Raw genomic sequence first — 144,179 nt, 5'->3', positions numbered from 1 at the left:
CTGTGCAAAGTCATCAGCCTCACTCTCTCCTCCAGGGCCATCTGAGTCCATCAGCAAGATATAGATCAAGACAACTGGAGATGACCCCAGATGCAGTGGGAGACCTCGACCTTCCTAAGCCAAGGTTTTTCCCAGGTCTCAACTTGTCTGACATAACACACATTCAGTGATTTAAGGCTAAGTAAGAAATGAGGCAAAAGATGGCCTCAAACTAGGAGGGGAAAACCCTTAGGGTTTCTGGCCAGAAAAGAAACAATTGCTATTTACACTCATTCTGAGCCATCAAAACCAAAACAATGACCAAGTGAGGCTTGGACTGGGACCTATTATTAAATAAATAACTTTAATATAGAAGAGAGCATGATTAGTGCTATGATGAGCCTGAGGAGAGAGAGTATTTCTGACTGGGAACATAGCAAAAGGCTTTGTGGAGAAAGTAGAACTTGACATGGATCTTAAAGATTGGGTAATGGGTATGTAATGAATCTTCCACTCAGCTCTGGGTCTTCAGCATACCTTGAGTTCAGTATGAAAGAAATACATGCCTCTAACCTCTTTCTGAAAATACAAGTTCTTTTTGAGTAAGGATGGTTTCATTCATTGCATTCATATCTCCAATGTACAGTAACCAGCACATAGTGGGTGTTTAATAAATAGATATTGATTGATTGACTGACTGTGCTTCAAAGACTAGGTAGGAGACATAGATCAAATAGTAAAGCGTTTTATTGAAGCACAGTAGCAAAATAAGTAACAGGAAAACCCCTGAAAAAGAATCATTCTTGGCCTTTCATAAATAAATGAGAGGCAAATATCTCAATATGAAAAGAAGGAAGAGAATAGAAATGACAAACTGTAGGTCAGTGAGCATGACTTCAAATCCTGGGAAAATTCTAGAACAGATCATCAAAGAGATGTTTAGTGAATATATAGAAAAAGAAGCAGCGATGATAAAGAACCCATCCCCTCCCCTTCTTAATTCAGAAACAGTAAAGTAGGTACTACGTAATTGAGAAAGGAGGGAGGAGAAGGGGAGAGAGATATTTCCCAAATAATAAGTGAGAGAAATGACCAGTGACAATTGAGCTTAACTTCAGGTAGGTCTCAATGGAATATACATTTCTAATGCAGACCTGGTAATTTTCTAGGTGAGTACTTGGAGGTGAGCCTGGGAGTTGGGTATCTATTGATTACAGTTTTCTGGCAATCAAACTCTCTGGTGAAAATGAGGGCTCTGAACTTCCTCCTTCACAACCTCATAAACCAAGGTCTGTGAGCCAACCAAAATGAACTGTTCCTGCCCAGCTGAGCTTTTATAACCAGGCTCATTTCCTGTGGGCATGATGGATGGAATCCTTTCAAAATGACCTCCTCTCTGTTTGGTCCATCCATTTGTACCTTGAATTCTGCCAGCTCAGGAAGGATGAAAGCAGGCAGATCTGTTCATTCTTTAATGAAGCTGGCTCTCATTTTATTTCCTTATGACCCATTTAAATTTGTACCCTTTCCAAGCTGCCTTCCTTCCTCATTTGAGGATGTCTCAAGCTTTGGATTGGCAGGATCTTTCCCAGCCACATTTTATAATAAAGTGCCTCTAATAAGGCCCCGAAACCCTGTAACAGGATGATAATGATGGTAATCATTAGCATGTACATATTGCTTTCAGTTTTGCAAAACGCTTTACATTTATGATTGCATTTGATTGTTGCAACAACTCTGAGAAAGGTAAGTGCTATTATTACCCCCATTTTACAGAAGAGGAAACTGCTGCTGAGAGAGATTGAGGAATTTATCCAGGTTATGCTATTAGTAAGGTCTGAGGCAGAATTTGAACTCGGGTCTTCCAGGTCCTGCACACTATCCACTACTCCATCTAGTTACCCTAAATTGAGAGCTGGAAAAGAGTTAGAGTTCACCTATTCCAACCTACTCATTTTACAGATGAGGAAACTGAAATCCAGAGGGGTAATATGACTGATGATGATGATAACTGCCATTTATATTAAGGATTACAAAATTCTTTACATACATTGTCCTGTTTAGTCTTCACAGCAGACATCTAAGATAGGTGCTAAGACAGGTTATTTATGTTTTACAGATGAGGAAATTAGGATTCCAAAAGATTATATGATGTGTCCAGGTTCAATTAAAGCTATTAACTGTTCAAGACAGGATTGGAACTCAGGCTTCCTGGGCTCCTGACCGGAATCCAGAGGCCTGCTGATTTTACTATATTGTCTTTCAAGAAAGTAGTTTCGTATATAGGGAAAATTCTTTACTAAAAAAAAAAGAAGTTGAACTGTAGCTGAAATTATATACACATACATGTGCTAACCCCCACACCCATGTGTATATGTGCGTATATACACGTTTATATACATACATACATGTCTACATATATACATACATATGTGTATATGCACACATGTATGTTCCCAAGCAATATTACACTTTATCTTCATAGACTCTTCACAAGACCACTTAACAGTTAACATGGTAGTTTCTGGTAATTTTGTGACTGCAACAATAACATCATAGTCCAAATTGTAAGACTATTGTCAATTTTCAGAGCAGAAAAGGGCGGTACATCTTTAGAAATAATCTGTGACTAAAGTACTTTGATTCATGAAGACTATACCAAAAATCACGATCTTCTTTTCATTGTAGGAAACACAGGAAGGCAGGGACCAGGAAAGCCAATGTAACAACAGGGCACAAAGTATAAAAACAAGGCAGCAAGATGATCCAGACTCTGAAAGTACATAGAAATTAAGGTGGAAGCAGAAATCAGAACACTGGAAATGGTCCAGGGTCTGAGATTATAAAGAATTGGAAAGCAGGGGTTTAGATAAGCAAAAGGTTAAGAAAGGACATCCAGAAAGCCTGAAGTAGGCATAACTCAAGAGACTAATAGACTTTGAAACTAAAGCAACTCCTTCCTGCCTCAGACAGAAGGCTTCCACTGGGGCAGGAGTCAATTCTAGTGTGTGGCTAGCCCACTCAGGAGCTGTAACGCAGCACCTTGATATACTGAGCAGATTCTACATTTGGACTCTGGTTCTTTGGCAAACCACCACTTTTCCTCATGGTCTTGATCACAAACAAGGATGGGTCAGGTGGTTGCCCAAACCTGACACCAATCCATGATTTACTCTCTATTTATGCCCCCAAACAGGCCCCTTGAGATGAACCAAAAGCAATTAGGATTCTGAAAATCTAGTAACTTTATTATGTTACCTGATGACTTTGTTATGAGTCCCCTTGCTAGCTCCACCACAAAATGTTCATGTCTTTTCCTATTTGCTTGATTCCATCAATCCCCAAAACAAAGGTAGTGAAATATTCTGGAAAAGACGTGTCTATATTCTCCTGGAAAATATTGAACTTCCTGGCATGGGAGACTGAAGAATGTTGACTAGAACCAGCTGCACTTAGAGAAAGGATGTGGATTGGGGTGGGTTCAGAATTTCAGTTCTGGTGACTTTAAATGCTACCTCATGAGCTAGCCTGCTACGTACTACATTTCAAAGTGGTCCTGGAGTTCTCATAAGAAGGGGCTCTGTGGTCCCAGTCTGTTTGGAAATAATATGATGAGAATCTCACTTGTGGTGTCTCAGGATTTCTCCATTCAGCCAGGGCCCAGCAGGAGACAGCTTCTTAGACAGGAGTACATTCCAGTTGAGTCAACCCACCTGGAACCTTCCTGGCTCGTCCACTAAAAACCAGTCTGTTGCTGTTATTTCACAGCTATGGATAGCTCCCAGAGGCATCAGAACTTGTCATCCGCTTGTCTGGCCACAACTGTCCTCCTCAATTAAGCCTGAAGTGGTTGCCAATCAGAGAGACACCATTATAGAGCATAGTACTAAGTGAAATAAATGAATGGCAAAGGTAACATCATTTATGTCAGGATTACAATTTATACATTGAGGCTTTAAATCATTTAGTCCCTCCCTAAATAGGGAGAAGGGATTAGAAGATAGGTGATCAGCCCATAGCCCTAGGGCCACATCTGCTTCTTTGATGCTTCTTGTACAGTTCTTAAAGCAAAGTCAAAGAAACAAAAGTGTCACTTCTTATCAAACTGATTGAGAAAAAGGTAATATTATAACCTTTGGAAGAAGTGATATAGTCTGGTTATGCTAGAGGGCAAAGACACAGAAAAGGGCATATAGACAGAAACAGCTAGATAAGACCATTTTTTCCTTTCTGTGAGGCAATCGGGGTTAAGTGACTTGCCTACATTCACACAGCTAGTAAGTGTCAAGTGTCTAAGGTCAGATTTGAACTCAGGTCCTCCTGACTCCACAGCCAATGCTCTATCCACTGAGCCACGTTGCTGCCCCTAGATAAGACCGTTAACTAGAGTAGTTGACACCAGGGGGCTTTTGCTAAGTCCCAAGTTTATTCTTGACTAGTTCACTTGTGGTTGGTATTATTTGAGGTGCTTCTGATCTGCTCTTCCTAGATTCCTACAATTGTAAAAAGTACCATTTCTTTTTAAAGGAAGCAAGATGATGCAGTAGATAGAGTGCCCAGTCTGAAGTCAGGAAGACCTGGATTCAAATCCAGTCTCAGATAGTTACCAGCTGAGTGACACTGGGCAAGTCACATGACCACCATCAGCCCAAATTTCCCCATCTATAAAATGGGGATAATAATAGTACCTACCTCCCAGGGTTGTTGTGAGTATCAAATGGGATGATATTTGTAGAGTGCTTAGCCCAGTATCTGGCTCATGGTAGGTTCTTGATACATGCTCATTTTCTTTCTTTCTTCCTTCTTTCCTTCCTTCCTTGCCAATTAATTGATCAAACTCAAAAGCAACCAATCAGCAACAGAAACTCAAAAGTAGTACATATACAGTATCCCAGGTCTACTGTCATAACTGTTTCATTTTTATATGAGAAAAGTGATTATAGGATACTGAATAAATTATTACCATCAAGCTCGGTTCTACAATTTTGCCTGCCTGCCTGCCTTCCTTCCTTTCTGCCTTCCTTCCTTCTTTGACTTTCTGAGTATAGAGTAATAACCGTAACTTCCTCTGGCTTCTCCGAACCAGCCTGCAGGATCTGGGTAGGGCCTTTTCCAGAACACACACTTCTTTGCTCTTAGGATAAGAACTAGACAACTGAGACTTGGAGTGGCAATAAGATGGTCAGGAGACATGTATCGTTCATCTTCTTTGCCTGGCAGAGCAGTTGGCATGCTATCAATAAAACCAAGAGAGTTGAATGGATCATTTGTTTGTTTTTTTGGCTAGGCAATGGGGTTAAGTGACTTGCCCAGGGTCACACAGTTATGTGTCTGAGGCTGGATTTGCACTCAGGTCCTCCTGAGTCCAGGGCTGGTGCTCTATCCACTGTGCCACCTAGCTGCCCCTTGAATGGATCATTTGGGTATGGGATTCTGCTTCTGTTCCCTTGAAATCCTAGATTGGACCTGTAGAAATCTGAAGTGCTCTTCAGTAAAGTGAAGATACATCAAACAACTAAGTAGAAAATGAAGTGGGGAAATGTATTAATGGCTAAGTGAATTAGGCACTCAAATTTTATTTATCCTTTTTTTTAAGGCAATTGGGGTTAAGTGACTTGCCCAGGGTCACACAGCTAACTTGCCCAGGGTCACACAGCTAAGGGCACTCAAATTTTAAAGAAAGTGACTAAGGTCCTTTGTCAATGACACTGTTGAGTTCTTGGACTTCCCTTTGAATTAGAGTGCCATGAAATATTACACTGGACTGGGAACTAGTAACTACCAACTTGTGAAATGGCCACCCAGAAAGATGATGGAACTGAGCTTGATTGTAATCATTTATTCATTGTTCTATAATTGCTTTTCTTATATAAAAATGAAACAGCTATGAAAGTAGACCTGAAATACTGCATATTTATTCCTTTTGAGTTTCTGTTGTCGTATGGCTCCTTTTGAGTTTAATCAATCAACTGGCAAAATTTTATGTGTCAGATGTTGAGGTTCCTGAGACAGGAGTGAAATTGTTTCTTCCCTCATGCAGCTTACATTCTAACAGGGAAGACAATGAGCATATGCACAGGTACAGAAAAAATACACAGAGAGCAGATACAAGGTAACTTTGAGGGGGAAGGAACTATCAGATAGACCAGGAAAGGCTTCATGCAGAAGGTATCAAGAGCTGAGTCTTAAAGGAAATAAAGGCTTCCAAGAGGCAAAGGTGAGGAGAGAGTGCATTCCAGACATCGGGACAGTCAATGCAAAGTCATGGAGAAGGGAGATGAAGGATCATGTATGGGCTAGGATCAGTGAAGGTAAAAAGAGAGTGTATAGCACATCAGAGTATACTACAGACTGCCTGGATAGAAAAGGAAATAAAAGAGGAGTTTAGAAAACACTTCACAAACCTGGTATCCTAGTAATGTCTCACTTCAACTATCTGGGCATCTGCTGGTGCACTCTCTCTGCCAAAAGCAGAGCAGCTTATAGATACTTGCCTTGACTTGATAATTTAATTCTTCAAAAGGTGGAAGAAGCCAACAAAGAGAATTGTCATACTGGATCTGGTTCTGACCAGCAAGGAAGAATTGGTTATTTAAATGGAAATGACAGGGACCTTGAAAGTAAGTGGTCTCTTGATCTCAGAATTTGTGGTAGGTGAGACCGAAGTTGAGTATCAAGCGCTGCCCTTTCTAGATTTCGGGAAACTAGGTTTCAAAGCATTCAAAGAAAGGATCATTAGACTGTAAGCTCCTTGAGGGTAGAACTGACTTTCTTTTAATTAATTCTATCCCCAATGCTTAGTACAGTGCCTCACAGTTAGTAAGCACTCAGTAAATGTTTGTTTATTGGATTGGATTGGAAGGTAGGCAAAATCCTGTGGCCTCAAATTACATTGGAAAAGTTGGCTGAAGAGGAAGGGAAAGCAGTCAAGAATGAAATTATTGAGATATAAAAGGAAAGTATTCCCCAAAAAGAGGAAAGGGAAGAGCCATCTAAAAAGAGTAATGGGGCTGCTCAGAAATTTCATTAATCAACTCAGATTCTTAAAAAAATAAGTATAAAAGATGGCAGTCAGGGCAGATAATAGGAAGATGAATAAAAATAGTAACATTTCTGTAAGAACAGTGTCAGTTAAAGCCCCAAATGATCTGAGACTAGTGTTGAATGTTAAAGAAAACAAAAAGAGCTTTTTAAAAATAGTCATGTTGGGAGCAAGAGGAAAGGATCGAACAAGTGCTTGAGATAATAGAAAGATGAAAGATTGTGTCAGAACTACTCAAGCCTTAATTTCTTTTCCACAGAGAATGATCTCTGTATTAGGAAGATACTTATGCTTCAAAATTTTGATAGACCTATGAGCTAGCTGGTGAGAACATGCCTCTAAAGGGGCAGATTGCAGCACATTCACACTTTCTGAGTCTGTACAGCTCCTGTTCATTTTCTCCTATCAGTTCTACATTGTCCCTAAGCCTTTCTCTAGATTTTCTGATATTGCATGAATGCCAAGGAATATGGGTGCTCTCTATTATTCTACACTATTATTACATGATCAATCTTTCCTTTTTTCAATCATGTGTTTCTTGAGCCCTTTATAACACTTCTCCCATGCAATTCTTTAGTGACAATAAGCTGACTTCCATTCTTCAAGGATTAAGGAAGTCTCTTACTCAAAGACATACAGAATGACTAGAAGAATACACATACACTATATGTATGTATATGTATATATATGTGTGTGTGTGTGTGTGTGTGTGTGTGTGTGTGTGTGTGTGTGTGTATGTATGTATACATACATATAAAATATAACCTCATTGGAGAATGGCTTACCAAGTTATGGTGCATGAACCAAATGGAATAACACTATTCTGTAAGAAATATGATGAATAAAGAGAAGCATAGGAAGGTTTATGAATTGGTGCAAAGTAAAGTAGAAATAGGAAAACAAAACATATAATGTCTAATAATAGCTAACATTTATATAGCACTTTAAGGTTTGTAAAGCTTTTTATAAATATTATCTCATTTAATCTTCACAACTATCCTGTGAGGTAGGTAATAGAATTATCTCTATTTTACATGTGAGGAAAGTAAGGCACACAGAGATTAAATGGCTTGCCCAGGATCACATAGTTAATAAATGTCTGAGGTAGGATTTGAACTTAGGTTTTTCTGACTCCAAATCTTATGTTCTATCCACTGCATCACTAGCTGCCCACAACAATGCAAATTGAAAGAATAACAGTAAAACAACTGAAACAGAATGCTATGAAATTACAATGACCAAGATTGGTCCCAAAGAAAAGATATGAGAAGACACCTCTTACCCTTGTTTGCAGAGGTGGGGGATTATGATGTCAGATATCTTATATTTTCCTCAATTTTTTTCACTTTTCTGATTTTGTTCTAATATTTCTTGCTGTCTCATGGAGTCAATGATTTCTGTTAGGTCTCTTCTAGTTTTCAGGGGGTCCATTTCTTGAATAAGGTTTACTGCTTTCTCTTCTAAGCTACTTATTAACTTTCCATTTCTTTCCCTTTATTTTATTTTAAATTTTATTTTATGGAATTTAATTTATAGAATAAAACAAGAATTTTTAAAACATAGTACAATAAAAAAGATTGTACATGCAACTGTAAATTTACTATGCACAACTTGCCATTCCTTTCAAATATACAACAAAATCATCATGTACATTTCTTTTTTCCCCTTCCCTCCCTCCCTCCTGCCCTAGAAATAGCTATCATTAGACATAAATAGGCATACACACATAATTATTCTATACATAATTCTATTTTTCAGTTCTTTCTCTGGATGCAAAATGAATACATGATCTAGATATAAAGAGAGATTTTACAAGAAAATTAGACGAACATTCAACATATTACTCATCAGACTTGTGGATAGGTGAACAATTTATGAATAAATAAGAGACAGAGAGCATAATTAAGTGTAAAATGGATAATTTCTAGTACATTAAATTAAAAAGGTTTTATACAAATAAAACTAACATAGCCAAGATTATAAAGAAAGTAGAAAATTGGGGGAGAATTTATAGATAGTTTATCAGATAAAGGTAATGTACCTAAAATATATATATAAAGAACTTTGTCAAGTATATAAAGACATGAGTCATTCCCCAACCAATAAATGGTTAAAGTTTATGAACAGGCAGTTTTCCAATGAAGAAATCAAAGCAAATCATAACCATATAAAAGTGCTCCAAATCATTATTGATTAAAGAAATGCAAATTAAAACAACCTTGAGATATCATTTTATACCTAGCAGATTGGCTAAAATGATAGAAGGGGAAAGTGACAAATGTTGGAGAGGATGCGGAAAAAATTGGGACAAATTTATTGTTGGTGGAATTGTGAAAGATCCATTTCTTTCCTCAAGCTTTTATTTCTTTTTTTTTATCTTTATCCCTTCTTTTTTACCTTTTAGAATTCCTAGCTTCTTCTAAGGCTTGGTTCTACCTCCTTTAGGAATTCTTATATGATCCCCCTGGTTGGTAGTGCTTCCTCAAATAATAATGGATACATTCATGTTTATATGTTCTCTCCCAAATCCATGTAAGTGCATTTTTGTCTTTGAGGGCTTGCCTAGCATAGTGCTTACACACACTTGTTGCCTAACATGTCTATTAGATTGCACTAGATTGGATTCAGAGTAAGGGTTTATTTTCTGAATGTACAGGGATCCCCAAAGGTACACAAGCCCTTATTACTGCTGATACCTTGGTAACAAGAATTACAACTCAAAATCTTTTACCAAAACAGATCTGAAAGCCAAAAAAAACAATTAGTTCAATGAGATTGGGCAAGATTTAGCAAGAAAAAAAAAATCCGGTTTAGCAGAAAACTGCTGTGTTAATTGCTGCTAACACCCCTAACAAGAATTACCATGTGGATTTGAAATCTATCACCAAAACAAATATGGAGACCAAAATAAGCAATTAACATGCTCCTCAGCATGATTAAGTAAGGAGGGAAAATCCAGTTCAGCAAAAACTGAATTAACAGACTGCTCTGTTTCCAAAGGAAAATACACAGATGACTAAGAATCCATTTGAAACCACTGGCTAAGATGAGCTTCAGTTGAGTTTCCTTTACAAGATGCCTTGTTTGACCAATTTCATCAGACCTTGAAGGAAATAAAATCTGAGCAGAAAAGCTCAATCTGGATCATAGGAAAGATTTAATTCACCAAGCATTTATAAATTCCATTCCTCACTATGGGAGGCAGTTTGGTACAATGAATAAAGCTTGAATATGAGGACCTGAGTTCTAATCTTGCCTCTAGGGAATTACTATCTATGTGACCTTGGGCAAGCCTTTTAACTTTCCTGGGTCTCAGTTTCTTCAAGTGTGAAATGAAGAAGTTGGACTAGATGGTTTCTAAGGTCCCTTCCAGCTCTAAAACTATGACCGTATGTGTTCTATAGTAGGGATATGAAGGCAAGATTAAATAGTCCTTGCCTTTTAGGAGCTTAAATTCTAATAGATTGAGAAAATACACCTACATGAGAATGGTGGCCAGGGAAGGGAGTATCTGAGGCATCAGAAGGATGCTGAATAGATTCATTAGGTAAGAGTAATGAGAATATTGATTTGATTACTGTGCTTAGAGGAAAAGGTGAAAATTGGAGGTGGGGTACAATGCAATATGTGAAGTATGATCTGATAGTCTGTGTTGAGTCCTGGCTAGATATATTGGGCTATTTGTCTAGTTGAATTTGTGCTAATCAATATTACCAACCCAGGCAGCCGGAAAAAAAAAAGATGAAGCAAGAAAACTGGAGAGAGATGGAAGGAGTCCCATGAGATTGCTATGATTCCCAAGATCTTTCAATTGAATTAAGCAGAGTTAAAAAGATAGACCATTATTCAGTACTGAAGAATCTGAGATGCCTTTGAGTTCTTCTGAAAAGAAATATGATTTAAATCTATCACACAGGAAACACTGAAATTTGCTCTGTCTCCTCTGGACCTTTTAGCAGAAGGGCTAGTACCTTTTCCGTGACAGGGTCTATTAAAATCCAGAACCTTGATTTCAATTGTTAAACATTAGATTATTCCTGAAAGGGAAACACCAGAAATTCTTCTGAGTATGAGTCATATGGAGATAGGAGAAAGTGTGCCCTCATTTGCTAACTTCAGTAAGGAGGATGACAGAGTTAGAGCTGAAAACGACCTTGGTGAGGATCTAGTCCCAACACTCTCAATTTCTGCAAGTAAAGTGATCTGCCCTAGGTCATACAGGAAGAGCTGAACCAGATAACCTCAGCTTTCTCCCAGTCCTAAGTTTATGATCTTAAATATTGTCCACATTTTTATTCAGTGGTTGCTTTTCTTTTAAAGGAAAGAAGTTCAGGAAAGGATACTAAAGGTGATGACAGGAAAATAAAACTTTAAAAGTAAGAAAGCAGATGAGGGAATGAGAGAAAAATGCCTACCCTCATAGTAGGAAGTTGGTATCTCCATTATAAGAGATTATATATGAAAGACCTTGTAGGAAAGAATCATTGTAAGGAGAAAACAACTCTGAGAATGTGTTTCCTCAATTAATATTCAGAAGGATTTCTAAGTGACATTACTAGTGAAGTAATAGAGCTCAGAATTTCTGAACTAACAGGTTGCCTTTATAATGTCAACTTGGTCATTTTTCTGGTCAAGTGGGTTGTTTTGACTCCCTTTATGAGGAAGCACCAAAAAGCTGATCTGTCTTACCCATGATACTTCTGTACCACATGGACCTAACCTTATAGAAAGAAGTAAAAGGGGCTCTTAAAAAACCAATTAAGTTGAACTTTATTCTACCTTTTTCAAACATTGAAATCACTACAATGAGAGAGAACCTGTGCCCTGAAAAGACTTGACACAGGCAAAAGGAATTGAAGGCAACAGCAATCATCTCACTAATCTTTCTTTTTAAGTGTTAGATCTACTCAGCCATATCAGACAAATTAATTGAACCAGAACAACTTCCCTCAGGCTTTTGACTCTGGCTGCTACTGTACTTACTGACTCCAAGGCCTTTGAATACATCCAATAGCTAGTTATAGAAATAACACTGAGATAGATCCTTTGCAGGAAAGCTTCAGAGACGGCAAGAGTCCAGCACTAAGATTAGGTGTGCTGTGCTAACTAGAATGTCGGAAGTGCTGCCCAAACTTCCAGTGATCTGTGAGAGGGACATGGTTCTGAGGAGAAAAACCTCACTGGGATGAGAGGCAGAAGTTTGGAGCTGGTATCTTCGGAAATTTTTAAGAAAAGGAAAGAAAGTCGTTTATCCTCAACTGGTTATTTACCTGCCTGAAGGCAGGGACTTGGACTGGATGATTTTTTAAGGCCATTTCCTGCTCTATAATTCCACTATTAGTGTCCATTGAAAGAGGATCCAGAAACAAACAATGATAGTGAGAGCGATCAAAAAATCACTTAAAACAAGCAACATTAGAGAGCAATCCTATTTCTATCTTTAAATGATTTTTAGAAGGCTTTTGAGTTATGTTGTGGAGTGAGGGTAACGAACAAAAAGAAAGAGGACCCTCTTCCTTTCTCCTGCATTCTTCCTTGCCTAAAAAATGCCAATAGAGGAAAGAGTTAAGGAGATTTCAGTGGCAGTATTTCTGTCTTGGTGGACACTTTCTACTTAATCCAGACTTCTAAGAGGTTCAAAAAGTCTTCAACCAAGGACAAGAGGACCTATGGCAGAAAAGTGGCAAGATGAGGCCTAAATTTCTATTCTAATACTAAATATCTTGGCTCTTTAAACTGATACGCTTTCCAGAAATTAAGTAAGTGCTCATCACATGGAGGAAGTAGAAAACTGGACTTCCTATCAGAAGACATGGGCGTGAATTCATACACTTGACTTTGGGCAAGTCATATAATCTCACTAAGCCTCAGCTTCCTCATCTGTAAAATGGGGGTCATAGATTTAGAACACAGAGGGGCTATGGCAATGGACAGGGAAACAGACTTCAGAGAGAAGTGACTTGCTCAAGGTCCCATAGTTAGCAAGTGTCAGAGGGAGGATTTAAATCCAGGACTGCTGACTCCAAATCCAGTGTTCTTTCCATTACAACACACTGGATAGTAAGGGATGTTGTATAGGTCAAACTTTTTACATTGCTAAGTTTGTAATTCATCTTTCGAGAACTGTTTGTTCATATTCTTTGATGACATATCAATTGGGAGACGATTTTTGTTTCTCTGAACTGTAACTACTACTCAAATACACGGTCCCTGGGAATGTACTGACCCTTGTGCCTTCATGAAAAGGTGTGTGTGAGGGGCGGGGGTAGAACACTGAGCTACTTTGCTATTTAAAAGTAACAAAAATGACTTTGCTATTACTATTGCTGTTATTATTATCATACTGTTAATAATTATCATAATACAAATATGTTTACTCTAGAACTTAGTTCCTGGATGTTTACTATGAATTTTCTCTCCACTGAAAAATAAACCTACTGAACCTCAACATGCTCATCATTCCAGCCTTGTAATTATATTTCCACTTGAATTTCAGAACTATTTGGAGACTGTAAGCTGTGGTTGTAGTTGATAGGGCAGTTAGTTCGACCATTAACATTCCTTGAATTCATACCTAGCATTTGAGGTTCATTGATTGACCAGTATTCATCTTCGATGACTGTGCAATCAGTGCAAGAACAATGTTATAAGCAAGGAGACTGGGGTGTTATAGAAATGCCATTAGCTGCTTTTCAGAGAACCAGTTGGCCCAATAGAATTATTTCAAGTCTTAGAATCACTGAACCTTAGATTTGGAAGCATATCAGATGTATGTATCTGGTCTCTATTTAGAGACCTCTAGTGATAAGGAGCCCAACCTCCCAAGGTGTCCCATTTTATTTTTGGATGGTTCTAGTTCTTGGGAAGTTCATTCAATATTGAATCAAAAGATATTTCCCTCTCAAATGCAACCAAGTATCTCATTCTTCCCCTGGGGGACAAGTAGAATAAGTATGATTACTTTCCATATATAAATCCATCAAATATTTGAAGACAGCTATCATGCCCCCTGTTCTAAGTCATCTCATCACCTGCTCTTTCAACTGATTTTTATTTGACAGGGTTTCAAGTCCCTTCACCACCCTGATTTAACATCATGCCTCTTCAAAATGTGGTACCTGGAACTGACTACCATACTGCAGTTGTGGTCTGATCAACACAAAGAAAAAAAGGCAATTACATTCTTCATTCTAGACTCTATATTTCTATTAATATAGCACAAAAAGTGAGGTGATTATTCTCCAAAGCAGCCATCTCAGAGGCATAGTCAGCTATAGAAGAAGCTTGGACCAATGTCAGATGTAGCATTAAAAGTAGATGAGGGGTAAGGTGAGGGGGGTTCATTGTCACTCAGTGCTTTGGGACTTCTGCTTTGTAGTACACAAAGAGCTGGTTAGAGGGATAGGGCTACAATGATAAATCTTACTTCTACCACCTCCAATCCAATATCTCCAACTGTCTACCAATCGTTTCTATTCGTATATCTCTGCCTTAATCTCAAACTCTATATGCTGAACTCATCAACCCTCCTGAACCAGCTCCATTTCTTAATTTTTCAGTGTATGCCTGAGTCCTCAGGATTAAAAAAGTTTTTGTTATTTTTTATTCTTTCTTTCCTTCATCTCTCCTATCCCATCATTCCTCACCTTCTTATGGACATACCTGAGTAGAGTTGATTGGGAAAGGGAGGTGAGGGAGATTCAACTCACGATCATTCTACATACCAGCTAGCTAGCATTTATATAATGCTTTAAGGTTTGTATAGCACTTTACAAATATTGTCTCGTGTTATCCTTACAACACCCCTGGGAATAAGGTGCTTCATTAACCCCATTTTTCAGATGAGGAACCCAACACACAGAGAAGTTAAGAGACTTTCCCTGGGTGACACAGATAATAAGTACATGAGGCTGGATTTGAACTTGGGACTTCTTGACTCCATGTCCACCATTCTATCCACTGAGCCATCTAGCTGCCACTAGTAAGATAGAGCTGTGGCTTTGGGGAGACGGGTTGAGTTGAATATCTTCTTTGACACTTACAATGGCCCTGGGAGGGAGGCAGTGCCAACATTAAAAATTCCCATTTTTACAGAGAGATTACTGAATTGTGCAAAGTCATACGGCTGTCTGTGATAGACCTAGGACCAAACCTAGGCCTTCTGATTACAAGTCCAATACTTTTAGAAATAGAAAGAACACCACTGAATCACAGAATCATAGGAATGGAAGGGACGTCAGAGGCCATCTAGTCCAATATAGGACCCCTTCTTCCCCGTCACACCTGAGAAGTGGTCATAGAGCCTCTGGTTGAAGACCTCCAGGGAAGGAGAACCCATGACCCCCCAAAACAGCTCCTTCCACTTTTGTATATCTCTAAAACTCTTTCCATTATGCCAATTTCTCTCGGAGAATTAATCAAGGTCACTCTCTCTGAAGCCCTCAAAGATTAGTCAGGAAGGAGTTTGTTTAGAGATTTTAAGTTGCTGGTGCCATGCTCTCTTTGGCCCTGATGTCAGTGAGAGCCCAAGTGTGGCCTTGTCTTTCTGGTCTTGGACCCACTTGATGGTCAGTCAAGTCCATCCACACAATCATTCATCAAGTGGCTACCATGTGTCAATCTCTGTGCTAACTGCAAATAATAAGATGCAAATAGTGTCTTCCTCCATGGAGCTCACATCCTGGTGGATATATAACTCTTCTTCTTCAACATCATCACCACCACCACTAAACACTTATTAAGCACCTGCTATATTCCAGGCACTGTACTAAGCACTGGGTATACAAAAAGAGGCAAAATACAACATATAAATTGGTAAGTATATATAGTTTGGGACCATATCAGTTCTTCCACATCCTCTACCCCTGACTTTTTGATAAGGGGCCTATAAAGGAATTATTCATATATGAGGCTTCTTTAAGTAGAAAGAGCTTTTGTGTAGCCTTAGTGCTAATTTATCTTCTCTGCTCATCCACTTAGAGTGTAAATGATGGATCTGGCTTTGGGCTTTCATAATCAAATACCGGTCCTTATCTATATGGGAAAATTACCTATATTCTTCTCAGCCTACAGGCAACAACAAGAGAACGTGTTTACCAGTATCACATTTTCCATTTTAATCCTGTATTATCATTGACTAGAAATGGAAAAGGGGGGAATGAAGCTTCAGTCTTGTGAGCTATCATTCGCCTTATTTTATTGGCCATGTTCTTGGAAGTAGTTTTATATTTAGATAGTAGGGGTTGTGCCACAGTCTCCTACTCTTAGCGCCAGACCTCAGAAGAGATCTGTGATCACCTCTTAACACTCCAGAATGCTGAATGCATAGCAGGCCCTGTTTCCTGACTCACTGACTTGAGGGTTTATTAAGCTGAGACCTTCCCCTACCAGAAGCTCCAAATCCATTTCCTGGACCCACCAAAGGTCATTAAGGATATAAAATTGAGCCCCAGGGGCAGTTCCTTGTACTGCTTGCCCATGGCCCTGCTGTGAGTCCTTGGTTCAACCAGCTTAGTTGTAAATTTAACTAGGGAACTGGAACTTAAACAATGGGTTTTATTCTCTTGTATCTTTGAGCAACACTGGTGACTAAGGAAAAACACAGATCGCTCATGACTGCTTCCAGCTAAAAGAGCTTTTGGAAGAAAAACTGAAAACAATGAACCAAATACGTGGTGCCAAAAACCATGTGCTTGTTCTTATGGGGAGCCAAGCGAAGTAGAATACTTTCCTTGCCTGCGTCTACACTACACCAAAACTCCTGGGTGGTTCAGTTAAACTTCTAGACACAGGCAGTCTACTGGTTGTTGTAGGTAAAATACCCAAATGACGGACTGTGTTTCTCACTTTTTATCCACGTGTTATGGCATTGTGTAGGCATTGCCTCTGTCGGGGGGCAGACTGAATACCTCTAAATATCACAGAGGTAATGATAAACCCATGGTCATGTAGCTAAAAAAAATCAGAGGAGTGATTTGAAAGCAATAAATCAAAAAGTACAAAATAACATAGCTGTGCAAAATCAAATTAAGTGCAGAAAGGGTGCAGAGAATAGAATTGCTTGTTTTTTTTTTGTTTTTTCAGACCTGTGATTTCACCAGCTTAAGGAGGTATTTCTTCCTGGGAAGAAGCTTCCTCTCCCAATATAGATGGATATCTTTTCTGCACCTTATATTTCTAGGGAGTTGCATTAGAACGTTGTCACATAGCTAATATGTGTCAGAGACAGGACTTGAATCCAAACCATCCTGTCTCTAAAGTCAGATAACTCTCCACAATGAACCATACTGCCTCTCAAGGCTGAGTGAGGCTCATCAGGGGTAATTCCCACCATTCTCTGCATCAGAGAGGTTCTTATTCCCCTTGACAAATCCTGTCTCAGACACTTACTAGCTGTGTGATACTTGTACTATTCACTTAACCTCTCTCTGCTTCTGTTTCCACATCTGTAAAATGAGGAGGTAGGGATTGTTGGCCTCTAAGGTCATTTCCAGCTCAAAAATCTGTGATCATATCATTTATCTTGCCGCTGAGCCTACAGGCGAAGAATTTAATCAGTCCAGACTGCTATTAAGAAAATCTGAACCATGTGTTGCATTCTACTAGGAAAGGGAGCAGTAGTCCTGGTTTGTGATTAGACTGACAATTCTATACAAGGAGGGGGTGTGGCCAAAACTTCAGGGAAACAGGTCGACTTCTACAAATAGTCGGCTCCCTGACATGTCAGCCTGTCCCCAGGTAGGACACAACACAATACATGCCATGGGATTTTTACATAATTTGACTGGCACCATAATCTGATGTCCCCTTTGAGTGAAAGGAGCAATTTCTCCAATTTAAGGACTAGAGGTGGAAGAAAGTTCTCTCTTCCCAATAAACTAGTTAAAAGCTTCACTGCTGGACTTAAGGACATGTTTGGCAGGAGGACACAAACATTCTTCCATGTGGACAGTTCCTAAGTATTCCTTAGGATAATTTTCTATGTAGCTGTCAAGTTAACAAGCATTTATTAGGGATTGTCTGTGTGCTAAGTCTGTGTCACTGCGCTAAGCACTGGGAATACAAATACAATCAGAAAGGAAGACAGCCCCTGCCCTCAAGGACCTTACATTCTAATAGGGAAGATAATGAATGAAAGGAGGCTGAAAATCAGTGGTATGAGCCACATCCCAGCCAGAATGTCCTCTAAGGCATACAGAACAGGTGGCTAACTAGCCTTTGCTCAAAAACCTCTAATAAGGGGAAGTCACTATTTCCCAGAGAAGCCCATTCCACTTTCTGATAGCCCTAATTACTAGGAAATTTTGGGTTGTTGTTTTTTGTTCGTTTGTTTTTGTTTTTTACATCAATTCTAAATTTGCTTCTTTGCAGTTTGCTCTAATTGCTCCCAGTTCTGCTCTGTGGACCAAGATGACCAAGTCCAATCCTTTTGACATGTGACAGCCCTTCAAATACTCAAAGATGACTATTGTGCCTCAGCCCAAACTTCTCTTCTCCAAGATAAATATCCTGTTTGTTTTTTTTTCAACTAATCCTAATATGGCAACTTTGCAGGCCGTTTACCATCTCCTTTGCCCTCTGCTGGATGCTGAGCTCAGAAAACCCAAGTTCAATTTCCAATTCTACCTCTTACTTGACCAAATCTCTATTTTCTTGGATTTTTGTTTTCTTATATGTAAAATGAAGGGGTCAAACTAGATGATATCTAAGTTTCATTCAATTGAACAAACACTTATTAAGCACCTACTATGTACAAAGGTCGTTGCTAGGCACTGGGGTTTTATTGCTTTGAAGCATTCTTTAACTTTAAAGAATTTGCACTGCACAGAGGCAGCTAGGTGTCACAGTGGTTAGAATGCTTGACTTGTAATCAAGAAGACTTGAGTTTGAATCCTATCTCAAATGCTTGGTAGTTATATGACCCTGGACAAGTTTGTTAACTTGTTTGCCTCAGTTTCCTCATCTATGAAATGGGAATAATAACAGTTCTTCCCTCTCAGGTTTGCTGTGAAGATCAAAAAAAATTTTTTAATTTTATAAACCAAAAATGCCACATAAATACTAGCTATTATTCTTTTCTTTTCTTTTGCTTTTTGGCTAGGCAATGGGGTTAAGTGACTTGCCCAGGGTCACACAGCTAGTAAGTGTCAAGTGTCTTAGGCCAGATTTGAACTCAGTTCCTCCTGACTCCAAGGCTGGAGCTCTATCCAACTAGCTATTATTATTAATAGACAATGTATACACAGATAGGCATATACAAAAGCAATTTGACAAAAAGAGAAAACACTAATAACTAAAAGAATTGGGACAATTTTCTAGCAGCAAATTATCAATTATCTCTCATTATTTCTTCAATCCAGTATTTCATTTTCAATTAGAGAAAGAAGGGAGAATTTCACAATGACCAACATTGAGTGAATGAGGTTGATATTTTTTTTCCAAGGGTAAATGGCTACTCTGTATGTTCAGACTTCAGAGAGGTCTCTTTCCTGGGAAAAAAGATTAGAGGCTCCAGAGATATCTCTCCATCCTCGTAAACATCAGGAAGAACAAAATGTCTCTTTTTTAAAACGTCAGAAGGGTTTCTGAGGGCGAAGAAAGGAGAATAAGAATCTGAAGAGACAGAGGAGATTCTTGGCCTGGGTCAGGAGGCAGAGCATTTTTATGTTCTTTTGAACAGCAGAGAAGAATAAATTTGAGGTAAGAACTAAATACAAGGCTCTTCTCAAAGAGGAGGGAACTGAACCCCTAAAAGAAAATCAATGGCTTGTCCTTCCAGAAATGATACTATCTGTCTACAGGTGCTGTCAGGCATGAAATGGTCCAAGAGAGGCCAGAAGGAGAAGGCAGTGGGTTTTGGTGAGTTCCTACTGAAGGATAATGTCATTGGTCCTCTTTGAAAACAAAGGACAAACAACAATCATTGAAGGGTACCGAAGGCAACTTAATAAAGAAAAAAATACAGAGGTCTTGCTATTTTCCTAAGAAAGATATCCAAGACCTGATAGACCTTCCAAGAGCAAACACCTTCTTCTCATGATTCACATGGGAACAGATGACACCGTCAGAAGGAACTGAGGAACTGAAGACATTTGGGGCACCGATGGTGTTGCTCTCACTTCTTTCCACCAATGGGAAGGGATTCAGAAGAGAAAGGGCTGAAAAATGAGCATTTGGTTAAGAAGATTATACGTCTAGTGGTAGCCATCTCTAGGGCTGGGAGGAGGGGGGGCTAGAAAAAAAGTAATAAAAAGAAATTTACATGATAACTTTATTATAAATTTAAAAGGACTATCATGTTGTACATAATAAATTTGTAGTTTCATGTGCAATCATCTTTTTTTATTATGCTATGTTATGGAATTGATTTTATTTCACAAATTAAAAATAAGACAAAATAAATAAAAATTTTAAAAAAAGAAGAAAAATAGTGCCAGAAAGTACTATTTGGATTTCTGTTTAAAATATAGGAAGGACAAGTTTCTGGCCAGCAATACTATGAACTTGACAAGAGCTAGTACGCTATGGTCTTGTGAATCTCACCAAAGGACTTTAAACTAAAAGAGAAGATACCCTAGATAAGAGCTATCAAGCTAAGAAAAATAATAGCAGTAGGGATACTCAGAAGTGTACAAGAGATGAAAGCCAAGAAAGGAGCCTATTCACAAAGCAAGCTGAACTAGCAAGCCAAATGCAAAGAGAGGAATATGATGTTACAAGCATCACTGAGACTTGTTAGGATGCTTCCTTTTATTGGAATATGCTCTAAAACATTAACCAAGGGTCTGTGAGCTTTTTTTTTAAGTGACTTGCCTAGGGTCACACAGCTAGTCAGTATTTGAACTCACATCCTCCTGACTCCAGTACTCTATCCACTGAACCAACTAACTGCCCCTGTGTGAGCTTATTTTTAAAAAGATTGATAGTTGTATTTAACTACAATTTGTTTCCTTTGTAATCCTGTATATTTTATTTTGTTTATTTAAAAACATTCTACTGAAAAGAGATCAGAATGCTTCACAGATTCCCAAAGGGAGTTCCCTTCACCAGTCTGGCTGCTTTCTTCTGCCTGCTCTCCAGTTTATCCACATTCTTCCTAAAAAATGGTGTTCAGAACTGAACATAATACTCAGATGTGATCTGGCCAGGGCAGAATACAGTGAGACTATCACCTCTATAGTCCAGGACACTTCTGTCTTTTTTTCCCTCTAAGACTTAACTTTTCACGGGCGGCTAGGTGGCACAGTGTATAGAGTCAGGGTGGGAGTCAGGGAGACTCATCTCCCAGTTCTAATCTGGCCTCAGACACGCCTTAGCTGTGTGACCCTGGGCAAGTCACTTAACTCTGTTCGCCTCAGTTGTAAAATGAGCTGGAGAAGGAAATGGCAAACCACTCCAGTATCTTTACCAAGAAAACTCCAAATGGGGTCATGAAGAGTTGGACATGACTGAAAATAACTGAACAACGATGACAACAAAAGTTTCATTGGTGTAGGGAACTCCCAATGAAGAGTCACCTTTTCCTACTTTTAGACTGTCAGTGACTGGAGCCCTGAGGAGTTATGACCTGCCTGGGCTCATAGAGCCAAGAGGTGTGAAAGGTAGAATATCAACTCAGGTCCCAACTCCAAGACTAACTAACTCTATCCCCCACATCAGAAGTGACAAGCCCACTGATTACGGGTGCCACAGGAAATAGAAAAAAATGTAATTGGGAAACATTTAACAAAAGAAATAAAACTATAATAGAACGTCGATAATGTTAATATATCATTTTCTAGGTCAATATGCAGTTGTAGGGATGCAGCATTTCTATCTGAGTTTGACAGCCCTTACTGCCCCACACTGCCTCCCATCATGACTCTTTTAGTTGTAGGTTAAGAATGCTCGACCTTTCTTATCTGACATGTTGGCCTATTGACATATATTGAGCCAACAAAACCCTTGGGTCTTTTTTGGGCAGACTTCTATCTATCCACTCCTCCTTGAAGTCTGCATTCCCAAAATTCAGTTTTCACGTCAGACTATGCTAGACATTCCTCTCCATCTTGTTATTGTGAAGTTAGTTTTTTGAATTAATATTACATCATTTATCCCTTTAAAATGTTATCTTCTTTGATTTGGCCCAACTTCCTAGCCTGTTGATAGCTTTAGAATCTTGCCTCTGTTGCCCACTAATATTAGCTATCCTTCCCAAGTTTGTGTCATCTGCAAATCTGACAGTTTATGTCTTTATGCAAGTCATCAATAAAAAATGTTAAGCACGGGCCCCTGAAGTACTGTTGTGGGGATCTCTTTCTAAATGGACATCAAGCCCTTTATATGTATAATGTATATATATACACACATATACAAATATGCATATGTACATATGTGTATATACATATTCACACACATATGTGTGCATGCATATGTATGTATATATGCTTAGGTCTGGCCATTTAACCAGTCCAAATCCACTGAACTGTAACGTTGTCTAGCCCACATTTCTCCATCTTGTTGACGAGAGACTTTGTTAAATGCTTTGTGAAGATCTAGGCTAGTTAAATTTACAGCATTCTCCTCATCTATCAGCTTAATAACTACTTAAAAAAGGAAATCGCATCATTCTGTCTTCACCTGTTTTTTAAAAAATGTTGTATCGATTACTTTTGTTTTTACATAAGTTATTTCTGGATATTAATTCGTATTTTACTCAGCTATTCTACATTGATGGTTCTTGTTGAGTCATTTCAGTCACGTCCAACTCTTCGTGATGGGCAATTGCTTTAATTCTGGCTTTTTGCTACAACAAAATGTACTGCTATGACTGTTGGGGTATATATGGGCCTTTTCTTTCTATCTGATGGCCTTGAGGCATGGACCCAGTAATGGACTCTAAAAGTCAGAGTTTAGTAATTTTTCTTGAATGATTCCTAGTTGTTTTCCAGACTGGTTGTCCAATTCACAGCTCCACCAACAGTATATTGTTATTCTGTCATTTTTAATTGTGTCTGACTGTGATCCCATTTGGGATTTTCTTGGTAAAAATAATGGGAGTGGTTTGCCACTTTCTTCTCCAGCTCATTTTACAGATGAGGAAACTGAGGCAAATAGGGAACAGTGACTTACCTAGAGTCACACAGGAGCTAGTAAATGTTTGAGACTGGATTTGAACTCATGAAGATAACTCTATCCACCGCACTACCTAACTGCCAATGTATTGGTATCCTTGCTTTCCCAAAATCTTTCCAAAACGAATCGTTTCCACCTTTTGTCATCTTGGCCAATTTACTGGGTGTCAGGTAAAATCTCGGAGGTATTTTAGTTTGCATTTGTCATATTATTAGTATTTTATTAATAGTAGTATTTTAAGGACATCTTTTATCTGATTGCTGATAGTCTTCTATGCTTCATTATATCAATAAAATGATCATTCATGATTTCAGAGGATCAAGGATGATGAAAAATACTATTTACCTCCTGACAGAGAGGTAATAGAGTCAGGGTGTAGAATTACACACACACATGTATATACACACATATATACATGTACACACATAAATAAAGGTATATATGCACACATATATTATGTGTATAAATGTATATAAATGTATGCATGTATCTATGTATACAGGCAATGAAAGCATTTGCTTTGCTCTATTACACATATTCATTACAAGGCATTTGATTTTCTTTTATCTTTTTTCTAAATGGTGGAATAGAATGGAGAGAAAGAAGATGTCTATTGATTTTTTAAAAATGTAAAATGATAGTGGGGGTTGAGGGGATGCTACAGGTGCGGAACGTTCCAGGCACTTTCAGATGAAGTCACTGAATTATTAGTTTTCTTAACTCTTTTATTTTGTTACAAGAGACTTTTCACAGTGGTCGTAATCTATAAATGTTTATAATGTGAAAATCAACACATCAATCGAACTTAAAAAAACAAAAAAAATGTTGCAATTCTTTGACTACTCCTTACCTATTTATGATGAAGCCGAACTGTACCCTTTTTGAGCACTCTTCCTTTCGGTCTTTACTAACACCTTCTAAAATCGGAGCCAGTAATGGAAATCAAGCTCTCTAACCCAAGCTTTGTGGCTCTAATCTCCTCCAGGAGTGGGCTGGATCCAGTTCATCAGGGCCTTTAAATGGTCAGTGTGAGCATTCACACCTTAGAAATCTGCACATGCTGCAAACAAGAGCTTGACTTAAGGTTTTTGTTGATTGTATAGACGTAAGAAAGTGCCTGTATTAACGTATTAATAATGTTGATTCAACTTTAAAATGCACCCTCCAGACTTTTTTTTTTCAAACAGCCAGTTGTTAAACATTTACAAGCACATCTCTGCTCTCTTCCCTCTTAAAAATCATGGATTCCTTTTCCGTGTCACCTCTCAAATTCTCTATGTTCCTTCAAAGATGAATGACAGTGACTTAGACATTCCATTGTTGGTTCTTTCACTATCCTGGGATATAGTTCATTTTAATCTGGTGCATCATCCAGAGTATCTAGGTGTCCTCTTACTAATTCCTTACTTAACTTAGATTTTAACTCCCTATTAGCCATTTTTACATATTCTTTTCCATTCCAGAGATTATCTTGCTGGGAAGAGAAAACAAAAGAAAAATAATAATTGAGTGGCTCATTCTTCTCTTTATTGGCTATTATCATCATTATCCCTTCCACATTGGTCAACAGTTCTTTCCCTTCAATCATCCGCAGCATGGCTTTAAAAAAAAAAAAGACTTTTATTGTCCTTAGTACTCCTCTCCAACCTCAGCTTTTTCTGAGGTTTAGTGTTTTTGGCGCTATCCTTTAAATTCTGTGCCACACTTTTATATTCATCCTTTGTTACCTGATACCTTTTGTTTATTTTCATCTTTAAACAATTTAAGTTGGACAATTAGTTCTCTGTGCACCCTCATCAGTTTCTTTAGACAATTCCTCTTTTCCTTCTCAATGAATTTATTTCTCTTTTTTCTTCAGAGTTTTTTTTCCTTGAAAGTTTCCCATCTTCCCTGGGCTGACTTTTCCTATAGAATTTTAGTCCCTAAGATCTTGCCTCTGAATCCTTTGAAGTCTCATTCCTAAAATCTAGTATTGATGAAGCTAGGCTTTCCTCCCCTCTGTTACAAATTCTAAGATGGAATAGTGACTTCTCCCCCAAGGTTGTCATTTTTATAATAAAATTTTGTTAGTAGCTTTTATTTTTTACATTTTAAAAATTTCCCCCGTATCTTTTCCCTTCCCTTCTCCTAGAGAGGTATCCAATTTGGCAAAGTTTTTTTTAAGAAAAAAAAAAAGAAAAAGAAGAGAAAAGAAAAACTAAAACTGATCAATATGGGAAAAAAAAAATCTGACAAATGCAGTGTTCCACATCAGTGGGCCTCTCATCTCTGCAAAGAAGTGGGGAGAAGAATGTTCTTATATCGTTTCTTTGAGGCAATGTTTGTTCTTTGCAATTTTGCTACATTCATTGTTCTTTTCATTTGTATTGTGTTGTCATTGTGTGTATTGTTTCCTCAGCTCTTGGTTTTCTCTTTACTTTGAATCAACTCATGTTTGCATCATTTCTTACAGCAAAACAATTTTCCATTGCATTTATGTACCACAATTTGTTTAGCCATTTTTCGATCTACTTTGCTTTTAGCAAAGGCATCAACTTTGTTTTAAGTTCTTTGCTACTGCAAAAATTGCTGTTGTAAATATTTTGCTGTATACAAAGCTTTTCTTTTTATCAATGATATCTTTGGGGTGTATGCTCAGTAGTGGAATCTCAGGGTCAAAAGCAAAGGACATTTCAGTAACTTTATTTGCATGATTCCAAATTACTTGCCAAAATTCAAGGTTCCACCAATAATTCATTAGTATGCCTATCTTTGCATGGCCCCTCCAACATTGACCTCTCCAGTCTTTTGTCATCTTTACCAATTTGTTGGGTGTACAATGAAACCTCAGCTTTGTTTCAATTTGCATTTCTTTTATTATTGGTAACTTAAAGCATTTTTTCATATGGTCAGTTTTCCGTTATTTCTGCTTTTGCAACTAACTCTTCCTTATTGGCAGGAATTGGATGAAGAAAAGCAATTCCTTTCCTTGGTTCTTCTACCTTTTCTAGAATGATATTATAATTCAGTCCGCCAACAAATTATTAACTTTACTGCTTTGGGCAAAAACAGAGGTCCAGTAGATATCTCGATAATTAAAATACCCCATCGCTACTACAACATACTTCTGTGCCAAGCTCATGATTGGTTTTTCAGATTGCTCCGTCTATCTCTTTTTTGTTGTCCAAATGGCCTTCGTTAACTTTTGCGGCTGTATCACTTCTATTCTGTCTCAGTTGATCATCCAAATGCACTTCACCAACTCCACTCTCCTCCAATTCCTGTATTTCTTCTCTAATACCAGGTGTTGCTTTGTAGCCCTGGAACCCCGCTGTCCTTAATGTGTTGGACACCTGAATTACACAAAAAAGCAACAGGGTAGGCTCATAGTCTATTGGGGCAGAATGAAAGGCCAGGTTCATATTCGTTCTTTTCTTGGGAGTTATTAAACATATGAATGGCTCATGATTATGTCCCCAGTTAGAGAAAGATTTACAGATTCTCCATTAAGAGACTGGAGTCGGGATCTCAACTCTTCACTAGCAAAGGGTCTTCTATGTGGCTGCTAAAGCTGTCCCTTGCACACTCATGCCGTAAACCAGTAGACTTAAGGAATACACATGCCTAGTCAATCACAGGAGATTGTGAGGGTTAATACCTATTTTGTAAAACACATTTTAAACAGAGCAAAGGGATGTGCTTAAAATAGGCTGCAATTACATCTAGCTAAAGGTGTAGTGAATAGGAATAGTTCAGTTTGGGATGAACCACCATCAGTCAGAGCAGTCTATACCTCTTTAGCTAGCTATCTACATCTTGTATATTTTTTTTCCTCATGCCCTGGTAAGAGAAAACCCACGTTAGACTGCTTTTCAAACTGCCATACTATCTCATGCACTGTAGGGTCATATTGGCTGTCATGAGAAAAGCACTGGGCCCTCTCTCCTCTGGATGTATGCCCTGGTACTTTTCTAGTCCCACCTCCCTCCCAAAACCACATGATAATTTCATGACATGAGAGAAAACTCCAAATCCAAGCAATCTGTGTTGGTCCAGGCCATTTTTCCTCTCTCTGAAGGAGGTTTCACACCATTTTACCACCATTCCTTCAGACTAAGGAATCATATTCCAGTTGCTATCCATGAGTCCAATGCTACCAAATCTCATGGATACTTATGAGATCAAATGTGTTTCTTTGCTTTAAGATCTCTAGTTTATCTTAATAGTTTCTTATTCTGTGTAAATTTATGTATAGGCATCTGAAGCCAAGGCTTCTTTCTTAGATTTTCTCATAAATTTCAGTCACGTGTTATTTTTATGACCCCATCTGGGGTTTTCTTGGCAAGGATGCTGGAGTGGTTTGCCATTTCCTTCTCCAGCTCATTTTACGGATGAAGAAACCAAGGCAAATAGGGTTAAGTGACTTGCCCAGGGTCACACAGCTAGTAAGTGTCTGAGGCCAAATTTGAACTCAGGAAGATGAGTCTTCCTGACTCCAGACCTGGTGCTTTATCCCCTGTGCTGCCTAGCTGCCCCTAAGTATCTCTGCTGCTCTTTTATTTTTATGTTATAGTGACTTTTTATGACATCTCTCTAGAAAACTGTACATAGGTAGTTTAGATGAAGAAACTTTCCTAAGATCACATAGATACTCAGTGGTAGGATTCAAATCCAAATCTCCTGACTCCATATCCAGGGCTCTTACTATGTTTCCCTTTTTCTTCTTTTCCTTCTTTTCAGTATACCTATGCCTAAGTCTCTGAAAAGTCCCAGTGTTATCTTACTGGAAAAGGAAAGAGAATTTGATGTTACCCAGCACCTTAGTGTAAATTTGTTTTGTATTTTACACTCATACCCTTCCAGGAGTATTTACAGAATAAAAGACAACCCCAAGGGCTACAGGAGCCCAAAGGATCTTAAGTTTAGAATTGGAAGGGAATATAAGGAACATTAACACCAACCCTCTCATTTTACAGATGAGAAATTGAGGCAAACAGAGTTAAGTGACTTGCCCAAGGTCCCACAGCTAGTAAGTATCTGAGGTCAGATTTGAACTCATGAAGACGAGTCAGCGTTACTGCAGGCCCGGCGCTCACTCTATCCACTGCACCACCCAGCTGCCCTAGTAAGTAAATGAGTTGGTATTTGATCTTCCATCTTCCTGATTCCACATGCAGTGGCTCTCTTAATACCATGTATCTTAATGACACAAGGATGAAGATGATAGGAGTGACAAAGACCTTATTAATTCCCCTAAGTCACTCTGCATAGGCTACCATATACTCTACTTAAGTATAAGGTCAGATCTGGTGCCTGTTTGGAAAGTCTAGTTGTAATAGTAGGGGCAACCAGTTCGTGAATGAGACTCTGTAAGTGACCCTTGCAAGCTAACAAAATCCACTCATTGGTCCCAGTCATTGGATACTCTAATGCTGGAATTTGGTGGTCAAAACATCTGCATTATCTGGGAACCAGGACTCCACATCTGTGTTCTGCAAAAGAATTCAAACATTTCAGTGGTGGACTAGTTCCTTTCTTTAGATGCAAACAGTATCCAAAAACATAACAAAGCAGCAAGGGTCTGGTAGCAATTATGCAATAAATAAGGAAAAGTTGTTTCTTCTGGAATAAACTTTTCAAATACACATTATTTGGCTTAGAAACTGCAGCCTACATATTGTGTACTACTGCCAACAGGAGAGTCCAGGGCCTGATTGATCCTGAGCTGTTCCTTGGAATTGCTATGAAATCATCCAAGGCAGGGAGGAGATATTTGGAGAAAGCTGTAAACATAAGGCTGCTCATTTAAGATTGTCCTACTTAACCACTGGATGTCTTTCTTAATTGATTTAAAAAAGGTTTTCAAGGAACACTAAAACTAGCATTTATTTAACAAACATGATCATGCCTCCATTATCTATATGGCACTGGGGCTACCCAGACAGACACAGCAGGGACTCTGATCTTGAGGAGTTTACAATCCTTCGTTCTTTCCATTTGTATCCCCATTGTCTGGCACACAGTAGGCACTTACTAAGTGTTTGTGGTTGAATGCGTGCCAATGGTGGAAGGACAAGCGCACAAATAACTATGGTACAACGGAACTTGAAATAGATGCAAAGGAGAGGTTTAGGCAATTTAAAGAGATTATGATCATTTTTAGTTGAATAGAATGGTCAAGAGAAGAGTGAGGAAGGCTTCATGGAGGATATGGCATTCAAGTTGGATCCTGAAGGAGGGAAAGGATTCACCAGGTAGAAATGGTGGGTGCCAGGGGTGGTGACAGTGGTCAGAGTTCAGTAGTTCTGCTACCTTTCCCTTCAGGGAGCTCAAAACTTATTAAAGAGTCCTGGTACCTTTTGAAAAGCTAGTCATGACCTAGTATAAGCAAGTGCATTTATGAAAGAGATGGTGTAAGTAAGTGCTCCCTGAGAGATAAACCAAGCCACCCATTGGCCATTGAGCATTCTAATCCCAGACCTACAAGAGAAGGAACCCAGATTCCTGTGTTATTCTCCAAATGATAGATGTAATCTAATTGAGCAAAAATGTATTAAATGTCAATCAATGATTTAGAATTTTGAACAAATGAGGCTTATGTTATAGTTATAGTTCCCATAACAGCTGTGTAACTTTTGGGAGGAGGTGGTAAAATTTGTATCCAAAAAGCTAGACAATTCTTGAGCAGAGTAGTACAGTGGAATGAGCACTGCTATGGTGTCAAAGGACCTAGGTTCAAATCCCACTTCCAGTGTTTATTACCTGTGTGACCTTGGGTCAGTCACTTAATTTTCTGGGTCTCAGTTTACTTATCTGTAAGGGAAGGAGTTTAGAGCAGATGTCCCTTCTGGGTGCCAATCTATGATCCTTTCTCAAATTTTCCTGGAGCACTTTTTTTTTCTGGACTTCTTCCTTTTCCTAATCACAACCTGCTTTATATTATACTTAACAGTGTACTTATTCTAACTTCTCCCCTTCAGAAGACTGTAAGCTCCTTAAGAGGAGGAACTGTTTCATTTTTGTCTTTGTATTTCCATAGTAGGTACTTAATAAATGCTTGTTCGATGAATAAAAAAATGGTCTGGGTATCCCCAAAATGGAGCAATGCCCCTAAATTCCTCAGTTATAACTCTCATTGCATTCTTCTGCATTTAAATATGTCAGCGATTCTATAATCTCAACCAACCAACATTTATTAAGTGCCTACTATGTGCCAGGATCTGTGTTTACTGCTAGGGAAACAAAAATGTAAAGATGTAAAAGACAAAGATGTAAAATAGTAGCTACTTTTGAGGAATTTACAATTTAGCAAGGGGTCCGTAATACTACATATACATCTATGCATGTACACAAGAACATACAAAAATATACCAAATAAGTACTACATAATATGGGGAGGAAGGCCATACCATGTGTGACGGAATATGGAAAAGCTTCAGGTAGATGATGGCATTTGAGTTGAGCCTTGAAGGAAACTAGGGATTCTAATAGGCAGGGGTAGGAAGGGAATGCATTCCAGACATTGGGGGATGGCCAGTGCAAAAGTATGGAAACAGGAGATGAGATGCTGTATATGATAATTTGAGCTGAATCGTAGTATGCATGTAGGTTAATAATTATAAGTCTGGAAGAGTCTGCTGGGGCCAGCATATGAAAGGCTTTCAGCGCCAAACAGAATTTATATTTGATCCTGGAAGTAATAGTCAGTGAGTAAATAAACATTTACTAATGTGCCAGGCACTGTGCTAAACACTGGGATACAAAGAAAGGGAAAAGCACAGTTCCTGCTCTCAAGGAGCTTATAGTCTAATGGGGAGACAACTTGCAAATGACTATGACCAGGCAAGTTCTATACAGCATAAGTTAAAGACAACAGAGGGAAGGTATTAGAATTGAGAGGGACTGGAAAAGGCAGAGAAGATGTGATTTTTAACTAAGATTCAAAGGAAGCCAGGAGACAGAGATGAGGAAGGAGAACATTCCATGCATGGATGATGGCCAGCAAAAATGCCCAGAGTCAGGAGATGGAGTAACAGCAAGGGGACCAGTGTCAGGCTCCCAGAGTATGTGGTGCTATCTAAGGCATAATAGTTCATTGAACAGGAGAATAACATGGTAAGACTTTTACTTTAGGAAAATCATTTTGATGATGCATAGAGAATGGATTGGAACGAGAAGAGACCTGAGAAAGGTAAACTAATGAGGAAATAATTGCATTAGACTTGGATAGAAGTGATGAGAGAGACCTTGAACCAGAGTGGTGGTTCAATTCAGGTAGAGAGAAGGGGACTCATGTGAGGGATGTCATGTAGGTAGAATCAACAGGTAGAATCAATAGAACTTGGTAATTAGTGAAATGTAAGGGATAATGGAAAGGGGAGAGTCAAGGATGATTCCAAAGTTGTAAGCCTGTGTAACTGGAAGCATAATAGAGGAAGCCTGGTGACCCAGTGGCTAAAGTACTGGGCTTGGAGTCAGGAAGACCTGAGCTCAATTCCAGCCTCAGACAGTAACCAGCTATGTGACCCTGGGCAAGTTCTTAATTTCTATTTGCCTCAGTTTCTTTGACTATAAAATGGGGTAATAATAGCACCTATTTCACTGAGTTGATGTGAGGATCAAATGTGGTAATATTTATAAAAGTGCTTAAAAGCACAGTGCCTCGCACATAGTATGCACTACATACATGATTATTCCCCTCCCACCCAGGAATCAGGAGGTAAGGTGACTTTGGGGGGAATGGTGAGTTCCATTTTGGATGTGTTGAGTTTGAGATGTCTCTGGGACATCCAGTTGGAAATGTCCTATTTCCGAGAGAAGTTTGGGGTCATTAAAAGTATGAGGCCATTTCCCAAAGATAGACCAGCATACTCTCTTCCTCCTATTCTATTCTGGGGGTTCTGGGGTTCATTGTTCATCTGTAGTAGAGAATGGCTCAAAAGTCTCAGTACGGTTTTAAGCTATTAAATCTAAAAGCTTTATATATACACCAATATACTACACTCTCATCATGAGTCAACAGTGTGATACAATAGCCAAGAAAGTTAATGAGCTGCACTAAGAGAAACAGAACTTCCAGGAATAAGGAGGGGATAGTTTTACTGCACCCTTCCCTGGTTAGACTACATCTGGAATATTGTGGTCAGCTCTGGGCAGCACATCTTAGGAGGGACTTCGATAAACTGGAGAGTGTCCAAAGAAGGAGAGTCAGGATGGAGAAGGGCCTCCATTTATACCAAATGAGGAGGAGTTGAAGGTACTGGGGATTTATTACCCTGGAGAAGAGTATGCATGGGGGTGAGGGTGAGGGTGGGGTAACCACCTTCAAGCATTACACTTATTCTGCCTACCCAGGAGCCAGAACTAGGAGCATTGGGTGAAAGGTGCAAAGAGGCAGATTTCTGCTTGAGGTAAAGAAAAGCTTGTTAACAATTAGAGCCATTCCTCAGTGGAATAGGCTGCCTTGGGACATAGTAAGTTCCTCCCTATGGGACATCTTAAAGGAGAGGCTGGATGAATATTTAGGGATTTGTAGAGGGAATTCCTACTGAGGTTTGGGTTGGACCAAACGTCCACTATGCTTCCTTCCAATTCTGAAATTCTGTACATTCTTCCCCAATATCTTGCAGGCTCACAAAGATGACCCCAAATGATTATATAGTAAAGAAAGCAAATAGATTCAAAACCTATTGACTGCCTTGGAGCTGACTGAACTGCAGCCACTAGATACAGGCTGGGTATTTGCACTGATCCTATATCAGGTTTGGACTTAAGTCAGAATCTATAGCCATCCTTAGATTAAAAACCAGCTTTCTTTGGCTATATCCCCCCAAATTTGCCTAATACCTTTTCATCCCTACCACCCATTCCACATCCTCCCACTGGAAAACTCCCAAACACCAAATGCCCATTGGAAACACATGGTCCCAAAAGAAATCCTTCACATATTAAGATCCCAGCATCAAAAGCATCTGAACTGCCCCAATTCAACTCAGACTGTCGGCTTCAGCAGGGTGGGTGGGACAGGAGACAGATAGGGAGTTCAAGATTGACACTTCACATATGAAGGTAACCATAACGACGTGGCCGGCGATAGCCCCAGGAGCAGATCTCATGCCATTCTGTGCATATTTGGAAAGCAAGAACACCATAACACATGGAAAATGACTGAGCCACAAATACCATGAGCTTATTTACTTAGCAACATAATGTGGTTTCTACAGACTCTCGGACAACTTGCTGCTGCTAACTCATCTCTTTCTTTCCAGTATCAAACAGGAAACTGAACAGTTTCCATATGGACGTCTGAGATCTCTGTTCTGTCTAGAAGACAATTCATCCCTGAAGCTTGAAAAATCCTGAAGAGTCTGAAATTACATGACTGTATTCATAATTGTACATGGCCTTGATTTTATAGGAAACACTTAGACTTAAGGAAAAACTTCCAGACAATTAGAGCTTTCCAAAATGGAATGGACTGCTTAGGAAGGTAGTGAGGTCCTGGATAACATTAAAGGTTGTTAAGTAAAGAATGAATGGATATGTTGTAACAGAGTTACTTTTTCAGATATGGGTTGAACTTCAAGGAAGTCTCTTCCAACTTGGAAATTCTGTAATTCTATGAACTTGTTCTATTACACCACTATGCAAAACACATTTTTCTTTAAATGTGTAAATCACTCAGAGAATTACAGACATATCTCCTCCTTTCATAGAAATTATATTAGAGACCAGGTTTTTATAAAACTATAAAGGACAGTCCTCTACAGGGAGCTAAGTGAAAAAAGTGGATAGAGAACTGGGCCTAGAGTCAGGAAGACCTGAGTTCAAATCCAGTTCCCGATACTTACTAGCTGTGTGACCATGGGCAAGTTACTTAACCTGTTTGTCTCAGTTTCCTAAACTTTAGAATGGGGATAGTAATAACACTCACTTGCAATGTTGTTGTGAGGATCAAATCTAATCCAATATACGTTTATTAAGCCCCTACTATGTGCCCGGCACTACACACAACACACAAGGAAAGCAGGGGCAGGGGCCAGGATTGGCATGGAGGCATCTTGTCCTGTGGAACCGAAACCAGACAGAGCAGCAGATACAAAGATGAGTGATCTGAGAGTTCACTACCAGCCTTCTATAAATGAAGGCATTGGGAGGAATTTTGTAATCCATTCTACAGCCCTCCAATCAGAGGGAAGAGAAGACTGAGAGGTGGTATCAGTGGAGGTTTAAGTTAGCAGCATGGTGATGAGATTAGAATTGATGTGTTTATCCTGGGAGGAGCAGTTGAAACCAAATGCAAAATATCAAATGAGATAATATATGTAAAAGCTCTTAGCACAGTGCCTGGCACATAGTAGGAGATGTATTAATGCTTCTTCTCTTCATCCCTCTGTGGATTTGTACTCCTAAAGGGGTAGGAGGAGATAGGAGACTTATGCATCTTCTACCTACCAGGAAAATGGTCGCTTTCCTTCCACCAGCTATAAGGTATTAAGGGGTCCATATGGTAATGGGAAATTCTCCCAGTTTGGTTCTACATCATTTTTAAGTCTCATGGGTGGCTTCACAAGTATCAAGAACAGTGGATGTGCACAAGGTCAGTTAATCCTTCCCTGAACTGGATAACCAGGTAGAGAATCTGAAGCATAGATTCTTTGCAATGTATGGCCCTAAAAGGAAAGGCTAAAGAACACTAACTCTTTCTCTTTGCAAAATCCCTTCATTTCGAAGACCATAGGTCCTCAGAGGTAGCTAGGTGGCAAAGTGGATAGAGTCCTAGGCCTGGAATTAAGAACACCTGGGTTCAAATCCACCCTGAGATACTTACTGACTGAGTGACTGATCAAATTACTTAACTTCTGTTTGCCCCAATTTTCTTAACTGTAAAATGTGGATAATAATGGCATCTACTTCCCAGGGTTGTTGTGAGCATCAAATGAGATGATATTTATAAAAGTGCTTAGCACAGTGCCTAGCATATAATAGGAGCTTAATAAATGCTTCTTGTTTCCTTAATCTTTCTTAGCTTCACAATCATTTTATTTCCAGCCCTTTGTTCTTTTTCCTTCAGTATTAATATCTTCTTACTTAAAGTTTCTATGACTTTGCCCGAGAGAGAATCCCATGATACTCAATGCAGATGAACCCTACACAAACTTACAAAAAATCTCATTAAAATAGCATAACCAAATTCTGCCATAACATTCTCAACCCCACTCTCTTGAAGTAGACAGTTGCCTGAGACTAACATAACTCAGTCCTCATTCTGACTCCTCCCAGCAGTATTAAGACCATTGGATAGCTCATGCTTTCACCCAGCTAGCTTAGTGTCATTTCTAGCCAGGAAGCTTCTTTCCCTTCCCAGTTATGAGATCTATGGGACTTCTCTGGACGCTCTCCCCCCGTTGTAAACTCAAATTGTCTTCAACCTGCTCTAGTTTGATCATCTCAAATCTTTCTAAAACCCAGAAGATTCTACCTGCACTCTGTCAATTCCTATTCCTATGAAACTAATCATCCCTGATAATGTTATTTCACCTAATATTATACTTTCGTGGAACCAATTAATTATGCATGATAAAGTGTGCCTGTACCTCTTTAAAAAAAATATTGATGTAGGATGAGACTGGGAATTACATAGCCAGTGTTCAAATTCAACTCATAAAGTGACTATTTCTTATTTATTTTTGTGAAATATAGGTGATACTTCATGTACATAAATAGGCTGTGGTATATTACTAATGATGACTTTTGTGCAAGAAGTGGAATAATAAACATCAACCAGAATATATGTGATTGGAAAGAGAGGTGAAATAGCCATGTATAGGAAACAAGGGATGACAGATGGCTAGCCTGAATGATGTTAAAGATCTAAAAGAAAGCGTACCGCGTGCTAAAGCATTATGGAAGGACATAGCCAAGAGTCACAGAATAAGAAGGTATACATGGAGTACCTATGTTGATAAAATCACAGATCCACTTAATTACTGATGAACAGAGGTATGTCAAGCTCCTGTATGACTCTGTTTTGTCCCCTTTTGTCTCTAAAATGCTTTGCCCATGTTTTCATAAGACCAGTCTTTACCTGATGGGATAGTCTGGGAATGATTAAAATAATTATGAAAACAGAAGCCCCTGCAGATGCACTGATATGGAGATAAAATTTGGTCTGTGCTTTCATCACTCAAGTTTTAATATTTAACATTTAAGTTGGGGATGTGGTTTTGTTTTCTAACAGTTTCATTCAAGTACTCTAACTATAGCCTTGTTCAACAATGATCTTCATTTTCAGAAAGGCAGTACAGTAAAAAGGGAAAAGCATTGGATTGAGTCAGGAAGAGTTTTAGTTTTGAATTGGAGTTTGTAAGGAAAAACTTCCTGACAAGTAGAATGTACTGCCTTGGGGAATAGAAGAGAGCTAGCGTTCTGCAAGCAGAATTGGCAGCAAAGTTGCAGAAGATATTTTTGGTCACCAGTGTGACTAGATGGACTCTGGTTGGAGAGGAGGGGTCCCTACCTGTGTGACCTTGGATGCAATCTCTCTGAACCTTCACTCCCTCATAATGGGGATAGTAATAATTGCATGACTTCCCTCAAGTAGTTGTGAAATTCATAAGAGAAACTACGTTGTGCTATTACAAATGAGGAAATAGACAATTTCAAAAAGATATGGAAAGATTTATATGAACTCATGCAAAGTAAAGTAAGCAAAACCAGAAGAACAATTTACACTTTAACATCAGTATTAAAAAAATGAACAATTTGAGAACATTTATAAACTGATAAAGAATGAAATGAGCAAAGCCAGAACAATTTATACAATGACAACACTGTAAAGACAAAAAACTTTGGAAGCTGTAAGAGATATAATTAACACAATGACCATTCATGATTCCAGAGGGTTGATGATGAAATATGGTACCCATTACAGAGAGGTGATGGATTTAGGATACAGAATGAGACTTTATTTACACACACACACACACACACACACACAAATGCACATGTATACAACCATTAGGGGAATTTATTTTGTTTGACTATGCATATTTGTTGCAAGAAATTTCTTCTTTTTAAATGAAGTGGAGGGGTGGGAGGGAGCAAAAGTAGATTTCTCTTCATGTTTAAAAACAGAAATGTAGGAGGGTGCTACAGATGTGAAATGTTGCATACTCTTTCAGATGAGATCATATTATTAGTTTTACGTAACTATTTTGCCTTGTTACGAAAAAACTTTCACAAAGTGGGAGTAATCTGTTACTGTGTGTAATATTAAAAAATAAATAAAAGTGAAAGTGACAAAAAAGAGACAATGTGCAAAGTGTTTTGTAACTAGAAAGCACTGCAAAAAATTAGGATATTAATATTATTCTAGACTCACACTAGAAAAAATTGTTTTATGACAGGTGTGAACAGGGATTAAACAAGGTATGCACAGAGCTGCATCTGGACAAGTGTGACCTTTGGGTATGTTGGGAAGAAGGACTCTTGGCTTCTTCCAGTTCAGTGATCAATGAGAGGATTGCTTTGTCATCTCAGAAAGTAAAAATCTTTTAACTTTGTTATTATTATTATAATTATTATTTTGGCTAGGCAATGGGGTTAAGTGACTCGCCCAGGGTCACACAGATAGTAAGTGTTATGTGTCTGAGGCCACATTTGAACTCAGGTCCTCCTGAATCCAGGGCCTGTGCTCTATCCACTGTGCCACCTAGCTGTCCCAAAAATCTTTTAACTTTGAAGCCACATTCATGGTCAGTGGAAGTAATCAGGGATTCCAGAATCTCCAGGGTGCCCTAGAGCTAAGTCACATATGGCAAGAAACAGGAAGGGCAGCTTTGGCATGCCTGGTTCAACTCCTAGTTACCTAAGTATTAATACAGAACAGTATCCAATCCTTTCCTCTGTTAAAAGCTTCTTTCTTCACCTAGAAAATTCTACCCAGAGTGTTGAGTGAAAACCATAGAAGTGGGGAGATGGACTCAATTCTGGGAAAGATAACATAAACCAGTACCAAGAATGCCTCTGCTTGTTCCAGTAGAATGTAAACTCCTTGAGAGAAGAGCCTGTTTTTCATTTTGCTTTCAAATCCTTAGCACCTAGCTCAGAGAATCACACAGTAAGCACTTAAGAAATGCTTGTTGAGTTGAATTAAATTTCATAAACACTTCAAATCCTCCTTTCCTCCACAAAAATGGTGGGGATTGAGAGAACACCTTTTTTTTTTTAAGAATTCCAGAGATGCAGCCTTGTTTACTGTCCCATAAGTCTTCAATAAATACAAGTTTTGTATCCCAGCTGTATACTGTCCCATAAGTCTTCAATAAATACAAATTTTGTATCCCAGCTGTATCCTACATACAAATATTTCAGATTTATTTTCCTGGCTGTGTTTTTGGCAGGTATTTTTTGTTACATAATAGCATAAACTAAACTTTAATCATGGGTTCCCTGAACAAATTGGTGATTCAGCTCCTACCATGGCTGACAAACCAGCCATTCTCTATCTTCCATATGTCTGGGGAGCTCCAGCCAATTGAAACTTCCTTATGTAGCTAAACTCAGTTAGGTAAACCTTAAGTCAACAGTAAAGCTCCTTATTTCAGCCAAATGCCCATAAAACAGTCATTTCAGAACATGTAAGAAGAAATCTTGGTCCCTGTGAATTCTTGGTGGTGTTGGAGACTGAATGTCTGTCCTTGTGCCACAAAGAAATGTTCCCTTTTCCATTTCCGGTGTGAGTGGAGAGGGTATGAATGAAATCCCTCAGGATACAATCCCCAAGTGAGTTCCTTATTTTATCCATTCCACCACTTTTTGGTTTCATCCCTTTGTACACTGGAGTGGTTCTAGGCTTTGTAGACTTCCTGTAGCTAAGCATGTAGATTAAACATTTTCACCCATTTTTGTCACAGAGATTTTACTTTAACCTTTCTCTTGTGCCCAAGTCTTCCCTGGATTGGAAAGTGTTAAAACAAAAGAAAAGGCTGTGTTCCAACAGAGAAGAATCAGAGACATCTCACTGAGAAGAATTTCTTTCAAATATAACTACAGATTTGATGCTGTAAAAGAAAAGAGTAGAAGTGTAACAGTTCATTTCAAGCCACAATGTGGTATAAGAACATTGAATTTGGAGTTGCGAGACCTCAGTTCAAGTTCTGCCTATGCCGATGACTACCTATGTGACCTTGGGTAAATTACTGAATCCCTCTCAGGAACTAAGTCTGAAAAGAGAAAAGGTGAAGTAGAAAGGAAAGAGAAATGATATCCCCAGTCCCACCCAGAACTTGACAGGCTGATTTGGAAAGAATCAGTGATGCAGAGGCAACAGGTAAAAGGAGAACTGAGTTATAGTAGAGAAAGGAAAAATTGAGGTGGGTCATCAGGCCCCAATAGCCATCTTAATACAGAGGACCAAGACAGAAGCTGCCAGACATACTGCTGGCAGCTTCAAGGACTAAAGAGAAATTCCAAAAGCTCCATTCTTTCCTCAATTTCCCCTACCTATGTGAGTCCAGTACCAGGTACAATCATATATTCTGCTCATTTTTTTTTCCACCTAAGCATTTTCTGTATCCCAATTTTCCCCCAAATGTAAAGAAGCTAGCTGGAAAGAAACAAAATTTAAATTAGGGCAAAAAGCCAAACTTCCATCTGAATATTAGGAATTTTCCTAACTAGGGTCTCTAAGCTATTATAATTGGATAAATAATTTTTTGTCTGCTATAAATTCCCTAAGAGAGAAGAAAAAGAGACTATATGGAACTGAGGGCAATTATGTTGCTCTTAGACAACTCCAAATACAGTGATTCCACCAAACAATGCTTGAACCGAAGTGAATTATTGTGGCTAATTAAATATTTAGTACCTTGAGCCACAAAGGAAGGGGGAAGAGGAGGAGACCAGCAAGTTCTGAAAGCTAAAGCCTGCATGAGATTAAGCTCCACCTCTTCCAGAAAGAAGGAGGAAGAAAGGATCTAGTACCTTCTGCTGTACCATTGTTACATAAGTCTGACAGAATATTAAATATTCCATACCTATTGTCCCTCACCCTTGCAAAGAAGAAAGGGAGATACATCTTTTTATCTCTTCTTCAGGATCAAATTTGATTATTATAATTACACAGCATTGAATTTTGGTAAAAATATAGTCCATTATTGAATATAAATTTAATAAAGCCTGATTGTTCACTACTAATATTAAAAATACCCCTAATTTGTGTAGAGATGACTTTCATAAAGATTTCATATAGGTGGGAGAGTAGGTCTATAAGTCAAAAGGCTGAGATACTTACTAGCTGTGTGACTGTGCAAATCTTTTAGCCTGTTTTCTCATCTTTATAATAGGGCTAATGATAATACCTACTTCAGAGGGTCATTGTGAAGATCAGTTGGGAAAATGTATGGAAAGAATTTTGTAAACCTTAAAGCACTAGATAAATGTTAGCTAGCATTGTTATTGCTGTTGTAAATATTCTCTTGGGTTGGCTTTTTCAGTATTAAGGTCTGAGGTTTTTACGCCTTTGGTTTTTTCCCCCTCAACATTAGTCCCTTGACATGCTCACAATGTATCATCTCCAAAACAGATCTTTTCCACATATACTTGGTCAAATCTGGCTGTTTTTAGTGTTTTGTTTTCTCTTTAGTGCCATTTCTACCAACATATGCAACACTGATTTTTAGGGTCCAAATGCTGTAATTCCTCCATCCTTCATGTAGATAAGGTTTCTATAATAACTCTTGCAGATCTTTTCCATCTTTCTTCTTTCTGTAATTCTCTTTCCACTTTCATCCTCAAATGCTGTTGGTAGTTACTTGCTTAATCGGATTTCTTTCCAACTTTTCTTTAAACTGCTTTTTTCCCTCTAATATTCTTCCCTTCTTTATAAAACCATGTTATTCATAATTTCCTATAATATTCCTTTGTACATTTTTACAAACAAGTTTATATTCTAACTACTTCTTTTAATCTGACAACTAAGTCAAAGTTTTCTAACTAAAGAATTTTCTGGGCTCTTTTGGTCACTTTGTTGTGGTGATTTATTTCCATTGATTATACATCTGGATAAAGTTATTACATTTAGTACTAATATCATTTCTGTTGTACATTTTCCATTTTTTATTTCCAATTGCTCGTTTAAAGAATTCAGAGTTAAATCTTCTTAACTGTGTGTCATATTCTTTTCTCATTGTTATTATTGCTTTTTTAAAATTAATTTTGATCTTAGATCTGAGGTATGTCTGATGGGATGACTATATAGACAGGGATAACTCTCCATCAATAACAAGTCTTTTCCCATCTATTAAATTGTAATCTAATTTTATGGTGTTATTTGCTGCTCGATATATCTAGTGTGTACCAATTATTCCTCAAAGAAAGTAATTATAATATAGAGGCATGAGGCTTATGTGATCTACAAGTCTTTGACCTCTCTTATTCCTTCTTTTTGAAGCATACTTAACCATTTTTTTCTCTCTCACACCTCACTTTTTCACCTTTGAATTTAACTAGCTATTAGAAGTTCATTTACTTTAGAGTATCTTATCAAGTTTTTCCAAGAATTTTCCTACCATTCCATCCTCAGCGACTAATGGAGTTGCTTAAGCAGCAATTATTTTCATGATGGTCATCATGCAAATATTTATCATTAGCACTGAATACGTGATGAGTAAATAGTCCATAAAATAAAGTTTCTTAATGTCTATTAACAGCCAGAACACAGAGAACATCTTGTCTAACTCCTTTTTTTTTTTTTTGGATGAGGAAACTATTTCTCTAAACATGTTCTACAACTTTTTCTGGGGTCATAGAGTGTACTTTCTGGGTCCACCAATTTGGAACATAAGGAGTCACATTCACACTGGAAAATCAAGAGAAACACTGACTGTCGCTCCAAAGGCAAATACTTTCCCTTCAGTATGCCACTTCCCACCTCAATACTGCCTTTCCCTTCCATCGTGTAATCTGAGAACAAGAAAGTCACTTGATTACCTCAATAGCAGTTGAATCCAGAGTCAGAGGGAAATGCCTCAGACAGGCTGCATAGTCAATTTGCTTTCATTCACAGTAGCAGGAAACCATGGAGTCAGACACTACACCTGAATTTTTTTTTTCAGTGTAGATGGTTAATTTTACAACTGCTAATGATATATTAGGCTGGGCAAAATGAAATAAGAGGGATCAACCAGTATAATTCAGGCTATAATTTCATACTTCTCCAGGGATAAGAAAAGAATTTAGACTCTTTTCCCAGTCCTGGATTAACCTTGAGGCCTGCAAACATAATCAGACAAATCATCCCTCTCTTATTCTATAGAAAACAGTAATATACACTGGAGCCAAAGAGAAAAGAAAGTCCTTTCTTTCAAAGCCCCTGAAATGATGGATATGTCCTTTCCCGCTCAAGTCAATCCTATGAGGATTTTCATTCCTGGGAGTGAGTACTGGATCAAGGATCACACACGCTCATGTGGGAGACAACATGCAAATAACCATGTACATCAGAATGGAAAGTAATACCATAAGGAAGACATGGGCGGGGAGGTGCAGAGGAGAGTGCCAGAAAGGTCTCCTGAAGAGGGTAGGATTTGAACCAAGTCTTGAGGTAAGCCAGGGAAACTCAGAGGCAGAAGTGAGGAGTCTGAAGCAAAGGGAACAGCATGATACAGTGGAAAGAGTGAAGGATGTGGAGTCAAAAGATGAGGATCCAAACCCCATCTCTTCCTCATGAGTGACCCTAGACTGGACAAGCCATTTACCCTCTCTGATCCTCAGTTTCCTATTGTGAGATGATAGGGAGTTGTCCTACATGACCTCTAAGGTCCCTAAAACATGGAAAGACTTATATAAACTGATACAAAGTGAGCAGAACCCCAGAACAGTTTAAAACTATACCATCAATATTATAACAAATAATTTTGAGGACTTTTATCAACTAATGAAGAATGAAATTAGCAGAACCAGGAGAATAATTCATATAATAACATGATAAAAACAAGCAGCTTTGAAAATTGTAAGAACTATGATCAGTACAATGCTCTACATAATCTGTATACATTCTCTCATTTGTCTGCTTTTTGTGAGCTTAGGGGCTCAGAGTAGGATCGATGGAAGAGCTGAGTCTTAAAGGACAGAAAAAATTTTAACAGATGGAAATGGAAAGGGAAGGCCTTATGTGCCATAGGATCACAGATCCTTTAACTCCAGAATCAATGTTCTTTTCATTGTTTGATGCTGCTTCCCTGGAATTAATAACAGGAGCAAAAGCATCCCAGGGAAATAAACACTGCTATTAAAAACGCAAGTTTTTGTGTTAGGAAGCAGCCTGGAATTCCTAAAAGTACTGAACAACTTAACCAAATGTAGTCTGGCCTATTGTCTTCTTCCTATTCAATTCTGGACCCAGCTAGGCCATATGCAGAACCTGTCCTAGATCTACGTTCAGTTTGCTGATTCAATAAATTAGCCAAACTATTGACAAATCTTATAATTTTTACTTTCACAGCATCTCTTGTATATGTTCTCACCTCCTCTTACACAGTCATCACCCTTATACAAGCCCTCATTACCTCTTTCCTGTACTATTATAATAGCTTTCTAACTGTTCTCCCTTCTTCAAGTTTCTCTCCATTCCAATCCATCCTCCACTCAGATGCCAAGGTGATTTTTCCAAAGTACAGGTCTGATTATGTCACCCCCTATTCAATAAATTGTTTCAAAATTGCTTCAAAATATGGTTATTTCCTACATTTCCAGTTTTCTTACACTTTTCTCTCCTCCCTAAACTCTATGTTCCATAACACCGGTCAGCTTGCAAGTTCCGAAACATAACATTCTATGGTCTGTCTTCTTGCCTTTAAACTCACTGTATTTCACAATGCAATTCTCTGCTTCCTCTCCTCTGCTTCTCATCTATTCCAGAAGACCTTTTCTGATTCCCTTCCCTAGCAGCTAATGCCTTCCCCTCTCAGAGTGCCTTCTAATTATTTTGTGTATGTATATTATATATATATATATATATATACCTAGTTGTTTACATGTTGTCCCCTCCGGTAAAGTGTAAGCTCATATACACATTTATGTATAATGATACCAAAAGCCATTTTCCCATTGATAAATAGTCAAAGGATATGGACTATCAATTCTCAAAAGAATTGCAAACAATTAACAACTATATGAAAGAATGCTCCAAATCACTGAATTGCAAATCGAAATAACTCTGAAGTTTTAACACACCCAGCAAGTTGTCAAATATGGCAAGAGATAAGAATATTTGACCTTGAAAGGGTTATGGGAAGATAGGCACACTGATGTATTACTGGTAGAGCTGTGAATCAATAAAACCATTTTGGAAAACAATTTGGAATTATGTATATAAAGTGACTAAAATGTCCATATCCTTTGGTCCGTAGATTCTGCTACTAGGCTTATAACCCAAGGAGGTCATTGACAAGAAGAAAATCCCCACATACACCAAAATATTTATAGCAAGACTTTTTGTGGTAGCAAAGATCTGGAAACCAAGTAGCATGACTTTGGACCTCATCAGCATATTATGATTCTCCTCCCTCTCTCACCCCATCCTCCCACTGTTCCAAAAGCCCAAGAACAGGAGAAGCCAATAGAGAGTGTTGGCCAAGATGAGGGTGTGGCAAGATGGGTATATTGGAAGGACAAGGAAATAAACAATTTTAGGCTGCTACCAAGCTCATTGGTAAAATGACTGACCAGTACAGCCTGAGTAGTACTGATGGGGTGTGACCCAACCCCAGGTCTTTGCCCCTTGACCCAAAGGGAATCTGGCTCCCATTTGTTTACAGGCCCTAGGCCCTCATCTCCCTTTGAAAGCCCTAGCCCCACCTTTTTTATCTCATTCAGATGCCTTTCAGTTCCTTCATTATCTATTCCCATTGTCTATTCAATCTCTTAAACATTCCAATTGGAATTCTCACCCAGACCCTTTTCCCAGACCCCTCCTCTGGCTAGCCAAAGTCACTTTAGTATTATATAAGATCCACCCTGGCCCCCATTCAGACGCTGAGAATCTCACACCCAAAAGGCTGAGACTTTCTTATGCCCACTTGTCCTTACAGGCATTACCTGGCCTATGTGATTTATCATTAATAAACTTTTCCTCTGGCTGGAAGAAGATTTGAGTTGAATTCTTTCAGGCAGGGCCCAGCATCACATTCTTGGGGTTCCCAGCAGCACCCCAAAGTCCTAGACCTCTTCAGTAACAAGCATGGAATACAGCCAGAAAAGAGATAATAGAGAGAATAAGAAGAGATTGTTACTCTTGATCTAGTAAAGTTATTATAAGGGCAAAAAGCAGTTTCACTTAAAGTGAGGGCAAGAGAATTGGAAAGAACAGTGTAGTGATTAAAGTAATTTTGAGAGACAGTTTCTGGGTAATTTAATAATTTTATTAATAGGGTCAGCACATTATTAATAAAAAGATGGTCATTTGGCTGTCTCTTAGACCAAAGACAATCATAGTGGCTGACTCAGGACTTATATGTTCTTTTGGAAGAAGAATGGCAATCAACTCTGATTGGTTAACACAATGGGAGGTGGACTATATTAAGTGAGGAGTTCAGAGTGACATATTACCCTTGGAATTTCTTTCTTTTTCTTTCTGTCTTTCTTTCTTCCTTCCTTCCTTTCTCTTTCTTTCTTTTTTCCTTCCTTCCTTTCTCTTCCTTTTTTCCTTCCTTCCTTCCTTCCTTTTCCTTCCTTCCTTCCTTCCTTCCTTCCTTCCTTCCTTCCTTCCTTCCTTCCTTCCCTCTGTGCAGAAACACTTACCTGCATGTGCCCTATCAAAAGAAATATAAATTTTGATCACTGAAATCTTTTTTTCTTAAGGACCACACCTTCAACCCAAATCACTCTGGCTATCATTGAATGACCAACAATAGGTCCCAAAGCCAAGCTCCATCTGGTCATTGTTTGGGCTCTGATTGGCTCCGAGTGAATGTAAATAGCAAATGTTTCTATTCTGGTCAGAAACCCTGAGGGTATTCCCCTCCCAGATTGATTTTTTTTTTGCCTAGGTAAAGAGGCCATTCTATGACTTATTACTCACCTAGCCTTAATTACTGAATGGGTGTTGCCTCAGTCAAACTGAGACCTGTTAAAGACCCTACCTTAAAAGGGCCAAGGTCTCCTATTGCTTCTAAGGCCATCTCCAGTTGTTCTGATCTGTACCTCTGGACCCAAATAGCTCAGGAGGAGAAAGTAAGGCTGGTGACTTTGTACAACCCTCCCTCACTTAAATCAAGTTTACCTGCAAGTCATGGCATCACCACCCTGATGTCATGGTCCTCAACAACCACCATTACAATAACAACCACCTGCATGGAAGGCATTGTGCTAGTTGCTGGGTGAAGAGGTCTAGGGGTTTTGGGGTGCTGGGACCCCAAGATCGAGGTACCGGGCCCTGCCTGTAAGAATTCAACTCAAATCTTCTTCAGCCAGAGGAAAAGTTTATTGGTGGTAAAACACATAGGCCGGGTGAAGCCTGTAAGGACAAGCGGGCATGAGAGCTTCTCAGCCTTGTGGGCCTGAGATTCTCAGCATCTGCATGAGGGCCAAGGTGGATCTTAAATACTAAAGTAACTTTGGGTGGCCAGAGAAGAGGGTTGGGTAAAGGGTCTAGGTAACAATTCTGATTGGGGAGGTCTGAGAGATTGAATAGACAATGGGAATAGATAATGGAGGAACAGGAAGGCAGAAGTTTGAAAGCCATCTGCACAAAATCAAGGTGGGGCTAGGACTTTCAAAAGGAGACAAAGGAAGGCCTTTCTGGGGCCTATAGACAAGAGGGAGCCTAAGGCTTTTAGGCCGCATCTGAATAAGATTAAAAGGTAAAGCTAAGGCTTTCAAAGGGAGATGAGGGTCTGGGGTCTGTGAGTCAGATTCCCTTTGGGGCAAAGGGTGAATATCTTGGCTTGGGCCCTGCCCTCATCACTGGGGACACAACAAAGACAAAATAAGCAAACAAAAAGCAGTCCCTGCCCTTATAGAGTTTATATTCCACTGATTCAATTGATTGAGTTGAATTGAGTTGAATGGAATACCTCTATTTAAAAGCCCACATGAATTCTGATAAGATTTTGCTGCTTGTGTTTCTGTTGCTGGCTAAGGTACTTTAAGGATATTTGCCCAACTCCATCTTTGCAAAGACCTCCCATAAACTGTTTCATATTCTCTAATCTACTGATGAGGAATTTAATTTAATTCTTCACATGCCTTATGATGAAACATCATACCTCCTTCAAGAGGCCAGGTCCTAGAGAAGAGGGCCTGAGAAGACCAGTCAGAGGTTTCTACTACAGCATGAATGTATTCATTGGCCTAACAATAGAGAAGAGCGCTGTTGTATCTGTTAATATTTGCACCCTTCTGGAAGACAGGATTGTACATTTATTCTGCAGACAGAAAGGAACCCAAGAACAAGGAGGCCAGGGAACAACTGGTAGGCTTACATCTGTGGTATTTTCAAGGTAGAAAGAGCTCTGTAGAGCACATTTGCAGAAAATAAAAATGTTGGCGAACAAAGGCTTTCTTGAAACTATGGAATTCAGTGTTTGCCTCTGCTAATAGGCAAGACACCATTCTTTGAAAGGGATGAGGTGAGATTTCTTGGCATTAATTATCAATCCCCAAGGAGAGAGGAGCAGAAGCACCTCCAGTGGAAGAACCTTGGTGAACTGATAATTTGCATTGTGTGAATATCAGAATCCAACATACAGGCAACCAAATACAGATGCCATTGGGCTTCCCATGCAAGAGTGTTCCTTCCTGTTAGAACTTTTCACATGTTCCTTAAGATGATTCATGAATGTGCTTATGAAGACACTATTTTAATCCTCTCTGAATTGTGGAATAGTGCTCATAAAACAGACATGCTAATTTGCTCAAGCTGTCCATTTGGAAAGACATCATCAGAGAATAGGAATTCAGATGTTTTAATGGATAGTTCCTCATAAATTGTATTTAACTAGAAAAATTCAGTATGGCTGGATTCTGATACTTCTTTGCTTCTATGATGGCCATTGGTAATGCAGTCATCATTTCTCTTTTATCTGTCATCATCTTCTTACCATTATCATCATAAAAAAAATTTTAAAAAAAAATCCTTTCCCCAAACCCATGCTTTATGTTGGGACTGTGCTGAGAAGCTACTAGAATGTGTCCAAGGCAGAACTTGAAGCTACATCTTTCTGACTCTGAGGTCAACTTTATCCACTAAGACGTTTTTCCTTGCAGTAGTCTACCATTAAAAATAAAAAAAGAAATGAGGTTACTCTGGCACAATGATACCATCGATCATCTCAACTACAATGTCCTCTATGTACCCACAAGTGTCATCACACCTTAGACCTCATTACCACCCAAAGCTCTTCAGCTTCAATATTTTGAATTCTGAAATTTGCTTTTCTATTCCCTCTAGTTTTTCTATTCCCTCTAGCTTTTCTATTCCATCATCACTATCTTCTCTTCACTTATTTTTTTAGTTTTGAGCCTATAGTTAACTTGTTCAAAAAGGAAGTGACCTCTCTTTACTCCAAATTCCTTGATCTCTTGTTCTAACTTCCTTAGCCCTGAATCACTCCCATCAACCATATCATCCTTCTCTTCTCCTCCTCTTAAACTATCGATCACTCCTGGAGGAAGTCAAGAGACTATGCCAACAAGTTCCACTAAAAATTCATGTTATCTAATCTCAACTCATCTTCTTTGGCCATTCTGATGCTTTTGACACTGTCAACCACATCCTCTACCTAGACTGGGGACAGCTAGATGGTACAGTGGATAGAGTGCCAGAACTGGAGTCAGAAAGACTCATCTCCCTGAGTTCAAATATGGCCTCAGATACTTACTAGCTATGTGACCCTGGGCAAGTCACTTTACCTTGCTTGCCTCAGTTCTTCATCTGTAAAATGAGCTGGAGAAGGAAATGGCAAACCATTCCATTATCTTTGCCAAGAAAACTCCCAAATGGGGTTACAAAGAGTCAGACGTGACTGAAAAATGACTAAACAACAACTACCTAGATACTTTCTCCTCACTTGTTTTCTATATCAATGCCTTGTCCTAGCAGTCTTCCTAGCTAAGTGCTGCTTCTTAATCTTCTGTGTCCCATTTCCCATGACCTCAGTATTTGTGTCCCCCAAGACAATATTCTATATTTTCTTCTCTTTATATTCTCTTCCTTAGTGATCTCATATATTCACATGCTTTTAATTATCCTCTTTACACAGAAGACTCCAAAATATGCATATTGAGCCTTAATATCTCTCCTAAATACCAGGCCTGCATCTGCAGCTGTCTGTTGGCCATCCCTATCTGGATATACACCATCAAACTTAGTCTGTCCAAAACTTAATTCAGCATGTTCTCCCTACCATGTTTTTCCATGATCCCACAAGGTTCCCTGTCTCTGCTTGTGGTACTACCATCCTCCCAGTAACCCAAGTTCCAAACCACAGAATCATCTTTGGATGGGGGTGGTACAGGAACGAGGGAAGAGTCAATCATTTGCCGAGTTATATCAATTCTGTATTTACAATGTCTCTTGCCTATATCCACTCACATGGCCACCACACTACTTTAGGCTTTTGTCATTTCTTGGTTGGCCTCCCATTTTTTCATAGATTCCCATTTTTAATCCTTACTTTGTCTCTCTTCTTTTGGGTTCTTTTTTTTGTGTGTGAGAGACAGTTGGGGTTAAGTGACTTGCCCAGAGTCACACAGGTAGCGAGTGTTATGTGTCTGAGGACAGATTTGAATTCAGGTCCTCCTGATTCCAGGGTTGGTGCTCTATCCACTGTGCCACCTAGCTGCCCCCGTCTCTCTTCTTTTGATTCATCCTTCACACAGGTTCTAAAATAATCTTGCTGAGGCAAAAGTCTTAACACAAACTTTCTGTGGCTCTTAATTGCCTATAATACAAACTACAAAATCCTTCCTGCCATTTAAGACCTTACATAATTTGGGCCAACCTATTTTAAGAGTCTTTGCTTACATTACCCCCTTTTCAAGCCCTCTACATTCCAGTCAAACTAGACTACTAGCCATTCTTCACACCTCACATTGTATTTCCTGCATTAGTGAAGTTGCCCAGACCAGCCCCCCCTTGCCCAAAACACATTCTTTTCTCATCTCCACATCTCAGAGTCCTTATCTTTCAGATGCCAATTCATGGATATCTCCCCTCCCAGTTATAAATGCTTTTTCCTCAAATATTCCCAGAGCACATTGTCTGGATCTGTCCTTTGTCCTCATCACTCCCATGCTTATCTAAGTACATGTTATTACCTCTGCTTTCAAGTAGAATATAAACTCCTCAAGGCCAGGTATTTTTTCTTTCTATCTTCGTATTTCCTATGACTAGAATCCTGGCATACATATATTAGTTGCTTAATAAATGTTTGTTGAATTGAACTGTTCATCCTTTATAGACAAGCACCATTTTGTGAATAAACCTCAAAAGGAGATCAAATGTAAACTATTTTATTCTTTATTTCATTGCATCAAAACCCTCTCATTTAGTCAAATAACTTGTGAAAAATATACATGCATAATGGAGTGTTCGGCAGTTAATATACAAAAACACAGATGAATGAGCACCTTCTCAGAATCAAGCAGAATGTATCTAATTGCTGAAGGTGGTGATAGTGGTAAGAACTATAACTAGGGTGGGACAACGGAAGTTTAGTTCCAGGGTACCAAAATTTAGAGATCACCTACAGCATTTACACTTTCTTGAAGTGCAGAAAACAATGGAGTTTAATACCTACTTAGCAAGATAATTAATTAAAACAGGAAGCTCCCAGATGACATTTCTTCCTCCACCACGGACACATCTAAGGTAAGTTCCTTCTTGGCATACTCCACTCTGCTTCCTCCCCCTCCTATGAAAATCTTCCCCAAATTAGTCTCATAGTTTCCTGGGGTCAGTCTCCCTACCATGGGATGGTGTCTCAGAGTTTCAGATCAACTGAACTGCCTCAAACACTTAAATTTTGGGTACAATTGTGCTGGTGCTTGAGGAGCTGACAGTACTGAATGCATTCTTCCTTTTTCCCCAATCTTCATTCTTCGACTGTCCTACTTGGGGCAAACAACTGACAGCAGGGAGGCAAGTCAAGAGCATGACTAGACTGATTCATCACTCGAAGTGAGTGAACACGAACACAGTAAAAGATTCTGTAACACATGCCCAAAATATAGCCATTTCTAAATAATGATATTGCCTTCCACACCTACAAGAAGTAGAGGCAGCAGTTTGTCAGCAACAACCTTTTCATAGCTGATCTGCAATTCCCTTAAAGCCTACCAAAGTAATATTCTTATAACCCTTCCTCAAGTTCCTTCCCTGAACCCAACAAGTTTATTACAATGATTTAATATTATTTTGTCCCTAGATCACAGGATTTGGAGTTGGAAGAGACCTTTCAGCTCATTTACTATAACCCCTTAATTTTTACAAAGAAAATGATTTGGTTGTGAGGGTTTTTTTTGTTGTTGTTGTTGTTGCTTTTATCTCAAAAGAAAAAAGAAAAGGCTTTCAAGAGCTCAGCCTGCTTTCCATTACTTAAGAGCCAATTTTCCAATTTGTACATTGTGCAGACCCCTCATGCTTCCTGTCCCTTATCCATTCAATGTTATTTTACGTCTTCCAGAGACAGAGGCCAAAAATAAGCAGAAGAGGCAAAAATCAACTCAGACCTTTTTACTTTTCTGTTAAAATATTCTGGAGGGTTTCTTGGGCAAGGGGAGAAGGTTGAAATATTGAGATCACACGTAGTATTAATTTGTGGAGGTCCTCCTGCTCTCTTATTGACAGTTATATGTAGCAGCATAATTCAGTCCTTAAGACAGAGGTTCTTAGCCTTTTTTGTGTCATGGAGTGCTTTGGCAGTCTACTGAAGCCTATGGATGCCTTTTTTAATAACCAAAGGAAACACAAACTTTCATTTAGACGTTAGTGAAAATTATTATTATTTTTTCTTATCCAAGTTCATAGATTCTCTGCAATCTGTCTACAGACCTAAGTATGCCAGATTTAATGAACTGTTAGGCCAGCTTTCTTTAAAAAATGAAATCGTTCAATGTGTCCCTCATAAAAAGCCGACTACTCTCATCAATAAAAATAGACAATATTTATTCCTGTGCTTGTGTGGAATGAATACAGATGATGAAACTTTTATCCTTTCATCTGAATTAAATAACCCAACTTTGTGGTGAATTTTTAAATGATCTCAAGAAATACTGCCTTTTAAAGTTTTCTTTAATGACTAGTATTGTATTGTTGAATACTAGGAAGGAGTAAAAATTAAGGTTGAAAGAGGCAATTGGTAAGAGGAGACATTATATTCAAACCATCCAACTCAAAATCTGTTGTCCTATGACCTGTTACTTTTAGGCCATCATATTCATTGGAACTTTCTGATTTTAGAACTGCTTCTTCTAGCTAGATGTGTGGCAGCCTCATCAACTGGGTGAGGATATATCTGAATTCCTAAGTTTGTCTGACCACACCCACTATCCTAATAAGAGGTAGTAACTTTGGGTTTTCTTTTATTTGGGTAGAAAAGCCTCCCTGACCATCACTACCATAATCTATATTAATTTTTTCCCTCTGAAGTTCTCTAGTTTTCCTCTGGGACATTTGTACAGCTCTTTCTTATGGCTTACAGATGAGTGATTCGACTTTCAAAGAACTGAGTTCATGGGATATATGGGCTTTACCAGTTCAATAGCATTGAGCTGTCAGCATCAGCTAAAAGTGGAACAACACTGAAGTCCCTCTAGCCACAGGATGTAGTAGTGACATCCCACCCCAAACCCCTTCTGAGGTTGTATTGTAAACTGAAATATAATGAAGAGAGGCATAGATTGCCTCAAGTACCAGAATGCCCATTACTCCCTAAATATAGCTGCTGTCACTCTGGGAGAAAAAGAAAAGTGTGTGGTAAAATCTGGAGACTAGTGGGCAGCTCCAAGAATGTGAGGATCAAGAAAAATAGGCTTCCATCTACACAAAATTGTTCATTGTCCATGTGGCATTATTTTTGGCGAGTTAAAAAGGCCTATCTGACTCCTAAATATCTCCTCCATCAGCCTCCTATAGTGTCTGAAATGCCCATCACTTAATTCACTCCTGAGTTAAAGCACTATGTATAGAAAAGCCTAATAAAATTCAAATAATTCCTCAAGAAGGATAATATCAGCATCTATTAATATGCACTAGTTTATCAGACTATCTAGCATTCACCTAGCACAGACCAATGGGACATCAGAGAGGTATTAATCAGGAGAATATTTATCAGGTTGGGGTGCTTCTGAGGGGAAGAGACCCAAGTGCCATACTCCAACTGAGACCCCAGCAGGCAAGGATATGCAGGAGAGCCCAGGTAAATGGCAATTCAACAAATGTTTGTTGAATGAATGAATGGATGGCAAAGGCGTCAAAAGTGGGAAGGCAGAATTGGCAAAACAATGCCTAACTCAAAATTTCACTTCAGGCCTACCCAGTGTTATCAAAGTCTCTCCATTAATGGTAGAAAAGGAGATTGGAGGGGACCACCAGCAACATGTATATAAAAACAGGAGAGTCCTGCTATAAGGAGCAATATTAGAAACCTCCTAAGTGGATGGTATTTCCTGGAAGAGAAAAGCATTAAAAAATTGTTATCTGAGTTGGATAGTGTACTAGGATAGTTCATCTTACACAGTCCTCATTGGCCACATGAGCTCTTCTTCCTTCCACTAAAGGCCTTGATAGACCTAAATGGGGGGTGGAGGGGGAAGAGATTCTGTTATATGGATGGTTATTCATTATTTTAGCTGCCTCATATATCATTGGGATTATTTTTCATTTATAGATAATAATATTGCCTTTAATACTTGCAAAAGCAGAAGTGCTTTATTGGAAGCAACCTTTTCATATTTTATCTGTAATTCCCAACTTATATGATTTGGAAAAGCACAAAACAATTTATTGAGGCACCAATCAAGTATGAGAAAATGGAGAATTCCAAGAAGCAAGTTTTACCTATGAGTCAATGATATCTGGGAGCCTCATTTTCCAAGCAAAACTCTTTTGGGAAGAAAATTTGCATTTTAAAATCAATTCATCAATGGGACAGTCACATTTATAGCCCAACATATTGTAACAAACAAAGATGTTTGTATTCATTAGTACCATCTCATCTCCAGGACTCACAGTAATACCTATATTCTTCCACTGGCAATAGTAGAATTGTCTCCGGATCCAGATATACAGGGACAGCAATTAGAGTTGTGATTTCATTGTTATAAAGATCTAGGTAAGGAAACTGCCTCTACCAGTGTAAGTCAGCACCTTCTCCGCAATTTTTAGACAGGTGCCTAGGAGCCTGAGCCATTTATCCAGTATGTATTAAAGGCAGTATTTGAATCCAGGTCTTCCTGATTCTGATTCTTTATCACACTATGCCACATTGCCTCTCAGTACCAGATAAAACTTAAACAAAATACATTGAAGACAAACTTGTAAAGCTTAAAAAAAGATATGCTATGAAACTTCAGTAATGAGGTTAAACAAATCTCTTGGATACACAAATATTATCAATTTTCCCTTTCTAGTATTTTCAATAGTCACCTGGAAAGTATCATCTTTTGACTTACTCATGGTTGGGAGGCAACCATATGGGGAAAAATGGTACCTGAAGCATTTTTCCTTAAAAATCAATGGCAAGATGATGGGCTTCTCATTCTATCATATATGCAGACTTTGGTAGTGGGATTATTGTATGAAAATCAAGCATTCATCAACTCCTTATCCTGCTTGCTTGCATTCTTTCCCATTTTCATGGGCTTCTTTGAGCTAATCCAATAAGACAAGGGCCTTATTAATGCATCTAAATGGGTACTATGTTCTTTTATGGGCCAAAGCCAAGAGCAAAGGCCAGAAAAGCAGAAACAGTTTCTTCAGCCATAAAGTGGGGTTATGAATATACAGCTCTGCTTCTCAGGGAGTGTTTTCATCTGGCAATATCAAGATCTCTTGTAGCTGTTATAGATGCATTATTTAGTCTTCTTGGTTCAAAGGAGTATAAGGAAGATTCCAGATCATCCTTAGCTTCTTTGATTAGTGTGCTCTCATATCTACAGGGGAACTCCATCATAAGTGGCGTTGGGGGATAAAGATAGAACCCATGTTAAAGGTTCTTAGCATTATGGGGAGGAGAGACATATTATATTCCACTACTTATAGAGGAAATGTGATCTAGCCTGTAACATTACTAAAGCCACAAGCTGGCAAGCACTCTATTATAGGGTTTTATTGTAGCATAGGAAATATTTGAAGGTCATCAGAAAAGTATATTTTGCCCTTTCCTACCCCCAACTGACTCCAAATAGCATTACTATTCCCACAGTCTTTAAAGAAGCTCTCCATCTCCTGAGGCAGACTTAAGAAGGTTAGTGCATAATCTAGTAGAAGAGCATTAAGGCAGAAACCATTCAGGGGTGTCAGTGTCTTGATGACACTTCAGCACCATCATGTGGAACAGCGACATTACAGTGACCAAAAAGTCTCCACTGCTAAGGTATGAGTTTGGTTAAGAACAGGAAAGAGGTCTTTAGAACCAGTGCCCAGAGCTGAGTCTTTGGTGAAGAGAAACAATCCCGAGCTATTGGTACTTGTGACCAACCCTATAGCCCTCTTAGAAGTCATAGGGTGACACAAAAACAGTGATCTTAGACACGTGATTAGCCTGGAAGGTGCGATCCAGATACTCTGACATGTCAACGTCCACCTCTAATGTCTGTGGCCCTTTCAGGCTCTGCACGAGGATCAGCTCCCCAGTCTGTCGATCAGAGCGCTGCATCACAAAATGCCCCCGGCTGTTGCCTCCTACAATCCCAAAGCGCAAGCTGTCAGGCCCTGGCCTTCCAGGAGCTGAAGCTGTAGCCATGCGGAAGAGTGTGATTGGTGTCTTCAGGCTGGAAGGTAGTGCAAGATAGTGAAAAGAGATGGTCTTGGGAGCATGGTGACAAGATTTACTGTCCATGGGGCAGGGGTTGCGTTCACATTGGCTGTAAAACAAAGGAACAATGAAGTTTTAAGATCCAGGGCAGGTGGGGTTTTTTAATACACATGCACACTGGGATAGATTCCCAAAGTATGATCACTTCACCCCACCTACACACACACACACACACACACACACACACACACTTATTTTGTCCCAACCCATCAATTTCCTACCCCCTTATTCCAGAGAATGGTTATCCATGCTTCTACCACATCTGTATAAATATGAACTGGACACAAGCATATTCAATTCACTTAAAGGAGTAGTGGAGTGAAGAAGTCCCTTTGATTCCCTGTTCTACCACTGTCTCATCAAATAAAAAAGTTATCAGATATCATCAGGGATGATGGTGTTCCACTATTATATGTGCCACACTTTCCCACAAAATATAGCTTATATAAAAATATGAATGTAGCCTATACTCAGTGTTATTTTTCAGTGTGTACATACATATACACATACATATATGCATACATACACTGGCAACACGGCATAGTGTCATAGAGCACTGGACTTAAAGTCAAGAAGACCTAGGTTGAAATTTTGCCCCTGATACTAAGTATGTGGCCATAGTCAAGTCACTAAACCTTTTTGAGACTCATGTAACTAAGAGGAGCTAACATTTATAGCTGTATTTATAGAGAGCTCTAAAGCTGGCAAAATGTCTTTAAAATATTAGGTCATTTTATTCTCACAACAACCCTAAAAGGTAGGTGCTATTATTATTTCCATTTTACATATGAGGAAACTGAGGCAGACTGTGCTTAAGTGACTTGCCCAGTATCACAGAGTTAGTAAGGGTTTAAATCAGGATTTGAACTCAGGTCTTCCTAACTTCAAGTCCAGCACTCTATCCCACTGAGCCACCTAGTTGCCTCTAGGGATGGGGAATGGACCTGTGACTTCATTGGTATAATAGGGAATTGTCAGATGAGGTGCAAGTTGGCACCTCATCTGAAAGTTACAGTCTTAGAGAAATGTCTAAATCATTAAAAGGTTAAGGAATTTTTCTAGGGACACATAACAAATATTTGTCAGAAACAGGTCTTGAGCCCAGTTCTTCCTGTCCTCCAAGGCTACTTTCTGAGACTTTGTTTAGATGGGTTGCAATCTGCTTCAGTGAAGAGGAGTCCTACTTCAATAAAACCACAGGTCCTCAACACACTGATATAACATGTTTGTATATGTATATATCTTCCTTTCAAAGGGCCTCCATTTTATGAGCAAGATCTATATTCTATAGTGGTCTATATTTGGACCATTAGAGTCAGAGTATTTTTTCAGATAACTGAATTTTACTCCTTTAAGCACCAATGCTTTTTTATTTCGACCATTTTGGATTAAAATCTGACTTAAATGTGTTAGTTTTGTTTCCTTTATTTAACAGAAGATTTTTTTTTAATAATAATCTTCTTGCTGGTCTTCTAGCTTCTAGTTTTTCCCCACTCCAAGCCCTTCTCCAAATCTAATTATATCACTCAGGTCCTGTTGGCTTCCTATTCATTGGCTCCTATTGTCTAATAAATAAAATAGAAACTCAGCCAGAACCCCCGTAACCTAATCCCATCTTTCACTCATTTATCTATTAAATTCCCACTGTGTGCAATGCACTGTGCTAGGCTTTGAGGGAGATACAAATATAATCAACCTTTCCAAGCTTACCTCGTACTATTCTCCTTTGCCTAGCCCATTACCCAGCCAAACCATATTACTTACCCAACTCTATTCTCCTTGGTCTTTGTTTCTCTGCTCACAGAATCCCTCTTGCCTGGAGTATACTTTTCTTTGCCCCACCTCCTCCCATCTTAACCCATTAAAATCCTTTTCCTCCATCAAGGCTTAGCTCAGATTCTCTCTTCTCAAAGGATCCTTCACAAATTCTACCAGATGGAAATTATCTCTCCTCCCTGTAACTTCTTCACATCACTTTGGACTTCTAATATTTGCATTTGTAGCATGTTTATTTGTGTTCATGTCTTATCTCTCTTACTAGATTGAGCTCCTTGAGGTCGGGATGTATACCCTAATTCACCTTTGTATTCCCAGTGTCTGACAGATAGGAAGCAGTTAATACATTCTGTTTGATTGTCCGATATTTGTACCCCTAGCACTTGTCACATAATAGGTGCCTAGGAAATGTTAGTTTGGTTGAATTGACTGCTAAATTTCATTCACATGATGACTCAGGGTTATTATTGTGAACAACAATTACTATACTATACTGAGAGGTAAGGATGCTTTAGGGGGCTTTTTGGGTATACACAACTATTTATCACAGGTGTTAAATGGTCCCAGACTTTTAGCTGGCTCTGTTAACTCTCCACTCCAATCCCTAAACCTGCTGATACCTGCCATTTCTAGTGACTCAGCTATGATCAACATCATTCCTTTCTTTGCAGTTTTTAGTATCTATCTAATTCAGGTGGAGGCCAGAAAGTTGTTTGTTAGATCAGTGAGCTGAGTTTATACACAATTATAAATCCTCTCATCCTGAGAGGGGTTCTGGCTTTTCTCTAGGGTGAAGGGCATAGGTTTTGTGGAAGTCATTGTTTTCTGAGACCTTTTTACCCTTTGTCTGGCTTAAATATTCAACGATTTAAGACTTTATAGATTATCTAGTCTAATATAATGACTATGTTCTGGATACTTGTGACTGCTAGAAGGATGACCTCTTAGATACATTAATACTAACATTTATTCTTTTGAGTGTTAAATAACATAGCTATAATATATATAATAAATAATACAACCATAAAATTTATGACCCTACATACACATATATGTACAATATATATACATTTCCTCCCTGGAAAGGAAGCTTTGGGAGATGACACTAAGGCATTCTTTGGTACGCCACTAAATCCTCAATATACCACAACAATGATCTCTAAAATGTTATCACAAAAATCTATTGGCCAAGAGCTATTAATCTCATTTTATATTTGGGAACATTGATACTCAGGAAAGATAAGTGTCTTGCTCCAGGTCATCTTTTTTTTTTTTTGGCCAATAACGGAAATGGAACAAAGACCCAGTTGTCTTCACTCCCAGCTCCACGGTGTTTTTTTTTCCCCATTAGAAAACACTACCTGCCCTGAGCCCCATTGAAGAGGTCTTTTTTTCTTTTTGCTAGGCAAAGGGGTTAAGTGACTTTCCCAGGGTCACATAACTAGTGAGTGTTACAAGTCTGAGGCCAGATTTGAACTTAGGGGTCCCCCTGACTCTAGGGCCAGTGCTCTATTCACTGTGCCACCTAGCTGCCACCTCCCACTGAAGAGTTGAAGGCCACTAAAAAAGGACCCAATGGGCTAAAGTGATCCTATTATGGAGACATTTTGAACTTTACTTACAATGAGGATGTTTTCACGTAGCTCACATTACCACTGCTCTTTGGACACTCTGGACTGACACACTGAAAACTGCCACCTGTGTTAATACATGTGGTCCCCCAGGTACATGTATGCTGGGATTCTGCACACTCATCAATATCTGTAACACATAGGGAAAAAATAGCAAAGAAGAAGAGGAAGAAGAAGAAGAAGGAGGAGGAGGAGGAGGAGGAGGAGAAGAAGAAGAAGAAGAAGAAGAAAGAAGAAGAAGAAGAAGAAGAAGAAGAAGAAGAGAAGAAGAAGAAGAAGAAGAAGAATCAAGCTTTCCCTTCAGCATCCAACAAAATCCGTGAAAGTTTCTTTTCCCCCTCAGGTTGTAATGGATTAAATGGGTGGCAGAAAAGAAATAAAAGATTATACTTGCTGCCAGCTCTCCCAGACCTATATCTTTTCTTTTCTTTTATAATTATACCTTATTTAGTTTAACATTAATTTTTTTTTAAATTTTGAATTCCAAATTCACTTTCTCCCTTCAGTCCATTCCCCACCCATTGAGAAGACAAGCAATATGATATGAATTACACATGTGAAGTCATGCAAAACACTTCCATATTATTCATGGTGTAAAAAAATGGCAAGAAAAATAAAGATGTTTCAATCTGCACTCAGACTCCATCAGTTCTCTCTCTGGAGGTAGATAGCATTTTTCATCATGAGTCCTTTGGAATTGTCTTGGATCATTGTATTGTTGAGAATAAGTAAGTCTTTCACAGTTGATCATAAAATATTACTGTTATTGTGTACAATATTCTCCTGATTTGACTCACTTCACTTTGCATCAGTTCATATAACTCTTCCTAGGTTTTTCTGAAACCATCCCCTTTGTTATTTTTTTTAAAGCACAATAGTATTCCATCACAATCATATACCATAACTTGTTGAGCCATTCCCAATTGATGGGAGTCCCCTTCATTTCCAATATTTTTGCCACCACAAAAAGAGCTGCTATGAATATTTTGTACAAATAGGTCCTTCTCTGTTTTCTTTGGTCTTTCTGGGATACAGACCTGGTAGTGGCATTGCTGGATCAAAGGGTATGTACAGTTTTATAGCCCTTTGGGAATAGTTCCAAATTGTTCTCCAAAACAGCTGGACTAGTTCACTACTCCATCAACAATTTATTAATGTACCTATTCTTCCACTTCCCCTTAAGTAATTATCATTTTCCTTTTCTGTTATGTTAGCCAATCTGATACGTGTGAGGTGGCACCTCAGAATTGTTTTAATTTGCATTTCTCTAATCAATAGTGATTTAGAGCATTTTTCCATTTGACCATTGATAACTTATTTCTTTTTCTAAAAACTGCTTGTTCATATCCTTTGGTCATTTATCAATTGGGGAATGGCTCTTGGTTTTTGGGTTTTTTTTATAAATTTGGCTCAGTTCCTGATACAGTTGAGAAATGAGGCCTCCATCAGAGAAACTTACTATAAAAGTTTTTTCCCAGTTTTCCTGCTTGCTTGCTTGCTTTGGTTGCACTGGTTTTGTTTGAGCAAAATGTAATCAAAATAATCAAAATTATCCATTTTACTTCCCAAGATCTCTCTATCTCTTATTTGCTCATAAACTCCTCCTTTATCCATAGATCTTACAGGAGATCTTCATCATTTTGCACCAAATATGGTCTGGGATACTTCTTGATACTTGAGGAAACAGACCTAAGCAATTGAATTGACTTTCCTGAAGGCACAGAGTAAACTAATGAGCAGGTCTGGTACTCAAATCCACACATCCTTGGCCCTAATCTAGTGCTTTTTTTTGGTGAGACAATTGAGGTTAAGTGACTTGCCCAGGGTCACACAGCTAGTAAGTGTCAAGTGTCTGAGGCTGGATTTGAACTCAGGTCCTCCTGACTCCAAGGCCAGAGCTCTCTATACTGTGCCACCTAGCTGCCCCTAGTGCTCTTTCCATTACACTATGGCATATTCCACAACATTGCTGGGAATTTTGCTCTTAATATCTGTGCCTTCATTATATGCTGTAGCATATAATCATTTTATGTATGTAAATTTTATCTCACAAGTTAGACTGTAAATTCCCCAAGGATACAGAGATATGTTTTCTACTTTTTAGATATCCCTGTTGGTGATTACAATGCTTTTGGGTACATAATATTGATGATACACTTAAGTGGCCACACTTACAGTAAACCTTTCCAAGCCGAAGGCTGTAGACTTAGACACCTTAGAATTAGTCCAACACCCTCATTTTACAGATAAGGAAACTGAGAACCAGCAAGTAAAGTGACTTGCCCAAGGTAACACAGGTATTTAAGTGACAGAGATAGAGTTTGAACCCAGGTGCTCTTATTCAAAGCACAGAATCACAGAATTTGAGAGTTGGAAGGGACCTTGGCAGCCATTGTCTAGTTCAATTGACAGAAAAGGAATCCCTCGACCAAATCAACAACAATGCAACATGTGGTTACATAGTATAAAACCACTACTTTCAGACCTCTGAGCAGGGGCATGTCCATTCTGGACAGCTCAAAGTATTAGGCAACTTTTCTTGACATCAGGCTAAAATCTGTCTATTTGTTTAACTTCCATCTATTATCATTCCTGGTTGTTCCCTCTGGGGCCAAACAGAAAATCTAATCCCTTGCCCACATGATGACCCTTCAAATACTTGAACACAGCTATCATGTCTCTCCTGAGTTTTCTTTTCCTCAAGTAAAACATTTTCCCTTTCCTCAACCAATTCTCATGAAATGAACTCAAGAGCCTTCACCATTCTAGTTTCCCTCCTTTATTCACTCTCTATTTCATCACTACCCTTCTTAAACCATGGTTCCCAGGTCTGAGCAAAGTACTCCAGATTAGGTCTGACCAAGGTGGAGCACAGTAGGACTATCTCCTCAATATTTCTGGAAGCTATGTCCTTCTTAATGCATCCCAAGATCACACTGGCTTTGAATTTTGGGGGTTAGGGGCCACCACATCACACCCCTGACTCATATAGGTTTTGCAATCCACTAAAATACCCAGGTAGAACTATTGGTCTATTCTTGCCTTTCCCATCTTGTGCTTATAAAGCTGATATTTTGCACCCAAGCACAAGACTTTACATTTATCTCTCTTGAATTTCATCTTACTAGAATCAGCTTGGTACTCTGTGAGCTCTCCCTCTCAGGTTTGCGTCATCTGAAAATCTGATGAACCCCTTCTCTTTCCATTGTACCACACTGCTTCTGCTGGCAAGGCTGGGGCTCAGAAGACAGACTGTGGGGCCTGTACCAATTATTAACTTCAAAATACAAATGTGATTTATATCATCATTACCATTTAGTGTTACTAGCATTGTACCCTCATCAGAATAATGAAGAAATGTTTTTTTCCTCTCCCCAAAGCACCATATATCACTCATAAATTGGCAATATTAATTCTCTTCATCCCAGCTACCACTAAAATTTTTTTAAAATACATTTTGAAATATTAGGGGGAAAACCCTGACATTTTAGACCCCAAATTCCACTAGTGTGGCAAATGTCAAATAGGTATTCTTGAAGTCATAACTTCAGTCCTTTTGTTTCTACTTGGCACAAACTTTCTTCCTATTTCCAGTGTCCAGTCTGTTTAAAAAGACAGTAAACCCATTTCACTGAACAGTTCTGTGATGTGCAGAGGACTATCTTATGTGGGGAGGTACACAGAGTTTGTCATCAGTCCCCTCCCATTTCTCATTCTGGAAGGGACATCTGAGGACATCTATCTTATTTCACAGGGATTAGGAAACTGGGGACCGAGGAGGCTAAGTGATATCATCAAAGCAATAGTCCCTTTCTGTTCCCCTTTTCCCCCTTCAGATTATGATACTATCTGCGCTGTCATCTGGAATAATGGTCTCCAAAACAGGGGCCAGGACTCTCTAGGGAGGTTTGTGATCAACCAATCACAGTGGAAAGAGGGATGACATCTCTCACCTTCCCTGAAAAAGCCAACTATGAGGTACAACAATAACATTATTATAATTTATTATGGGATTTTCTCCAGCACAATGATATCTACTCATATTCCCCACTTTATGTTCTCCCTCTGCCGTACAGGCTTCAAACCTCTCCCTTCTGAGGCAGGGATTAGCTCTGTAGAGCAGTTACAACCTTGAAAATGGTTACGTGCTTGAGAATCTTTTATACCTGATTTTTAAAAAAAATTTCATGAAACAACCGTGTAGGCTGGAATATTTGGAAGGTATGTCTGTAAGATTAATCGTTTCCATGCCTTTGCCTCACCCCCTCTCTGCCTCTACCTCTTATCTCAGGACCTAGAAAGTTGTAACAACAGAATGAGAGAGAAGTGGGGGTCTTCCTGTCTGCAGTCTCTCCCCCCACTCCCAACCAATGACTTTTTCCAATCAGCAAGACATAACTCACCTTCACAGCTTTTTCCATCCTCAAGAGTGCGATAGCCGTTCGGGCAAGAGCAGCGGAAGGATCCGGGGGTATTAATGCAGTTGTGCATACAGAGCTGGTTGGTCCCCTCCAACTTATAAACCTCACACTCGTTCACATCTGTGGAGAAAAAAAAAATTATCCCCCCATCCCCCACAATCTATCCATGAGTCTGGGGACAATGCAAGTTGTAATGGCCTAGGCCACTAGTGTGCCATCCACACAACTGCCACCTCTTCTGCCCAGAGTAGAGGTTCTTCACCTTTGGGCTGTGAACTTTTTTTTAAAATTTATTTTGATAACTATACTTCAATATAATTTTTTTTGTTATCCTGTACTTTTTATTTTATGCATTTAAAAATGTTATTCTAAGAAAAGATCTCCAGACCTCACCAGACTGCTTAAGGGGCCATGACATAAAAAGGGTAAAGAACTCTTGACCTTGGGAATGTCCTTGAATGCTGCTATTAAGCCCTCAGGGAACTCCCAGGCTGAGATGTAGCAACCGTTGAAGCACAGGAATACTTCATTGAAGGCTGAACTAACTTTCCACAAGGAGATGTTTGGGAGGTTCCAATGAGTTGCTTTTTTCTCAAAAGTTCAAGGGACAGTAGAAATAAGGGTGTGGGGTGAAGAGAACAAGAGGGGAAGGAGCCAGTAGGGCTGGAGAAGAGGCCAATTCTTTCCATTCATCTATTGGGAGGTAGAGCTGACTCAGTGTCCTCCCAGGCAGGCTGGTGTTGACAGGCAATGAAAGTACATGCATTTCTCAGCCTGCATGCCACTGTCTGGGTGTGTCCCTGTTTTGTAGCTGACAAGTTTGGAAGTTTCAGAGGGCATATTATCTTTAGCTAATACAGTCCAGTCTGGAGCAAAGCAAGGTGGTCTGGGAATAAAGGATTTTGGGACCCTTAACTGTTTCCATTAAAAGACTTAAGCAATTCCTACCATCAGTTATGATAGGAGAGAGAATCCATTTCAACAGTTGTAAAATGGGTGATTTTTAAGGTCTTCAATCCAGGCATAATTTTAAAGTTGCAGCCCTTTTCCTCTTTAGAACAAATCCCTTGGTTCAGCAGGGTGAAAAGGGAGATCAGGTGTCAGTGGGGTACATGAGGAGGCAAGTGAATAGAACCCAACATCAGAGAACAGCAATGGAATCATTCTGCTACCCCCATCCACATCAAAAGAGACTGGGACTACATCACACACAGAAAATATAATGGAGATTTGATAGATATCTCATTATTTTAATCAATGTACATTGTATGAATAATTCATTCTCTCTCAAACTCTCCATTAGAGCCCTAGCTATGGTGCTGACTAGAGAAAATCACTGTGGAGACGACTGTCAGGATAGTGGTGCCCTAAACAGTAACAGTGAAAAGGGGGAAGGACTGGGGGGGGAAGAGGAGATAATGAGCTCGGTTTTGGGCATGTTGATTTTGAGATGTCTGCAGGAGGTACCGTTCAAGACGTTCCAAAGGAAGCAATTGCTGATGCAAGTGACTCAGCTCCTTGCTTCATTAAGACAGCACCGCCAAAAAAAGCATGTTCCAGACACAAAGGTAACAACAGAACTCATTTAACTGATTTATTTCCCTTTCTGTCTGAGTCACTCCCTTGTGGTAGCTAGGACCATGGGGAAGCTTGTACGTTCTCTCAATTCACAAAGACCCAGGGTCTTAAAAGAGTAATGAATGCCTAAAGGCAAAGGGATTCCGCCTCCTAATCCTGGCCCTAAAGAGTACCCTGATCACTTACCCTGACATATGCTGTTATCTGCTGTGCCCTTCATGTGGAAACCCGCCTCACAGCTACAGTGTTGAGTTCTATCCACCTTGGCACAACGTGGCTTGCGACTAAAGGCAGGGTCATTGGTCACACTCCACTCAGGTGCCACTGAAAATTAAAAAATCAATTTTAAATTACTCTTGGAGCATTTCACCTTGGTTGGGGAAGTGCCCTATTCTCAACTTAGTATAGCCAAGGACAGTATTGCTAAGAATAGCTAACGAGTAGAGTCTGGGAGTCAGCAGGGAAGCCTACTAAGAGCGAGTGTGCCATGGGGCAAAGAGCAAGGAACTTGGGCTTAGGAAAAACCTAGGTTTGAATCTTGCCTCTGACACTAATTTGTAACTCTAGTTGTCACTTAACCTCTTTGAGACTCAGTTTCTGTAAGATAGAGATAATAACACCTATAATAACAAACAATAGGATTAGTGTGGGGATACTATGAAATGATGTACGTGAAGCATTTTGCAAATCCAACACTGTTACATAATTGTCAGCTGCTGCAATCATTATTGTTGTTGCTGATGTTATCTCATTCTTCTCATTCCGTTTGGGCAGGATGACAGTGATTATTGTTTTTAATCTTGTTTTCATCTTTGTTTATGGGGTTTGGAGAAATAGTCCTACAACAAGTTATTATTCTGCTTTTTTTTATGCTAACATTCATGACTACCTTTTGTAACCAAATAAAGGCATTAGAATGTAAGCGCCCTGTAAGTTTACTAAAAACATCTTCTGGCGAACTCCAATAAGTAGGTAGAATGGTTTGTCTTTTTTTTTGGTCTTGGTTCTTCGTGGTTTTTATTCATTCCACTAGGTCACTATGTTCTGAAGGCTTTTCACTTTTCATAGCTGGAAAGGACGAATATTTATTATGGTGACATCTATTTAAAATAATGTCGTTCATTTTTTGTAGATCAACGTTATACCCACATGATTGTGGGCAACAGTTGTGCCTCTAATAATTGTTTCGTTCCAGGACAGCCTATTTGTCGAATTTTTAAGAATATTTTGAGGACTGTATTTGTAATACAGGGATTTCTTGTCAATTGTTGAAGAATAGTGAACTTATCATGTAAAAGTCTGTTGTAAATCTTCTTGAGGCGCTAAATTTTTATCACTTGCAGTGATATGGTGCACAATTTCTAACATTTCTTTGCATAATCTCTACCAACCAATAAGACTAGACTCTGAGAATAACTTTTATGTAATGTTTCATGGGAACGACCTGACCCTGTATCATTATCACAAACGTGTCCGTGTCTCTAAACAGATCTGCTTCACTTCACTATTTCTTCAGTGTTTGTGGCTTGAGTTCACATAGATATCATCCATGAAAGGGGTTTGATTCCACACGTGGATCTTTGTGGTTATTCTCACCTTTTTCAAGGGAGTTTAGATTAAAATGGTCCTTGGACAAATCATTAACATGCTACTATTTCTTTATACTTCATATTCTGGGTTTTAAAAAAAATTTTTTTTGGGGGGTAGGCAATGGGTTTAAGTGACTTGCCCAGGGTCACACAGCTAGTAAGTGTCATGTGTCTGAGGCCATTTGAACTCAGGTCCTCCTGAATTCAGGACTGGTGCTCTATCCACTGCACCACCTAGCTGCCCCCTATACTTAATATTCTGAAGACTATTGTATGATAGATAAAATAACTGCTTTTTATAATTGAATTAAAGTATAAAGTGTAAGTTTATCTTTTGTAAGCTTACTGAAAGCACCCTAGGACAACTCCAATGGAAGACAGGATAATGGAGATTATACCACTTTGTTATTATTTCTTTCTCATATTTTTAATAGAATTCAGATAAAATTAGTTCTGGGACAAGTCATTATCCTGCTATTATTATTCTATATTTAATGGTCCATGGACTATTTCACAGGTAGATAAAATAACTGTTTTGTAGTTGCATAAAAAGGGGTATTAGAATGTAAGCTTGTCCTCTTTAGAGGAGAGAATAAACATTTATTAAGCATCTACTGTGTGTGAGGTACATGCTGAGCCCTTTACAAATATTATCCCATTTGATCCTCACAACATCTGTGATATAGTTGCTACCATCACCCCCATTTTAAAGTTGAGGAAACTGAGGCAGAAAGAGGTTCAACAACTTGCTCAAGACCACACAGCTGGGAAGTATCTGAGGCTGGACTTGAACTCAGGTCTTCCTGACTCCAGGTTTAGTATTCCATCCACTGAGCTACCTATCTGCCTATAGGCTTACTGAAATCATCCTCAGTACAAAACCATTACAAATAGGGCAACAAGGGTGATACATACATACATATCTATATCTATATCTGTATCTATATCTATATATGTATTTCATTCTCTTCCCACAAACTCTGCTAAGTCTTGAAAGTTTTCCTTTGTATGTAATTTGGGGATTATGAGTTTTTGGTATGGTGCCATCTTATTAAAATGTTCTTCAGTTTTTATGGATCAACATTATATCTGGGCAATTACAGAGAACAGTGCATAGTGTGATAATAAACCAGGTTCAGGGTAATTTAGTGGTTGAGTTCCAATATACTTTGAGGTCTGTCTCTGTAGTACAGGAATTTGTTATCTGTTAGTCCATAAAACACAGTGCACTTCTGAAATATAATTATAGGTACTAGGTCATGTATTACTAGGTATATGGTAAGTACTGAATATTTACAACCTGCAGTGATATGTTGCATGGTTTCTACCATCTCCTTATACAATCTGCCTTGATCACTAATTCTGGGTCCCTTGGTTTCCAGTGGTGACGATCTTGTCATGAATTGCCATCATGATATATCCTTCTAATTCCATAAACAAATCCACATGACCTACCCATTTATTGGATGCTTGCCAGCACATCAACATATTGTTGGCTGAGTTCATGAGGCTGTCACTCACAAAAGGCCTTTTTCATTCCATTTTTGGACCTGAGTGGTTTCATAGACTCCTTCCAGAGACAAATCCCTTTTGGTTACATTCAACAAATGCAATGATTTGTGCCTGTTATTAAGCTATCGAGTGCTCTAAGAATATCTATTAATCCTCTTCCTTTTTTATGGCAAGGAAACATTAATAATATTTCTATAGCTACCTCAGATTGTTAGGCCTCATATTTCATTAACTATTCAGATGATTGCATAGACGTCCCACTTTTACATTCTAATAGAAACAGAAATGTGGCTTTGGTGCTGGCCAAGAGAATAGCTAACGTGCCATTCCACAGAGGACAGACTTCTGGGAAACATGGAGGGAAATTGTCAGGAAGCACAATGGGAGAATTCCATGGCTCCAAGCAGGGGCAAGAGCATAGGAACAAATCAATGGTTTGGAGCACTAGGACCTGAGCCTTCTCTTCCAATTTCTTGCTCTTTTTACCCACTCACAAAACTGTTACCTACCTGTCTGAGCCTGGTGCTGACAGTTGTTTCCAGCCCATCCTTGTGGACAAGTGCATTTGTATTGGTTGACTCCTTCCACACATGTTCCGCCATTTTGACAAGGATGGCTAGCACATTCGCTGACATCTAAGAAAAGAAATTATTTTCAAATATAATGATGTGGATTTTGACCCTGAAAATGTCTAGATTAACACAGGACAGGTGTCAGAAACTCTTAGCACATGTTAGTGCATGGGTCAGTTTTCTTTGACACAAATGCCAGCCACTGCTGCCACATTCCCTCCCCAACAATAACATGAACTTCATCAGGCTGTGAGAATTAGCTTCCAGCAAACATAACCTGTCCTACTTTCCAGTGAGTGACCAACAAGCTGGAGCTCACCTTCCATTGCCTTATGAATGAACTCCCTTTTCCCTCCCCCAACTCCTCCTAAGATCCAAAGGAAAGGGCCTAGGACTTTGACATCTCTTATTTAAAAGTTTGCCATATTATTTTATATAGTCTTGATGAAGTCAGCTTTCCAATTGCCTTTTGAGATAGTCCTACCTTAAGCAGTATTATTCAGTATCTGGCTAAAAAGATATTTGATTAAAGATAAAATGGTTGGTGCTGGGAAGGAGAAGGTACTACAGTGGATGGTTTGTGAGTGACTTCCCTAACCATATAATCCCTGAATTTGACACTTCCTGTTGAATCAGGAAGTATCAACAACTGTGTAGCTGCATCTGACTGTCAATTTTATAATACCAAAACTCAATGGCTCCTGGTTAAAGGGTAATTATACATTCTTTTCAATTGTTCAGTCATTTATTAAGTGCCTATTACAAGTAGGCACTGTGGTAAATGTTGAGGATAAAAAGAAAGGCAAAAGACAGTCCCTGCTGTCAAGTAGCTCACTGTCTAATGGGGGAGCAAGCTGAAAACAAGCATGTACAAACAAAATATATAAAGGATAAATTGGAAATAATAGAGGGAAGGCACTTGCATTAATGGAGATCTGCCCAACCTGACCACTGGTCTGTAACTCACAGTGCCAATAATACCCACAACCAGGGATGTGCTGGTAAATGTTTAATAACCAGCTATAGGTGGAAGGGGAATATATATGTGACACACTTTTAAGTTTAATCTGTATTATTAACATTTTTGCCATCACCTTAAGTCTAGACAGTCAACAAACCAATAAATCATGCCCTGCTTTGTAGCGGTTTCCAATTTCTGAGGTGTAAATGATCACACCAAACGTTTAACAGTTGGCCCTCCTGAGCCTGTACAAGCTGGTTTCAGCACACCCTTGCCAACCCACCTTCCCCAAGGCTTCCCCAGGTGCAGAGAGCATGCATTCTGATTCCAATGAACTTTATTTTGGCCCCATTTTTCACAAACACATACATTTGCCAGCATATTCACAGATACTCAGACTGCTGAAGTATGTACCAACCTGTTGGTTAGGGGAGCAGGACTTCACATGTTGGAAGATGTTAACATATCCATTTTGGATTAGAGTTTGCAATCTTGAAACACAGTCCATATTAGAGTCTGATAAATCCTCATAGCCTGTTTCTTAAAACCAGGTGATTTCCATTAAGTAGATAGATTGTAAGCTCCTTCAGGGCAGGGACTGTATTTTTTGGGGGGGTTTTGGTTGTTGGTGGTGTTTGGTTTTTTAACACAGTTCTTGGCACATAGTAGGTACTTAATTTATGCTTGCTAAGTTTGTTAAATCAAACTTAGAAGGTAATTAGAGAACTCAGTGATTTTAGAACTGAGTCCTGTGAAACATTTTAGTAAATCAAGAAGAATGTAGTGCCAGGCACTGTGCTAAGCAATGACGATACAAATGCCTTCAAGAATAAAGCATCCCTACTGTCAAGGAGGACACTGAGAAGCTGAAGGGAGGGAACTAGGACAGTTAAGGGGAACCTGCAGCCTTGAGGCCACATGTGGCCCTCTAGGTCCTCAAGTGTGGCCCTTTGACTGAATCCAAACTTGGAGATCACAAAGCATAATGGGAAAAGCACCAGACTTGGCATCAGAAGACCTGGGTTTAAGCCCTGGCTCTGCTGTGTATTGCCTGTATAACCTTGACTACCTGTATAGCCCTGATCCTTTAACCATTCCTCATATGGCTAGATCTCATGGGATCACAAAAGAGAACTTCAAGGTTAAACTTCTTCATTTTGCAGATGGGGAAGTCATTTATCCCCACTGATCTTCCATTTCCCATGAGATCTAGCCAGGAATGGTTAAAGGAACCGGGGGCATATGGCCTAGAGAAGGGAATAATTGATGGGGGAAAGGGAAAGTCTACAAGTCTTTGAAGGACTATGAAGTTGAAAAGGAATTTGTTTGGCCCCTAAGAATAGAACTTGGAGGAATGGGCAGAAATGGCAAAAATAGGCAAATTTAGGTTTTAAAGAAAAACATCCTTGTTAGAGCTATCAAAACTGGAAATGTGCTATTTTAGGAGGTAGCAGGTTCCCCTTCACCAGATTATTTGTGGAAGGGATGATTATTCAGGCATGGCTTGACCTAGAGGGCTTCTGAAGCCTTCTCCAACTCTAAAATTCTGTGATTTCCTCAAACCACAGGATGGTTTGAGTCCGATGCTCTTGTTTTTTAAATAAGGCAACTGAGTCCCAGAGAATCTAAGTAGCTCGCCCAAGTTCATGCCAGGAATCAAACTCAGGTCCTGTGACTCCAAAGTCAAAGTTCTTTCCATTGTACTACCCTATCTCTGGTTGCCAGATTGTGTCCCTTCATTCTCCTTCCCTTTTTAAACCAAAAGATATGATACTGTGAAGTTTAGCAGCACCAAGCACAGTGCCTGGCACACTGACTGAAAGTTTGTGCTCTCCCAATAAAGGATCATCCACTGTTAGCTAGCTGCTACGAAAGCCTTGATATTTGTCCTGATTCAGTCAGTCAGTCAATAAGCATTTATTAAATATCCGTTATGCACCAGGCTCTATGCTAAGACTAGAAATTCAAAGAGAGGAAAGAAGACAGTCTCTCCTCTCAAGGATCTCACAGCAAGAGGAGGACAACATGAAAACAACTGTCTACAAACAAAATATATAAAAAATAAGTTTGGAGATAATAGAGGGAAAGCACTAGTATTAAGGTGAAATAAAAGCTTCACATAGAAGACAGATTGGGAAAAATCTGAAAGAGTGAATTAAGCTTCATCTAAATTTTGAAGAAAATTATGTTAATGTTTTTAATAATGAAAGAAAAAATTTCAAAACTTGTTTTTAGCTTTAATATCCATCTTTTTGGAAAGAATGTTTTCAACTTCCTATTAACCTAAGCCCTAGTTTAATCGATTCCCCATGCTTTATGTTACCAAATCACCACCTCTAAGGAATGTCAATGGAGACAGTCAGCAAATACCACAGAGCTAGGAATTCCTCTTTCCCTACCCTTATACTTCCCAATAGCATAGCCTAAATACTGGCTGCCTGCTAGACCGTGAAGATATTGACAGAAAGCCAAAGAGTATTAACCCCAATGTCCTTCAACTTGACCCCCATCAGGGACTCGGCTCCACTGTCTTTTTCTTGCTTTGGCTAAGGTGGAAGCAGGGAGTTATGACTGCACCTGAATGAGGGTCTTAGTGCCAGATAATTGCCAGCTCCTTATTGGAATGCAAGGTTCAGCCCCTGCACAGGTGTTTGAGGATAGAATATAAAATTTCCCTCTCTGGAGTCGGTTGCCAAGAATTTTTATTTCATGAAAGGCATCATAAGTACCCCCTCTATTCCTTGTCTTGCTAGGGAGGATTTAATAGCCCACTGACCTCAGTCTATAAGTCCCTCAGCTTCTGGCTTTTCTAGTAGATGTGATATAATCTTTTTGTGTTTCTTACCTTCCCCACTCCCTACTCCCCTCTAGTAGCTCTAGGTAGTCCCAGATCTCTGCAGCCAAGCTAAACTATCTCATTACTGTGTCAGACAAGACAAGACTGTGGAATGTGGCAAAATGTTTAGCAGTTTCAGAGATCCCAAGGAACTCCTTATTATCTCGATGGACAGATGAATGTTAACAGCACAGGCATTTGACAGGTTACTGAGCACTAAGCTTAGTAGGTAGAAGGGCAAAGCAGCATGTGGTCTGGTGGCATGTTTGACTTAATTGAATTATTTTATTTATTGCATCTTTTGCATTCCATTGACCAGGTTCTTCAATGCTGGATTGCCCTAGGTTTTTTTAAGGCTATGCCCCTGGTATACAAGTTCTGGCAGGTCTTACATAGCTGAGAGGGCGTCAAACACAGGCTTGAGAACAGACTGTCTTTTGTCAGAAGACCAGTCTAGCTGAGTTTGGAAAGGCTCGGCACCAGAAGACTGGCCATCAGACCAAGGCACAGAAATTCAGTGTTAAGTTATGTGTAAAGGTATGGAGGGGTTGCAATATGCAGCTATAGAGGGAGTACTACCCACATAGGTGAAAGCACAGCTCCTTGAAATATTGAAGGAGACATAGTGATGTTTACTGCTGCTAATGTTTTTAATAGTTCCCATATTTTAAGCAGCTTCCTCCTTGCTCTCTTTCTCCCCCCCCCCATATCCTGTTTGGACATAGCGCTTTTCATATTGCCTTCCCCACTGTGAGCTCCTTGAAAGCAGGGAATAATGGGTGGTTGTGTTTTCGTCTTTTCTTTTTATCCTCAGCACTTATTACAATGCCTGGTAAATTATTACAATGCCAGGTACTTAAATACCTGATATACACATAGCTACTTTAGTGACTGAAATATCATTCATCAAAGGACTTTTGGATACATTAGAAAGTTTTCTTAACATTTTCACTTTGACTTACATGAACTAACGCTGAAGGAAGTGAGCAGAGTCAGGAAAACACTGTACACAGTAACAGCAACATTATGTGATGATTGACTATAAATGACTTAGCTCTGCTCAGTAATACAATGATCTAAGACAATTCCAAAGACTCACGATGGAAAATGTTATCCACCTCCAGAGAAGGAACTATGAAGTCAATGCAGACCGAAGTATATTATTTTCACTTTCCTTATTTTTTCTTATGGTTTTTTTTTGGTCTGTTTCTTTCACAACATGACTAATATGGAAATCTGTTTTACATGATTGCAGATATATAACCTATATCAAATTAGAGAGAAGAAAAGGGAGGGAGAAAAGGGAAAGGGAAGGGAAGGAGAAAAAAAGAGAAGGGAGGGAGGGAGAAAATTTGGAACTCAAAGTTTTTTTTAAAAATGAATGTTAAAATTTCTTTTGTGTGTAATTAGAAAAAAATATTATTTTTAAAAATTCTAACTTTGGGGGACGACAGCAGTTCTAGCCCCGTGATTTTATTAGCATGACGAACTCTAAGTATGGAAAATCCATTCACCAAGGCAGATCAACAATCCTTCTGTAAATTAGTTATTATATGACTTGCAGGATTTAAACACAAATCCTTCCTGATTCCATCCTTCCTCTACTCTTTGTTCACTATAAAGTTAAAATGATAATTATTGGAGGGAGCATGATGTTTCATCAACTGGAAGGAATATACTTGAATGAATGGAAAGAAAGTCACAAAGAAGTCAGAATAAGTTTGGGAATGAGGAGTGGGGATTTATACCATACTGACACCACGTAAGGGAAATAGTGCTGGATTTAGAATCAGAGGACCAGGGTTCAAATCCTGACTGCCATGAATGACTTATGTGACCTTGAGCAGGTCATTTAACCTCTTTTGAGCCTCAGTCTCCTCATTGGTATAATGAGAAAGTTGGTCTAGATGACCTCTAAGGTCCATTCTAGTTCTAAATCTCTGATTCTCTCATCCTGTCAACATTATCTTGCAGGAATTTAAATGGTTCACTTAGCCAAGGAAGTCTAGAGTTTCAACAGCATTGCTTCATTCATTTGTTTGAACAACCATTTATTAAGCACCTGCTAATATAGCCCCAAAGCTCCTTATCCCCCTACCTCTTACTCTCTCTTTTCATCAATTCAAGTATGTTGTCTCCAGGCAATGACCTATCACGTTCTTGTCAATAGTAACTAATCCATCTCAAAGGTGAGCCAAGAGAAGAGAAGAGAAGAGATGAAGGGAGAGGATGAACAAAGTCCACAAGTCAACAAGCACTTATTAAGCACCTACTATGTGCTAGGTACTGTTTTAGTGCTAGGGATAGAAAGTAAAGGTGAAGAAACAAAGTCCCTTCTCTCAAGAAGCATTTAACCCACTGGGGGAGACAACACGAAAATAACTATATACAAACAAGGCATATACAGGAAAAATTGGGAATAATCTCGGAGGGAAGGAACTAAATTAAAAAGGATCAAAAAAAGAAAGACACGAGGGAAGGAGGGAATAAGTATTTATTAAGTGCCTATGATATGCCAGGTACCATGACAAAATTTATAAATTTTATAAATTTTATCTCATTTGATCCTCACAACAACACTATGAGTTAGGTGCTATTATTATCCTCATTTTACAGTTGACAAAACTGAGGCAAACAGCAGTTAAGTGACTTGCCCAGAGACACACAGTATCAAAGATTGGATTTGAACTCAGGTCTTCCTAATTCTAGGCCCAGGGCTCCATTCACTGTGAAACCTGGTTGCCTCTACAAGAGCAAAGCTAATGTTGTGCATGAGACATCAGTTATAGAATTTAATTAAACAGTTGATTCTCAACATTGACACGTTTAACTTTCGTGATTTCAAGCATTCATGTGATTTTACTAGTAACCTCATTTTTATGTGGGCAATCGCACACATTTGCAGCTATGCCCAATGGAGAAAAAAATGAAAGGCAAGAAGAGAGCAAGTCTGTGGAGCGGCTGTGCATTTGCTTCATTGTTTGCCTTTAAAACTCAAGTTTTGTGTTGCACTTATGGCCCCAAAGCACAGTGTAGGTCCTTTGGGCTCTAAGCCCGTGTGTGCAAAGTCAGTAATGTGACTTAATGAGAAAATCAAGGTGTTAGATAAACTTCATGTAGAAATGTCTGCAGCCACTGTGGGCCAGGAGACCCTTAAAGATCTCAAATGGGACACAAAGCAGACAACCTGTTTGGGAATGAAAAGTCCTGGGGCATTATAAGGGAAACAGCGTTGGATTTAAAATCAGAGGACCAGGGTTCAACCCTAAATTCACTGATGGATTATTTCAGGTTGATGAGTCCTTTAGAATCTCCAGTGCCATCCTCCAGCCTAGAAGATGTTAGAGATGATATCAAGACATCACCAGTCTTGCCAACTTCTGACAGCAGAGACTAAAGTCCCAGCAACCTCTCCCTTGGTTTTCAGAGAGTGGCCAAGGTAGAGAGGTTTACAGCAGTATAGTAACAATACCCTCACACTACCATCTCACACAGTGGAAGGTAAGATTCAGGTTAAAAAATATTTTTGTTTTAAGAACTTTATTTACTATATGGTAATTATGGTACTATAGATTTCACGTGTCATAAAAAATGAATATTGTCTGAAATCAACGTTGTTTTTTTTAAATTAAGAATGTTAGTTCAAGAGGCCACAGAATTCTAGAGAATTACTAGTAAGAAAAAATGTTTTGCATGTTACCAATTTTATTTTGTGTATTGCATTTTATTGGTTACTTCACAGTTACTGTGAAGAAAAGTGTATATTATCATAATTAATGTTTTGTTATAAAGAACTGTATGCAGAAAAGTATATTTTCAGCAATCTCTAGTGAAAGATTATAGTTTTTGGTGCCTGCAGAAATCTAACCCCCTATTTCCCATAATTTCAAAGTATCAACATTTGTATTTTTGACTTTTGTGCCATTTTTCTAGGAACACCATTCCCATGAAAGTTGAGGGTTGACTATGACTAACATTTATATAGTGCTTTAAGGTATTCAAAGAGCTTTACAAATGTTATCTCATTTGATCCTCACAATAACCCTGGGAAGTAAGTGCTATTATCATCCCAATTTTAGCAATAAGGAAACTGGGGCAGATAGTTTCTACCTTAGTTATGCCTTAGTGTTACCCTAGAAAAGTGATTTGCCCAGGGTCACAGGAGTCCGAGGCCAGATTTCAATTCAAGCCTTCTGGCTCCCTAGCTTTCTATCCACTGGGCCACCTAGCTATCTACCTAGAAAAAAAGAATTTTCCTGTCCATCACTGATAATTGAAGGAAGGAAAAAGTAGGAGGAGATAATGGAGGGGAGACCTTCCAAGACAGTGAAAAGTCTAGGAAATCATCTATCAGCATTAAAACAGACCTTACTGGTGTTCTTGCTTTTTTATTCTGATATCTAGAAAAAGGCTACCAGTCTAATTCCATGAACCTCTTGGTCCCAGTGGTAACAGGCAATGATTCACTTCCTGGTGCCAACTGATAGAATGTTCAGCTACTGTTGGAGTTAAACTGGGTTTGGATTTGAGACATAACAAGACGAACCTAACTCTCCTTAGAATGGAAATTACTAACCCACACACATTACTTTCTTCTGCTTTCATCTTCCTATTCCCTGACCTCATTTATCCCCTTCCTATCTTCCCCTTTCCCTGCCAAGCCAGGGGTCCCAAGTCAGCCTTCTGTAAAGAGCTGAGACTTTCTGATCCATTCCTCCAGAATAAGATCTCCCTTACAATTTTACATGAATCCAGTGCTTAGTACTGGGAACATAGTAAATGCTTAACAAATATTTAATGATTGATTGATTGAAGCATCCTCAGCAGGCCCACCTTCATTCATAGGTAGAGGAGGAGACAACCTATATATACTGCAAGTTCAGAGGTACCATCAAACCCACCCCTCCCCCAGTCAAGAAAAAAAATGTTTGCTCTCTCCACCTTCTCCTTGAGGTCTGAAATTCCTCTAACAAGAAATTTCAAGAACTGCTTTCCATATTACTGCTTTTTTTAATTTTTTTGCAGCTATGCTTAAAAAAGGAGAAATACATTCACTTAAATTCACATTTAAACGTGCATACATTTCCTCTCTCCAGTACCCTCATACCTCACTTTTCAGCTCCCTTTTATGTGTTGGCTTCCTCCGTTAGAGTGTAAGCCCCTTGAGGGAAGGGACTACCTTTCTTTTGCTTGTATTCCTATTCCCAGCACTTAGAATACAGCCTGGCAATAAGTGCTTAATAAATATTTCATCAGTCTAGTTAGCTAGCTAGTGATCCATCTAACAGTCTAACCCAGATGTGCTACCTCTGCAAGACATGCCTCTGTGTACCCCTTTCCTTCTCCCATTTTCCATCTCTTGTTCTGAGAACAGTTATCAAACCATCCTGCCTACCATTGCTTCTGGAAAGGGAATGACTATGGATTGTGCCATGGCTCCACTCATTGTCCCTGTGACTTCTCAGTCAAAAACTCCCTTCCTTGGCCACCAGACAACTTTATGTTTATGTTATTCTCCTCTATTAGAATATATGCTCACTGAAAGCAAGGATTATCTCACTTTTGTATTTGTTTCTCCAGAGCTCAGTAGAGTACCTGGCACGCAGTAGGTTTTTCATACATATGCTTTCTCATAACAAAAATAAAGTAGCTACATAATAAACATTTGCTGAGTTAATGTTTAAAGAAGGAAAGGCATCCTGGGAAAGAGAAAACAAAAGAAGCTTGGGTTGGGGCTGGGGCCAGTGCTGGATTTTTAGATAGAATGAAGCAGTGTTATAAGGTTCAACCTGCATTTCTCTTGGTTATCTTGGTTTGCCATGTTTTCAGAGGGACAAGAGCTAGAGCTATTATACACCAGTTTTAGGCAGGCCCTAAATTTTACAAACATAGCTTTCAGAGGAACAAGAGGGAAAAATCTGTTGGACGTTTAAGATGCCAAATGGCTGCTCTCCATCTTGGAGCCAGCTTCTGCCCACTAAATTATTTTTAACAGGGTGTAATTATATGTAATTTTCTTCCCTGCCAAGTTGGATCAGTCATATACTGCCAGAGAGGCATCTTTCCAAATAGGTATCTGGGGGCAGGGTGAGAGGATGACAGGTTAGCATTTATGTGTCTTGTCAGTTTCTTCAATTGCTTTGACATTACAGGTTATGGAATTAATTTTGATTAATTTTGAAATTAATTGATTCAAAATCACTTTGCTTGCCTCCTGAAGTTCCTGAGCACAGTATTTAGGGTTAACTCAATACAGAAAATGAAATTAATGCAATAGTTGTTTTTTGGATTCTAGGGCCCTTTTCCTAGAGGCTGCTTAGCAGTGAAACCTTTCCCCTCATCCTTCTACCCCCAACCTTAAGCCTTAAGAATTAAATTATAAACACAGTTTAAATTATAAACATAAAGACTATCAGAGGAATTGCTTCTTTCTTCAAAGACAAAAGAAGGAATCAAACAAAACTCCCCACACCTACACAGAGACAAGTTATTATCACAAAAACCAGGTGTGTTTTCACATGTGGGAAGCTTAAGCAGGGCCATGGCATTCAGGGAATCTTCTGCTTTCTGTGTTATGGGATACTACCCCTTTCTGATCTTGGACATCAATTTGTGTGCTGCCTTAGAAGCTGTGCATTTGGAACTGGCCCAAGCCATCACATTCGGCCCACTTGTTCCCAGGTGAGAAATAGATCCTGGGTGGGAGTCCTGACGATCTGTTTTGATCTGTAGGTGAGCAGGAAGGAAGAGTCCTAAGTTGGTCAGCTTGCTAACTTGGTAACTACTGATGGTCAGCTAGCTAACTCGGTAACTACTGATGAGTATTGACCCTAGACTAGAAGAATTCAACTCTTATCTAAGAGTGCAGTTCTGAGGCTTCTTGTCTCTGCTTTTAATCACATTCAGGGAAGAAGGTGTTTCCTTAATACAAACCCACCTACTAACCCACACCATTCCATTGCAACCAGGTGACACTAACTTCTGTGTATGATCTATATGACCTATATGTAATTATCTATAATCATTGTATGTTTGTCCTGTACTCCCTTGGCAGTATGGATCAATTCTCAGAATCATGTTTTTTAAAGAATTGAAAGAAATTCTAAATTTAAGTTAGAAGTCAGAAAAAATAAAGATACATTTTTTTCCCTCAAGTTTAAAAATCCCTTCACAGGGTCTGTGGACTCCAGCTTAAGAACCATTGATTTAGATACAACAAAAATGAAAGTTTTTGTTGCACAGGATAAATATATGTATATATATACATATATATATAATATATATACACATATATACATACATACATATATATGTATATATATAAATATATGTATATAATATATATATACACATATATACATACATACATATATATGTATATATATATATATGTAATTTCTAAATTAGGGGCTTCTGATTATTCCTATATTTAAATGTAAATCTTTCATTTTAAGTAGATATTTAGCTTTGATTGTGACCGTGAATAAATTAAAATTTGTTTAAATTTCTACACAGTTGAATTACAACAATTTGACTCTTGAAAGGACTAACTCAAGTCAGCTAGCACGTTTGCAGATGGTACCTGTACTCAACTGACAAATTATTATCCTTCCCAAAAGAAGGATAAAGAGAACCTTAATTCACAAATTTACTCATTGTTATTCCTTGTAGCTGGTGTTAACTGGTTACCTCTTGTCTTTAGCTGTGCCATAGATACAGGTATGACCTAAGAATTTAAGATTTGGAAGGGAACTTGCAGGTTATCTAATCCAACTCTTACCTGAAGTTTTAAATACATCAATATGTATTCAATTTATTTACATATTCTAAGTTGTTTATGAATTATTTAATGTAATCAACAGTTATTTATAACACCTATGTACCTATCGTCTCACTCTACTACATTTTTTTGTCAGCTGGTTTTTAAAAATTTTTGTTTTTAATTTATGGAATAAAACAAGCATTTCCATAATGGTACAACAAAAAGATGACTGCATATGAAACTGTAAATCTACTATGTACAACTTCCTATTCCTTTTAAATATACAACAAAATTATGATATAAATTTCTTTCTGTTTGTCTCCCCCCCACCCTAGAGATGGATACCATTAGACACAAATAGATATGTGTATGTAAAATTGCTCTGTACATACTTCTATTTATCAGTTCTTTCTCTACTGAGATCATATCTAACAAACCAGAACTATGTAAACCTTGTCATACCAAACAGTTCCTATGGAAGAAAATTCTCTGTAAATGTTTCTTGGTGATGATATTGGCAGACCTAATTGCTGGTCCTTTGCAAGCTAAACAGGTCCTTCCAAAATGGACACTCCCATTTTGAAGGCAGAGTCTCCCTAGAACACTCAGAAAACAGTATTCTGTCTCCTTTGAGCAGAGGGAAAAGAAGGAAGAAACTTTTTCCATGCCAGCTTTCACATACTCTGCTGGAGTCCTAGGTTCTCTGCCCGGATTTGCCTACCTAAAAGACGTGTAGCAAGTTGGCATCACAAGGCCTCGGGAACCATCCCTCCATCCCAAGGATAATGACTAAACTTTCTTTTATGTTTTGTCTTTTTAGTGTGATCTCCTTTAGAGCATGACTATCTATTTTTTAAAATTTATATCTCCAGAACTTGGGACAGCGCTTAGCACATAGTAGGTGCTTAACAAATGTTTTATTATTCATTCTTTCTTTCACAAACTGGAAATCACAAAAGCATATTAGCCATGTAGAAAGTCTCTTATAGATTCTCCTTGAGGGGTAGGGTGGAAGGAAGATAAAGAAAGAAAAAAAAGAGCAAAGTAGTATGTGCCTCTTTCTCATTCTATCTGCAACCTATATAAAGTGCCACAGCTTTTCTGTGGGAAGGTTCAAAAATCAAATAAAGCACAGGAATTCTATTATTAGCACCCCAACTACTATTGATTCCTACTTTATAATAGTAGGATAGTCACTATACAACTTACTTTTTCTAAAGTCATGCATGAACTTGTGAGAAAGTAACCCAGGCCCACACAAACACCCTAGCCATGAGAAAATAGAGAACAATAAATACCTTTGCACTCTGGTTTGTCTCCTGTCCAATTGCCATTGGGCTGACAGAGAAGACTGCTGGGGCCAATCAGCTGGAAGCCAGGATTACAGGTGAAATGGACTTCATGTTCCACCAAGTACTTGCTGCCAAACTTCCTCCCATTGGGTGGAGCTTCCAATGCAGGGCAGGAGACTACAAAAGGAACAGAAATGAAACTATTTTAATGATGATCTATGCCCCAAGAGAAGGTAGGATAAGACCATATCTGAAAGTAGTTCTACAGATTCAAAGAAGGAATGAAAAGGTGGAGTCCTCTGCAAATCTGTGGAAATTTGATTTCCAAGTTAAACAGGCAAAATGCTTTTATGGCCTTTCTAAATTAAGAAGTCCCAGCTAAAAATCTCACCTTTCCCACCTCTCACCTGAGAAAGGTGAGACTTTAGGTGAGACCTGAAGGGGAGCCAGGGAAGCCCACAGTCTGAGATGAGGACAGAGAGAATTTTAAGTATGGTAGGAAGCCAGTAAAAGTATCTCATTCAAGGAATAGCAAGGGGACCAATGTCACTGGATCACAGAGTACCTGGGGGTGGAGAGCACATAAGGTATAAGAAGACTAGCAAGTTAGACTTTGAACGCCAAACAGAGGATTTTTATATTTGATCCTGGAGGTGATAGAGAATCATTGGAGTTTATTGAGTAGGGAGTAGGAAGGAGGGGTCACATGGTCAGACCTGCCCTTAGGAAGTGCTCTTTGACAGCCAAGTGGACAAAGAGGCACCTAGACCAACACCCTCAACTGAGGCTCATGGAGGGTAAGGGTCTTGTCAAAGACCACCCAGTAATTAAGTGGCAGGAGCAAGATTAAACTGGGGACCTCTGACTCTGGAACCAGAATTCTTCCCACTGGAGCATGCTGTCTCCTCTCCCACAGATTAGCATAGAGGTGCACTTGGGTGATTGAAATTTCTCTCTCGGCTTCTACAGTTAAAGTTATTCTACCTTCTCCTTTATCTAAACAGTTCCTTTTAAATAAAATGTATCCTCATTGGTGAATCACACCTCACCGAGTCTCAGTAATACCTTGGAGGTAGAATTTGTTTTCTTGAGTGGAGATATCTAGATCAGTTTGTTAATCACTTATATGCTGTGCATCGGTGAACAGGTGTCTCTTGTGAATTACTGGGTGTTACCCACTGATATTTTTCCTATCTTATTTCCTACCCTCTCTGATATCTGGCATTGCAGATTTACGTGAATACTTTTCTCCTTCCCTTTCTATTTTTAATTGAAAGCCCTTTTGATCAGAATCATGTCACTGGGTAAATATATTCTTCCTAGCCTTTACCTTATCCCTAGCCAAGAGTCCATCACTACTGCATCTGAAACCCTGGCCCAGGAATATAAACCCTTTTCTCACATGCCATCTTTTTAACAATTGTCTTCCTTTCCCGTATACCTTTATCTTTGGAGACTCCTACAGTACCTTCAACTGGCAGCCCCAGGGTAAACATCACCTGCATTCCAAAGGTCTTTAGTTTTTTGCTCAGGACTTCATAATCTCTAGAGATCTTATCTAGTCCTCTTCTGCTAGTGTCACTTGCCCCAGGAAAATCCCCCAAAGTAAGTATTAATACTCAGATCTGGAAATCATGCAGTAGGCTCACAGGATCACATATCTAGAAATGAAAGACACTTCAGCTGCCAGTTGGTAAAATCCCCTTCATTCTATAAATGAAGAAACTGAGGTCTGTGGCAGCTAAGTGACTTGCCAAGGTCACATACAAAGTCTTGGGAAGGTTTTCATTATAACATAGAAACAGATCCCAGGAAACGTACCTCCCCTCATTGTTCATGTCATATGACAACATTAACAGCCCTTCGCAAGGAGTTACCAACCATCATGACTTATCTCTTTTTCCTTTGACCAACAGAATATACTCTCTCCAAGACGAACCTATGCACAATCCTCATCATTTTGTGGAGCAAGGGAAAATGCTTCCTTATTAGAAAATCTACATCCATTCTCTTTGGGAATGATCCAGACAATTATATAGCTCTGATGGTTTGGTGGCCTTTCCTTTTTTTTCTGTGCCCCATTTTTTTTTTTTTTTTTAGTTTTAATTAATTAATTAATTGATTTTTAGTTTTCAACATTCACTTTTATAAGATTTTGAGTTCCAAATTTTCCACCTCCCTCCCCTCCGCAAGACAGCATGCAATCTGATATAGGCTATACATGTACATTCATATTAAACATATTTCCATATTAGTCATGTTTTGAAAGCAGAATCAGAACAAAAGGGAAAACCCACGAGAAAGAAAAAACAAAACAAAAAAGAGAGAGAGAAAATAGTATACTTCAATCTACGTTCAGACTCCATAGTTCTTTCTCTGGATGTGAATAGCTTTTTCCATCATGTGTCATTTGGAATTGTCTTAGAAGACAACACTGAGAAGAACTAAGTCTATCAGAGCTGGTCATCATTTAATGTTGCTGTTACCGTGTACAATGTTTTCCTGGTTCTCCTCACTCCACTCAGTATCAGTTCATGTAAGTCTTTCCAAGTTTTTCTGAAGTCTGCCTGCTCATCATTTCTTATGGATCAATAGCATTCCATTACATTCATATACCCCAGCCTGTTCAGCCATTCCCCAATGAGCATCCCTTGTGTTCCATTTTTCTGCCTTTCAACCACCTCATGTAGGTCTAGATTACCCCGTGCTTTGGATTCTTTAGTCTTTTTGTTTTCCTCTTTCTGTACTGTGACTTCTATTCTTTTCAGGAACATTTCATTTTCCCTAATTAGCTGTAGTACTTTGGGTACTTTAGAGCGGTGGTACCAGAATTCAAATAGAAATGGGGGATACCAAACCATGCATAAGTATCCCCGCAGGCCAAATATTGACTTAGTTTTAAAATGTAATATTATCTCTGTTTGATTGTATTTTTTATTTATATTGTTAAATATTTCCCAATTATATTTTAATCTGGCTCAGGCCTTACTTGGAAGTGCTGTGGGCCACGGGTAGCCTGAAGGCCGTGTGTTTGCTATCTCTGCTTATAAGGCTGTCTTCTAGCACTTTTACCTGTTGCCCTAACAGGGAGGCTAACATGGATATTTTACAGATGCAGTTGTTATTTGGCACTGGAAAAAGCATAAGTATAGCATGATCTCTGGCCTTCAATGGCATGCTGTCTTTCAAAGCTTCTATTGTTGGGATAAGGGAGATTTTTATTATCCTGGACTTTCCTGCCTAATACCAGTTATTTGGCTTCTCAAATGCCTTAATTTGTATAATACTGCCAAAGTCATAACATAAGCAATAAGTGCCCTTGCTGTTATCTTTGCGCACATCTTCTAGAGAAATTCTGCTTTCATCTACATTTATATTAGACGTTGTCTCCATTTTACCCTCAGTTGGCCATTATCTTGGAAAAGAGGCCCCAAGGATGATTTTTCCATAAATTTTCACTTCTTTCTTTTGGGGGGGGGAAGAGAAGCAATCAGGGTCAAGTGACTTGCCCAGGGTCACACAGCTAGCAAGTGTCTACAGGCTAGATTTGAACTCAGGTCTTCCTTATTCCAGGGCCAGTGCTCTAGCCACTGCACCATCTAGCTGCCCCAAATTTTACTTATTTCTGAAAGATTCCTAGCTTCACAAGTGCACAGTTAATACTCTGTTACTTGATAATTGAACCCTGGAGGAGTGAAGGGGTGATCTGAGTGATAGAAGTTGAAAAACCACTAGGAAGCTAGAAATTACTTTCATTTCTCAAAAGGGAAAAACAGCAAATGAAGTATTGATGTACATTTTAAAATACAGAATCATCAAGAGTGGATCCCCTCTGGCATTCTCTGGCTAGGTCTTCAGAACAGAGCAAAGCAGAGAGTCGAATGCTTATCCATGTAATCTGGACAATCCCAGAGATAATTTGGGTATGGGGATATTTCTAATCTCTTCAGTAAAGACTGAGGCAAAGAATTGTCAGTATGTGAGTCAGTGAGATTATTTTCCATCTACTCTGTCTATTCCTTATATGTATATAGTTCACATGTTGTCTCCCCTGTTAGAATGTCCCTAAGTCCAGGGACCATCCTTTGGCCTTTCTTTGTATCCCCAGCTTTTAATATAGTTCCTGCTACATAAGAAGCGCTTAATAAATGTCTATTGATTGACTGACTTACTAAGCCCATTCCAATGGTTGTATTTTTGACCTGGACCATCCAATTGGCTGGTCTGCACAGCTCCAGTTCACCAGCTCATCCTTATATCTTGTCAAAGCTTTTGACTCCTAGTCTAGCCCTATCTCAGTCATAAAATCCATGGTTGGAATGGACAGCAAAGATTGCCATGTCTGAACTGCACAGTGTACATCCAGAAAAATAACGACGACAAAAAGAAAATCCTTGATTCCATGAGGCTGGACGACATGAACATTCAGAAGCCACGGCACTGGTATCTGTTTGCTCTGGCACATTTTCCCATGATGTTTTAGAGATTCCAATGTCGGAATGCCAGAGCAAATGGATACCAGGGCCATAGCTTCTGAACATTCATACTAGTAGCCATCTGGGGGCTTCATTGTATTTTTCATGATCCCGAAGACAAAAGTACCTGCTCAGGGGACTTTGCTTGTATTTGCTTACAATTAGAACCAAGAGTAAATTTCACCTTTGCCAATCACAGAGTACACAATGGCTCTATTCTCCAACATTTCTGTTTTTGAAAGGAAAAGAACTTAGTCTTGTCAAGCTCTCTAAAGCTAAGATCGCTTGCCTCTCTGTAAGATAACTTTTTTCAGCTTAGGGAAAAAAGCCTGTTTAAAAAAAATTAATTGATTTTAAAAGCCAGAGCATCACAGGGATGAGTCAATTCCTCAGAGGGGAAAATTAAGTGTAATGTACTAGCACCTGCTCATAATTGTGCCAAAGGAAAAAGTGTCCCGTTGGCTTGTCTGTGCTGTGGGCACAGACTCCACAATGTATCACTGTTCCCAAGGGGCCAAGGGGAAGGGTGGGAATGGAGCTGTGACAATTCAGCCACAATACTGGGGAAAAAACCAACTTGGAAAATGGTACCATCCTTCTACCCAAAGGGCCATCTCTTCCCAGGATTATTTCCATCCTTGGCCATAGCCCATGATGTTGTCATCATGACAACAGGTCATTGAATTCAAAAGAATTATTAAAATGGGAAATTAGTCCATTAGTCACAGGACCATTGGATCATCAGATAATAGGAATTAGAACTACAAGAGACCTTCAAGATCATTTCGTCTAAATACCTCCCATTTTATAGATTATCATGATTTTTTAAAGCACCTACTTTGTCAAGGCCTACACTAAAATCCTCCTCTAAAGTCTCAACGTGGTATGGGGATCCTAAGATTCTGTCAGCTATACCAACAGAGCCCAAGCTCTAGGAGGTCCAAACAGGCCTCTTAGGAAACTCAGCCCTGGGGAGAGACTGTATTGTCACACAAGTATAATTCCTGTTTTGAATGCCTATCTCACCAAGATTAGAAATACAATTACTGTCTCTTTAAGAGTATTGAAGACATGTGAATCGTTACAAGAAAAGTAGTTTGTGCTCATGGTCTCAAAGTGACAGGTGAATAGATAACTCAATGGAATCAAGGAGAAGATTGTGTTTGATCTGTGATGCATGAGGATCTGTGAGGTATCTGTGAAGAAGACAGACAGGAAGGAGGTGAGGAGAAACTTCCTTCTTATCGAAACTATTTTAATTGGTATCATTAAAAAAATTATAAAGAGGAGTCTATGAAGACTCTATGAGGAAGTGACAAATACAACATATTTTAAAAAATTATTTTCTATGGTTACTGAAGAGAAGATGAAGGGGAAAAAAGACTAATCTTTAATAGAAATATTAAGGTTCTTTAGAGAATTTTATTAGTGTCAGTTAACGAATGAGATTAAACTAAATTTTCAGACAAGTCCACTCCTGTTACATTGAAGGCATGACTCTGACTGTGACATTGGGCATCACCAAAAACTGTAAATAGTTATATGTGTCTTCATGCTTGTTATTGCTTTTACCCATTTATAACTTTTCTACATTCAGTCATTGCAATATTTATTCAATTATAGATAAGCATTGGGAAAGGAATTTTCTCCATTATATTAAATAACTAATATTTAATCAGTTGAGCTGGAGTTCAAGCTGATTAACTGATGAAAGAAAAAGATTGTAAGATCACTATGAAGAAATTAATTCTCACAACAGATGCCAATTAGAGAACTTGAGAGGATAAATTAAACTATGTAATTATGAGTAAAGTGGCAGGCTGAGGCTGAGTGTGGTCATACCCCAGACCCTATTTAACCCTGCTACATATAAGGCAAGTACATTGCTCTTAGATGCCTGCTATACAAGGACCAGCTCTAGTTAAGTGCATAGAGGGTGATCATGGGAAGTCTAGCCTAACGGAGGTGATCTTTTTTCAGCCATGTCATTTCATGAGCTTGGAGAGTTTATGATCTCTGAGTTGGAGGGAATTCCAACAACAAAGTAAAGACCTTTGCAGTATAGTTATGTGCAGGGTACTTCCACAGTTCTGAGGTATTATTATTATTAATGTTATTATAACATTAACAATATAACATTATATAACAATGTAACATTAACAATAACAGGCAGCATTTATATAATACCTACTATGTACCAGGCAGTGTGCTAATTGCTTTACAAATATTATTTCACTTGACCCTCACCATAATCCTGGGAGATAGGTGCTATTATTATCCCCATTTTACAGATAAGGAAACTGAGACAAACAGTGACTTGACTATGGTCACATAGCCAGTAAGTATCAAAGAACTAGAGATCATCGAGTCCAGCCGCCACAGAGAGATAATGAGGTCCAGAGAGGCTATGTTAGTCATTGGCAGACCAAGAATTTGAAACCTGGACTTTTGACTTTTCCACTAAACCATGCTGTCTATGGCATGGAATCTGTGCTGATAGAAACAGGACACTTCCAGCTGCCAGAGTCTTTTTCCTTTCCTATTCCCTACTTCTTCTTCACTTGTATTTGCTATATCAGCCAAGCATCTAGATCAGAAGTTGGTAAACTCAAGGGCCAAATCTGTCCTGTCACCTCTTTTTGTATAGTCCATGATCTAAGAATAGTTTTTACCTTTTATTGTATTTATGGTGTCATATTTTGTCTCATTTTACAGATGAGGAAACTGAGGTCAACAGAAGTTAAATGACATGCTGAAAGGAACACAAGCAGTAAGAGAGCCAAAATTTAAACCCAAGTGTTCTCTTTATTATACTATTTCTTCTTGAAGAGTTAAAGGCTTATAGAAATATAATAACTACAATAATCATCATAACATATTGGCATAGTATTTAAGGTTTACAAAGCACTTTTCCTCATCCCTGCAAAACAAGCAATATGGATCTTATATTGTGCCTATTTTACAGATAGGGAAACTGAGGCACAGGGTTTTTTTTCCCCCCACTTTTTTTTCTTTCAATAAATATCACACAGCTAGAAAATAGTAAAGCCAGGATTTGAACCCAGGTCTTCCTATCTTAAGATCCATCCATTTTTCTACTATACCAGAACTATTTGATAACATCTTCAAAATTGGGTCAATGTAATCAAGGGCCATATAGCTGCCTTGGGAAAGAAAAAAAAATTTAAAGCTATCATAGCACTTAGAAAAAGCCATGGATGCTAGCATCTCTGCTTTGCAGCTGCTGGTTGCTGGTTTGCCATCTTACCTGCTGGGACATCTGGAACGGCTTTGTTCACAGAATTCTGGAGCATGGTCAGCCGGTTCTTCATGTTGCGAATCCCTTCTGTAAAGCGGGTCTCTTGGCCCTTTAACAACTGCTGCATTTGACGGATAGCAGATAGGAGCTGCTGTTTACTGAGACAGTTCTGCAGAAGAAAAAAACAACAAGCATTTGGGTCAGTCCAATAGCTATATGATATGTTTCTGTTTGTGAGCATCTTCTCAGTGATCAAGCCAGTATATCAGTGTGTGTGTGTGTGTGTGTGTGTGTGTGTGTGTGTGTGTGTATGTATATATATATATATATATATATATATATATATATATATATATATATATATTTGTAGCCAGTATAAACCTAAACTACATTGGCCATAGCTCCTGGAGGTTTAATGATACTTACATACACCTGTCTTCCCTTCACACTGCTCCTGCTGGTTCCAATGTTTGTCAGAACAAGTCACTAAACCTCATACTTTGTGTAAATGTCAACTCCAATTAATCTTTCCAAGAAAAAAAAATTACCCATCTTGGGAAAGGAAATAAACAAAGCTGGTCATACAATATTATTTAGTGATTGGGAATCTTTTTGGATCAAAGGTAATCAACACTTTCATATGTCAATGACACCACATTCTTTCCTTCAGCCTACCCTAATACTCTGAAAACTGGACTTCAGATGAGCTTTTTCTTTCTTTCTTTCCATTCTGGATATATAAAATGGTATATATTTTTTTTCTGTTTGCCCTAAAGTGGGATGGAGAGAAGGTGAGGGGCTTATAGCCAACCCAGGCTGCCAGGTAGCAATTTGGCATTGCCTTAAAGTATATCACCCAGGTATTGATGTACTGCCAAATAATTAACAATGAGCTGGGGGAGGGGTAAAGTATGCAGGACACATGTCTAAGTTTAATCCATATTAACTGCACTTTCTTAAGTCTAAACAATCAACAAAATATTAAATCAAGTCCTATCCAATTTCCAAAGTGTAAATTCTCACATTGAACATTTAACTATCAGCTCTACGGAGTCAGAATGAACTGGCTCCGGCAAATTCCTGTCACAAACTTGATTTAGCTGGTGACTTTCCCAAAGCCAAAGTCCTAGCACCAGGACAGTCTACTAGACTAGAAGCTCCACAGTCCCATTCTATATGAATATTGGATCTTTCCCAGAGCTAAGGTCAATACTCTACACACAGTAGTTGTTTAATAAATGTTTGTTGTATTATACTTACCTTATTTATTATATTGTATTATATTGGTAGGCTCATTAGTCCAGGAGCTCACTTTGATCCTCACCTTAAAATAATCCTAATACTGAGCATAATTTCAGACCATCCTCAATCATATTTTACAAATTTATTTATATCCCAAGTGAGCATTGTCCTTGACTGCCATATTTCTCTACTGGGCAAATAGAATAAGTGCTTCCTTACCCAGCATTTAACACAGTGCCTGGAACATAGTAGGTACTTCATAAATGTTTCTTGACTAAAATGGTTTCTTATATCTTCCTCATGGCACTGACTACTTATGCTACTTAATCTGTAAAAAAAAAACTATGTTAAAGTAAACATCTTTACATTTATAGATTTGCCCATTATTCATTATCAATAGCTTATTTAAAGTGGTCAGATTGAATTTGCTGAATTACTATTATTTATTATTATTATTATTATTATTATTTATCATCATAATCATTATTATCCTTTTCTCTTTCTATCTTATATTCAATGGAATAAAAATAGAAATGGTCCAGGGACAAGTCACTATCCTACTATTATCCTTTATGTTTAACACTCAGTGTCACTTAATAAAACAATAAAAATCATCAGGGGTACAAAGGATGAGCCTACCCCAAACTTGACATGAAGCTCAGTTAAACCATTTCAAACCAGTTTTTAAAAACTGTAAGGAAGCCCACAAATGGACAGAAAATGTAAATGATTTGTCAATATGTTCACAGCAAACTATTCTCATCTTTGAAGATATTACTTGTACTTGAAGGGCTATAAAAGTAAGTAGAAATAACACTTAAGAAGATGAAGACTGTAATAGTAGCTCAGTTTTACATAGCGCTTTAAAGACTGCAAAACACTTTATATACATAAGCTCATTTGATTTTCACAGCAGCCTTGGGAGGTGGGTGTTATTATTGACCCCATTTTAATGGATAAGGATATGGAGGCTGAGTGTGATCATATGACCTGTCCAATATAGAGAGAATGTCTGGTGTGGGACTTAAATCTATGTCCTGACTTTAAAGAGCACACTATCTGTCCTATATAGCATGATGCCTCTTTGATGAAGAATAGCTAGATCAGAATATGGAAGAACTCTGTACTAGCGGTAACATAATTTTGAAATCACTAGGGGGACAAGCTCTGAAAGAAAGAGGGAGGAGAAAGATGGCGGGGGAAAGAGCTAAGGTGGGGGGGTGGCAGAGAGAGAGAGAGAGAGAGAGAGAGAGAGAGAGAGAGAGAGAGAGAGAGAGAGAGAGAGACGGAAGGGGGGAGAGAGATGGAAGGAGAGAGAGAGATGGAGGGACAAAGAGACAGAGACAAGGAGGGAGGGGGATAGAGAGGGAGGGAGAGAGAGAGAGAGAAAAAAAAGTGAGATCTTATATGCACCGAGTTATTTACACGTTGTCTCCTCCATTAGTTATTCAGTCAGTCCATAACATTTATTAAGCACCTATTATTTTCCAGGCAGTATGTTAAATGCTGGGGATACAAAGAAAGGTAAAAAAAAAAACCAGCCCCTACCCTCACGGAGTTCAAATTCTAAAGACAGAGACAATATGTAAATAATCAGGATGATAATATGGGAGAAGGCACTAGTAGCAAGGTGGGCTAGAAGAAGTAGGATTATAGCTGTGTTGAAGAAAGCCAAAGAAATGAAAAGGTAGAGGTGAAGAGGGAATGCATTCTAGGAATGGGGAACAGCCACGAGGCAGAGTATCATGTCTGAGGATTAGCAAGTGGCCAATATAGTAGAATCATAGAGTGCAGAGTGCAATAAAGTGTAAGAAGATTGGGAAAGTAGGAAGGGACCAGGTTACAAAGACTTTAAATGACTTAAGAGGATTTTATACTTAAGCTTTCTGGTAATAGAGAACACCTGGAGCTCATTGATCAGGGGAGTGATACAGATAGACCTATTTTTTTTTTTAAGAAAAATTGCCTTGGCAGGTGTGTGGAGGATGGATTGGCCTGAGGAGAGACTTGAAGTCAGGAGACCAGCTAGAATACTCTTGCAGTAGTATAGGCAAGGGCCTGAACTAGGGTGACAGCTGTAAGAACACTAAGAAAGGAAGATAAAAGAGATTTTATAAAAGTAGAAGTTTCAAGATTTGGCCATGGATCAGATATGTGGTGTGACTCCACTGTGGGATTGAGACTGTGAGCTGGAGTGACTTGGGGGTATAGCAGTGCTATCGATAGTAATAGAGAAGTTCAGAATTAGGAGTAGCTTGGGAGGGAAAGCCGTTAAGATCTGTTTTGGATATGTTAAGTTTGAGATGCCTATAAAACATTGGTTCAATGTGCCCAAAAGGTGGTTATGCAAGACTACAGCTCAGGAGACAGACGAGGGCTGGATTCATACATCTGGGAGGCATATTTAGAGAGATGATGGTTGAACCAATGGAACTGATGAGTTTACCAAGTGAGATAATAAAGAGAGAAAAGGGAAGAAAATTCAGGACAGAGCATAGGGGGATACCCATGGTTAATGATAAGGAACCGACAATGACAATGATAATGGATAAGGAAGCAACAAAGACAGAGAGAACTGTCAGACAGTGGGAAAACCAGGAGAAAGTATCACAAAAACTCTAGAAAAGAGAGAGTATCCAGGAGAAGCAGGTGATCAGTACCATCACTGGCTGCAGAGAAGTCACGAAGAATGAGGACTGAGAAAAAGGCCATTATATTTGGCTACTAAGAAGTCACTGGTAACTTTGGAGAGGGCAGTTTCAGTTGAATGATGAGGTTGGAAGCCAGGTCAAAGAGGGTTTAGAAGACAGTGAGAGGAGAGGAAGAGGAAGCACCAAGTGTAAATGGATTTCTCAAGGAGTTTAGCCGCAGAGGAGAGACAGACGACAATGTCTTGCAGGGAGAGAAGGACTAAGTGAAGGCTTTTTAAGGATGGAAGAGATATTGGCAAGCTTATCAGCGGTAGGGAAGGAGCTAGCAGATAGGGAAAGACTGAAGATAAGAGAGAGTGGGGATGAGAGAGGGGGCAATCTGCTGAAGAACACTGGAGAAGATGGGACCAAAGGTAAATGATGGAGGGCAGGGACTAATTTTGTCTTCTTTTTGTATCCCTAGCACTTAGTACAGTGCTAGGTATACAGCAAGCACTTAATAAGTGCTTCTTGACTTGATTTTCTATTTATTTCTATTCAATTTCATTCTTTTAGATTTACAAGAGGCATCATGATATATTGAATTTAGAGTCAGAAGACCTGGGTTTAAATCTCAAGTCTGCCACTTCACTAGAAATTTGACCTCAGCAAATTATTTAACCTCTCTAGGCCTCAGTTATATCATCCATGAAATGAAGGAATTAGATTAGATGGTTTCTAGTTTGTTATGATCTTTTTTGGAGCTTGATTCTCTTACCCAGTGTGTTGGCTCTCCTTCCTAGCTCATTATCACCTGCAGATTTAATAAGAATGCTACCTATACCCCTATGCAATTAATTGATATAGATGTTGACCATTACCAGGCCAATAATCACAATAATGACAAATCTTTGGATCTTACCATTCAACATGTTTCCAAAACCATGTGACTAATGTCATCTATTCCCCATTTCCCTATCTTGTCCAAAAAGAGCAGCATATCACACTTTCTTAAATGTTTTGCTGTAAGCATTGACCTGAACTAGTAATTCTGTCAAAAAAAGGAAATGAAGCAAATCTGGCTTGACCAACTCTTGATGAAGCCAGGCTTGAAAACCTACATGATGAATTTATCATACTTAAAAGAAAAACAAACTCTCCATAAGAAATTCACAGTTTCATATACAATCCTATCCTTCTGTTCTACACTATATAGAGCAATGCTCATTTTGTTCTATTTGGCAAATTCAGAATAAAAGTAAAAGAAAATTTTATATATATATATATATATGTGTGTGTGTGTGTGTGTGTGTGCGCGCACACGTGTGTGTGTGTGTACGTGTACACATATGGAATGTTTAAAATGGGGAAATGAGGAGTTGATAGTGAAGATTATTAAGGAGATAATATTAGCTGCCCTTGATGAGTTCAAGTTAATCCAACTTTTTTACATTTCTTAAAAATAAAAGTTGGTGGATGCATTCTCTCTATATCTACACCTTTCTTTAGATGTCTCCATTTTTCCTTCATCATGAAAACTGCTTCTTTTATATCTACATAAATTCAGTCTTAAAAACTTCCCCTTCCTCTTGAGTTGTCTTCCCCAAACTATTTAATTCTGCTCTCCCCAAATCTATGGCGCATGTCATACCATGCCCAACTTTCCTCTCCTTTGTTATCAAAAACTCTTAAGAGATAATGGCCTCTTCCTCTGAAGGTTCCCATCATTTCTCTCATAGTAACCATTTTTTCCCCCTGGTTTAGATTGATCATTGATTTAGAGATGGAAGGGGTCTTAGAAGCCATAAAGTCTGGAAACTAAGGCACAGAAAACTCAGGTGATTTGCCAAGGGTCACAAAGCTAGTAAGTATCTACAGTGGGATTCAAACACAGATCTTCCTGAATTCAAGGCCAATATTCTATCCACTAAACCATGTTGCCTCTAGAGAATCTCGTCCAGAATAGAAGTTATCCTTGCTGGTTCCTTTATCTATAAAGGATGAAATTATCACTAAGACAAGTTAAGAAATTATTAACTTCCATTTTCAGAGCTAGAGACTATTTCTTTATATAGTTTCTTGGTTTATATATTATATTTGAGATGCCATGATCCTGAGAGTATTTACCAGACAGTTCATGAAAGAACTTGGAATTCAAGTCAAATTCTGTGATTTTCATTGAGAAAGAGAGGCACAATAATAGTCAGTGAAAGGTTAGAGAAATACATTGCTAACAAGGTCGGGGGTGCGAAAGTTCTGTTCCCGTCTCTCTGGACAGGGGTTGCCCTGGTTCCATGAGTGAACCATGCAGATTGGCTGTTTACAGAATAAACCAAGGGTGCAAGTCAGCTCTGCAGAGCCCTGAGCAGGGAGGGTGCCAGTTGTCAGGGTGAAGCTGCCAGGGAAATGAGAAGGATGTGGGGGTTTCCAATGAGGAATTTCCAGCTCTCTTGTGGGATGATTATTGGCAGCAGCTGCTGTGAGAGTTGTTACTCCCTGAGCCCAGAGAGCTTAGTGAGAATTGAAAAGACTTGGGCAAGTTGCCACATAACCTGAAAGAAAATAATTTGATGGGCACAAACCTCTACCAATGTATCTGGAAGCAAGAGTCTTTTGGAAAGAAAATAAAAATCAAGCCTCTATTACAACGACTTGATTTTATTATTAAGAACTAGGTGGTGAGGTTTGGATACCGACATGCTTTCTGAGATATGGGGCCTTATACCATATTGGTACAATGGAAAGAGCATGGGAGTTGGCTTTTGAAGACCTGAGTGCAAATCCCAGTTCTTCCACTGACTCACCGTGTCATATTAATAAGACAATTCATATCTCTGAGCCTTGGTTTTCCTCATTTATAAATGATGGAATTGCACTACATTAGTTGTTTTCAATCATACTTTTCTCATGGCACAGTAATCTTTGCTGTGAAGAATCATGTCACCCTGAACATTTAACATGGAAACCCAACAGAAAGTCAGGAGATGTGCACATATGGCAGCTTCTCTTTGGTAAGAAGTCATTTTAATTGAGTCTTTCACAAATTCAATGTCCAACATGCTTTGAGTTTAATGCATATGTGTAATGGGTAAGTTTGGTACATTTTGCAAATGCTTTGAAAGGCTGTATCAATAAGACAAGTCTAAGAAGAAATTTAATAGGGATAAATATAAAATCCTATACCTGGATTCAGAAAACCAATTGTTCCAGTATAGTATAAAGGAAGATGGGACTAGATGACAATTCATCTGAAAAAGACATCATATCCATCTTACATTATAGAGAGTTGTAATGTGGATGAGGGGTTGGATTTGTTTTCACCTAATTTCATAGAGTTTACCTAGGAGCAATCTGTGGAACTGGCACAAAGGCTGATTTAGAATCAATATGGGACAAAGTTCCCTGACCATTTAGATCTGTACCAAAGTAGAATGGGAAGCCTCCGGAGATCATGATGAATTGTAGATAATAATCATGATAGCCAGTATTTACACAGCACTTCAAGGTTCACAAAGCTTTATAATAATATCTCATTTTATTCTCACAACAGCCCTGTGAAGCAGGTGCTGTTATTGTCTCCATGTCATAAATGAGGAAACTGAGCTAGGGTCACACAGCTAGAAGTGTCTGAGGCTGGATTTGAATTCATGTCCTCCTGACTCCAAGTCCAGTGTTCTATCTACTGAGCCACCCAGCTACCAGACTGTGGCACAAAGTGGTTAAAAAAAAACAAAACATGATCAGGGCATGTATTATCAGGAAAAGTAGAGGGAGCTATGGAATTGGTAATCAAATTATGTAGCAAGAGTGAAGTATAACAGGTGAATAGCATGTAAAATGAATACTGCATTGGTATACACAAATTATTATGATCAGAGGGAGATCTCCAGGGCATTGGGTGAATCCTCCATGGAGAATGTGTGGAAAGCTATGGACTTCTATTTGGTTCAGTTCTTGGCTAGCTGGTGTTTTCATCAGTGACCACTGGGACCCAGAAACAGCTTTTCTTTCCCTCTTTCTAGCCTGGTTGCTGTTGATTATGCTAACTCCAGATTACTTTTACTGTTGATATCTTCGGGTATCTTACGGTCTGCATAGGTGGAGAGAGAACCCAAATCAAGAGGCCAGAGGCTTCTCCTTACCATACATCAGCCTAGTTGTCAAGTCAGACTTGACCCTTCTCATGGTACCTGATTTAGAAATATGATCTCTTCAGAAACTAACCTCATGAAGGTGTTTCTGCAGCTTCTGTCTCTAAATCAGAGTGTGCAGTGAGTTCCCTAGGCATGAGGATTCTCCCAACAAGCAAGCATTAATTTGAGGGTAGTCAACCGCCATAGAAAATGGCTTCTGCTGGCCCCTTCATATTCTTCTCTGCTACCTGATCCAGGAGTGGAAGATCTGACATGATCATTATCAAGGCCTTTAGCCTCCATTCATAATAAATTTAAGAATGCTGGGTAATGCTGGTGTGAGGAGAGCGTTAGAGGTAGGAAAGGTATGAGGCCATTTCATCCACCTCCCATCCAAATATGCTTAAATGGCTTTCACTGGAAATTTTTGTATTCCCTTTTCTAAGTCAGGAAATACTCTTTGCTTTGGGGAGGGTTCCAGGTGGCTTCCATTGAATAGGATTTTCTGTCAGCTAAAAGTTATTTATAACACACACTTTCACACACACACACACACACACACACACACACACACACACACACACATACACCCCTTTCATAGAAAAAGAAGTAATATTTCAGTGATCAGTGGGACCCAGGAACAGCTTTTTTTCCTTCCAGATTACCTTTGCTGTTTAACATCTCATCCCCATCCTTTACTGTTTATATACACTTCCTGTTGCAGCAGAAATAGACAAACATGGCTCAGGAAAGGAAGCTTGCACCGTGGTAGCTCACACCTGTAATCCCTCCTATGGGAGTGCCATGGCTAGTGGATCAATTGAGTTCAATCATTTTGAACAGCTGTCAGGCTGATAGTGAACGGGTGAACAGGTGTCTGCGCTAAGTACATGATCCCCTTGGGGAGGGAGGAAATACGGGAGGGGGACACTAGACAAATATTCAGGAAAAACCTTCCCAGCTTATCAGTAGTGGGATCAGGTCCATGAATGGCAGCTAAACTTCCAGCCTGTGAAGTTAGGAAGACCCTGTCTCAAAACAAAAAATTAAAATTTAAGTTCAAAAAAAATTTAAAAAGGAGAGAAAGCTTATTTTGTGGAAATCACAGGACTCACATTTACTGTCCAGAATGTGAACTCTGAGATGATCATGTAACAGTACAAAGCTTTTAAAAAGTCACCAAGGGACTAATTCACCAGGCTTCTGAAGCTTCCCAAGATTGTAGTATATATTGGGTTTTTCACATGACCTAGCTGAGGGGTCTAAAATAATGAACCACCGCATGCAGGAATGATTTCCCATAGATTTCTTTCATTTCTTTGTGAAAGAGTAATCCTACCTCAGAGACTATAGGTAGGAGTTGTAATTACTTTGCAGCTCCTTTGTAGTATGAGTTTGTGGATCAGAGCCCACAACTCATGCTAGCCTTTTTCCAAGTCAGAACTATATTTCATTTCAGCATTAAAAAAAAATGGGAAAACAGATGTTTTGATACCCTAGGTATTCTTTTAAAGCACCAAACATACTTAGAAAATGTCTACCTTGAAGCCAAGAGTTTAAAGACTTTGGAGTCTGAGTCATGTAGGAATTGGACATCTTTTCCCTAACAGAAGTCTTTTTCTCTTCCTTCCTTCCTTCCTTTCTTTCTTTCTTTCTTTCTTTCTTTCTTTCTTTCTTTCTTTCTTTCTTTCTTTCTTTCTTTCTTTCTTTCTTTCTTTCTTTCTTTCTTTCTTTCTTCCTTCCTTCCTTCCTTCCTTCCTTTCTTTCTTTTTTCTTTCTTTCTTTCTTTCTTTTTTTCTTTCTTTCTTTCTTTCTTTTCTTTCTTCTTTCTTTCTTTCTTTCTTCTTTCTTTCTTTCTTTCTTCTTTCTTTCTTCTTTCTTTCTTTCTTTCTTTCTTTCTTTCTTTCTTTCTTTCTTTCTTTCTTTCCTTTCTTCTTTCCTTCCTTTCTTCTTTCCTTTCTTTCTTTCTATTTTAAACTGCTAAACCAGAAGAGTGTTATAACACAGACATCTCCCTTTTCCTTTTGATTTCCAGAATCCACAGAACTCCTTCCCAATCCCCCATTCAAAAGAAACAGAAAAACAGACTATTCTCTGAAAAGGGAAAGAATGACTTGTTCTCAATGGGTTGGCTGAAGTGTTCACTCTTTGCCTGGGGGTCTTGGATATCATTGGTCCTGGATAGCAGACTGCTGCCTAGGTGACACCATTTCCTGTTTCAATCTTGGTGAAAAGCATATAACTGACATGTTGTCTGACAAAACTTGTGTGTTTGTTCCACAGATTTCTCTTCATTTCTATTATCTCTTTCTCATAATACTTTCATGAGAATGATTTCCATCCCCTGCCTTTTTTTTCATCCATGAAGATTCTGAAGCCCAGAAATGGAAAGGAAATGAGGTAAAGTAGAAAGGGCACTAGATTTGAAATCAGAAAACAACAGTTCACGTCTTGTTTCCTTATCTATAAAATGAAGAAGGTAGACAAGAAAATCCTCAGGAACATGTGATAACATGAACTAATACAGAAACATGTTCTGCATAATTGCACATATATAACCTATATAAAATTGTTTACCATCTCAGAGAGAAGGGAGGTGAAGGAGAGAGGGAGAAAATTTGGAACTAAAAAAATTTTTTTAATGTCTTTACATGTAATTGGGAAAAAAATAAAATACTATTCAAAAATAATGCGTGATGGTGGCACAGCAAATATTTCTGGATACATCAGAACTCTAGTCAATATATTGTCCAAATGAAGTATGAAGCCTGGGTCTCAGCAGAGAGGGCAGAATACAGATGCAGAATGAGCCATCTATTTTCAGACATGGCCAATATGTTGATTTGTTTGGCTTTACTGTACTTACTTGTTACAAAGAAAATTTCTCTAGCGGGTTGGGGACTTACATTGGAAGTGATTGTGATGAAATAAAAAGCATCATTTTTTTATTTAAAGAAAAAGTTTCTGGGCTATATTTCAAGCTCATCTCCAAGATAATAACAAACTGTTATAAAACAAACTTCATAAATCCAATTTCATATTTCAAAGAAGAAAAATACCAGAGATTTAGAGATTGGTTACTTTGGGCATCATATCTCAAAAAAGAAAAATACCAGAGGTTTACAGATTGGCTACACTGGGGATCTAAACTTTTTTTTTTCTCCCACCACTGAGGACCACCCAAACCTAAGGCCTCACATGTAGTTGTTTTGTTTTTATTTTATTATATTTTTCATTCTGGACCTGATTTCACGAGTATAAGAAAGTCCTGATGAGGGAATTCTTCCCAATGGATATGGTTATTAAAGGAGGCTATATGGGTTTGGGTTCAAATCTCAGCTTTGCCACTTATTACTGATATGACCTCAGCAAGTCATATCCTTCTCTGTTCCCCAATTTTCTTATCTTCAAATAAAGGGGAATGGAATAAATGACCTCTCAAGTCCCTTCCAACTCTAAATCTATGATCCTGACCTGAAAATAAATACCCCTGTATTTTTTACAGAAAGAATTCCCTACCAGTGACTAAGAGACCATATAGACACCATTAACTGGGCTTCCCAGCTCCCCAAACCCTTCATATCAACTAAGAGAAGACAATTGGGCTTCATTGTCTGAGAGGTCTAGGTTTCAAAAACAGGCTAGGCTAGGCTAGGCTAGGTTGTTCCTCTACACCATAAACTTGAAGCGGAGAACTGGGAAAATTGTTTGGTTAATTCAAGCTAAGAAAGGGCTTTCCTCTTACCTCTCTGGTTATCTTCAGAGTGCTATAGACCTGAATTCTGTGGATGATTGTTTCAATTCTCTACTTAGAAAGGGAAAGGACATCCCAAGTATGGGGGAGGGAAAACATCATCATCATCATCATCATCACCGCCATCATAGCTAGCATCTATATAGCACTTCAAGGTTTGCAAAAATACTTTACAAATATTCCTCACAATAACTCTGGGAGGTAGATTCTATTGTTATCCCAATTTTACAGATAAGAAAATTGAAGCAGAGGTTAAGTGACTTGCTCAGAGTCACACAACTAGGAAATGAGAGACAGCATTTTAATTCAGGTTTTCCTGACTCCAGCTGCAACATTTTATCTGCTGCACCACTGAAGTCATAGAAATGGGAGAGTTAATCTTATACTCCATTCATAGGAACATAGATTTAGAACTAGGAGGGACCTGCGAGACCACTGAGTGTACCCCCTCATCCCACAGATGAGGGAACTGAGATATAAAGAGGTTAGGTGGCTTGACCAGAATGACACAGCTAGTGTCTGAGGCAGGATTTGACCTCAAGTCCCATGCTCAAGAAAGCTATAATAGGGGCAGCTAGGTGGTGCAGTGGATAGAGCTCTGGCCATGGAGTCAGAACGACCTGAGTATAAATCTGGCCTCAGACACTTGACATTTACTATCTGTGTGACCGTAGGCAAGTCACTTAACCCCAATTGCCTAAGCAAAAAAAACAACAACAAACAAACAAACCCAACAACAACAACAAAACACAACTATAGTGTCTAGAATAAGGGAAATGATAGTCCTATTGTATTCTATCCCAGAGTACATCTTAAGTAATGTGCAATTGATTAATATTTGTTGAATGAATTAAGGAGATGAATGTTAGCCTAGAACATCTCTTTCATCTATCTGTTCATCAGCATCTACTTTTCAACTTACTATTTACTCAGTTTGTTGGGTTTTTTTATTTCTTGTTGCTGCAAGTCTTGTGCCAGATCCTCAGGAATGCCTTTAGCAACAACATCATTATCATCAGCATCTGAGTTCCTTCTAAACGATTAGTAATGTATTTGGCAGCATGTATACATTGCAAACCAGCCACCTCTGCCTCCCTGACACAGCTGATCAGACTCATGCTCCTTCTTCCCTTCCACTCTCTGTCCTCTCTATATCTCAAACCCCTGGAGAGCTCTTTTTCCCTGCTCTGTTTACTTGGTAGAAGCCATAGCTGCTTCTTCCCTTCCCCTCTCTATCCTCTCTACATCTCAGGCCCCTGGAGAGCTGGGACTCCTGTGCCTTTTGTCTTTTTCTCTTCTCTGTTCATTTGGTAGAAGCCATAACTAAGACTTGTCTGCAGTGCTACAGCTGGGGTGTGGTCCACATCAGTAGAAGGAATCCCCACATGTACAGAGTACAGATCCTCAAACGTAGCTGCTAATGTTAAGCTGGTAATGTGTGCTCAGTAATGAGTAAATCATTTTTAAAATCACGCTATAATTTCTCTTTAGCCAAGAGCAACTGGAATCCTAGACCAGCAAAGACAAGGCAATGAGCTATTCTTGTTTTCTGTCAGTTTGTTTTTATTTTTGTTGGTTAGCATCACTGGAAAGGTTCAATTCAAGAATATTTAGGGTCACAGATTTATAGTTGTAAAGTCAGTCAAGCAATCAGTTAACAAGCATTAATTAATCACTTACTATATGCCAGGCACCGTGCTAAGCTGGAGAACACTAAGAAAGGAAAAACACAGTTTCTGTTTTCAAGAAACTCCCTTTCTAATGGGAGAGATAGCAGCAAGCCACCATACACATACCATATTTGGATAGAGAGATGATCAGATAGATTACTTCCCATTTATACTGGAGACAGACAGATAGATAAATAGGTAGAGAAATAGATAGATAGATAATAGATAGATAGATAGATAGATCACCTCCATTTATACTGCATATATGTAAAGTATTATATATGTGTGTATATATAGTATGTACATATATATAGTACATGTGTATACATATATATAGTATGTACATAGCTACTTGCATGCTATCTCTCTATTAGAAAGGGAGTGCATATACACATATGTACATATATGCACATATATATAGAGTATATATATATTTTATTTGTATATATGTGCATATATACAAATCTGTACATTTATGTATATATACATATACAAATACACATCTATATCTACATATATGTATACATGTACATATATATAGATAGATACATACATACAGAGAAGGAGAGAGAGAGAGAGAGAGTAAATGAGAGGAGATTGGCACTGAATGGGAAGGAGTGGAGTGTTATAATCAGGAAAGGCCTCTTCCAGAACATAGGATTTGAGCTGAATAATGAAGGAAGCCAGGGAAACCAAGAGGCGTGGGTGGAAGTGAGAAGGGAGAAGATTCCAGGCCTGGGGGAATCGGTGAAAATTGGGAGATGGAGTGTCACGTATAAGGAACAGCAAGATGGCCAGCATTGCTGGATCATAGAGTATGTGGAGGGGAGTGAAGTATAAGAAGATTAGAAAGGCAGAAAAAAGGGCCAGCTTGTGAAAGACTTTAAAGCCATACAAAGGATTTTATATTTGATCCTGGAGGTGACAGGGAGTCCCTGGAGTTTATTGAGTAGGGGTGTGATACAATCGGATGTGTATTTCAGGTAGCAGCTGAGTAGAAGACAGAAGGCAGGAGGAACTTAAGTCAGAGAGACCAACCAGAAGACTAAAAGTCACATAATTCAACTCCCTTATTTTACAGAAACAGAGGAAACAGATCCAAAGGGTATAATGACTTGACCAAGTATTTAGTAGAAGTATGGAGACTGGACCAATGATTTCATGAGTATAGAGAACTCCATGATGAGGAAACTCCTTCCACCAATTCAGATTGACACCTTCTCTGCAACTTAGAGAATTAAAGAGTTGCAGGGAATAGGGAAAGGTTAAGTGATTTGCCCAGGGTCAGGTAGACAATATGTCTGAGGGAGGATTTGTATTCAAGTCTTCCCAACTATCCCATGCTGCCACTCTAATAAGTAGAAGAGCTGGAACTCAGACCCAAAATACTTGTATTCATAATTTGGGGCCCTTTCTATTAAATGACTCTGCTTTTCTTACTATGTAGTTCAGTTTGACTGGAATGGAGATTATGTAGAGGAGGATGGAGTGAAAGAAGGTTAGAAAAGTTGGTAAGACCCATATTGTAGAGGACCTTAAGTACTAGGCTACGGAATTTGTATTTGAGTCTATGGTTGATAGGATGATATTGAAGGATGGGAATGGGAGGGGGAGAGTGAAGGAGAGATATAAGGTCAGACCTTTGTTTTAGTAAGATTAATCTGGTAGTTTTGGGATGATGGATTGGAAAGGGAAAGAGACTGGAGGTTGAGAGTAGAGTGATGAGAGCCTGAATTTCACAGAGCGTCAATGGAGAGAAGATGAAGAGGAGGGAAACTGTCAAGGGAGAACAGAACTGGCTTGGTGACTGATGGATGTGGAGAGAGAGGAGAACAGACAGATATGGTGAAGCTTCTGAGCCCAAGTGACTAGAAGAATGATGGTGGTATTACAGAAATAGTGAATTCAAGAGCAGTGCCAGGTTTTAAGGTGAGAATAAGTCCCACTTTGGACATGTTGATCTTGAGGAGCTAAAGTAACACCCAAATGGGAGTGAACAGATGAAGCACAGGGTAGTGGACTTGGAGTCAGGAGAGGCATGTGTTTGTTTCTTTGTGTTTTAATTTTATTTGTTTTATTTGGAACTTAAGAAATAAAACAAGTCTTTCCATAACATAGTAGAATAGAAAAAAAAAAGACAACTGTACATGAAACTGCAAACTTATTATGTATAGCTTGCTATTACATTTAAAATATAATAAAGCTATCATGTAATTTTTTTCCTTTTTCTCCCTTCTACACTAGAGATGGCCATCATCAGAAACAAATATGTATATGTGTGTGTGTATGTGTGTGTATAACCACAGTTTTAATCCTTTCTTTGACATTTACTAGGTCTGTGACTATAGACAAATCACTTAAACTTCCCAAGCTTCATTTTCCAAATCTGTAAGATGGGGATGATAATGCCCATTGTAGTACTCACTTCACAGGGTTGTTATGAGGATCAACTTGTTTTACCAAGTGCATGAAACACAAGTAGGTGTCTAATATTATTATAGTAGTAGTTGGAAACACAGGACTGCTGCTTAAAGGGGACTGAAAATATAGATTTACATGAAGGTCATTGTCTTGGTCCCCATATTTGGTACAATGCACCACTTAAAGCCTAAGGGTTCAAATATGTGATTCCTTTAATGAGAACAAATTCAGCAATCTCCAGGTAAAAGCAATCCACAAAGAAATAAAAGCCATTTTCAAAGAAATAAAACACAGTCCACAAGGAAGTTCCCTTGGGTCCAAGGAGCTCCCAACAGAATCTACCCCAGGCCTGTTTTGTATCATTTTTTCTCACAACAGAACCAGTTGGTGGTACGAAAGTTTGGAGGTTTACTCAAGCTAACACTATTCCACTAGCATTTGGGCCCAAAGAAGTAAAATGGATGAGTTTGGTAACTAAGAGATTGAAGAGAGAAAAGTGAAGAGGACTTCAGGATAGATGTTTAGGGCCTAGTGAGACTAGAGGAGAGGGGCATTTGGGAGCAAACAGGAGCTAAGAAAGAAAAGGTGTAGGAGTAAGGTGAATAGAAAAAGTCAAATACTACAGAAAAGCCAAAGAAAATAAGGGCTGAGAAAAGGCCATTGGTTTGATTAATTAAAGAGTCGTTGCTGACCTCACAAAGAATATTAGCTGCCCAGTGGGGACTTAAAACAAATCTAGGAGATTAAGTAGTAGGTGGGTGAGGAAGTAGAGATAGGGAGTTTTGACATTCATCAGACAAAATGTAACCAGGACTTGAGTTTATTTGCATAAGGCTCTCCTCATTGGAAAAAACTGATTGTTCAATGCCCTGTCACACATTGATTGAGAATACTACAAATATTGATTGAGAATGGGAGAGATAATTATAAATATTAAAATGTGGTCCCTACCCTCAAGAAACTCAACTAGGCTGGAAAGGAACAACTCAAGGAAAACAATCCCTGATCTGTAACACTGATCTGACTTCACTCGTTCCAGCCAGACTGGCCTAGTAGCTGTTCCTGGTATGTGACATCTATCTCCTAGCTCTTTGCATGAGCAGCACCCCATTTCTGGCATGCAGTGACTCCTTACCTCTACCTCTTGGTATCTGTCACAGAAGGTCTTAGCTGATCTTTCCAGTCATTATGGCTCCTTTCCTCTTGAAATTACTTTGTATAACTTTGTAGGTTGTTATTGTTGTAGTTGTTTTTAACTTATCTGTGTGTCTTATCTCTCTCCAATAGAGTGGAAGCTCCCTGAGGGTGAAGAGTCTTTCATTTTTGTCTATTCCCAAGCTAAGCACAATACTTGACTAGGACTAATCATTTAATAAATGCCTATTGAATTGAATTAAATTCTATAATAACTTAGAAGGTATACACTGGATCACAGATTTAGAGCTGAAAAGGACCTTTGAGGGCATCTAATCAACTCCCCTAATTTTACAGATAAAGAAACTGAGGGCCAGAAAAGTTAAGGGACTCACTCCTCTACAACAAGGTAACACAATGTCAAGGATGAGATTTGAACCTGGGACTTGCTAATCAAACCCAGCTCTCCATTGTATCACTCTCCAATGGAAGCAACTCCATTAGCATACCCCTATTTTTTCCTACCTAGGCTTTACTCCAAACTGTGAAGCCTCATCGCTTTCTCCCCATCCACGACCAATATAAAGCTGGGCACTCTCCAGTCTCCTTAAGCTAACCCAACTCTGATCAATATCACTCATCCTTTTTCCTATGGATGATCAGTTCAGGCCTTATTTATTTGTACCTAAGATTGTCAGAAAAGGTGGGGAAAAGCTGAATCTCAAAATACTAGAGCCAGAAGAGGTATTAGGAATCATTTAGTGAACCTCAACTCCCTTCATCCCTCCTTTTATGGGGGAGGAAACTGAGGCCTCACAGAGGGGAGGTGATTTAAATATCTAACAGCTCTAGTCGATATGTGTATGGAACTCAGATCTCCTTATTCCAGCACAGTCCCCTGCATAATCCTACCTCCATTAAAAGGCTGGGGACACCTGGATATTAGAATTGGCACTTCAGTGTCATATAAAAAGCACATTACTTGTAATGAGAAGCTCTGGGCTCATTTCAAGCTCTAATATTTACCAATTGTATGACCTCTGTTTCCTCTTCTATTAACATTTGTTTCTTACAACAGCCTAGGAGGAAAGTACTAGTATTGCCCCATTTTACATATGAGGAAACCAAGGCACAGAGAGATTAAGTACTTGTGCAGGGTCAAACAGCTAGTAAATATCTGAGGAAGGATTTGAACTGAGGTCTTCTTCACTCAATGTCCAATATTCTATCCACAGCCTATAGCACCTAGCTGCCTCAAATAATCAATAGGAATCCTTCCAGGTCCTGACATTCTGTGATTTTATAAACAAGAGAATCTTTGAATTCATCTTATCCCAAGAACCTCCTCCCTTTCCCTTGAACTTGTAAGAGATAAATGCACCAAACTAAACCCTCTAAGTCAATGTGGACTTTAGGCCCAACAGAATCTCTTTGATAGGTATGTTCATCTGTTTTGCTAGGCTTCCTAAACACAGGTGACCTAGGTTTCTTCCTTCCACATTTGTTTAAAAGGGACAACCTAAAAACAAAAGCAGTAAAAAACCTTACCTTTGGAGACAAGTGAACACAGGGCCTGGAGTCAGGAAGACTGGAGTTCAAATCTGGCCTCAGACACTTACAAGCTGTGTGACCCTGGGCGAGTCACTTAACCCTGTTTGCCTCAGTTTCCTCATCTGTAAAATGAGCTGGAGAAGGAAATAGCAAACCACTCCAGTATCTTTGCCAAGAAAATCCCAGATGGGGTCACAGAGAGTGGGACAAGACTGAAAGGGCCAAACAACAACCACAACGAACACAGTGAATTTGTCCACATTTAGGGCCTTGCTTATTCGATACCTTTGTTGTTGTTGTGCTCCTCTCCATCATCTTTGTAGAGCATTTACATATCTATGTGCCTGTTATACAGGCAGCATATGTGTTGAGCCTCAGCTTCTGCTTTCTTTACATTGCACAGCTTTATAGTGCTCCTATTTGTCATTATTAATGACATTCTATTAACAGTACTATTTTGCTCAACTAGTCCCCATTTGTGGGACATTTCAGCAGTTTGGGGTTTTTGCACTTATAAATATCACCACTGTAAATGACTTGAACTTGCTTCCCTTGGTTTCACAAGTACTTTTTTATCATACAAATAATTCATTTACATAAAGTATAACTGAGGCAGCACGGCATAATAAGGAAAACATTGAGTTTGGAGTGAGAGGAACTGGGGTCAAATTCCAGCTTGGCTGCAGGCTATCTAGGTGATCTTGGGCAAGTTACACTTTCTCTGGGCCTCAACCTCTTCCCCTGTAAGAAGGCGAAGTTGGGGTAGGTGACCTCTGAGGTCCCTTCCAGCTTGAAATCTGTGACTGCATGTTCCTAAGTCGTAAGCGGAAATGAACCTCTGGGAGAAAAAGTGTGCTATTCTTTTATAAGGGACAGGGAGAAGAGGAGAAGGAAGAGGTCAAGGAGGAGGATGAAGGAAAGGAGCTAAGTGATGACTGGCAGAATGGGCAAGAAAGGACATAAATAACATGAATAAACAGTGTTGGATTCTGAGTCAAAGTATCTGGTTTTCAATTCTGGCACCACTAGTTATTATCTATGTGATATCAGTCAAATTGCTTCATCTTTCTTGACCTCCATTATTTGTTTAAAAAAAAAAGGCTCGGACTCCATGTTTAAGGTTCTTCTAGATCTAAATGGATCCTATGATCCCCCAAATGACCTGAGTTGGCCTCACCCGCAGCTGTAAGAAGCAGGAGGCCATAATGTAAACCTGGTCTGATTTCATATGAGCAGAAGATTCTGGATTTAGAAAAATATCTTGGATATCATGTAGTCCAGTCCCTTCATCTTATTTCTGAGAAAACTAAAGCCCAGAAAGTGACTTGGCCAAGGTCACACAATTAGTAAGAAACTAGAATTCAAAAACAGGCCTTGTGAGTCCAAAGCCAGTACTCTTTTTGTATACAGTGCTTGGGAAGGATTCATTGTCAGGTAGTTGACCAATCATGGTAAGGAGGGCATTTTAGATACTGTCTGTAGAGTGTGTTTCAAAAAAGGAAGGCACAGACAGAAAGAAAAGCAACAAGCTACTTGAGGTCAAATGTAAATGCCCTGAGGATAGGGATTTTTAAAAAATTTCCAGTGCATAGCACAGTGCCTGACATATAGTAGGTGCTTAATATATTAGCAGACTGAATGGAATTGACAGGAACTAGGTCGTAACTAAACTTTTATCTCCCCCAGTATGCTAGCATAGTTTTCCATAGTTTGGAATGCTTAAAAATGTTTTTAACATTTTGATATATTTTGTGGGGGGAGATCTGAAGGGAGAAAAGGGGCAAGAGTATGTGTGGGGTGGGGAGAGGGAGTAGGGGAGGGTCTTCAAAAATTTCATAGGCCCACTATGACAGCAGCATCACTTTTCCTTCATACAGTCCTTTATGCTAGGCCAGAACACCCTTGGATCTCATTTCTTTTTACCAATTCAGAGGTCTGATATCCTGACCACATGATATCTCATGTGGCCCAGACCCCCATCTTTGCTTCCACTCCCCTGAAAAGCAAGAAATGAGCTGCTAAATTGCTTCCCCCCAAAAAGTGGATCCCTCTCTTCCAAGTCACTCAACCCCAAAGTCTTTCCACACTTCAGCTCACCAAGTACCCCTGTGTAAAGGATCTAAGGATGACTTCATCTCAAGAATGGAAAAATCGGATCTATCTGTATCCAACCAGATGGGTACATATTTTCCCACACACGAGGCTGAGTGCACTCAAGGAAAAAAAGATTAATTTCTTGGGATGCAGATTTTACTTACTTGGAAATGGATACATCTGGTTCCTGCCAAACCACGGGTTGTTTTTAATAAAAATGTGTTTATTTTGATGGAGTTGGGTAGTTACTCACTATTCAAAGAAGGAGAAAAGAATATCAGAGGAAGGAGAATGGCTAATTCCCCAGATACTGATGATGAGCTAATGAGATTTCATTGCACACTTTGCAAGCACTGTCTCAGTTTTCCAGTTTGGTATTTTTCTTTTGCTCCTCTATTTATTTAATCCTGCTCCTGCCTAGGACACTAAGACTGATGTTGGGAAAGACTATTTTATTGTCCACCTACCCTGCTTCCCCTTTCAAATGTTTTGTAAAACATACTTTTGTCAGCACTAAGTATAGAATATATAATCATCATTATTCTTCACTTTGCAGTCAGTGAATACTCTTATCTCCAGGCATTTTTAATAAGCACCATCAAAAGGCCTTGATTAACCTAATACCCAAGCCTGTCCTTGTACCAGCCTACATCTATTGCCCCAGCCATCTGTGAATCTGTATGAGGAAGGTGAATCCTAATCATGAAAGGATGTATTTCCATCTACTTGACAGGTCATGCAAAAGAATCCAGAGTCCAAACCAGAGCCATAACTAACACAGGGCAGTGGAGTTTTGCCAGGTTATACAAGTGGGGAAGGAGCAGCACTTCCTTCTTGTGGCAACCACTGTTACAAGATGAGAACTTCATGGTCCTCAGCCAGCCAACAACAGCACATGATAGGACATTCTGCCCTCCTTCCCCTAGGCCACCACTCTTAGGGGCCTTGGCTCCCTTTCTCAAGGAGAGAGGGCCTGCCTTTGGTCCAATTCCCAAAGGGTCCTCAGGATGATGAGGGATGAAGCTTCCTCTTCTAACAGAATCACACCCATTGTTGGACAGCTTTCTTCACTGCTGCCATTTGTCCCCCCCAAAAAAAACCCAAACAAACTGAATTTTCCCCAAGCACAAGAGTCCCTTTTTGGTGGTTTTGGCTCTCTCTTAGGCCTTGGTAGGAATAAGTATCTAGTTTCAGGTAATTTGAGGAGTACAGAAAGACCTATCAACTCAAGACCATCTCTCTTGTAGTACCTAAAATTAGTTTTAGGAAAGTCTTATCTCTAGAAAGTCCTATTAAAATGAAAATGTGTTAGACTATGTTGCTATATCGAACAGTTGTGTTGAATTGTTTTTTTTTCTCTTTATTCTTTGTTGTAAAGGATGGCTCTCTGGGAAGGGATGGGAAATAAAGATTATGTAAAACCAAAATTTATCAATTAATTTTTTAAAAATAAAATGAAAAGATGTTATTTGGGGAGGGGATATTAATTTATTGTCATCCATCAGTATGACTTTTTGTTGTTCAAGTCATTTCAGTCATGCCCAGCTCTCTGAGTAATATCACAGAATCACAGAATCTCAGAGGTTCCTCCCTAAATCTATGCTCCAAGGTGACCTAGAGCTACCTGTACTTGAATGAAACATATGCTAGCCTATTTGCTAGCGTCCTTCTAAGGATTATTTCATATATTATATGGTAATATGATATACACATTATAATCAATCAAGAATTTATTTAGTTAGGTCAGTGTTACAGAGAGCAGAGCCCAGAAAGAATATGGTACAAGGCAATTAAGTTTTGAGTGGGGAAAAAGGAAATGAGGCAGGAAAGAGCGGGAACATGAAGGTGGAGAGATCAGTTTCAAATGGGAAATTGGATGGTGTCATTAACCAACACCTAAGGGAGTTGAGAACATATTCCATTTGTAAAAGACAATGAGATTTACTGGACTTGGAGTCAGGAAATCTGAGTTCAGAGCCCTTCTGTGGCACTAGCTATAATATAAGGATGAGAACTGTATCTGTGATTTCATTGGTCCAGGGAACTCCTAGGTGAGGAAGCTCCCTAACCAATACCCTTCAACTTAATGGAGAGTTGCCTAGGCCAGAGCCCCAGGAGGCTAAGTGATAGGCTCAGGCTCATATTCCTGGTTCTAAAGCCAGGCTTCTATCTACTAAATTATCCTGTGTCAATGTGACCCTGGACAAATCATCTGACCTTAATTTGCTTATTTACAAAATGGACATAAATATCTTATTTGTGGGGTAGTTTTGTGGTAAGTGCTTCACAAAGTTTAAAACCTTCTAAAAATTGGGATGCTTCCTACTTTACAACTTTGCCTAGGGTTGTTTCTGCTTATAAATCAAAGCTGATGTCCAGTAAGGATTTTTCAGGGGTGAGGATATTCAGGACAGGACTGGGTTTCTGGTTTGAAATAATCCAAAAAAAAATTTTTTTGTGGTTTGCATGAGAATCAGCCTGATCTATATTTTACTTTCTCTTAACCAGCCTGTCTGGGTTTCATCCCTTCTTCCTTTACCCACCAGCATCTGTCTGAGTCAGAAATAGTCACAAGGGGAAAAGGAAGAAACTTAAAATGACCCAAGGACTCTGAGGTTCACAAAGCTTTCTAGAAAAGTTCCCTGGCCCATAAAGCCAGGGCTGGCTCTCAGAAGTGAGGACCTAGTATTTGGCTCCTTTTCTTCATAAGGGGAACCAGAAAGAAGCCACTGCTCAAAACTATCTCCATTATGCATGCTACTAATTAAAGTCCTCTGAGGGGTAAGCCTATGAACCATTCATCTCTGACATTAGTCATTCATAAATGAGGAATGGGAGTGTTGATTGGCAAGGAGAAGAGAGAGTGGAAGGATGATTTTGAAGCCTAGAGGGTGATGTAGGGAAAAGCAGATAGTCACAGGAAATTATGAGGGCTCATGAGACACCTGGAGGGAAGTAAAGAAGGGACAAAGTAAGTTAGTTATTCAGTAAATTAGCACTTACTAAGTGCTTACCATGAGCTAAGGATACAAAGAAAGGTGAAAAAAGTCTTGCTCTCAAGGAGTGTGCATTCTGATGGGGGGAGACAACATTGATGAAGGTGACCTTACAAGAGAAGGCATTAGCAGTTAAGGAGACCAGGAAAAGCCTACAGAGAGTGGGATTTGATCTGAGCCTTAAAGGAAGCCTGGGAAACCAAGAGGCATGGGAGAGGTAACAGAGCATTCGAGGCATGGGAGAAAGTCCGTGCAAAGGCAACAAGAGGGAAGATTGAATATCAAGTCCAAGAAACCACCAAGAGGCCAATGTAAGTGAATTATACAATCATGGAAGAAAGCAAGGCATAAGAAAGCTGGGACAGTAGAAAAGGGCTGGGTTATGAAGAGCTTTCAATACCAAACAGGATTTTATGTCAGTTGAGGTGTTAAAATATAGAGGGAGATTCACTCAGCAGTTTGGAACTAAAAGGTGGGGAGCCTGGTTTGGATTTGCTGTGCAAATGGTTCCTCCCTCATCTCGTAATCAATTAATTAGTCAACAAGCATTTTTTTTTTGGGGGGGGGGCCTAGGCAACAGGGTTAAGTGACTTGTCCAGGGTCACACAGCTAGTAAGTGTTATGTGTCTGAGGCCAGATTTGAACTCAGGTCCTCCTGAATCCAGGGCCAGTGCTCTATCCACTTTGCCATCTAGCTGCCCCTCAACAAGCATTTAAAATGTGCCTTCTCCATGCCCATCACTTTGTTAACATTAGGTACAATAAAATATGCTGGATGTAGTGGTGCACGCCTTGATCTCTGCTCCTGGCAAGACTGAGGCTAGCGGATCACTCGAGATCAAGAATTTTGAGTTGTAATGAGGCTAAAGTCTATAGGGCATCCACACTAGGCACCAATGTGGGGAGGGAGGGAGAACCAGGCTGTCTAAGGAGGGGTGAACTGACCTAAGTTGAAAATGGAGCAAGTTTGGAACCCAAAGTTTTAAAAACAAAAATTTAAAAAAAATTTGTTTTTACATGCAACTGGGAAATAAGATATGCAGGAAATGGGGTATATAAATCTATCCTGCCCTACAGGAAAATTGAAGGGGAAGGGGATAAGAGAAAGGAGTGGTGAGATAGAAAGGAGGGCAGATTAGGGGAGCTAGAAAAAAAAAAGATTTAAAAAAATGGAGCAAGTCAAAGCTTCTGTGCAAACTGGCAATGGGATTAGGCCCAGTAAGGAGTGGCCACTTGCTGGACTTCCAGTCTGAGTCACATAGGGAATCTCATTTTCACAAAACAAAAGAAACAAAAAAGAATAATACTCTTTTGGAGTATTGGCACAGAGGTGACCTTGGGTTCCTAAAGACTGTGCCAACAGAACAGAAGCTTTGGCCATCCTAGAAATCTGGAAAGGTTCTTAGCACTGCCTAGCAATCAGAGTCCTTGAAACTGAGCAAGTCACACAAATGATCCCAAGGCAAGATGCATGGACGTGAGAACTCAGCTGAGTGGGAAGACAGGTGCAAAGGTGGTAGCGGGGACAAGAGGTGATCTCCTAGCAGAAGGAAGACACAGACTAGTGCCACCAGCTGCTAGGAAGGTCATAGTGCAGACAGCAGGGGAGATCACCCCAGCTGCCATCTGGTAACTTCCCATTTTAGCTAATTTTTCTTGCTAGATGGTGAATGTTAAGTGCTGCTGTTTCTATGATGCTGAAATACTGCAAATGCTTTGTGCAACCTCTAAATTCAGTATCTATGGTCAAAGCTCTAGCCATTCCACCCTAGTTAAAGCTCTGCCTGCAATAGTTTGTGTGTTTATTGTTGAAGGGTGAGCCGTGTTGAATTTGGTGAGCATCTTCAGCAGAAGGTTGACAAAGAAGTGATGACCTTTATTTTTTTTCAGCCACAGAAATTCATGCAGCTATCTCTTCAGGTGTCTTGTGCTCTACACAGATGGAGGGAGAGCAGACATCAAAGAAGGTACTGATTTTTGGAAGTTGAAATGGAAGGTATTTTTCAGGCAGCCTATAAACTCTAAGCTCCATACACTCTGAATCCTGGTTAAACAAAGTGACAGTGTAAAACAGAAGATGCTCCTTTGTTAATCCAAACAATTATTTACTGGGAGTAGAAGAGAGAATAGATAGCTACCCCCAAACTAACAAGTATTTGACATAAGAAGGAATTCTCATGTGGTGTGTTACAACTCACATACAAAGAGCTATACCTATACTGCCTCATTTGACTCTCACCATAACCTTGAGAGTCCACCAATGTTTATCCACTTTTTCAGGTGAGGACCAGATGTCCAAGAAGTCAAGTGAATAGCCCAAGGTTGCCCAGCTGATGAGGTCTAGGGATAGAACTTAAAGGCAAATTATCTGACTCTGAGTCCAATACTTTCCACACTACAACACAAGTTTTTAACCTAAGACTCACGGACCCCTTTGGCAATCAATCTGGTGAAGCCTATGAACCCCTTCTCAGAATGATGTGTTTAAATGAATAAAATACATAGAATTACAAAGGAAATCAACTATATTAGAATAAAGATGCCTCCCCCAGAAAAAATTTTTAAACCAAGACCATAATCTTCAGGTTAAATATCCCTCACTATAGAAAAGGTGGAGAGAAGAACACCATTTCTGAGCATCACTCAGGCTAGGAGCATAGAAAATACGTTCAGGACCCTCTGAGGCACCACTGGCCTTTGAAGAAATTTAGAGGAGCAACATATGTTCACTCTGCCTGGGTCAAGCCTTGTTGTCTCCAAAGAAAATGATCTTAACCAGGGATGTGTGGAGCCAGCTCCAGAAGAAAGACTTGATTGTTAAATTTTCAGTGGCTACAGATCAAGCTAGATTTATTATTTTGTTGATTGTCCAGACTTAAGAGAGTGATGAAGAAAATGTTAATAATTAAATTTTACTATCCAGAGTACTTTTGCAGGGGGAGGGGAGAAAGCCAGTCAAAAAACCGTAAATACCAGCAGACCACTCACCTTAGTTACCTAAACTTAATCAATGATAACATGACAGGCTTAGCACTGGGGTTTTCCCTGTGATGGACACATTAGCCAGAGCTTTGGTCTTCTAGGACCAAAGAGATTATTTATTCTACCCCTCTAATTTTACTCAGGAGAAAACCAAGACCTGATATAATAGAAGTTAAATAATATGACCAGGAACAGAGCCAGAATTTAAACCTAGGGCCTCCTGCCTCCAAATGCATTGTCCTTTCCACTGCTCCAAATTGCCAGGCACTGATTTAGCTCTAACATTTTCCATTATATGCAGAAGGGCTTGCAAAGAGCTTCCCCTACTTTGCCATTTTATTAAGGGTTCTGATTAGGCAAAAACTGGCCTTGATTGTCCTTTCCAGTGCTGGCTTTTGGGGAAGTAGACAGGAGGAAAAGGACAAGTTTTCCTTACTTCTAAGGCAATTCCTATGTGAGAAATGCCATTAAGTCTTCAGGGACACTTCACTCTGCTCAATGCTAAGGTTCAAACCTCCTTCCCTAGGCTGTGCTGTGCATTTTTTTTTCACACACTGGGCTACAATAAACAAGCCAGGGACTCAAGTTTGAAGTCCAGCTAAAATGCTCATGATGACTTCTTGTGTCTTGGCCAACAGGCTATGTTTGGGGTTCAAAAATAAAAGTGGAGTATTGTGAGCTTTCAGAAATACTGACTCGAGGCAAAGACCAGGCCTAGTAAATCGGGTCAAAGATACAGAGAGTGAATTTTACTAACTCAGAGCTACTACTACCTAATGAGGCATGATATACACAAACACTTAACCTTTTTAATATGACTTTCCCCTCTGTGCTTCCTATACTCTCCTCTGTATCACTGTTCATAGGAGACCATTGACTTTAGAGTTGGAAAGTATAATGGTCTAATGGTAGCCATCTCTAGGGCCAAGGGTGGGGGAGGGGGAGAAGAAAACAAGAAGAAATTTACATGATAACTTTATTATATAGTTAAAAGGAATAGCAAGTTTTACATAATACATTTGCAGTTTCATGTGTAATCATCTTTCCATTATGCTATGCTGTAGAAATTTATTTCATAAATTAAAAATTGAATAGAAATTAAAAATTTTTTTTTTTGTTTTTGTTAAGCAATGGGGTTAAGACTTGCCCAGGATCACACAGCTAGTAAGTGTTATGTGTCTGAGGCTGGATTTGAACTCAGGTCCTCCTGAATCCAGGGCCGGTGCTCTAAAAAATTTTTAAAAGAAAGCATAGTGCCTGAAGCCCAGAGGGAGAGGTTGAAGTGACTTGAGGTGACGTTAGTAGAACTAAGGTCCCAGGACTCTGCACTCAGCCCTACGCTGTTTAATATATTTTCCAGTGCCTGGGATGGAGGTATAAATGACACATTTATAAAATTTACAGATGACGCAAAGCTGGGGAGGATAGTTAACAGATTAGATAACAAAGTCAGGTTCCAAAATGATCTTAACAGGTTGCAGCTCTGGTTAGAACACAGATGAAATTCAACAGAAATAAATGTAAAGTCTTACAGTAGGGTTCACGTATACAATATGTGTCTTATTTGTCTGTGTCTTCACAAGTATAGGATGGCAAGGCTTGGTTAGGCAGCACTTAGTCTGAAAAAGATCTAAGGGGTTAAGTGAAGTCAAGGGTAATGAGTCGGCAGAGTGATGAGGCAGCTGAGAAAGGGAATGCAATCTGTGGCAGCATTGGAAGGCAGAGCTTTCAGGAATAAGAAGGTGGTTGTTGGAATATGATCTCTTTGAGCATAGAGAGATTGTCTCATTCTTTGTATCTGAAGCCCTTCAAGTGCACAGGTGCACTTAGTAAATGCTGTTGGTTGCTTGATTGACGGGTTGATTGAATCAAATGGAAGCCCTCTATTAGAGCACTTTTGTAGGGCCTGCTTTTGCTTTTTCTTTGTACTACCAGCACTTAGCACAGTACCTGGCACATAGCAGGCACTTAGGAAATGCTTGGTGGTTGATTGATTATTAGTCCCTCTGTGGTCTGTACGTCAGACTCAAGTGATAAGCTAGGAAGTGTCTAGAGGAGAGACATCTAGGATAGTGAAAGGATTTGAGGCAATGTCATATGAGGAGTGTGGGAACGAACTTGAGATGTTTAGATGGGAGAAAAGAAGATTTAGGAGGCACATAACTATGTTCAAGTATTTGGAGGGTTGTCATGTGTAAGAGGGATTAGATTTGTACTGTTTGGCCCCAGAAGACAGAACTAGAAGCAATCGGTGGAAATTTCAAATGAACAAAGTTTGGTTCCATATCAGAAAAACAAAAACAAAAACAAATGAACAAAAATAAATAAACCAAAAAACCTTCCTAACATTTAGAAATATCCCGAAGTAGAATGGGTGGCCCAGGGAGGGAATGGAACCCTCCCTCTTGGAGGTTTGCTGTTATTGTTTGTCCTTCGTTCTGGAAGAGGACCATGACATCATGGAGGTGATACCATGACTTGCAAGTGAATTAGATTTCAGTGAGGGAGGGCTGTGCAAAGTCACCAGCCTCACTTTCTCCTCTGGAGCCATCTGGATCCAGTGGCCAGATACACATCAGGATGACTGGAGATGGCCCCAGATGCTAGGGAAGACATTGGCCTTTTAAAGCTAAGGTCTTTAGCAGGTCTCAGTTTGACTGAGGCAATGCCCATTCAGCGATTAAGGCCGGTAAAAAAAAAAATGAGTCAAAAAAAAGAACCTCAGAGTTTCTGGCCAAAACAGAAACAATTCTTATTTACTTTCACTCTGAGTCAATTAGGGCCCAAACAATGACCAAGTGGGACTTGGTCTGGGACCTTCAAAGTTTGCAAACAGAAGTTGGGTGGGTATATTGTACAGGGGAAGCCTCTGTGGTATGGGCTGAGCAAGACAACCACCTAAGCCTCAGCTATTAAATTCTGTGATTTTAAGTCACAGATAGTAAGTAGCAAAATCTACTTTTGAACCTAGGCCCTCTGGCTCCAGATCTAGTGTTCTTGTCACTAGGTCTCTGCTTCCTCTGTCAAGATAACTATCCTTTAATTCTTCTTAATAAACAAAAATTCTAAAAGGGAAAAATAAGTCCATAAAGTTATCAGAGGACTACCTTGACAGATCCAAGGTGGGGACTTCTTGATCTGATCACCGCAATGTAGATTATGTTTTCTAATGAAATGCTGAAGAGGGGAAGCCCATCTCACCTGAGAATGATATCAGAAGAGCCTTGGAATCATGTTTTAAAGGGTTCATTTGAAGGAGTTTGGGATATCTAAGTTGGAGACAAGAAGATTTGGGAGGGGTACATAACAGCTATTTTCAAGTCTCCAACTTGTACCCTGACTGCCTTCTTGTGAGCTTTCTCCAGCCTATCAATGTCCTTCCTAGAAATGAACCTAGAAATGGGCACAACACTCCAGGTGAGGTGTGGTCAGGATGCTATAAGACAGGACGCTCATCTTCCTAATCCTGGACATTCTGCCTAACTTATACTGCAGCCCAACATCACATTAACTCTTCCAACTGCCACATCCTGCTATGGACTCATATTGAAATTCATTTAAATCTCTAGATTTTTTTTTTCCAGAAAAACTGCTACCTGGATATTTCCCCCGCCTATTATACTTGCAAAGTTGATGTTCTCAACCCAAGTGTAATACTTGATAAATATCTCTATTAAATTTTAATGTCTTAGATTTGGTCCAATTTTCTGGTCTGTCAATATTTTTTTAAACCTTTCACCTAGTATCCTAGTTACCTCACACACACACATACACACAGACCCCTTTATGACATCCAAAATTGTGATAAGCAATCAATGACTTTGTTCTAGTCACTGACAAAGATGAGGCCAAGTACAGACCCTGAGGCACTCCACTGACCATGTAGAAGTTAAATTTCATTTTTGCTCATTTGGTAAGTTCTGAAATCCAACTATTCATTGAGCACATATTTCTGAATCTTGTCCACAAACAACAGCATTAGAAACTATGCCAAATATTATGCTAAAATCTAAATTTACTATAGCTTCAGTATTCCCCTGGTCTTCCCTCTAGAAACCCAGTCCAATAGGGCAATGGGTTTAGTCTGTCAAGAATAGGTCTTCCTCACAGTGGATAGAGCACTGGGCTTGGAGTCAGGAGGACCTGAGTTCAAATCCAGCCTCAGACATGTACCAGCTGTGTGACCCTGGGCAAGTCACTTAACTCCAATTGCCTCAAAAACAACAAAAAGAATAGGCCTTCCTATTCTTGAGGAAGCCATATGGGATTCTTGTAAACATTACCTCCTTTTTTTAGATGTTCACAAATTATCCCTTTAATTCTAGAATGTTTCCAACAATCCTAAGTCCAATTTACTAGCTTGCAAACTATATTCTCTTCCCTTTGAGAAAATTAGGATAACAGAGAGGCAATACACTACAGAGTGCTGGACTTAGAATAAGGTAAGACTTGGGTTCAAAACCTGCCTCTGATGATTACTAGCTGTGTGACTTTAGTCAAAGTCTCTTAACCTCTCTGAGTCTATTTCCTCATCAGTAAAATGGGAATAACAGTACATGTATTACCTACCTCATGTGAGATGTGCTATGTATGTACAGTGCTTTGAAAACTTTAGAACCTACATAAATGTCAGTTATTATAAAAAGAAGTAAATTGGAACATCATTCATCCTCTAATTTTGGGGTGCTGCCCCATTTTGCCATGATTCTTCAAAGGGCTTTGCAGTCACATCTGTTGCTTCTTTTAGTGCCTTGGGATGGAGTTCATCTGACTCAGAAGCATTAAATTCACCAAGGGCAGCTCATTTATCTCTTACAATCCCCCTTGCTTATCTTTGGTATCAACTCCATTAATATGTAAAGTTCATTGAGGTCAGGGATCGTGTTTTTGCCTTTCTTCATATCTCCAACACTTAGAATACCTGGCACACAGTAAGAGCTTAATAGATGCTCCTTGACTGACTGAATCCCAATTAGCCATATTTAATCTGTCCTATCCAACTTTTAAGATTTCTCTCCTTGGCAGAGGAGATGAATGTAAAAATAAATTTTTAAGTAGAGTAACTCTGTCTTCTCTCAATCTTTAGGCATTATCACCCCATCTACCCCTAGTTTTATCTTTTTCATTGTCCTTCCTCCTCCTTTTCCCTTTTTTTATCCTTAGCTTTCCTTTATAACCTCAGCTGATTCTGAACTTTGGTGTTTCTGATGCTCTTCTCAGAAGATGGTTAGAATACTTGGTGCTCTTCCTCCATTACCTATCTTTGCTTCTATCACCAGCACATCTTTAAAAATCTAAGCTGATCAGTGGGTTCCTTTGTGCATCCACATTAGCCTCTTTAGACAACTCCCTCATTTCCTGCCCAATGGAATTCTTCTTTGTGCCTTCTGAATTTGATCTTCCCTCCAGCTTCCCAACCTTCCTGTTCTGGCTCTAGAATTCCTGAAGAATTCTACACCAAGGGATCCTGCCAATCTTTTCACTGGGCCCTCTGGAATCTGCTCATGGTGGTAAAGCACAGGACGTATTGGAAGAACTGGGAGAAATACAGATTGTAAGGTGCATGAAAGGGAGTACCAAAAGATAAAACTGAAACTAGATCATAGCAAGACTTGCTGGCTGAGCTAAGGATTTTTAAGATTTTGTTCTGTAGGTAATGGAGAATTATGTATGATTCTGGATCATGGTAGTGTCTTGATGTCAAATGCAGTTTAGAAGGATTAAGTTTAAAGTCTCAAACTACTCTAAGACATTCTCTTCACTAGCACCCGGGCATGGTCATTCCACCATGCAAACAGCTGTAATAGCTGCTTTTAATCTTGTCTTTCCACATGAGCAAAGAGTATTATTGTTTGCCACGACTCAACACCAGTGGGAAAAACTCTACCAAAGATCAGAATGTGGTCAGAATTTGGGTAAGAATTTGGAAAAAAACAAAGACAAGAAACAGACCATAGCGGGGATATGAATGACAACAGCTGTTTCTAAAGAACAGATTTTGCCAGAAATATTTGAACAACAACAGAAAAGGAATTATACAATTTTTCAGGATAGAGTTGATATAAGGTAAATCTCTCCCTTGTTGGAAAGAATAGGAACAAACAGTCTTTCTCTTCTCTAGCATCCAAATATGTATGATTCAGTGTCTTCATGAAGTCGTACTTGGAAAAAAAGATGGTTAGAAAGAAGTCATAGAAAGAGTCAGGCCAAAGGACTGGAAGGAAATGGAGTTGTCTACTGGCAATGCATCAAATGGGAGAGGGGTTCAGAGTTCTTGTTGGCTGGGTTTTGGGGAACTGATGTATGGTTTTCATTAAGCTTTCCACTTCTGAGAGATTGATTTAATGATCCTGGAAGTCCAATAAATTACTCTGTCAGGGATGCTTTAGATGGGTGGGAGGACAGGCTAGATAACTTCTAACATCTCTTTCCAGTTTGAAGATGCTATGGTTTTTCCTTTGATGGGATATTATGTAAGTAACTTATCATGATATAATTTATTTCTTAAGACATTGATATGTGGGCTCAAGTAAAGGAAGTCACATTCTCCAGACCTCAGTGGGTAGGTGGGGGGTCTTAAGGATCATCTGTGACTGATTAAGTACTGGAAATAATTGTAATCATGAAATGCCTTAGCAACAAGCAGGAATTTTGACTTCTCATCTTTGCTGAATTCCTGAGTGACTTTGGGAGAGGCAGCATGGAGGATAGGGTGCTAGTCCCGGATGTCAGAATGGCTTGGGTTCAAATCCCACTTCTGACTAAGATTAAGTTTTCTTCACATTTCTGAGTCTCAGTTTCCTTATATGTAAAATGGGGATATTAGTACTTACCTCAAAGAGCTATTGTGAGACTCAAATGAGGTAATCAACAGTAATTTATTAAGTACCTACTGTGTGCCAAGGACACAGGCAGGCACAAGAAACCAAAGGAAACATTTAAATATGAAAAACAAACCGATATATGAGGAAGTTGCTGAGGACACAAAAAAGTGAGACAGTTCCTGCCCTCTTGGAGCTTATATTCTGTCAAAGGAGAAAACATAGGTCAGTAGGTACATGGTAATTTCTTTTTTTTTGTGAGGCAATTGGGGTTAAGTGACTTGCCCAGTCACACAGCTAGTGAGTATTATATGTCTAAGGCCACATTTGAACTCAGGTCCTCCTGACTCCAGAGCTGGTGCTCTATCCACTGTGCTACCTAGCTGCTCCAGCACAGGGTCATTTCAGGGAGGTGAGAACTGGAGGAGGCCCTAGCAGCAGATGGCACTTGAGTTAAACCCTAAAGGAATCTAGGGATACAAAGACATTGAAGTGATGACGTCCCAGACATTCTGTATAAGAGAGGCAAGAGGGACAATGTTGTGCATGAGGAAAAGTAAGATGGTAAGCTTGGTTGGACCATAGATTCAGTTAAGGGGAGTAATGTGGAATAATGCTGGAGAGACAGATTGGGGCCAGGGTGTGAAGGGTTAAAATGTCAATCAGAGGAGATTCTATTTAATTCTAGAGCTAAGGAGCCACTGGAATTTATTGAGGAAGGGGCCAAAATCACTTGAACAGCCGCGTGGAGATTGGACTGAAGAACGGTAGGCACTTGAGTCTGGGAGATGAGTTAAAAGGCTATTGCAATAGTCCAAGTGAGAGGTGATGAAGAAGCATGGCGCCTGTGAATGTGGAGAGGAGACATGGACAGGACATGTCAGGGAAGTTGAATGAAAAGATTTGGCCACTGACTGGATACGTAGGATGACCTTGTCAACATGGGCAAAGTAGAGGGAGTGGGGTACCCTAGACAGAAATAAGGAAGCTGGGAAGAGATGTAGGTTTGGAATTAAAGAGAAAGGGCACTAATTAATTTAGGCATGTAAATAACACATAGAAAGTGTGCCATGTCCCTTTAAGCACTATATATAAGTTTATTCAGCTACGGAAGTTTTTAGCTTTTCCATGTATACAATGGAAAGACAAGTGACCAGAGCCATGCTGACATTTCATGTTATTAGGCCTATGCCGGGACCCTGTAAACCACCCCCTCTCTATGACATTTAGCTGCCTCTCCATTTATCTGGGGTCTTCCTCTCCCAGGTGCAGAACTTCCAGTTCCTTTACTCTCATCCACGGGGTTTACCAGCATGGAGTTTCAGGCATTTCAGGGGAGCGTGGAAGTCCAGTTTCTTCCTGCCTCCCATTGTACACACATGCACATACACACTGTCTTCCCTAGGGAGCTGATACCTGAAATCCTACAATGTTGGGAGGTAAATGTTGTTCAGGGGAAAAGTACTAGATTTGGAATCAGAAACCTGGTTTCTAGCATACACTGCACTGTTTGGTTGATGCTGGGCAAGTCACTTGCCCCTCTGAGCCTCAGTTTCTTCATCTATAAAATGGAAATAACATTTACACTATCTACCTCATTGAGCTCTTTTAAAAATTTATTTATTTATTTTTAGTTTTCAACATTCACTTCCACAAGTTTTTGAGTTTTAAATTTTCCTCCCTCCTCCCTTTCTTCTCTCCCCCCTCCCCAAGATGGTGTGCAATCTGATATAGGCTCTACTTATAGATTCATATTAAGCACATTTTCACATTCTCATGACTTATAGAAGAATTAGAACTAATGGGAGGAACCATGAGAAAGAAAAAATAAAACAAAACAACAAAAGAAAAGGAGTGCAAAGGGGCAGCTAGGTGGCGCAGTGGATAGAGCACCAGCTCTGGAGTCAGGAGGACCTGAGTTCAAATTCAGCCTCAGACCAAACACTTTCTAGCTGTGTGACCCTGGGCAAATCACTTAACCCCAACTGCCTTAAAAAAAAGAAAGAAAAGGAGAGCAAATAGTATGATTCCATTTGCATTCAGACTCTAGAGTTCTTTTTGTGCCCATTGAACTCTCATGAAGCTCATTGAATGCTTTGTAAAATACTATATAAATGTAAACTTTCTATTGTTCTTTCCTCCAGCTTGAGCTTTTCTTGGTAAAATTCAAATGTCCCTGAGGGTAGTTAGCACAATGTTTAATAAAAGAAGAGGTGTGGTGTAATAATAGCTAGAAACAATAACTGCTAATATGTATATACATATGTATGTGTGTATATACATGTGTACTTACACTTACATCTCATATATAAACATCTCATATGTAAACATCTCATATGCCTTTGTACTGCCTGCCCCTAGGGCCTGGACTTCTGCCTCTACTTACCTTTTCTTCTTACAACCCTCGGCTTCCTTCAAAGCTCGATTCCAACTGCACCTCCTCATGAGACAGAAACATCTTGAGGGCAGGGACTGTTTTATTCTTGTCTGTGTCTCCAGAACCTAACACTGTGCCTGACTTATAGTAGACAATTAATAAATGTGTGTGGATTGATTATCTCATTCGCTCCCTTTAACAAGACTCTGAGATAAGGACTTAAGGTATTCTTCTCCCTTTTTTTATAGATGAGGGTGCTGGGCCTCAGAAAGGCTGTCACTTGCCCATGGTCACACAGTTAGTAAACGTCAGAGGTGAAATCCAAACCCAGGCCCATCCTGACTCCACATATCTTGGTCTTTCCATAACACCAAGGCGGGGTGGGGAGGAAAAGGGAAGTGTAATAGATGAGACTCCAAAGAGAGGAGTTAGGCTCTGTCACAAACTGACCAAATGGCTTAGGCCAAGTCACTTCCCCTCTCTGAGACTGCTTCCCTTGCTGAAAAATGGACATCCTGCCTCTGAGTTGTGAAAAGTACCATTTTCTCAAAGAACTTTCACATCCAACATCTTATTTAAAGGAAGAAAGGAAGGAAGGAAGGAAGGAAGGAAGGAAGGAAGGAAGGAAGGAAGGAAGGAAGGAAGGAAGGAAGGAAGGAAAATTTTGTTAAGTGCCTATTATGTTATTATTCCATGCACTGTGCAAAGTGCCTTATGAATATTATCTCATTTGATCCTTACAAAGACCCAGGAGTTGGGTGCCATTGTTATCCCTATTTTACAGATGAGACAGACAGAGGTTAAGTGACTTGCCCAGGGTCACGTGGCTAGTAAGTGTCTGAGGCTAGATTTGAATTCAGGTCTTCCTGACTCCAGGACCAGCAATCCATCCACACTTAACTGCCTAAGTGGTACTGTGCCTATGCTAGACATTAGTAATAATGATTCATATAAGTTTATACTGACGGTCAAGAGAATGAGGGCACTGGGCATCAGTGCCATAACTGAAAATTCTGGCACAGGTGGCTGGTGGAGGGAAGAGATCCTAGAATACCCTGTGGCCAGTGTTCATTACTAGCACCTTAATGATGCTGTTGCTGATCCCAGGAACCCTGGGTGAGTCTGGGCAAAAGCTATGATGGCAGTTGGAGCCCTGCAGAAGGGGTGTCCTGCCTAGTAAAGGGGGAGCCCCCACTCCATTTGGGGCACAGATGCCCAGGGCACACCCACTTCTTCTTTCCTCGAGTACTCCCTGACTTGCAGCTATTGACTGCTAACAATCTACATCAACCCAAATATCATCCCCCCTTCCCGGACTTGTATTTGTTTATCAAGTATAGCCTTTCATTGTCAAATACCTGGTTTTCAAGAGCTGCTTATATGGGTTCCAGGATCCTGGTCCTGAGTTTAGAAATTCTCTTCCATTGCAAGAGGGCCTTTTAAATATTTTTTAGATTTTAATTGCACCTCTGCCCCTTTGATAAGTTTTCATTAGAGAAAACCCCTCTTATGGCATGCAGCACCTGGTGGGGGGTGGGGAGTACAGGCCCTGCCGGATGGCAAAGATTTCTAACTCCTGAAAAATAGTTTTTTCTATAGAGCTCTTTGTTAGAGGACTAAACTTGATTCAGAGAACCTTCACTGAGACCCCACTATACAACAGCTAGGACGAGAGGCTGCCGCAAAACAGTCAGAATTTATCTTGATGGTTAAGGATTAGATCAGGTTCTAGAAAGAGGCTCTCTAAGGACCAAGTATGTGTCCCTTGACAGGCTTGGTGGCATGGTAGAAAGAATACAGAATTTGGTTCACATCCCATCTCTGCTCTGTACCACCAAGGTGACTGTGGGCAAATTACTTACCTTCACTTGATGTTTTTAGCTCCCCTCATTCTCCAGACCTTTCCACCTCTTACCTCCACCTTGCAGCCCCTCTTCTAACGTGTGAGTAGCCCAGACCATCTTTTTTGCTTATTATTTGTATCCCTAGTCCTTAGCACAGTGCCTAGCACAAAGTAGATGATTAATAAATGCTTTCCTTCTCTCTCTCCTCTGTCTCTCACCCCTGTCTCTGTCTCCTTGTTTCTGTGAGTGTCTCTGTCTCTGTCTCTCTGTCTCTGTGTCTCTCTCTATCCATTAGTAAGAATTTTCCCCTGATCTAAAGAGGGCTGAGGAAGTTCAAGCAAATGGAACTTTAATTGATTATTTTTTTATGAAAGTGGAAAGCATCCAATTTGCTAATCTGACCTGGTGGAAAGGAAAGAAGACAGGGTGGATCAGCAAGAACAGCCCCTTGAATGTAACCTCAAAATATCCAGAGAGCCAGGGAGCTATAAAAGAAGAGATCCAGAAAGATGGGAGGTTGAACCTAAGCAAAATTGTAAATCAGGCAAAAATTGAACCTACAATTCTGCCATCTTTCCTTCTCCCTACAGCCACGTCAGTCTTTCATACACACATCTTCAGCGTTCTGACATTACCTGGCTTCCTCTTATGTTACAAAGAAAAGTCATCTGATAAACTCCTTCATCCTAAGGTGTTATCAAATTAAAGTGATTCCTTCCTGTTTTCTCTTCTTCCTCTTTTTTTTTGGGGGGGGGTCCTTTGTTATAAGGGATAGTCCTCTGGGAGGCAGAGGGAGACAAATGGCAAAAACATAGATGATGTAAAAATAAAAGATATCAATAACATCTAATTTCAAAAACAACGATAATCAATAGATATGCCAGGTACACTTTGTATACCATAGAGCACTACCTAATGTCAGTTGTTGTTATGGTTATTCACATCATAAGTTAGAATCTAAAAGTTTGTCTCGCAGCTCAATAGATGACCTCTGGGACTTGCTATTTGTCCAAGGTACTGAAAGCTACTGGAATATCTCTCCCTAGACTTTAAAAGTCCTCGACAGCAGTGCAGCTAGGTGGTGCAATAGATAGAGCACCAGCTCTGAAGTCAGGAGGACCTGGAGTTCAAATCTGGCCTCAGACACTTACTAGCTGTGTGACCTTGGACCAGTCACTGAACCCTGATTGCCTCCAAAAAACAAAAAGTCCTCAACAGCAACGTAGATACCTGACTCTAAATCAGCCTCTGCCTCAAGTCTCTTACCCTGATTCATCCATGACTTTCCACATTGGCTAAGAAGCAGTGACTCAGAAGGGCTAGAATTGATTACTCATTTAATGACACTTGTCTCTTCACCCTCCTTTACACTCAGCTGCTTTTTTTTTTCAGCTGGTGTTATGAAAAATAGGATTGAGATAAAGATGAGAAAGTCATAACAGAAGGCTGACAAACCTTTCTGGGGCATGTTTCCTAATCTGCCTCACCCTCCCAGAAACCCTGGCCCCCAGCCCACACTCCCACTCTAGAACCATCTTCCTTCTTGACCCAAGCACAAAAATTCCCAGTTACAGCTCTGAGGTGAGGAATACACAGGTAGATGAGTGAGCAACAGAAGAGTTTATGAAGTTCTGCAAAGATAATCAATCTCAGCTCCCTAATATAAGCAATTTCTCAATTTGGACAAAAAGAAAAGTGATCTTAATTATTATTTCCGCTTGTCACCATTGTTACGAAACAAACTAAAGTCAGCTCCCAAACAGACAGCCTCTGAGGGAATTCCCACAGTTGCTCTCTTGGGTAATTTGCTGCTACTACCAACTGAGAACCAATGGGGATTCCTCCTTCAGAATATCAAATTCACAAAATTCATTACATCCCCCCTTTTCTACATACCTCTTATCATCAGCCCCAAAGTCAACTCAAAGGCACAAACTGTTTTTATTATAGCATGAGGAAAGCAACTACTGATGCTGAATAATTAGAAATTAATAAAGTAAAAAACAATTGTCTTTGATTGTGTTTCCTATAGAAGTTTAGCCAATGTAAAGCAATTATCACCATGAGGCAAAAATAGCTCAGAAAATACTTGAACCAGCAAACACTTGCTCTTTTCAAGAAAAAAAAATATAGCAAATAACTTTAGAAGGTAAACTCATTTGTGAACCGTTTTAAGAGAGGATTATGAGGAGTATCACCTCACGAATCAGTGAATCGATGGGGAAGTAGGGTTAGAAATGAGTTTATGTAAAGTTTAGAATGAAATTCAACTAAGCCAGATCACCCCAAGAGCACTTAGAGATGAAAAAGACAAATAACAAATGCATTTTTAAAAGAGTAATGTTTCTATAACAATCTATTTTCATCACTGATGTCTCTGTACCCATAACAACGAAGATGAAGTAAAGATGAGCAGCTGGACCAGATCAAATGCTAACAGAAGAAATTCTCCAGGAACTGATACAATTTTTAAAGTACCAATGAGATATGGATCTCAAAATTTCTGAAGGAAGAACCTTACCAAATGACTGAAAAAAAATCACAGACAGTGTCAATAACCTTTAGAACTCTTCATAAAACTGTTCATAAGTAACCTACTTTCTCATTTGACAAAATATAAGAATGATCTACACATATATTGAGCAAATCATTGATGAGAGTTTGAGAAAGGAACATAGGGGCAGGCAATTCTAATACACAGCACACATTTTTACAGTCAAACAACTGATTGAAAAGTGAAAAGAATATTAGATTCCCACCTTGTTTAGTCTTTGTTTAAAAAAATTTAAAAGCATTTAACTTGACAGCACAAAATGTAGCTTTGAGGGTTCTCCTTCAACAAGATGTCTCCCGTGTGTTAAAGAAAATATTCAGTCCTCTACTTTTTTTTAAATTTCACTAAAGCATTGTTATTACTTGTGTACTCATGAGGAGAATTGGAAAGCAGATCTCATAGCCATGTGCTTCCATCAACTGGGGTACAACTGGTCAACTTAAAGCTTTATATCTGGGTGCATGCCATCTTGGGGTGGGCAAAGGGGTGAGATGGGGTGAAAATTTGGAACTCAAAAGCTTGTGGAAGTGAATGTTGAAAACTAAAAATAAATAAATTAATATTAAAAAATAAAATAAAAATTTAAAAATTAATTAATTGTTTTTTTTAAAAAAGCTTTATATTTGGGCCAAAGAGATGAGGAATAGATTGAGAGTGATTGAGAGTTGAAAGATGGATGGGGGTGAGAAAGTATAGGAAATGCTGGAAGGGAGGTAAAAAAGTGAGGAAGCCAATGAAAATAAATACAGAGGGACACTGACCAAAGTATAATCAGAACATTCTAGGAACAAGTACTGAAGATAGAGTAGGTGCTTCCCATTGCCCTGCTTAGGGACAGTTTTCTTTCCTATGAGAACACATTTTCCTGTAGTTTCTTCATGTTAGCAATATTTGGTCTGGTCACAGGCATTTATAGTGAGGCCAGGCTCCCTTGACACGTGACAAAATAAGGCAGGCCTGTGGTCCTGATTCCATGCATGCCCATTATGATAATTTCAGAGTCTTTGAGAGAAGCAACTGTAGGTACAATAACTTTGTTCAATGATCCTCTGATTGTCAGTACCAAGCACAGCACAGGACAGGGAGATACCTGCTCACAAAAGGTGTTTTTCACTGGCATGAAGCATTTTTTGTGTAGACTACAAATGGGCAAGGTATCCTTATTGACAAGGAAGCTCACTGCGCATCAAGCTCCAGGCCTCCTCAATTAAATCTATGGTCACTCAAAAAAAGACAGCCTAACCATTCACACAGGAAAAATCAAATGGATGAACAGCACCTGTTGTCCAGACTATGAACACGTACGTGGCCAACTAAATGTTAGGCATCTAGGTGACACAGTGGATAGAGCACTGAGCCTGGACTTAGGCAGACCTGAGTACAAATCCAGCTGCAGACATTTGCTAGCTGTGTGATCTTGGGCAAGTCATCGGTAAAATGAGGGCAATAATAGCACCTACTTCCCAGTCAGGATCAAATGAGATATTTGTAACGTGCTTAGCACAGGATCAGGTACATATTAGGTACTATATAAATGCTGGCTGTTAGTATTATTATCATTTGCCAATTCATTAATCTATCAATGCATATGTATTGAATGGGTGCTGTAGTTGGACAATGACCCAATCCCAAAATGGAATGGGAGGAAGAGAGCAGGCTGAGTTGCATTTAGGAAATTTCACAAGGAAAATCCCAAGCTGCCACCTTGTACAAAAATTCATATTTTCTAATATAAGTATTTTCCCAGTGATGCTATATGGCTGCAAAAATTAAGTATTATAATCTCTTAAGAATAAGAATAAAAATTGTAGGTTACCCATAGGGCAATGGAGAATAGCCTGGTGAAATGCTACATAATTTGGAAGCACTGAGTTAAATTCCAACTGCTAACACAAAGACAAGTCTCTTCAACCTTTCTGAAGTCACTTCTCCAGACCATTATCTCTACTCAGGTAAACAGCATCTCTACAACTTAATTATTAAACTTTGCCCAGACCCAGACCAACCTGGAAATACTTTCAAATCTAAACACAATTGGAAAAGGGTTGTGGGGATGGGAGGAAGTGGGTAGAATTTTCTAGTCTTTTTTTTTCTTTATCAATTACCATTCCTTTTCCTTAACCTCACCCTAAATCCTATTCAAACCAACAAAACTCTCCTGTAAGAAAGAAAAGGTCCTCCTAGCCATCACTCAACCTCTTCATTTTTACTAGATGCACATAATTCTAAGAGATGACTTAATTGACACATGTCCATAATTCATGGCCAATAGATGGTGATATATAATATTAAGCAATATAAAATTAATTATTCAGATTGCTGCCATCAAAGTTAACAGTCTTCCTCCTCCTCTTTCCTCATCCATTCACTATAATTACCTAATTTTCTTTTGTGGAGAATGGTCTAGGACCGCTGCAGCAACCTTTTGCTTCTCTTATGCCCCTATATATCTCATTAATTGTAGGAACTCAGTCAATTATTAAGTGTTTACTATGGGCCACACACTGGACATGAAGAGGGGATAAAGCCTGAAACTATGATTTAATTAATCTAGAAAATTCCCAGGGGATGGAACTCCCTTTATCAATACAGGTCAGTACCTTTTCTGCAATTTTGAGTGCATATCAGAGGAAGGACTTGAACCCAGGTCTTCTTGACTGCAAGGCTGGTTCTCTAGCCTCTATACCCCTGTACCTTCTCAAAGACAAAAACAAATCAACCCTTTGCACTCAAAGAGCTTACATTCTATTGGGTTAAATAAACAGGCACTTGAAGACTGATCCTTTCTGGAGCTCTTCTCATCATTCCTGTAATCTGGGGTGAGAAACCAGGATTCTCTGGGAGTTCCTCAGACCATCTTGCCAGTATGATCTGATAAAGTATGCCTAGGATTTGGAGCCAAGCAGCAAAGTTTGGTTAACCTCTCCTTTTTTATCTAATAATGACTCACATTTCTCTAGCATTTCCAAAGTATCGTCCACATATCAATTCTTTTAGATAGGTAGTGCATATGCTATCATTCTCCTTTTACAGATGGGAAGTGACTTACCCAAGGTCATACGGCTAGTAAGTAACTGATTCCGGACTGGCAACCAATTACCCTGGGTCCAAATCCTAGCTGTTGCTGCAAGACATTTTTCCCCATTATACTAGTTTTGTTTGTTTGTTTGTTTGTTTGTTTGTTTTTGGTGGGACAGTTGGGGTTAGGTGACTTGCCTAAGGTCACACAGCTAGTGTCAAGTGTCTGAGGCTGGATTTGAACTCAGGTCCTCCTGACTCCAGGACCAATGCTCTATCTATTGTGGCACCTAGCTGCCCATATACTAGTTTTCTTTGTAGTGCCTGAGACATAGTAGACATTTAATAAACATTTGCTGACTTAACTTTTTTTACTTCCTATAAAATGGGAGAAAGAGTTCAAAGAGAGATTAAATGGATAAATGAGGTCAGACCACTGAGGTCCTTTCCAGCTCTGAAATTCTATGATCTTGTTGAGTAATTCCTTGGGAAAAACAGGGATTTTAGTAACCTGCCCCTCTTTTAGGCACTCATCATCCTTAAGTGTTTCAAAGATGTTGATGCATCTGTCAAAACAACGTGCTTAGTCTTGGCCAGCAGATCACTTACTTGGGAGATCCAGTCCAATATATAGAAAATTTTGCCAAAGTAATGACAGATGAGACACTGATATCCTTAGTATTATAACCAGCACATTTGCACAGCAATAGCTACCAGTCCCTCAAGTTCACTGATGTTCACAGAGCTCATCGTGCAAAGTTCTTTAGTTTCCCAGAATTGTTCTAACCTTTCTTCCTCCTGTCCCTGTGTTTGACAGCTCAGGTGCATCCAAGGAAATTCCAATCTTATCCCACCTGGGAAACCCCCTACACAACTGTCAGACTGAGAGTCAGAAGAAAGAAAGAAAAGAAAGAAAGAAAGAAAGAAAGAAAGAAAGAAAGAAAGAAAGAAAGAAAGAAAGAAAGAAAGAAAGAAAGAAAGAAAGAAAGAAAGAAAGAAAGAAGAAAGAAAGAAAGAAAGAAAGAAAGAAAGAAAGAAAAGAAAGAAAGAAAGAAAGATAGATAGATAGATAGATAGAAAGAAAGAAAGATAGAAAGAAAGAAAGAAAGAAAGAAAGAAAGAAAGAAAGAAAGAAAGAAAGAAAGAAAGAAAGAAAGAAAGAAAAAGAAAAACAAAGAAAAGAAAAGAAAAGGAAACTCTCCTTTTTAAATATGGCATAATCATTTGGAATTCTTTCAATGATCAAGAGTAGCCAGATTGGAAGATCAAAAAGGCAAGTTGTCCTTTTCCCTATGCGAAATAAAATACAAACCCAAACTCCAAATGGCCCCATAGAAAATGTTAGTCACCTCTCTCTGATTCTCCTGAAAGTGATACAAATACAGAGACAAGATGTTACTTTGGGGAAGCAATGGGAGCTAGATCGGTGTTTTCCTTGGTATAGCGATCTCCTCCATGGGAAATTTCTTCTATCAGTACAAGTCAGCACTTTCTCTGCAATTTATAGTCTTAGAAATTTTCCTGGCGCACTGGGAATTTAAGTGACTTACCCAGGATCACATAACCAGTAAGTATCAGAAGTGGGATTTGAACACAGATCTCCATGACCTTGTTCAGGCCACTTCTCTATCCACTATACCATACTGCCTCTCACAAGAAGGGGGAAAAGTATTTATGATAATATTTTCAGTAGGAAACAAGCATCTGTCCAGGGTAGGGAATATTTCAAGTTTAACAAGAGGACAGGATTCCTGATGAAACACTGCAAAGCACAAAGAATTGTAACTCTCCCAGAAATCATCATATCTGTAGGCACGTTTCTATTCTTGTGAGAGCATTTTCCAAATCACTTTCTTCATAGGTTGATCAATTACTAGTTGGCAAATAGTTGTACCCACCTTTAGGCAAGATTTGTGTGTCACATGAGGAGAATCAGATATATACTTGAAAAAGCTAATAAAATATGCTTTTTTAAAGACACAAAGCCTAAATTATTTTTCTAACCGGCCCCATCCCCTCAGCCCCCCATCAAAGCACCAACATGGAATCGTGAAAAAAAAAAAAGCCCAGGGGTCATGCATCTGGAGCTAGCATCTTCCACCTGTGAAAGGTAAGTGGACACCAGACTCCAAGCCATGAAATCTTCCAGTGGTACAGTCCATGGAAAACTGTCTTACCTGAGATGCTGGGGATCCTTGACAGGCAATGAAGGACAAGAAAAAGAACAAGGCACACTGAGATCCTGAAATCATCTTGCTAATCTGTGAGTTTCTTTTCAGGGAGGAAAAATGCTTCTTTTTTCCCTACCCTCCCTCAAGATCGTCTTAAATGTGTCAAAAGCCCTGACAACGATTCGAATCCAGCAGTGTGCTAGCTTGGGGCGCCTCTGAGAAGTCAAACTGCTTGTTAATGACGATGAAGGCTAGGAGGCATCAGGTTACCCTTGCTCTTGCAAGTCCTTTTCTGTATACCCAGCTCTGTGGTTGCGGTCCTGGTCGCGGTACCGCTGCTGCTGCTGTTGCTGCTGCTACTGCTCCAGCTGTTCTGTCCCCGATGCAGGGGCTGCTGCTGCTAGTGCTGCTGCTCTGAGGTCTTATGAGCTAACACCTAAGTGGCTTGGTCTGGCTCTGATTCCATCCCTCCCACTCACATACCCAGTAAAGCCTATGCCAGTCCTCTAGTTGTAATCCAGAGGGGAAGAAGGGGTGGAGAGGACAGCACCAGCATGTGCCTCTGCCTGCCAAATTGCTGGCTGAGTCCCCAGGCCCTTTCCTTGACGGGGGTGGGGAGAGGAAAGGGGGAAGTGCAAATGGGACCTTATTGCAGCCTGCACTGGCTTCAAAGGGAGCTGAAATGCTCCTTCCCTCTTTGTCTCTTCCAAAAGAGAAGGGCTGCTCCTGCAGAGAATGCCTCTGAGAGCAACCAGCGCATTCTTTAGGCATCCGATAAAAAAGAGATGATAGAAATCTCTCAGGGGAGACTGGGACACATGTCCTTCTTGGCTGTTAAAGCCACGGCAGTTGGTAATTTCTTTGAGGATGTAGAAAGAACCATGAAGATGACTAGAGTTAAAAATTAGCATCCAAGAGAAAAAGGCTAAATAACTGTAGTTCTATAGAGCTCCAAGCCCCGGGATGGATTTCATGGGGGTTTTTGAGCTGTCAGTGGCCTTAGAGATCAATTAGTCCAGTGTGGGGAACACTTGCCCTGGAGGTCACATGTGCCCCTCTAGGTCCTCAAGTTCAGCCCATTAACGGAATTCAAACTTTGTGGCCTCGAGGCCACAGGCTCCCCACCCCTGAATTAGTCCAACCCCTCTATTTTAATAGTTGAGAGAACTGTGACTCAGAGGTGAATCCATTGGCCTTAGGCCACACCAGCATTAAGAGGAAGAATCAGGACCTCTGATACCATATCTTGTGCTTTTTTCATTACACCAAGTTACAATTGACTTACTCTTCTTCTTTTTTTTTTTTAATTATTCTCTAAAAGATAAACATTCCAAATCTTTTAAACCAAGTTGGATTATATTCTCTCTTGGATTTCTCAGGGACTAGTTTGTATTTATATCCCCAACACAACACAATGCCTTGAACATTTAGGAACTGTGATGTCATCATATCCAAAAGAGGTTAAGTACTTTGCCGAGGTGACACAACTAGTATATCAAAGACAAAACTTGAACCCAAATCTTTGGGACAACAAGGCTGGCTCTCTATTTGTTACATCTTCAACCTTGCACTTAGTAGGTGCTGAATAAAATATCTGTTGAATTGATCTTTTTTTTTTCCTGTGTTGAATTACAAGTTCTTAGAGGCATGGGGTTGGTCTTCTCAACTCATTGAGTATAGCACCCAGGAGCTACTCTATTTTTTGTTTTTCAGTCATTTCAGTGACGTCCAACTCATTGTGACCCCATTTGGGTTTCTGTGGGGTTTTTTGGCAAAGATACTAGAGTGGTTTGCCATTTCCTTCTCCAGCTCATTTTACAGATGAGGAAACTGAGGCAAAGAGGGATTAAGTGGCTTGCCCCGGGTCACACAGCTAGAAAGTCTCTGAAACCAGATTTGAACTCAGGGAGATGAGTCTTCCTGACTCCAAGTCTGGCCCTCTATCCATTGTGACACTTAGCTGCCCCACTCTATGGCAATAAAATAACTGAATGGGATATTCTAAAGACAATGACAACCAGAAGTTCTCCTGTCCTCTCTAAAGAAAGAGTAAGTTATTGCAGATTTATAGGGCAGTCTGGACTGTAGGGCATAATTGCACTCATCAACAAAGAAAGCAGAAGAATGTAATTTTCTGTTGATTTTGAAAAAAAACCCAAATAGTGCTCTTTCTGGGGGTGGTGAGGGATGTAAAAAGCTCCTCTTTCACTCTGTCTTTGTTTTGGAAATATAACATTCTTTAATTTAGACAAATGTTTTCCAAAAGCATCTGACTAGGATCCAAGTCTGATCCTTTTTGTAGAGTGATTAATAGAGCATATTATCAATGCTCAAGAAGTTATGATAACTAGGAATGGGCATGTATGGCTTTAAACCCAGTGCCCTTTTAAATTAGAAAGATGTAATAAAACCTTGAATAAGCAGGGACTTACCTGGTTGAGGGTCACCCAGAAAACCATTTCCTCATTTTAGTAAGTAGGATCTGGTGAATAATCAAACTTCAACTCAATTTGTTAAGCGTTCAGCACCTGCAGAAATCAATACTAGGGTTAGAAACACAAAAATCAAATAGACACTGATCTCAAAGAGCTTACGTTCTATCAAGGAGGATATAACACAATAAATAAGCACAATGCTAGGGAAGAAGAACCCACATTAATGAGATCCTAGATCCATTGGAATATTGGAAGTAGTGAATGTACCCAGGACAAATAGACAACAAAATATAGATAGATAGATAGATAGATAGATAGATAGATAGATAGATAGACAGATTAGATAGATAGATTAGATAGATAGATAGATAGATAGATAGATAGATAGATAGATAGATAGATAGATGGATAGAGTTAGGTAGATAGAAAGATGGATATAGATATAGACTATTGATTGTCCTTTGTTTTCAAAGAGGACCAATGATATCACAGGGTGATGTCTTGACTTGCATTGCACTGGATTTAAGTGAGGCAGAGTTGCACAAAGTCATCAGCCTCACTCTCTCTTCCAGAGTCATCAAAGTCCAGTGGCAAGGCATAAGTCCGGATGACTGGCAACAGCCTGGCATGCATCAGATGACCTTGTTGTCTTTGATGTCTGACCAAGCTCGAACACTCTACAATGCGTGCTTCAGCCACCTTCAAGGCTGTTGGAACAACTTGTTCTTATCCACTCATTCCACAGAGAGAAGTCTTCACATGCTAGGGGTAGACATCCCCCTAACTCGTCAACGAGTTTGGGGTCTGTCAATTACCCTCAACCTGGTTTAGCCCGTCTGCTGAGATGGTTTACTGGGGTGTGGCTGCTAAACATACTGTAGCTTTTTGGAGCCACAGGTGAGAGTTAGGTGGAAGGTGGACATCAAAGGTGAATGAGCAGCCCTGAAAAAGGCTCAGCAGCCCTCCCACCAGACGTGTTAGTCTCCCCTCAACACTCCACATGCCCCACAGATACAGATATGGATAAAAAAATAGATGATAGACAGACATAGATATACAGATATCTGTGTGCACAGGCACATGTATACATATTTGTACATTTGTGCAAATGTATATTGTATGTGTAAGTATATGGTTATTTATATATATATATATATATATATATATATATATGTATGTATGTATATATTCCTATATATACTGTGGGCATGTGTGAACATATGTATGTTCCTAAATAAAAATGACAATGTCAAGCAAAATATAGTGGAGAGACCTAGATTGGGAATTAGGACAGCTGGATTACATGTCATCTCTCTGCAATTTATGACTTGGGACAAGGTCTTCAGTTTCCTCACCTATATGATGAGGGGATGATTTGAGATTAGCTTTTTGGTCCCTTTCAGCTCCAGCCCCCTTGATTCTAAATTTAAAGAGTCAGAAGGAAGTCACAAGGGGGGAAGGAAAGGAAGATGCTCATTTTTTTATAAGGCGACATGGCTGGTGGAAAGCATGCTGGATCTGGAGTCAGAAGTTGCCTAGTTCGGAGTTTGGCCTCTGACATCTGCTAGTTGTGTGACCATGGGCAACTCATCTCACTTTCCTGAGTTTTTGTTTCCTTATCATTAAAATGAAGATAATTATACCAATATCACCTACCTCACAGGGTTGTCATGAAGATCAAATAAAATAATGCAGCTAATCTCTTTGCAAACTTCAAAGCACTATATAAATGTCAGCTATTATTATTATTATTATTATTATTATTATTATTATTATTATATGGATATTTGGTAATTCAAGAATTTGAGAAGCAACAGTGTGAAACCACATTAGCCTCCATAGAGAAAGAATGCTGTATGCATATATGATATACCAAGACCTCTATTGATCAGATCTTTGAGAGGCAGCTGGGCCTAGTGATATCTAAGTTCTTACCACTAAAAGTCTTGGCACTGTTAAAAGGTTCAATATCAGAAACTGATATAGATTTATCAATGGAAATGACAGTAAAGAAGATGAATTACTATACACTGTCCTCTTGTACCTTAAGGATGAGACTTTTCCATCTGACTCGCAACTAAAAACACCCAGATTTGTTGTATCCCCCACATTAGAATGTGAGCTCCTTAAGTAAGGGGGATGGCCTGCATAGCTACTTGGAGGTGGGAGATGGCCTGTGCGACTGTCAGGTTTTTCGTAATTCTTTACACATAATAAGCACTTAAATGATTTTTTAATTTGGCACAGTGGATAAAGCACTGGGCTTGGAATCATGTTCATGAGTTCAAATCAGATCTCAGATACTCACTAGCTGTGTGACCAAATATAGTCTCTGATAGGACAGCTAAGCGGCACAGAGGATAGAGCACTAGGCCTGGAGTCAGGAAGACTCATCTTCCTGGGTTCAAATCTGGCCTCAGACACTTACTAGCTGTGTGACCCTGGATAAGTCACTTAACCCTGTTTGCCTCTGTTCTTCATCTGTAAAATGAGCTGGAGAAGGACATAGCCAACCACTCAAGTATCTTTTCCAAGAAAACCCCAAAAGGAGACATGAAGCATTGGACAAGACTAAACAAGAACAAAAAAAAAATTCATTTTTTCATTCATTTAATCTGAGGTCCTGTTTACATTACTTACTAGCTGATAATTGGACAAGTCTCTTGTCTCTAAGCCTATCTCCTCAATTGTAAAATGAGGGGTTCGAGGTCTTTTCTAACTCAATGAACTTGCAGTCAAATGATGGAGAGGTGGGGACCTAGGATTTAGTAGAAGCAGAATGAGTTTAGTACAATGTCCATCCATTTAACAAATATTTCCTAAGTTCTTACTATGTGCAAGGTACCAGGCTAGATGCTTTCATTTTTAATTCTTTCATTTTCTTTGTTTTTCCATTGTATCCTTCAGTTACTGAGGTAAACAAAACTGTATTTATAGTGATTGAGCATTAATATTTTACCCAGTTTTGTTTACCTCAGTAATTGAAGGATATAGTTTATACATGTACCATCATGTAAAACATTTCCATTTAATATGAGATTTTAAAAAGATACTCTACATGTTTAAGGATGTCATGTATTTGATCCCAAAACAACTTTTCGGAGAAACATTTTCAGCCAATTTTATACTTAAAGTAAAAAAGAAGCATAGACATACTTTTTTTAGAAAGAGAAGGAACTGTTCTAATTCAACATTCTTAGGAAATAGAACTCATTCATTCAGCGGTCACTTATTGTGTCTACAATGTACATTAGGCACTAAGGAAACAAGTGTTCTCAAAGAACTTAGATTCAAGGGAAGAGAGGAAGGCAACATGCACACAGAAAAGCAAATAAAAAAACTATGGAAAGTAAATAACTAATAATTTCCAGGGGGAGGAGCTCTACCAATTAGGGGGAATCTGATTAGGCTTCCTATAGGGTGTGGCTTGAGATGAACCCTGAAGGAACCTATGGATTCTGTGAGGTGGTTGAAGACATGGGACACAGCTTGCACAAAGGCCGAAGCATTGAAGATGAAATGTTGCACAAGGGAACAACAGAAAAGAGGTTAATTTGGCTAGAATAGAGGGTATTGAGACTTGAAAAGGAGCAGCCAGAGAGGTAAGAGACCCAATAGCATCACAAAAAACCAGGGAGGGAAAAGTATCTTGGAAGAGGGAGAACTCAACAAATGTTAGATGAAATGCTATGGCTAATCAATTAATCAACAACTATTAAGGACCTACTATGTTCCAGGCGCTGTGCTAGGCATTGGCTAAAAAGACTGAACACCAGTAAATGCTTATGATGGGGAAGAATCATGAAATTTATTACCTCTAAGATGAGAAGTTAACCCTTAGTGCCCTAGGTAACACAGCTAATTAGTGGCAAAATCAAAACTAGAACTAGTGCCCAATCCTCCATTTTTTACACCACACTATCTTGCCTCTTTTACTGTGGGGGCATTAAGTTCACTTTTTTCTGACTTCTGTCTTCAAGGTGGCGGGTATTACTTTACAAAAGAAGTATAAAAAACTAAACCCCACGGGTTTCCTAATTTTCTCTTCAGCCAATGTTTGCTTTCATGCAATTTTTCAAGCACATACCTATTTTATAAAGTAAGCAATAACTACACAAGTCAAGCTGACATACACCCTAAAGAAATTGTTCAAATCATTATCTTTTACTTATAGTTTTCAATTCATTATCTATCTGAACAAGATCATTACTAGCTAAGAACAGGAGATGTCAAGCAAAAGATTCTGTTGTAAGAAAATTTTGATCACCAATAAATGAATGAATAATTGAATGAACAAACAAATGAATAAATGAAAAACTTCAAAAAACAGTCAGACAAAAGCCACTCATCCTTAGATCATGGTCGCTTCTCATCTCATATCCAATCAATTGGGTAGACATCGGTCTTTTGGTCATCCTTCTCCCTCACTACCCCATCCTTCTGGCCATCATTTAGTCTGACTCCTTCATTTTATAGGGAAGGAAACCAAAGTCCAAAGAATACTAAGCTCTAAGAGTTGGTTCAAGGCCACCTCGTCTAACCTGTGCCTACACAATCCCACCTGTCCTCCCCCCCTTCCCCAAGCACACATACACACAAAACCTCTGCTTTTTCTTGAAGATATCTAGCAAGGGGAAAACCCATGGAGGTCTTCAGGAGGCATATTTTGCTTCTGGATAGTTCTCATTGTTCAAAAATCTTGCCTCTTCAATTTCTACTCATTATGCCTAATTATGCATATTTTGAGGTCAAGCCAAACAAGTTGAATCCCACATGTTGTTGTTCAGTTGTTTTAGTCATATCCAACTCTTTGTGACCCCACTTGGGGTTTTCTTGGCCATGATACTAGAGTAGTTTGCCATTTCCATCTCCAGATGAGGAACTGAGGCAACCAGGGTTAAGTGACTTACCCAGGGCCACACAGCTAATAAGCATCTGAGGCCAGATTTGAACTCAGGAAGATGTCTTCTTGATTCCAAGCCCAGTGCTGTATCCACTGCTCCACGTAGCTGTTCCACATGACAATTCTTAAAATGCTTAATGATAGCTATAATAACATCTCCTTTAAGTCTTTTCTTCTACAGGCATAGCAGCCCAGTTCCTTCAGCTAATCCTCATATGATATGTTCTCCAGTTCTCCTATCCTCTTGGTCACTTTCTGCTGGATGTGCTCCAGATTGTTGTTCTCATCCCTTCAGAGTGGTGCCCAGAACTGAGCACCGGACTCCAGGTGTGCTTTGCTTAGGGCACAATATAGCAGCACCATCACTCTCCCTGGTCTTGAACATAGCCTCCCTTTAATGCAGGGGCAGCAAGGTGGTGCAATTGATAGAGCACTGGGTTTAGAGTCAGGAAGAGTCAGACACTTACTAGCTGTGTGACTCTGGGCAAGTTACTTAACCTCTGTTTGCCTCAGTGTCCTCTGTAAAATGAGGATAATAATAGCACCTACCTCTCTGGGTTGTTGTGAGGATAAAATGAGATAATATTTATAAAGCATTTGGTCCAGTGCCTGGCACATAGTAAGCATTCTATAAATGTTAGCTATTATTATTAATGCAGTCCAGAAAAAAAATTAGCTTTCTTGGCAACTTCCATGAATTGTTGTCGATTTATAGATGGAGTGACTTGCCCAGAGTCACATAGTTACTGGTACAGCTAAAACTAGAACCCAATCCAGTACTCTTTCCACTACATCATAGTCCTGTTCCAATTAGCTTAATGGTAAATGAGAAGATGGAAACTAATTAACCAACTAACAAATATGTGTTATGTTCCTATCATGAGTAAGGTAATATGTAATTGTTAAAAAAAAATCAGAGTTTGGGCTTTGTTATCTTTGTCACATCATCCTAAAGCATTTCCACCAGCCAGTGAAATATTCTACATGGGTAAAAAATTTAATATATGAAATATCTCAATTACTAAAGAAAATGCTTTCGAACAATTGCATTGCTCACTTGCACCCTGGTGAAATCTTTTCAACACAAATATGTTCCTTGTTATACTGTATAATTGCAAATTTTAGAGTTACCATAGTCTTTGAGAAAAAAAATTCTGATTTCTGAGGTGTACCACAAGCCTGTTCACTCTGGCTCCAGTACATCCATGATACAGGATAAGAATGTGTGAATGGGCTAAATTTTGTGCCATTGAAGGTAGCACTCTCATTGATAAGATCACAGATCCATTGAAGCATTGAAGTTCTCAAGCAAGGTACTATAACATTTATAGAGCCCTGCAATCACAGTAGGGTTTTTTTTATCCTTTAATTATTCCATGAGCTCCAAATTCCATATATTTTATCATAATATATTATGTTTTTAAAAATTACACCCACTGAACCACTGTTTTAGTGATTTGTTAAGCCAAGTGCTTTCCAAAAATGTAAAGGAGTCAGAACAAAGCAGAATCCCCGTTAAGACAAGATCCAGCATTGCTGGTTAAAAAATTATCTTCTTTAAAACGCTTCTAATCAATATTTTCTATAAGGTTTCAAATCATATCTTCCTAAAAAGAAAAAAAAACACACCA

General features: G+C 39.2%; 1 protein-coding gene across 2 annotated transcripts; it reads right to left on the bottom strand.

Moving 5' to 3' along the window:
- Positions 1-50,613: 50,613 nt before the first annotated feature.
- Positions 50,614-135,901, bottom strand: FBLN7 (fibulin 7). Of its 2 annotated transcripts, none has more exons than XM_020987533.2 (8): positions 135,217-135,901; positions 89,828-89,987; positions 82,091-82,261; positions 69,171-69,296; positions 65,747-65,884; positions 63,965-64,102; positions 59,553-59,691; positions 50,614-56,203 (listed from the first exon to the last, which is right to left on the bottom strand). In XM_020987533.2, the coding sequence occupies exons 1-8, from the start codon at positions 135,289-135,291 to the stop codon at positions 55,831-55,833; spliced, it is 1,320 nt and encodes a 439-aa protein (XP_020843192.1). In that variant the 5' UTR covers positions 135,292-135,901; the 3' UTR covers positions 50,614-55,830. The 2 variants fall into 2 exon arrangements, with proteins under 2 accessions (XP_020843192.1, XP_020843199.1); XM_020987540.2 differs by lacking the exon at positions 135,217-135,901 and adding an exon at positions 91,280-91,380.
- Positions 135,902-144,179: the final 8,278 nt, after the last annotated feature.

This window comes from Phascolarctos cinereus, unplaced genomic scaffold (genome assembly GCF_003287225.1).
Source record: "Phascolarctos cinereus isolate Bilbo 61053 unplaced genomic scaffold, phaCin_HiC Scaffold_2;HRSCAF=192, whole genome shotgun sequence".
NCBI classification, from domain to species: domain Eukaryota; kingdom Metazoa; phylum Chordata; class Mammalia; order Diprotodontia; family Phascolarctidae; genus Phascolarctos; species Phascolarctos cinereus.
The sequence above is the reverse complement of the archived record's forward strand: the minus strand, read 5'-3'. Positions and strand labels throughout refer to the sequence as shown.

What these genes read in the sequence shown, in the direction of transcription:
- FBLN7 (XM_020987533.2), bottom strand. Translation starts at nt 135,291, where the DNA reads ATGATTTCAGGATCTCAGTGTGCCTTGTTCTTTTTCTTGTCCTTCATT. An exon ending in AGACAAACCAGAGTGCAAAG is followed by an intron (nt 69,297 to 82,090) that starts GTATTTATTGTT and finishes TTCTTTTCTTAG; the next exon opens with ATGTCAGCGAATGTGCTAGC. An exon ending in TCAGCACCAGGCTCAGACAG is followed by an intron (nt 65,885 to 69,170) that starts GTAGGTAACAGT and finishes TTTAATTTTCAG; the next exon opens with TGGCACCTGAGTGGAGTGTG.